Genomic DNA, 135,382 nt, shown 5'->3' on the forward strand with positions numbered 1-135,382 from the left:
TTTCAGCACGCGGTAAGGACACATAAAAGACGATACTGAATCGCGCGTTCGGCTTATGTGCTTAAAACGTGCGTTCAATGCGGGTTAAAAGACGCGCTAGCGCGGCCGCGCTTTACTGTATCGGCCTGAAAGTTATCAGAATCTGAATCTCTGGAAAGCTAGTCACAAATGTATTAATGTCCAATAAAAAGGTATCACCTACAGTTTGGTTGTTAACCTTTATTTCACATATTTAAAGCATTAGCATTTATTTGCATCCAGCAAGGATGATTTGATTTTGGCAAACAAATGACTCATACTGAGTGGGAATGACATAACTAACGTGACTCATTCCCTCTAAGTAAAAGTATAGAGAACGTTTCCACTGCAGGGCCAGCCTTCGCGTGCAAGAAATTAGAGGAGTTATAGGTCAGACTACTACTACAATCTACCATTTCTAAAGTGATAGACACACACAGACATAAAAGACAGTCCCTGCTCCAAGGAGCTTACAATCTAATCAAGGCCTGACAATGCAAACTCTTGAGTGCACAACTTCAGGATTTCACAATACATTAATAGAACAAAAGGCAGGATGCAGACCACCCAGGGTGGTCCCTTTGCAGTAGATGAGGCCCACGGCATGCAGGACAACAAACAAGACAACTGCATTATATATTCAGTATATTCTTACTTCTTGGCACCAGCTCTGAGCTTTTTAATGGAAAAGCATGGAATAAACTATGCTGAGGATGACCACTCCATGCATGCCCTTGTCCAGATGATGAGTTTTGGTTCTGCCCACATCCAGAGCCTCATTGGATGCATGGGGGTAGGGGGTGGGGAGAGGACTATAATCAAGCTCCCTTTGGCCGTCTGTTGTTCCTTTTCCTGTTTTTGTAATTTGGTGAAAAGGAATCGCAAAGCCGGTTCTGACCTTGGTCCTGCCCTAGCTTTGGGTATGATTAACCATTTTGTTCATGAGCCTTCGGACTCCCATTTCTTCTGGCGGTGGGCCCTTGGGAGTATAAAGGAGGACAAGTGAGTAAGCTGTTTGAGCTTGGCAGACAGGAAGACTCCATCCGGGCAGGCTGCGGGGAGTCGTGCACTGATGGACCTCAGCGCCCTGGGAAACCTAGATGGAGGAGAAGAAATTGTTTCTGTTGCTGTCGGCGGCATTCGGGATCCTTCTCCTGTGAGTGGGGAGTTGTGGGGTACTCGCCCTGGACCTGAGGAAACTTTGTCCCCGCTCTAACGCAAACCCGGTTTTCTTCAGAGAAGCCTGAGGTAATAACTTCAGATGCTATTTGGCTGGCAATAGAATGGCTGGGGAAGAGTTTGATAGGACAGCTTGTATATCTGTCTGCTCAAATCTCATCAGTGAATACAAAGGTTCAGGCTCAGGGCATTAAAATGTCAGTGTCAGAAAAAATTGGATATCTAAGCTAATATTGGAAAACCAGCTTAGTAATAAACCTGTAATTAAGGATTATCTCGTTTTCCACAATAAATTGAAAAACTTTGGGAATATTGTGAAACAGAAGAAAATTACGCCTGAGTGATTAACTTCCCTAAGAGATAAAATCTCAGCAAATGCAGCATACAAATAAACTTTACCATAACCATAACCACATCTCTTAGAGGTTCTGAATATTCCAGCTGAAACTTTATCTACCTCCAGCTACAGGGGCAATAAAATCTGAAGGTGTGCATGAGGTTTCACCTATTTCATCAGTTTGGACTTGGAAGTCTTTCTGGAAAATGCAGAAGGAGCACACAAGCTATTCCTGCAACATTGATCGTCAACTGGGTTTTTAAGTTGGTTTTCAAGTTTAGGGATGCTCTATTTGAAAACTTGAGAGTGCAAAGTTTTCTGGATGTGGCAAAGGCAATATTTTTTTTATAATTCCCTTGTAAATGTATTGTTACAGACCATAAAGTTAAATATGTATTCTTTAATCCAACAATGAACTATGTTTCTCAACAGCAAAGTGTCCACTACTCCCACTGAAGTTCCCCTTCCTGGGGATTAGAGCTGATCCTTTGGGATAAAATCCTGTTTCCTCCTCTCTCTCCTCTGATCAATTGGCAGGAGCTGAAGTTGTGGATCTTTTCCTCCTGGTTAGCTTGCCTGATAATTTCAAGGCTATTGGTCTGTTGACTGTGTGATTCTCTGCCCTTAACATTTGTAGACTTTTGTGTGCAGAAGTTGTTAAATTGTCATGTAAATAATCCGAAAATGGTCCTATACAAAAAAAAAAAATGCCGATTCGTGGGAATACGAACGTTTTCCCACAGCTACACGAAACTGAAAGTGGAAACGATCGGGCACCCGATGCATATCCCTATTAAATAGTCCCTGGGAGATCATGTCATCTCTGAGGTCCGCGAAGCTTTTCCTGCTGTGGGCCCTTAAATCTATCACTGAAGCATGTGCGCACGCCTATGGAGTGAAAGGTGAAACATCGTGTCGGTTGCGTTCTAGCCGCGAGGCGGCAGGGACGGCATCGGCTGGTGGCTCAGAGTCACGCAAAAGGGGAGTATTGTGTCGGCAGTGGCTCGCTGCCACTGCCAGGGAGCCTGGGCTTGCTTCTGCCGTGGCTGTACGGCGGGTGGTAAGTGAGAGCAAGAGTCCGAGCCCGGACAGGGTGACCTGCCACATGGGAGTCGTGGGACCATTCCAACACCTTGTTCCTGAGTCTGCAGGGTACGACTGTTTTCCCTGGAGGAACAGTCTGAGAAGCAGACAAGAGGATTCGTGCTGGATCTATGATGTGCTGTGGTTGTTCAGGGAGGTCCTCCAGCAGAAATGAGCATGATAATGTATCAGCTTGAGCATTCTTGACCTCTGGGTGGTACATCAAGTCGAAGTTAAAGTGGGTGAAGAAGAGGAACCAACGGGCCTGTCGAGCATTCAAGCGTTGGGCGTGTTGCAGGTGTACAAGATTTTTATGATCAGTGTAGATCGTGAACCGATGTTGTGAGCCCTCCAGCCACTGGCGTCATTCTTCAAGGGCTAGCTCAGTAGCGAGGAGTTCATTGTCGCCTATCCCGTAGTTGCGATCAGCAGTGGAGAATTTCTGGGGGAAAAAAGAACACAGATGCAGGGTGCCCTTAGAAGATTACTGACTGTACACGGCCCCAACTCCTACCAAGGATGTGTCCATCTCTAGGATGAAGGGGCGATTAGAGTCTGGATGGTACAAGCAGGGTTCCTGTAGAAATGCTTCCTTCAGGACCTGAAAGGCTGCCATGGCCACGGGGGTCCAGTTCTTGACATTGGCCTCCTTGCATGTGAGGGCTGTAAGGGGAGCCGCAATTAGGGAATAATTGGGGATGAAATGTTGGTAATAATTTGTGAACCCCAAAAACCTTTGGAGAGCCCGCAGTCCAATTGGTTGAGGCCACTCATGGATGCTCTTCAGTTTGCTCGGATCCATGGAAAAACCACGGCTGGAAACTATATAGCCAAGAAAGGGAAGGCTCTCTTTTTTGAACAGGCTTTTGTCCAGCTTGGTATATAGGTGATGCTCCAGGAGGCGTTGCAGAACTTGGTGGACCTCATGGTGATGAAAAGGAAGATCCTTGGAGAATATAAGGATGTCATCCAGATACACCACGACTCTGTTATAGAGGAGATCACGGAAGATCTCATTCATCATTTTTTGGAAGACCGCCAGGGCATTACACAATCTGAAGGGTATAACAAGGTATTCATAATGCCCATCTCTTGTGTTGAAGGCGGTTTTCCACTCATCATTGGGTCGAATGCGAACCAGGTTGTAGGCCCCTCGTAGATCCAGTTTAGTGAAATCCTAGCTCCTTTCAGGCGGTCAAATAATTCTGCGATCAGTGGAAATGGATAATGATCCTTTCTGGTGATCACATTGAGGCTATGGTAATCAATACAGGGCTGTAGGGTACCATTCTTCTTTGTCACGAAAAAAAATCTCACCCCGGCCAGACAAGTAGATGGTCGGATGAACCCCTTTACAAGGTTCTCCTGGATATAGTCCAACATAGCCTGCGTTTCCGGAACGGATAGCGGGTAAACTCTACCACATGACAGCATGGTACCCAGTAGCAGCTCAATGGCACAGTCGAAGTCTCGGTGGGGTGGTAAAATCGCCGCTTTGACTTTAGAGAAAACATCCGAGAAATCTACGTAAGGAGTAGGGACCTCGAGTGCAGAAGATGCAAGCGGGAGTTGCAAGGAAGCCATAACTCTTTTGAGGCAGGACTAGTGACAATGAGGGCCCCACTTCAAAAGTTCAAGAGAAAGCCAGTCGAATTGAGGATAGTGGAGTTGTATCCACAGCAGTCCTAAGATCATGGGATGAATGGACTTGTCGATCACATGGAATTTGATCTCCACATGTAATGCCCTGATACAGTGACCGGGACCGTGGTTAAGGTAACCCTCCCAGGCAACAGATCACCTTGGATGGAGGTTATGACGAATGGCAATTCCTTAGGCACAGTTGGAATATGCAGGTAGTCCACGAGGGACTTCATGAGAAAATTCCTACCATTCCCCGAGTCCACAAGGGCCAAGACTGGGAAGCTTTGCTGGTCCAGAGAAAGGTTAACAGGGGGGCTGGAGTGAAGAAGCCTAGGGAGACACCCCCAAGGTTCCCTAGGCAGAGAAGTTTCTCGGACAGATGGGGCACTCTGAAAGTCAATGACATGCCATGCTGCAGTACAAGCAAAGGCCAGCCCGTCGCCTCCATAAGCGCTATTCAGGAGTGAGGCAGCCATGGCCCAATTGCATGGGTTCTTCAGTCTGAGTGGTAGAGGGAGACCTCGAGATGGTAACTGGAATGGGAGTAAGAGAACGAGGCCTGGTAGGAGTGGATCTATGGAGGGTCCGGAAATCCCAGGCATGCTCCTGAAGGTGACAATCGATCCTCCCGGCCAGGTCGAAAAGATCCTGCAAGGACTCTGGGAGATCGCGAGCTGCTAATTCATCCTTGATACGGAACATAGAAACATAGAAATGACGGCAGAAGAAGACCAAACGGCCCATCCAGTCTGCCCAGCAAGCTTCACACATTTTTTCTCTCATACTTATCTGTTTCTTTTAGCTCTTGGTTCTATTTCCCTTCCTCCCCCACCATTAATGTAGAGAGCAGTGATGGAGCTGCATCCAAGTGAAATATCTAGCTTGATTAGTTAGGGGGTAGTAGGGGTAGTAACCGCCGCAATAAGCAAGCTACACCCATGCTTATTTGTTTTAACCCAGACTATGTTATACAGTCCTTATTGGTTGTTTTTCTTCTCCCCTGCCGTTGAAGCAGAGAGCTATGCTGGATATGCGTGAAGTATCAGTTTTTCTTCTCCCCTGCCGTTGGAGCAGAGAGCTATGCTGGATGTGCATCGAAAGTGAAGTATCAGGCACATTTGGTTTGGGGTAGTAACCGCCGTAACAAGCCAGCTACTCCCGGCTTTGTGAGTGCAAATCCTTTTTTCCACATTTCCTCTTGCTGTTGAAGCTTAGAGTGATGTTGGAGTCACAGTAACCATGTGTATGTTTATTGAATAAGGGTATTGTGTCCAGGCAGTAGCCATCATTCTGGCGAGTCACCCACTCTTCATTGGCGGCCTCTTGACTTTATGGATCCACAGTGTTTATCCCACGCCCCTTTGAAGTCCTTCACAGTTCTGGTCTTCACCACTTCCTCCGGAAGGGCATTCCAGGCATCCACCACCCTCTCCGTGAAGAAATACTTCCTGACATTGGTTCTGAATCTTCCTCCCTGGAGCTTCAAATCGTGACCCCTGGTTCTGCTGATTTTTTTCTTATGGTAAAGGTTTGTCGTTGCCTTTGGATCATTAAAACCTTTCAAGTATCTGAAAGTCTGTATCATATCTCCTCTGCTCCTCCTTTCCTCCAGGGTGTACATATTTAGATTCTTCAATCTCTCCTCGTACGTCATCCGATGAAGATCCTCCACCTTCCTGGTCACCCTTCTCTGTACCGCTTCCATCTTGTCTTTGTCTTTTTGTAGATACGGTCTCCAGAACTGAACACAGTACTCCAGGTGAGGCCTCACCAAGGACCTGTACAAGGGAATAATCACTTCCCTTTTCTTACTCGATATTCCTCTCTCTATGCAGCCCAGCATTCTTCTGGCTTTTGCTATCGCCTTGTCGCATTGTTTCGCAGACTTCATATCATTAGACACTATCACCCCAAGGTCCCTCTCCTGCTCCGTGCACATCAGCCTTTCCCCCCCATCGAATACAGTTCATTCGGATTTTCACTCCCCATATGCATGACTTTGCACTTCTTGGCATTGAATCTCAGCTGCCATATCTTCGACCACTCTTCCAGTTTCCTTAGATCCCGTCTCATTCTCTCCACTCCTTCCGGCGTGTTCACTCTGTTGCAGATCTTAGTGTCATCCGCAAAAGACAAACCTTACCTTCTATCCCGTCCGCAATGTCGCTCACAAAGATATTGAACAGGACCGGTCCCAACACCGATCCTTGCGGTACACCACTTAAAACCGCTCTCTCTTCAGAGAAGGTTCCATTTACCATCACACATTGTCTTCTGTCCGTCAACCAATTTGCAATCCAGGTCACCACCTCGGCACTCACTCCTAAGCTTCTCGTTTTATTCACCAGTCTCCTGTGCGGAACCGTATCAAAAGCTTTGCTGAAATCCAAGTATATGAACGAAATCCAAGTATAGGAACGAAAGCCCTTTCAAGAAAATCGGGCATAGACAATCCTCCCGCAACCGAGCTCTGAGGCTAGGGTGCGGAATTCTATGGCGTAAGTCAGAGAATGGTTCCCCTGACGGAGATACAGGAGATCCGCAGAAGAAATTGCCAAACGCCCAGGGTTGTCAAAGACCTTTTTGAAAGAGGAGATGAAATGGGATAAGTCCTGCAGGAATGGGTCAGAACGTTTCAACAGCGGAGATGCCCAAGCCAGAGCCTTGCCATCAAAGCGAGAAAGAATGAAAGTAACCTTGGTGGAATCATCCGGGAAAAGAGTCGGCTGGAGAGAAAAGTGCATAAAGCACTGGTTTATGAACCGCCGACATTGTTCAGGATCTCCGCCATACCATGGGGGCGCCAGGAAGGGTACCGACGGACACGGAGGTGTCACAGAGTTCGGAGATGTCGCCTCTGGAAGAGAAGGTGCGGCCTGGTTAGCCGTAGCGTCCAGTCGGGCATTGAGGCATTTAATGGAGGTCGCCAGAGCCTCTAGGAAGCACTGCTGCTCCTGAATCTTATGATCGAGTCCTGGAATGGCTTGAAGCACAGAAATGTCCGCCGAGTCCATGGCCTTGGCAGCCTGTTGTGCTAGTGGACCCTTGGACTGAGGAGGAGTTGATGCTACCTGTGGGGAGAAGCCCCACAGGTCCCCACCATCAGTAGGCGAGGCTGAAGACAGGCAGAGACCCCACTGGAGCTTCACCACTACCAGCCCACATTCCCCTTAGGTTGAGCCCTCGGGTGCCGGGGCCGGCTGGACTTACATGGGGTCTCTGATGATTTATTTTATTTATTTATTTAAAGAATTTATATACCGGGGTTCCTGTATAGTATACATATCACCCCGGTTTACAAGGAACCATAACTATCGCTAAGGAAACGATCATTTAGCGGTTTACATTGAACATTTAGCGGTTTACATTGAACATAGTTAATTTGAGAAAACATAATGAAACATAAATAAACATAAATAAACATAAATGAACATAAATAGTTAATTTGAGAGAAGTATATAAAATGGTTAACCAGTTAATAACTAAAAAGCAGGTTAATAAGTAAATAAGTAAGTAAATAACATTGAACTTGGTATGATGATGATGGAGATCCAGAAGAAGGATAGGCATTGGAGAGTAGGCAAGCGGGGTAGAGCAGGAAGGCAAGACTCTAGATGAGGATGGAGGCAGGTGACATCTCTTGGTTGGGTTCCTGGCAGGGGTCGAGACAGGCGGCATATTGCGTGGTCAGTGTCCAGTCCGGGGTCAGAGCCGAGGAGATCCAAGAAAGCAAGAAAAGAGATGAGGAACTCAGGAACTCAGTAGCAATCCGTAGCCTACAAGAAGCGAGGAGACCTGTTGCCAATGCACCTGAAGGAGGCAGGGACTGCCCTCAAATAGTCCCTTGGAGATGATGTCATCGCTAAGGCCCGCAGAGCTTTTCCAGCTGCAGACCCTTTAAATCCTAGGCTCGCACGTGCCTAGGAGGCCAAAGGTGAAGCAGCGCGTCGGCAGCGTACCAGCCGCAAGGAGGCAGGGACAGCATCAGCTGGCGGCTCAGAGCCACGCGAAAGGGGAGAGTTGCTTCTGCTGTGGTGGTATGGCGGGTGGTAAGTGAGGCCAGTGGCGGGGCTCCGCAGCCGGTGAGCTTAACAGTAAATGTCCACATTTGTCCAGTTTTAGCACAAAAGAAACCAACAAATGGCTCTAGATTAAATATCCATTTGGAAGTACTACTGCAAAAATTAATTTAGATTATCAGTATCCACTCTCTGAGAGTCAATAGGTATACTAGTTGACAAATTTTCAGTTCCCCTTATCTTAAGGCAAAAAATCTTAGAGCCTGGGGAGAATTGATTCAATGGAACTTTTAATCAATCTGTATAAAAATGCTTTAACATGTCTAATGGAGTGACCAAAAAAGATTTAGGAAAATTTATATTTTCTTTTATTATTCTATTTGCACTAGATCACCTTTCTCTGCACAAGTTTATTCTTGGTTGCACATTGCAAAATTATAAATACATTTTAAAAAGAGCCTAATTGTGCGCCATCATGACGTCCTTATATTAGAATTATTTCATTTTAATTTCTTTTTCAACAGTTCTTTTAGCAGATATTTGGAGTTAAGATGCCTCTCTGTTTACCTCTCTGCAGCACAATTTGCAGACAAGATCTTTTAGTATCTTATTAGATGTCATGAACAGATGGAACACAACCTATTTATTCTGAGATGGAACATTCGGGGATCCTTTTAATATTTACTAGTGATAACGTTGTTTTTATGCTATAGTCACTGATAAATAATATTTATATGCAAAGTACATACCGTGTATAGCACCATCCAGTTGTAACACCTCTCTGTCACCTGTTACTGCAGTAATACATTTAGAGAAGATTTAAACTGTAACACTCTTTAATATATCTTAACTGCCTAAGCTATTGTTTTCAAATGCTATAAAATAAAGCCGTGCATAAAACATGATCACCGTTTTCTTTTTTTAACCGTATGAGTCAATAAGTCACGTAAATGTGTCATAAATTATTTTTGTTCCGAACATAAGTAATCTGAATGACTTTAAAATCTCCTTAGTATAAAAAATGAATGTCACAGTCTTATTACCGGACTCATTGAATCAAATGATGGAGTTGTGGCCCAGTTAAAAACACACTCAGAACAGATTTAAATATTTCCATGGCTGACAAATCCTGCTTTTTTCTATACTACAGTTCCACAGATAGTTTAGGCCAAAAATAAATGCTCCGACCTTCCAACCTTTCTTCGGTATAATTCAGTACTTCTCAGGGCACACCTAGCCTATCAGGGTTTCAGAATATCCTGAAAAACCCAACTGGTTAGTTGTGCCCTCAGGACTGGGTTGAGAAGCACTGCCATAACTGGCCATGTCTCTTAACTGAGTTAGTGCAAGGAGTTCATTGCTGACTGTACACTTGTGCAATCTAGATAAGATTACTTACTAAAGATTGCGCCTTAAAAATGAAATGAATGCAAAAAGGTAGATTTTAAGAGCCACTGCGCGCATTTGCCAGCATGCACACATGGATGCGCCAATTTTATCAACAGGACGGTATAATTAATGCGCCTCCAACATCAAAAGGAATGATGCAAAATTGGTATTAGAATGACCTCATACTGGGCGTCATCGTAAATGCTGGTCTCATATATAAACTCTGCCGTTCTTTATAATCATGGGTCAAACAGATTTTGATTTCAAATATGCTTTTCCTAGTGATAAACTGTGCAAGTGTCATAGAACTTTTTCATTGTGCAAGAAAATGTTCCTGTTTTTTTAATGTTCACATGTAATTGTTTTCAACAAAATTCTTTAGAGGTTTTGCTAAAGAAATAGCCACTTAGCTTCTGTAGAGGAAACACATCAAAGCCCAGCGTTAAAGAGGCTTGGTATGAAAATGCCCAACATGGTTCGTGTTTCAGATGTGTACCTTCTTCATGGGGCCAGTTATATCTACAACATATCACAAAGACCAGCAGTTAATATAAATATTTCACATTTGACTTACGGCAGAAGAGAAGAAACTTACTAAACGTGTTTTTTCTGATCAGCATTGTTCATCAAATCAGTAGCGTACGCCTTCCACCGGAAAGGGCCATGGGGCCGCCATTTTTAAAGATTCATTAGCCAATTGGATGGTTACACGTGTTGAATGATGGACACCGGCTTAAAACCACCATTTAAAAAAAACCCCTTAACCGGTTGAATAGTTACTTTTAAATGATAGAATACCATTCAATGGCTAAGTTTAGGCCTGCAGGATTAACACTATTGAGTCAATAAATCTATCGTTGTTCTTTAAGATTTAATAGAAATTGTGGATCTCCCCCCCCTACTATTAGTAACAATCTTGTCGATTACCCTCCACTTTAGATCTACAAATTTATGAGAATATTGTATACAATGTGTGGACTAACGGAGCCTGTAAATTTGGCAGTAGTTAAACAGCTACGATGTTCTACTAATTGTGTACGTATCAGACGTTTAGTCCTTCCTATATAATATTTGTCACATGGACAAATTATCATGTAGATAACATGCGTAGTAGTACAATCTGAATGAAACCTAGCTGTATAGGTATTGCCGGAATGATCCTTCCTTGTATGTCCAGATAATGTTTGTGCACATAGTGAGCAATTATGACATGGCCAAGTGGGAGGTCCACTTTGGGTAAGACTTCAGGTAATAAGAATGAATTAATAAATCACAAAGATTTTTGTCCCGGCTATATGCTATTATAGGTAGGTCTTGGAATACAGTGTGTACCTTAAGAATGTGCCAATAGTGACAATCTGAGCTGATTTAGAAGAGTACTGTAGAGAGTACACACCAGGGGAAATCTGATCTGTGTCAATAGACTATCTAACATTAGCCACTGTTGTTGTGCATTAACAGCCCTGTTTAAGGGCTTTTTTCACTAGCTGGAGGGATACCCTCGATGGAGTAATCTACGAATAAGACTTGAGATTGTAACAAAATTCAGCTTTGGTGGAACAAAGGTGCGGAGGCATAAAATTGGCCTACAGGTAAATTACTTCTCAAATGATAGGGATGAAAGCTGGAAAAATGTAACAACACATCCCTATTGGTGGGCTTTCCTGTAATTGTAGTTACAATTGTTGTTTCCCATTTTTTTTTATCAATATATCCAAAAAATGAATCTGTTGGATGTTAGATTTGCATAGAAAAAATGTAAATATGGAATCCAAAATGTTCAACCAATCCAAAAAGAGCAGCAAATTGATTTCATCCCCATGCCAAAAGAAAAAACTATCATCAATATATTCGCGTCCGTATGCGATTGACTAAAAATCGGTTTCAGAATAAAAATTGTTCTTTGAAATTAACCATGTATAAGTTGGCCAAACTAGGAGCCATGGTGGCACTATGGCTGTGCCATGTATCTGTTGGTAGAATTGATCATTGAAAATGAAATAATTGTTGCACAAAGCGACAGTAGCTAATGATATAGAAATGAAGTGGGAACCTGGTGGGGACGAGGTCTAGAATCAAAGGCTTGCTGTAAAATTACCAAAGCTTGATCCTGCGGGATGCTAGTATTCAGTGCACGTACCGGTATATCAAGAGTAACCATTAAAGTGTCTTTGATGTTTCTGACTGATGAAAGAATGTTGAGCATGGATTTCGTATCTTTTACGTATGATGCCATAGAGGGGATCAAAGGTTGCAATAAATTGATCAACAAAATACCAATAATGGTCGAGCAAAGACCGAATAGTAGTAACTATCGGTCTGCTTGGGGGATTGACTAAATCCTTGTGTAATCTTGGGAATCATATATATGGTCGGAGCTCTATAGATGTTATGGTTAGATAAGTGCATTATTTGCTGTAAGGAAACCCAATGATACGTCCTTCTTCCACCATATCCTTAATGGTGTGATCTTAAAGAACAATGATGGATTTATCGACTCAATAGTTAATCCTGCAGGCCTAAACTTAGCCATTGAATGGTATTCTATCATTTAAAAGTAACTATTCAACCGGTTAAGGTTTTAAAAAAAATGTGGTTTTAAGCTGGTGTCCATCATTCAAACACGTGTAACCATCCAAGTGGCTAATGGATCTTTAAAAAATGGCGGCCCCACGGCCCTTTCCTGGTGGAAGGAGTACGCTACCGATTTGATGGTGAACAAATGCTGATCAAGAAAAAAACACTTAATAAGTTTCTCTTCTCTTCTGCCTTAAGTCAATGTGAAATGTTTATATTAACTGCTGGTCTTTGCCCCATGAAGAAGGTACATTCCAAAACATACTCGACCTATCAGCTGGCCCTCCTATATAGAGATATAAATTCTTATCTATATAGAGCCTTGTAGCTAGTCTCTCTCTCTCTGTCTCACTCACAATTTGTTAAATAAATGTCCCTCTTGCAATGTTGTCAGCATTCCACATGGTCAGTGTATTTCACACATTTTCAGACTATACTTTTCATCAGGTAGATTAACTTAAAGAAGTCTTTGTCAATGTATCTTTCCTCTCTAACCTTTGCAAATTCTATAGTCCCTGCACTTCTTCAAACATTCCATTCATAGTCCAAAAGCTTTGAATCTCAGACCAGTCCTATGCATTTTCTTAAGAGAATTATATGATGGGATTTTTCCTCTGCCTTGTCTAAGTAACTAGTCTTCTGGCCCGATCTGTTTATTCAGGGTCAGCACTGCCTTCAAGAGAAAAGACTTAACCGTGAAGCAGGAATGAGTCATAACTCTTCTGTGGTAGCAATGCAAGGATTCTTTACAGTAAAATTATACATACAGTTTTCATGGCTCTGGACAGGTGATTTTGCAGGGACAAAGATGGAGACCTGACTCACTAGTACAAATATCTGCAAGCTCTTGCAGACCCTCCCCCTCTCCCACACAGTGCCAGGTGACATGGCTGAGGGGTGGTGACCCCTTGCTGTCTGTCCAGAGCAGCGGTTCTCAACCGGTGTGTCACGGCGCACTCGTGTATTGCGAAGCACTGGCACGTGTGTCGTGCATCTGCGGCTCTTCCCCCCCCCCCCCCCCCCTTCACCTCAGCGAGATGAACACTGCTGCCGTTCCTGCCCGGGCTATCAGCACATTCGAGTGCCGAGGGGGAACGGCGGCAAGTGTTGGTGGAAGTCTGTGGGACTGGAAGAGGAAGTGATGTTTACCGGGCACGCGGGAAGAAGAAAAGGCCATGCATGCAGGCTGCTGCTGCAGAAATCGCATCCCAAGGCTCTCTCCATCTCCACTACGCTCAGCAGTTTGCCTGCGCTGCGATCATCGTGGCACTGAGCAGTCAGCTGAGAATGTGGCCGCCGGGATTTCCTGCTGCGCGGCTGTTGGGGAAATCCATCCATTAGCTGCCCGGACCCGGAGCTGAAGGTCGGTGCTGGGCTGACCACTTTGCCAGGGGCTGCAGGAGTACGACGTCGCTGCCCCCCTCCCCCCTTGGCCTGTCTCCGACCTCCCCTTCTCTTGCCAGTGTGACCCCAGTAAGAAAATATAAAAATAATAATCAAACTGCAAAAAAAAATAAATAAAAGGCTGGGGTGTGGAGAAGAAAAAGCAAAGGATTACATTCTAGGCTGACTGCTCTGTGCCATGATAGCAGCACAAGCAAACAGCTGAGTGCTGCCTTCTTACCACTGCAGGGTGGGGAAGGTCACTCCTGTTGCAGTTTCCAGCCTGTCAGGATTCCGCTTTGTAATAGCAGCATACCGGCTACCTTGATGCCATGTGTGGTGGGAGTGGGGGTGAGTGAGTGAGTGAGACAGAATGAGCCAGCATATGTGTAAGTGTATGAGAGAATGTGTGTGTGTAAGTAAGGGAGAAAACGTGTGAGAGCAAGAGACTGCTCAGGAAAGTCACTGGTGTATATGAGAGAAAGAGATTGGTCAGGGATGTGACTGGTGTGAGAGAGAAAGAGATTGTTCAGGGAGGTGACTGGTGTGTGTATGTGTGAGACAGAGAGAGAACGAGAGATTGGTCAGGGAGGTGACCGGTGTGTGAGAAAGAGAGATTGGTCAAGGAGGTGATGTGTGAGTGTGTGCGAAAGAGACTGGTCATGGAGATGACTGGTGTGTGAGAGAGAGAAAGAGAGATTGGTCAGGGAGGTGACTGGTGTGTGAGAGAGATAAAGTGTAAATGTGTGTGTGTGTGTGTGTGTGTGTGTGTGTGTGTGATAGACTAGTCATGGGCCCTAAGGAAGAAGGGCATGACAGAGCTTCAGCAGCCCTTGCTGCGTCTGGTGTGTGCTATTGGCCTACAAGGGAAAGGAATAGGAGAGTTACTGGAGAGGATAAGTAAAGATGGCTTTTTAAGTTTATCTTTCTTGATTGACTGCCATTTTAATTATTGGGTATTATGTTATGTGTCTGCTGTTAGAAATATTTTATTGGTGTTTGGAGAATTTTTATTAATTTTGAAAATTTTTAATGACTGGATGTTAATCCATTTATCAGTTGTTTTGAAACATTTATTATATTCTAGTTTTAGAATTATTTTATATTTCTCCAGGAATGTATAAATAGAAATGTAGAGAGAAAAACTGAACTGGAAACAGCAAAAAGCCAAACTCTGTATGCAGTGCAACAACGCAAAAACAAAAACATTAGCTTTATGGTAACTTTATTCTGTTTTTGGTGAGGGTCTATCTATGCTCTGCGTGTGTGACCCAGCTTAGGGTGTTCTGCAAGCTTGTAGTTTCTTGGTAGGGATCTATAGCAGCTTGGCTTGTTCTGTTTTCCTAATAGGAGGTGTATTGGTGTTTAGAGCCTGGTGTAATTGTTGCAGTAATGTTACTGTTTGAGTTACATAATGCAGGTGTAACTTTGTGCGCATTAGTTTGTGTACATTAATGCAGATCCTGGAAGTCTGTTAGGTGCTATATTTCTGTTTTGCACAGAATGCAGAGTGACTTTTTTGGGTTTCCATTCCAGTTTCTGTTTCCATATTTGTAATTTGTGGTATTTCTGTATTTGGTGAAGGTCGATTCTATGGTGTTGCTGAGGTGAAGTATTTTACTAGCATGTAGGCATTTGTATCAATATTATTTGTTGTGTTTTCTCAATAGAACATGCATTGGTGGTAAATTACTGTTTTTTCATAAGGAGGGCTATTGCACCTGGTAGAGGAGAGTGTTTATGTTGCTGTTACTGAGATGACACCAGAAATATCTCTTTTGTATGATAAATTGAAGGGGGAATGTCCTAGTTCTGTTCTATAGCCATTGTTGGGGGGTCAGGGTGGATCCTGTAGATACAGAGTATATGTTTACATTTAGCCCCATGATGGTCATGTGTTCAATGTGTCACTCATGTGAGAACTATCTGTTAGGTGTGTCCCGACAGAAAAAAAAGTTGAGAACCACTGGTCTAGAGGACGCCCTTCTGTTACTGGTCCTCCAACATTATATCACTTGAACTGCAGTCTAAATGAACTGTCTCAATTCACTTCTTGTTACGCTTGGCTCCGGTCAGGAGTCGTGAACACCACCCAGCAGGGTGGCTCCAGGTGGAGAGAGACAGGAAGCTAGAAACAGTGTCAGGTTCCAGGCTGGGTCAGGGCAGGCAGCAAGTATCAGAGTCTGGGTTCAGGCTGGGTCAGGGCAGGCGGCAAGTAGCAGTGTCTAAGTACAGGCTGGGTCAGGGCAGGCAGCAGTAGCAGTGTCTAAGTACAGGCTGGGTCAGGGCAGGCGGCAGTCAGCAGTGTCTGGGTCCAGGCTGGGTCAGGGCACAGTAAGCAGGGCAAGGCAGGTCAGAAGGCCCGTAGGCCACACACACACACACAGAAGGCCCGTAGGCCACACACCAATAGCGGGGGCAAGGCAGGTCAGAAGGCCCGTAGGCCACACACACACAGAAGGCCCGTAGGCCACACACCATAAGCGGGGCAAGGCAGGTCAGAAGGCCCGTAGGCCACACACATACACACAGAAGGCCCGTAGGCCACACACCATAAGCGGGGCAAGGCAGGTCAGAAGGCCCGTAGGCCACACACATACACACAGAAGGCCCGTAGGCCACACACACCATAAGCGGGGCAAGGCAGGTCAGAAGGCCCGTAGGCCACACACACACAGACAGAAGGCCCGTAGGCCACACACCATAAGCAGAGCAGGCAGGTCAGAAGGCCCGTAGGCCACACACACACAGAAGGCCCGTAGGCCACACACCGTAGTCAGGGCAAGTAGGTCAGAAGGCCCGTAGGCCACACATACACAGAAGGCCCGTAGGCCACACACCGTAAGCAGAGCAGGCAGGTCAGAAGGCCCGTAGGCCAGGTAAGAAAAGCGAGGAAGAAGGCCCGAAGGCCGCGCAGGGCAAGGCAAGGAAAGGCCCGAAGGCCGCGCAGGGCTAGAGCAGGGAGCCCAGGTGAGCTCGATGCCGAAGCACCGAGGCAACTGTCAGGCAGGGTTATAAGGGCACACCCAGAGCATAGAGTGGACAGAGGAGATGGACTGGGCCTGTCAGGAAAGCCAGCACTAGAGGGACCCCTGGTGGTGAGGCGGTTGCACTGCAGCCAAAACTGTAACACTTCTAAGTTAAAATGCCTTGCATTATATTTTACAAAGGAAGGCATGTTCTCTTTTGACTCTGAGTGATAAGAACAGTGTTTCTTCACAAGCTCGAATTCCTACTGTCTGTCTATAGGCAATAACAACTTCAGAACATTCTGTTCTTCAGGATCCTTTTAACTGTGCCTTACAGTGACTGCTTTAAAGCTTTCCACATTCCTCTCACACATTTTCTTCTCACTCACCCGCCTATCTAGGAGTAAAATTAATATTCCCGTGGCTCCACTTCATTTTGCTTAGGCTTAATTACTCTGTTTTCAGAGATTTATTGCCATACTTTTTCTTATTTAAATGGAAAGGTTGCTTTTAATTCATTTAACATTTTGCAACAAATTCCTTTACATGCTTATGATTTCACATATTTTCTTTCACACTTATTTAGTAGAGAAACCTCTCTTTTGGTTTCTTAAATCTCTAGTAGGTCATTAAAAGTTTCTTTCAGTCAGTTTCTGGGCTGAACTCCCTTAAATTAAACCCTCAACAGAGCAGTCTTATTCTACTTCCGTCAGGTTTCAGTTTTTTTTCTCCCAATTGTCTCTCCCCACAACTGTTTTTTTTTTCCCGGGCTTGAACTTCTTCAACGTGGTCAGTGTGTTCGTGCCAACTCAGTGCATCTCATGCCAAAGTGTGTCCTTAAAAAATAGCCCCCCCTCCAATGCCCCACTTTCCTGTTGCCTCTGTCCCTGGTGGGACTGCTTTAAGGTGATCCCGCTTCTCCTCCTGAGGCTTCCTGGTGTTCCACTGATGCCAGCTGCCTCATCCCCACTGATTCCTCTACTGCAGTGGGAGCCAAATGCCAGTGCTACCACTGCAACCTGACTCCTCCCCCGAGAGCCCCAACAGTGAAGAGTGAAAAACAAAATGGCTTCTTTCTACTGGATCCATGGCCGCTGGGACTTTTTGTCTCACCTTCTGCTCCATGTAGAACTGCCCTTCCAGCACTTCAGAATCAGCATGATACCTTTATCACATCTCAGGGGTAACCATGTAGCATCTCTAGTCTTAATGTGGGCATCCAGGACTACACTCGCTCGCATCCGCCCTTTTAACATTTCCAATAATACAACAGACAACAAGTTTTGGGTTAACAGGGCCTTCCAGATATTTGAAGGTTTTAATGCCCCGTTTCCATTAGAAAGAAAGCAGTAGAACTAGGAGTCATGAAATGAAACTCTAGGGGGGGGAGTCTCAGAACCAACGTCAGGAAATATTTCTTCATAAAGAGGGTAGGTGGATGCCTGGAAATCCCTTCTGGAGGAGGTGGTGAAGACAAAGAAAGAATTCAAAGGGGCATGGGATAAACACTGTGGATCTCTAAAGGCTAGAGGAGGGAACTGAGGAAAGCATGAAAGGTGCTAACTTGCTGGTGTGGCAGTTACTACCCTTAACAAAAGGCATGGAGATTACTACCCTTAACCAATAAGCCTTGATGCTTTGATGCAACTGCAACATTGCTCTCTGCTTCAATAGCAAGGGGGGGGGGGTGGGAAGGGGAATTGGATTCAGATAACAACCGAGGGCCCGGACTTTTACGGTCGGGGGAACTGATAAGTATTGGGGGGGGGGGGTGATCTGCATGGAGCAGCAGTTACTACCCGTAACAGAAGGCAAGGGATTACTACCCTCAACCAATAAGCCTTGATGCTCTTCATGCAACATCGCTCTCCGCTTTGATGGTGGGACGTGAAGGGGGAGGGGAGAGGAATCAACGCGGGCCCCGACACAAGGGAAAAAGCACAGGACTGCTTCAACGACCAAGTCCATGAGCAAAACACATCAAGCAGCACTGTCAGAATTTTCAAGAAGGCTCCTCACCCAGTAAAGAGAAACAAGGGGGTAGCCTACACCTCGCGGCAGATACTACCATAAGAAGCTTGCCGGGCAGACTGGATGGACCATTTGGTTATTTTCTGCTGTCATTACTATATTACTATGTAAAAAATAATGAGTCACTTTATGTTTATTTTGAAGTTGCCTAATCAATTTAAATTCAAATGCCTTATGTTCTTGGATAGATCTGAATTTCCGTTTCAGTATCCTGATCTGTGATTCACTTGTATATTCAGGTAACCTCATCCTTTGCATTAACCTACCCATTTTGTTTTCACCTGATGAAAGGAGTATAACTAGTCAAGAAATGTATAAAGTTAATCTAGTAAAAAAGTAGCATCTTATATACTGTATATATTTTTTTTGGTTGACCTTTATTTTCACACATTCAAGTGGACTAACACAGAAGCCACACTACTCGTTACCACCGTGAAAATTGAGAAGGACAGACGTACTGAGATGCTTTTCCCAGTGTGCCTATGGGGAAAATACTTAGTACATCTGGCCTATGCCTTAGTGAGATATTGTATTTCTATATGTCTCTATTTTGAAACTTTTCTCTCTGTTGAAATTAATCTTTTGTAGATTTGAACAAAAAAAAAAAAAAAAGAAAAGTTAAATTAAACCCCAAAACCTTGTGTAGGTGAAAGGTGTAATTTGCTTTGACCTTGGATGCATTTTGGCATGCTGTAACAACTTCAGGCTACAATTTGCAGCAAACCAATCAATCAGAAACATAAAAGTGCATTGCATTTTTTTGGGATACATGTCTGCCAAACCCATTATCCGATATTTCTATATCATGCCCAATTTCCCCTTCTGGAAGAAGATTCCCTTGAAACACATTCCTGATTTTTTTTTAATTCATTAATTTTCATTATTGGTAACCTGCTTTTTGCCCAGATAAGTAGTCTTTTATATTTTTTCCCCACTGGAAGAAATCCTAGGCTTTTCACTTTCTCTGGAAATTTCTCTTTTTCACAGAGCTGGGGGGTAAAGAGGGCCCTGCATTTTTTTTTTTGTGTGGGTTTATTTCATTTTCTGGTTTCAAAGCATTAATCTTTAAATCGGTGGCTTAGCCACGGGTGGGCAACTGCCCACCCAACTGGACCCGCAGGAGGAGCACCACAACTGCAAGGCCGTGGCTGGATCCCATCCCCCGCGACGGCGAAGGGGAGGAGCCAGGCCCGGCGCGACCGGGTGTGCCGTTCCGTGCATTTGCACGGCCACGGAGCAGCACACATGGGGAAGCGGCGGGCCAGAGGCAGCAGGAGAGGCCGGGGGGGGGGGGGGGGGGGGGGTCGGCGGCTGGTTAGGTTCTGCCCGCGGCATCTCCTGCTGCCGTATGGCCCACCAATCTTCCTGCTTGGGGGGAGGGGCGGGAGACGGAGTGGAAGTGCCAAGCAGGGTATGGGTACCGCAGCGGGTTAAAGCCCTGCAGATGTCAAGCGGATATTAGAGTAATTAAAAGATAAGTCATTTCATAGAAAATAAGTTTTTGATAAGTATGAAAAAACATATTTGAACAATAAAAAGAGAGTTTGGTAGGGTTGGGAAGAAGTAAATGATGTGAATCCAGGGGTAGATTTTAAAAACCCTGGGGTTTGCTCGCGTGGCCGGGCCTTACGTGCACTGGGCCAATTTTCAAACAGGCCCGGCCACGCACATAAAGCCCGGGACGTGTGTAAGTGCCAGGGCTTTAAAAGGGGGTGGTCCGGGGGGGCGGGGTGGGGCTAGAGGCGCCTGGCACAGCGGCCATTTGCTGCTGTGCTGGGGGATCGCGCGCCGGCACCCTGCCAGCGCGCGCAACTTGCTCCTGCTCCTTAAATTGGGGTAGTTAGGATAGGGAGGGGGGAGGGAAGGGGAAAGGGAGGTTAGGGTAGGGTTCATGTTAGTTGTAATGTGAATTGTCCTAGCTCTGCTCTGCACCTGTTCTGATGATTAATTATATTGTATTGTATTTATGAAGATTTCTGACTTTCTGCAAAGATGATTCATGAAAGAATACATTAATCCTTGTTTTATTACATGATTGGATCTGATTGTTTGCTTTTTACATGATATACTTGTGCATTTATAAACTGCAATAAATATAAAATAAATTCAGATTAATAAGGAATTTTAAATACTCCTTAATTGGAGCGGACTGGGAGGAAACTGGGGAAGGTCCCGATGCGTCGCTGCACGATTTTGCAAAATTAGACCCCGCCCTTGAGCGCCGACCTGGCATTTTATAAAATCGCGCGTCAGGTAGCAAGTGCACATGGAGGCGCGCGCATACGTTTTGAAAATCTACCCCATAGTGGTCCTCATATATCATGCTGGTTGCAGCCCATTGCGGGCAAGAGCCTGTAGATTACATTAACAAGAGCACATTTACTCTGATACTGATTCCCATTTTTTAAGTATTGATTTCTTTATGGTTCTGCGGATGCACTTTTTTGTGGTTTATTGAATGAGGTGTTTTTGACATTTTTAATGTTTGATATTCTTATTGAGCAATCCAAATATATCATCTTTGGGTATGTGCATTTCTTAAATGTTTGTATTTTGCTTTTTCTTCAGTATTCCAGTGTTCAGAGACTTTAGTTTCTCAGGCTTTCTATTTTGGTTTTGTCTGCATGTTTCTGTTTCTAATTTATAGAAACAGGGTCGGTCTCTGTTTTGCCTGTGTGTGTGTGTGTGTGACTGAAGTGCAGTATTTCTGCTCGCATGTAGTTTCTCTGTAGTATTCCAGCTTGTTCTGGTATTCCCGTAGGTGATGTATTAATGTTCTAGGGCCTGGTGTAGTATTTGCATTGCTGCTTTTTCATAAGGTTACTCTTATTTGAGTCCTGGGAGTCAGTGCTGTGACTGTATGGCAAGGTTCTAGAAGTTCTCTTTCTTTGCAGGAATTTGTGTTACTTCACAATATAGCAGTGGAGGGATATTTTTTTACTGAGATAACACCAGAATCAGAATTTTTTTTTCATGTTAGTTGTAATGTGAATTGTCCTAGCTCTGCTCTGCATCTGTTCTGATGATTAATTATATTGTATTTATGAAGATTTCTGACTTTCTGCAAAGATGATTCATGAAAGAATACATTAATCTTTGTTTTATTACATGATTGAATCTGATTGTTTGCTTTTTACATGATATACTTGTGCATTTATAAACTGCAATAAAGATAAAATAAATTCAGATTAATAAGGAATTTTAAATTCTAGTAAGTGCTTGAAATAATTGAGGTCAATTATTTTAAAGTTTCATACATGATGCATAATGGCTGTTGCAAACTACCGGTACTTAGAAAACCTTTGTAGGGTGCAGTATATGGCATTATTTATCAATAAGAAAACAACTAGTAGGTCTCAGACCTGCATGCCTACAGCCCACCCATGTTAATCTTGTGCCCACCCAAAAAATAAATTCTGGCTACGCCACTGCTTTAAATAAAAACAAATGTAAATAAAAATGGTCAGGAAAATTCACATAGACTGCAGTGCAGCTAAAAATAAGTAGAGGAAAGTGGGGATAAAGAGATGAATGCCAAAGCTATTTTGTTTTTGTCGCTCCCTAAACATCCCACGGTTTGTGGTGGATGGATGGTGTGTGTGTGAGTGCAGCCAAGCTGAAGGAAGGGGATATAACATGGGACAGAGCCTGCGGCGAGCCCAAGCTTCCGTAATCCGAGAGGCCGACAGCTGGCAGGCGATCATTTTACACCCCGGGGAGGAGCACGGGGACGCACCCCCCCTCCGCTCTCCCTTTCACACCCACCAGCAAGCATCAAGGCAAAAACTCAGCCTCGCTGCATTCCGGGACTTGTAGTTTCTGCGCCCGTGGCCGCCGAGCGGAGGCCGCGTGCTTGAAACTACAGCTCCCGACGTGCGCGGCGGGGGCAGGGCCGGTTCCTTCCTGCCACATTTACAAGCGCTGCTGGGGCATAAGAGCAAGTTTGAACGGGAGCGAGAAATGGCTGGGGCGCTTGGCATGGACCCGAGGTGATGCAAGTGGTGGGGGTGTCTGCTCGGCGTTCTTGCTTATTCATGCCGGCGGCTCCCAGGAGGCGGGTTTCCCTCTCCCCCCCTCGGATTTAGCTCTCCGAGGTGGCCAGCGGCTGCTTCACTTGCACCATGTCGCCGGCTCGTCTTCCAGTTTAGTGGCATCGATTTCTTTCCCTTGCACTGGGCTAGCGCAGCTATTTTTTTATTTTTATTATTTTCCCGAAGGAAGCCGCTGGTAAGAGCCATGCATCGGCTCCGGGTGTTGGCCAGGCAGGCTGGGGCTAGCCCGGGCTTGGCCGGAGCGGGGAGCCTGGGCCGGCGGGGCTCGTCCTCCGGGCAGGGGGACCTGCGCTTCAGCACGGTGGCCGAGGCGCGGGCGGTGAGCGGGAAGAGCCGGCGGAAGATCCTGACCCTGCAGTCCATGAACCCGCAGGTGAAGGCGGTGGAGTACGCGGTGCGGGGCCCCATCGTGCTGAAGGCCGGCGAGATCGAGCGGGAGCTGCAAAACGTGAGTCCCGCAGGCGCCTCTCTCTCTCTCCCTCTCCATCGCTGGGTGGCGGGGGATTCTCTCGGCGGCTCTCGTGGTTTCTTGAGCGCAGAATCGTTTCGGTCTGCCTTGTGCCCGTTGCATCATCCTGGCGCTCTTCTCCCCCACCCCCCATCTCTCTTGCTTGGGCGCCCGCTGCAATAGGGGAACGAGAGCGAGGGGCAGAGTGGGGGGGGGGGGGGGCAGATGTGCTAAGCATAGGCACAAGATGGGAGACACCTTCGGGCACATCTGGCCCGCTTTACTTAGGTGGCCTTTTTTTGGATATGATCGTGACGATTTTTTTTCAAAACTGTGTGCAGATGGCTATTTCCCTTTTGTGTGAAACTTCAGAAGCGGTGGTGGGGTTGCAGTCAGCCGGGGCATTACAAAAGGAGCACATGGGCGAGAGCCTTATTCGTTGTCAAGCGCAATAAAAATGAACGCAGCTGCCTTCTGCTTAAGTCTGACGGGCGAGGCAGCGGCGCCTCTTGTGCGGTGCCATCCTGGTCTGTACCACTTCCAACCCCTAGCGCTGGGCGTCCTGAAACGTTGCTGTAGGCGGCGAGCCGGAGCCGATGCGCCCAGAGACCTCATTATCAGAGGACTGCACACAGTGCTAATTAGTGATCAGCAAGGTGCTTGTTGTGTCTTTATGATTCATTAAAGAAAGAAACCACAAATTATTTATTACTGCCTGAAACATTAAGTGGGTAAGGTGTGTGTTTTTTTTTTTTTAAATACTAATTTTCAGAGCCGATATTTGTGCTTTTTAAACTTATCCTACTAAATCTGCCTGTGCACACACACCTGCTAAAATGTGTACCGAATCTTTTTCTTAAATGTATATGCATGCTTCTTAAAATCAAAAAGGTATGTGTGACAGTACAAACTCCCCCTGAGCATTTCTGGTCAGGCCAGGTAAACATGTGATTACATGATGTGCACACAAGTTCACCTGCGTATTGGCTGTCCAGGTGAGCAAAAGGCCATGTCAGCATGTAACATCCTGTTTGTTTACTGCAGAATTCCCTCTGAAAGTTACTCCCACTATGGCCGTGTTAGATGGCCCACAGAGCTCCAGTTTTGCATCTTTCAAGTCTCTCCCAAGAACCACAATTGAGGTCACTTGTTGGGGAAGCAGAATATCAAATGTCTATAAATAAATCAATAGCATCTGGAATTGAGTGCCTTAAGCAATACTTGTTTTTGCTGGGAGTTCAAGATTAGGCATTAAATTTTTTATCTCATGTCCACCAAACCCTATGCTATGAACAAGCCATAGTCCCGAGGCTCTCGCAATAATCAAATTATTCCAGGGTGGATTAATATTAAGGATTTTTTTTTTAATCCTCCGTGAGGAAAACCTCATTTTCTAATCAACTTTTCTATGCGTAGTTGGATTGTTTTCTTAAAACCACAGTCCTATTTGATGTAATCATTAAATCATTTTATAAGAGCCTTTACACTGTTTGCTAAATGTTTTTGCCAGTTAGGCTGATGCAATAAGTTGCCATTTGGCAGAGGGCAGTTTAACCCTCAGTTGTGTAGACTTTACTGCCACTGCAACAAGGAGTTTGGTGTACAACAATCAGGCCAATACAGGACGGTGCACTTGGCCGAGCGCACAGTTAGTCCCCGTTTGGCCATGCGTTTTTGACGTGCTGTTATTACCACTTATACAGTAAGGGGTAATAGTGCCTGGAAAACACGCAACCAACCCCCCCCCCCCCAAACTAATAGCGCTCATCACGTGCAAATGCATGTTGATGAGCCTATTAGGTAGTCACCCGCAATACAGAAAGCAAAAAAGTGCGGCCAAGCCGCACGTTTTACTCTCAGATATTAGCGCCTGCCAAAGGCAGGAATTTAATTTCAGATGGTACCGGGCAAGTGTACAGAAAAGCAGAAAAAACAGCTTTTCTGTACACGCTCCCAACTTAATATCATAGCAATATTAAGTTGGAGGCCCCAAAAATAAAAAACAAAACAAAACAAAAAAAACCTGCCCGCGGGTTGGAAAACGGACGCTCAATTTTGCCAGAGTCTGCGTTCCGAACCCGTAGCCGTCTGGGTTCGACAACCGACACAGGTAAAGTTAAGCGTCGGCTGACAGCCGCCAATAAGGAGACGCTAGGGACGCACTGGTGTCCCAGGCCCTAATTTAAATACTGAATCGCGCGCGTTGGGAGAGCGGGTGCTCGCCTGCGGACTTTACTGTATGGGCCTGAATGTGTGTACGTATCCTTGCATGGAAATTCCAAGAATTTGCTATTTGCCTGACTCACTAAGGCATTTCTCCCATTCTGTGTCTATGGGGGGGAAATGCCTTGATGAATCAGGCCCTCAGAGAAATACACTGGCTTACTGTGTGTGTTTCTTAGTGCCGAAACTTACACTTAGTTTGAGGTGGAGTAGAATTTGCAGGGCTAATGGTGGTAGTTTATAGGGAAGAGTTGGAGTGCGGTGCAGGGACTTTGTACTCAGGATTTTCTGTGCACAAACCATTTTCTAAGCATTAAAATATGATTTGTGCACAAAAAATGCTTTCTGTGCAGGAAATTACTTTTCATGCACATAAGCCGTGTTTTCTACACACAAAATGAGTTATGCACAGAAATCGTTTCACTGTGTGCGGAGTCTTTTTAGGCACATTTTCTGGTTTGTGCTGTTTTTTTCTTATTTTTTTTTTAACTTCCAATGCTGAGGGCAGTGTAAGATTTTAATCTTACATGCAGGCTGATACAGTACAATGCGCTCCAGAGCATTGTACTGTTAACCAGCGTTTGGCCGCACGTTTTAGATGCGCTAGCTTTACCCCTTATTCAGTAAGGGGTAATAGTGCGTCAAACGCGTCCGCAACATGCAAATGCGTGTTGATGGCCCTATTAGTTATTCCCGCGCGATACAGAAAGAAAATGTGCAGCCAAGCCACACATTTTAACTTTCAGAAATTAGCGCCTACCCAAAGAGAAATCTCGGCACCGGGAAAGTGTACAGAAAAACAGTAAAAACTGCTTTTCTGTACACCCTCCGACTTAATATCATGGCGATATTAAGTCGTAGGTCCCAAAAGTAAAATAAATAAAAAACATTTTGTAACTCTGCTCGTTGGTTGAAAACCGGACGCTAGTTTTGCCGGCGTCTGGTTTCCGAACCCGTGACTCAGTGGGTTTGAGAACAGTCGGCTGTCAAGCCCACTGACAGCTGCCGCTCCTGTCCAAAAAGAGGCGCTAGGGACGCGCTAGTGACCCTAGCGCCTCTTTTTACTGTGGGCCCTAATTTGAATAATTTTTTTCTGAATCACATGCACAGGAGAGTGGCCTGTGCACACACTGGGAGAGGGGGCGCGATTTACTGTATCAGCCTGATGGTTTACCTTACATTTTAAATCAGATAAAACAAGATCCAAGAGCAGAATTGTCTACACCTTTCCTGCGGTGGATAATCATTTTATTATAGCAGCACAATCATACACTAGATATATTATACTGTGTGTTTTACATCTTACATACTGTTTTTGTTTCTTGTTCATCAGAGTATATCACTCTCGTTGCAAAGATTATGAAATGAATATTATGTCTAGCTCCCTGCTAACTTCAAACACGTTGCCAATAAACAACCAGGCTTAAAGTAGTAATTTAGCCACTTTATATTAGGCTGATAAGGAGTGCTTGAAGATGTTTCAGGGACATCTCAGGCTCCTGCTATGCACTGCGGTCGGATAGTCCTTCAGAGAATCAGGGTCTTTTTCAGCACGGAGGGCAGATGAAAGGTTAATGCCACAATCTCAGGGCAGCAGGTCCAGAACGTAGACGCAACTTTGTTATGCAGGCAAGGACGGGGCGAAGATGGCTTGCCTTGCCAGGGCGTAGGCGAGGATGATTCAGCAGCTGCTCCAAAGTTAGTGGAGTAGGGCTGGCGGAGCTGAGTGGCAAGCCCAGTCTCAAAGCTTGAGTGCCAAGCTTACGAATGCATTGAAGTTCTATGAAACAATCTACTTCCTTCTTTAAAAATTTCTTTGCAATGAATACATTATTCAAAGAAGCTAATTGAATTAACACAAAGAGGAAATTTCTTTGCCCTTGTAACACTTTGAAAGGTATTTTTGAAAATTTTATATATGGGACACTTTCCACTTGAGTGGTAATTGATAAGCTTGCGAATGTGGCATTTGCGTGTGTGGCAGCGTGGTCCCATATCTGTAAGTTCAAAGTCCTTTTCTTTCTTTCTTTGGACTTCATACATATGCATCTGCATATGATCCAAATGTTGATCTTGGTTGGATTTTACCACAGTTCACTTGGCATGGGATTGGTGGGCTTACCAGCTAAGATGAAGTCATATCGAAGTATATGCATGCAGAAATGCTGGCATGAGTCAAAATACATTTGTTAAACAATAACTAGCTTCATTGTGAGATACAATGCTTGGTCAAGACCACAACTTAGCAAATTTTGAGTCCGGTGGTAACGGCAAAATTGTAAGGTGAAGACAGTTGCATATTAACTGTGGATATCCGGAAAAGCTGGCTTGTTTGTGGCTTTCGGACAGGAGCTGGCCACCTCTAGGGTAGAGATTGAGCCCCCAGCCTGGGTGATGGTGTTGGGCCAGCAGCCTTTCCATGTGGGGTTCTCTGCCTGGGGCAGCTGGCTCAAGGAGGAGGTCAAGTGGTCAGTCCAATCATTTAAGATGAGGGCCATATGCCTTGCCCTTTTCGTTTGCTTCTCTGTTCAAAGATCTGGCAGTGAGAGTGATGTCTGTCACAATGGTGGCATATGTGAATCGACAGGGAAGGTCTGACTGGATGATGAAGAAATAGAAGTGTAATCTTACCTAAGAACTTCTTTCCTTGAATGCAGTCAGACCAGTCCAGAAGCCTTTTTTCTTTCCAGGCTTCGATGCAAGCACTTCAAGATTTCGTAGGTGGTTCTGCATGATGAACCCTTTGGTAAGATTGTATTTGTACATAGTTTTTGATTTGTATTTTATTTGGTGAGCCCCCTTGGTTCTGGGCAATGTTGTAAAATTGTTACCTTAAAGCTTACGTGCACTAGGCCATGATGTGTTTTTTTGCAGGAGGGGTTCCCCCCTGTCCAGGGGAGGTGTTGCCATGATAGTGGGTCTCCTCCCCTGAAAAAACATTGTGGTGGAATTGCCTCGTTTTTGGGTTTTTTTTCTCACAGCGAAACACTGCAGGATAAAACACACATTATTGACCCTTTATGCATGATGGTGGCCCCCAAAGCATGGGGCCACCATCTCCTTAAAGGGCTGACCCTGCCTGCCCCCCCCCCCCCCCAAAAAAAAAATAGGCTTGAAGTCTAAAAAGTGGGAGGAGTGAAACCTGACAACCCCTCCCCCCCCCACCCCCATTTACCCCAGGGCTATAAGAAAAATGACTCTACTCAATCTCCCAAGTAGGCCATGACTACCAAATTCCCCCACCCCCAAAATCCATAAAAGATCTCGTTGGCCTGTAGTGAGATCTCCCTCAGTCCCTCCAAGTATAAAAAAAAAATGCGTTGGTCTCTATTGGGGAGGCCCTTCCCTCCCGTACCTCAAGTATGAAATTCCCTTGCCCTACGCCTGGTTGGCACCGTATTGAAAAATGGTGCTGACCTGACCTTGCCTCAGTCGCATGTACCATTAGGAAGGTTTCCAAATAAATACTACCTGGGTAGAAAAGTCCCTGCTGTTTGAGCAGCTGGGGTTCCAGGAGAAGAGAGGATGGACACAGAAATGAAAACGCAGTCCTACGTGCATCCTCTTCTCATCTCGCACAAACGCCCCTGGGTACACCCTTCTTGCAAAGCAGCTACCTATACAGCCACATTACCTTTAGTCTACCATGCCCTTGGCGGTTTGCTCACTCGGGGATCTAGGCACGTAACTGCGTGATTTTTTTTTTTTCCTTTTATTAATTGTCCTCTTCAAGAGTAATTTTAAAGCCATTTAGCCACGTAAACTGGCCTGGCTGGCAGTAGCCCTCTGCCCGGCTAGCATACCTGGGGAGGGCGGGGAGCAGGAGAACAGCTCACTTGGGTGGGATTTCCAAAGGTACACGTGCTATTTCACATCTTCTTTGCCGTCTGCACGAATAGCAGACTCTCTGTGTGCAGGAGCTCTTAGCACACGGACGTTACCCTAGTTTATTAAAAGTGAAACAAACATTTAAGTTAACCAGTTACACGAGCCATCAAAGTGCACTTGTTTCTTATGCACTGAAAGCCAAATAGTAAAATAAAGAACGTTGAAACCAGTACAATCCCTAACCATATTTACAATAGTAATTATTGCACAGATACAGTTTCCTTATTAGAAGACTAGTGTTGAGTACTGTTCACCACTAGGCGTCTCGCTCCAGGCGAGAGAGAGTTTTTGTAACTCTCCCAAGTCACGATAAATGGCGGTCGATGTTTTAAGGACACAACCGATGCTCTGCTACCCGTTTGCAGAAGTTCATGCAGAGGGACCCTTGTCATTAAAGTAGCTGTTTGGCCCCGTTAAACATGCCTTCCTGTAAAATAAAGTATTCCTTTTTATTTTTGAATGATGGTGGGGGGAAATTGTTGAAAAAGAAAAGCCTCCGGTAATATCGGGACCTTATAACCAGCATTTTTAGGAAGATATCGTGTCACCTTTTAATCCATAAGTGTTGGGTAAATGAACAGGCCCGAAGGGTACGAGTCAGTACCTGTGACCATTTTTGCATCTTCTACATAATTCTGTGGTGGATATACCAGCCCCATATGCTGGGGCCTGGGAAATGTTTCCTCGACACACACATTATGTACCCTAGTTAATTTTGAAAATTAGCTGCAAGCACGTGCGATAAAAGCATCTGTGGGCTTTCCAGTAGCCTGCAGAGTTGCCTCCTTTTTGGCAATGCTGACCAATTGTCCTGCCAATAAAGCTTTCTGAATGTAAATAAATGAGATGCAGGACCCTACAAAATGGCACTTGTGGTCTGAATTTGAGCAGGCCCTTCTGTTTACATCATGTTCTTCTCTTTCTTTATTACTAGAAACCTTTCAGAGCCACATTTCAGTAGGTTATAAATTGGCATTAAAGTTTTTGATATGTGCTCAAAGGCCCAGGGTTTCAGCTCGGCCCATCAGGCTGTTTTGAAGAGACAAAAGTGTGAACTCTTCAGGCTCTCGCTCTCGCTCTCTCTCACTCTCTCTCAGGATTCAAATTGCAAATCATCAGTGATGAATACACTCAGGGGAAAAAGACCGTACTGAAAAGTCTCTTTTTTTTTTTTTTTTGGAATAATTATTTTATTTGTGCCTTCAGTGTGTTTTCCACACTAGACCAATCTGCGCGAGCAGCTGTGTTTTGTCTCCTTCCTTGTGAACATCTGGTTGCAAGCATTTAATTTTATCGACTATTCAGTAGAAGTAATTGTCTCGTGTGTATGGGGAAACTGCTACCCTGGCAGTGCTGAGCTGCAGCGAATCGCAGTGCAGTGACGCAGCAAACAGGGATATGCTCACGCCCAAGAAATGGCCGTTTACCCAGGGAGTCTGCAGGAGGCTGTTTGGGGAAGGCATAGTAACCCAGGACAGTGGTTCTTAACCCAGTCCTAGGGGGCACAACAGCCATTCAGGTTTTCAGGCCTATCCACAAAGAATATGCATGAGTTTTATATTTTTTGCTTTCCCTGTCCCCTTGTATGTAAATCTCTCTCGTGCATATTCATAGTGGTTATCCTGAAAACCTAACTGGCTAGTTGAGGACTGGGTTGAGAGCCATTGACCTCGGAAATGCCAGCAGGTAAAGACCAAAATGGCCCATTCTCTGCACCCATTTGAGAGATTCTTCAACCTTTTTTTTTTTTTTTTTTTATAGATGTGCACATAAATTCCCATATACAACTCATCGCCAGCTTCTCCTCACTTGTCTTTTTAACCCAGACTCTCAACCCTCTTCCTTCCTCTGCCATTAGTATCTGCCCCAAGCGTGCCCAAACTCAGTTGCCACCTCTGCCAGTGATTTCAGGCTCTCTGCCATCTTGGTTTTTGCTTCCTAGAAGACCCATACTTAAACCAAACAAACATCCAGGCCCCCTTCTATGCTACCAAGCTTTGCAGTGATTTTCCACAACAACCAAGGTTAGTGAGGCTGCTGTAAAACAGCTGGCGCTGACTGAAGTGTGGGTTTCAGCCATGGTCTCTCGAGTGAAAGAGAGGACGTTGGCTGACAAAAAGTTCCATTATTGGTTGCTTTTTTTGACAGTTCCAAGCGCAGGCTCTGAGCCGTGAGCTTTGGATAATCTGTCCTTGGCCTTATGAGGTGTTTGTGTTTTTTTTAATCATCTGTACGGTACACCTAAGTTAATATCCTGCCACCCAGTTCAGTTGCGGACATCACGATGACACGACGGTTGCGAAAGCCGGAGGATTGATCCGCCTGCATAAGAATTGAAGAGATTTGTCTTGTGAAACGTGTTTGTTCACATTGCTTAACTGTACGCAGATGAAGTACAGGGAAACTAAAGCGAGAGCCATATGAAATGCGATGCCAAGGAGATTGACTGACTGTTTTTTGTATAGTCTTGCTAATACTTTCCCTTCCAACAACTAAAACATGTTTCTGCTCAGATTACAAATCATCATCCCTGTTCCCTCTGCCCCAGAAAATAATTGTCTTTACTGAGAGAATAATTCATGATGGTTTTGTAAATGTGGGACTGGGGCTCTCATTCCAGCCTGCTAAGTTTGTGTTTGGTTTTTGGTTGTTTTTGTGTGTTTGTGGTGTTTTTGTGTTTTTCCTTTCTTTCCCTAATTTTCCCCATGCTTTGATCAGAGTGTATTCTTTATTTTATTTGCGGCTTTTATTTGCTGTATAGAGTGCGCATGCAAAGGAAGCGAGTAACTGGGGTAAGGTTTCTGTGCATTATGGTCCTTAAAATACTCTGAGAGACTCTGACCCCTTTTTTTGGGAGAATGGTTAAATGATTGCTTACATCCTCTTGCCCCTATGGGCTTCTAGTTCAAACTAAGCCTTCCCTGGAGCCTCAGTTTACAACTAGCACGGGGGGGGGGAGGTGGTGTTGGTAGTTCCCCCACTTTTAACTCCCGTCTTGCCTAGCCCTGGTGTGACGACAATTGTCAGACCGCAGCGTTCTCTGGACCCCCCCAGTATCTGTGCAGGCCAAGTCTGGCCCAGTAGGCATTGCTGTGGGGGCAGTAAGAGGGACACTCTTCTTCCTGCCCCCGGGGGTTGTGAAAGACTTAAATTTTTTTTTAACCTTTTTTCTTTAGATATCTATCCATTTGGGATTTTAGAAAGCTTGATTTTTACGTTAACACATCTTGTTTCGAAACTGTTTGCTTTAAACATGACTCTTTATCTTCTGTCAATAGGGGATTAAAAAGCCTTTCAGTGAGGTCATCAAAGCCAACATTGGCGATGCACATGCCATGGGACAGCAGCCAATCACCTTTCTCCGTCAGGTAACAAATCTTTTTCTTTTTAAAACAACTTCCTTATAATTTCTCAGCTGTCGGAGAGCGTTAGTCTCTACCTGTTCTGCAGGAATATTTTCATCCTACCATGGATTACAGAAACATAATGGTGCACAGCATAGGTATTCAAATATAGGTTATTTTTCTAGGAAACGAGATGTGCAGGTTTATGACCAGAGTTGCCACTTCCTCCAGGTCAACGTTGATCCAGGCCTGGCTCAGCCCTACTGCATGTGTGGAATTGTAGCCTTGATGTCCCTGATTTTATAAACAGTCATTTGTGGTTGAGCTTATGCTAACACTTCACTTTTTTTTTGTGTGTGTGTTAGGTGGTTGCTCTTTGTACATACCCAGACCTGCTGGATAACCCAAATTTTCCAAAGGATGCCAAGACTAGGGCCATGCGGATTTTGCAGGGATGCGGCGGATATAGCCTGGGTGAGTGAGCGGCTTCCTGATGTGGGTTGGGAGCCCGGCTGTTCCCTGTGCCTCTTTGCTTAGCAGTGAACGCATAGGTCCCATTCCCATGAGATGAGGGTCTGGTTTTTGTTTTGCCCTGAAACGGAGCTCACAGTCCACCGCAGAACTTTTTCCGTATGTGTGCACGCAACGTAAACCGCTGCAGGCCACAGCGGAGAGTTGTGTGTATAAATAATTAAAGATAAAAGATAAGGACTTGTATCTAAATTGAAATCCACAACAGGCATTCTCTGTCGCTTCCTGCAAAGTACACCTAATAACCCAATAATGAAAACATCATACATAATCTTGTAATCACATAAAGTAACCTTAATTTCAGATTGTCTCTTTATCACAGCAGAAAACTGAAATCAAGTAAATCAGTTAGAAATTAAGTAGGTTTGTAACATTATTTTAGATGTAGTAGCTGTGGGGGAGAGTTCCACAGAGCGGGGACTGCAGTAGAGAGAGAGCAGGAGGAAACAGTTCCTGAGTTTCGACTGAATGAGCTTGGACTGTTGGCACACCCAGATCATCTCTCTCGTGGGACCTGAAAAGGTCATTTGCCCATGGGAAAGAATTCATGGCCAGGACAGGTAATTCACGCAAGGACTGGGAGCCAGCAAGGTGCCCTGAGTGCAGCAGAAATATATGTTCATACGTGGGGAGCCCTGAAATCTGCCTCGCTGCAGCAGTCGGTAAGAGTTGCAAATGCCCTTAAGAGGCGAGGCTGGTAAACCAACATGCAGTGCAAGACGACCCTGCAGGGACTGTAACATCAGCGCTTGTAGCACAGTGGAACTCGGCAGATGGTAATTGGATGGGGGGGTTTAAGGTTACTTAAGATGCGTAACTTAATAGAATCCAAAGCACACAACTGACTTGATTTGATTTGTTAAAAGTTTACACCGGTGTCGGGCTGAAACCTGAGACTCTTCACGCAAGGGGATACTGGTAAAACAGTATTTTTCAATTTGAATAGATTTATGGGCCAACTAGAATTTCATACTTGGAGATGTTTAAGGCCGGTCTGTTATGTTAACCATTGTACGGTGGATACATAACAGGGACCCGGGGGGGGGGGGACAGATGTGCCACATCTGTGGCATTCCAGTGTGCACCATTTGAGCCCAGGGTCTCCCGCCCAGCACAGTAAGGGCCAGGGCTTGATTTGACAAGGTCTCTTCCCATGGACACAGAATGGGAGAAAAATCCTCTGTATCTGGCCCTAAACGGCACCGCTGCCTTGCGGGTTTAGATGCAGAAGTGGGAAGCTGCTCTGATCTGGGTGCATGGCCTTTTCCTTTCATTCAGGGTCCTACAGCGCTAGCCAAGGTGTGAACTGCATTCGGGAAGACGTCGCCAGCTACATCGAGAGACGGGATGGGGGTGTTCCCGCAGATCCTGATAACATCTACCTCACCACAGGGGCTAGTGATGGGATCGCTGTAAGTACTGCAATTTTTTTTTTTTTCCTCCCTGTTTATTTTCTGTTTTGCTCGTTCCTCTTGACCAGGTGACTTCACGGGGCAGTCAGTGCTGATTGTGTCCCCTTGCATCCTGGGACAGTCCCCCCCTGAGGTTGATTATGTACCATCCTAATAGAGAAGGGGATAGCAATGAGGACCAGTTGGAAGGTCCAGGTCTGCACAGTTGCCTCCCTCGTTGCCTCTCCACCACACCCATATCCTTTGCCCAACCTCGCAGCTCTGTTCCTGTCGCTGCACTCGCGTGGCGGGGCAACCTTTCAAAACTGTACGCTTGGATGCAAAGCCCGTAGGTGCTTCTTATCCATGGGCTTTGCATCCATTCTCAAAGGGAATGTGCCAGTGTGTGTGTTTTTATTTATTTATTTATTTTAAATGGCCCAAGGAGAAAAGTACCTGCAGAGATTTCAACCTGTTTAAAGCACCCCATGATTTGAAAACACAGAACCGTGCTTGTATATCTATTTTTGTAGACCGCTTAATACGGTTCTCCGATTTTTAGGCAGTGTAAACAAACGTTAAGACTGCCTACCTCCTGCCAGCAAGATCCCCCCCCATGCATGCTTCTACTGGGGCGAGGGGGTGGGATTTTCAGACACCCAGTGTGGCTGCGTTGATGGCTTTTTGAAAATAGCTTTCCTGGTCTGTCCTAAGAATTACAAATCCATAGACGTGATGGGGCAAACCCAGGACTGGCCCGGTTTGACGAGCGGGTGCTGTGCGGTGGTCCTGAGTCCTGGCTGATTAAAGACACTCCCCCCCCCCCCCCCCCCCCCCCCCCCCCTCCGCACAGCTCGGTAACAGCAGGACCCTCTTGTCCCCTGCCCTTCTCCAGAGTATTCTGAAGATCCTCGTGTCGGGCTGGGGGAAGTCCAGGAGCGGAGTGATGATCCCGATACCACAGTACCCCCTGTACTCGGCAGCCATCTCAGAGCTGGACGCCATTCAGGTGAATTACTACCTGGACGAGGAGAACTGCTGGGCACTGGATGTCGGAGAACTGCGCCGAGCTCTGAACCAGGCCAGGGAGTACTGTAACCCGAACGTCCTGTGCATCATCAACCCCGGAAACCCCACAGGTCAGTTGTTCATGCCTCCTGTCCGCCTTCTCAGGTTTTCGGAGGACCGCATTGGGCTTCAGTGCTCCTGTGTCGGTGCGTGGTGATTATGGTGTAACACCATGCACGTGCATGGCAGCATTTTACTATAAAAAATCTGTTCTTACCCTTCACAGGTGATGTGTTTTTGTTTTTTGTGTGTGTGTTTTTGTGTTTGTTCTTGTGTGTGTTTTTTTTAAATGTTGGTGGTTCTCAATTATCTGGGTATATGGTGACTCCTTATTGGGTCCAGTGCTCACCTGCTCCTCCTCCCTCCGAGCATCTTCTGGATCAGCTAGTGGGGGGGGAAACTGGAGCAAGGCAGAGGTCCAGAGTGTTATACTAGTACGTGGAACCAAGGCCGATGGCCGCTTACCTTGAGTAGTAGAATAGGCCAGGTAGCCCAGCAGCGAGACAGGATCCAGAAAGGGTGGTCCAAGGGTCAGGCTGCAGGTAATGCAATCCAGTAACAGTCCAGGTCGGGGCAGGCGGCAAGCAAACAGGTACCAAGGCAACGAATCCGAAGGCAGGCAGCAAACAGAATAATCCAGTAGCAGTCCGGGTCAGGCAGGTAGCAGGAACACAGCAACGAAACTCTCCTAACACACTTGTGGCCGAAGCAACACAGGAGAGGAGAAGCTCCCTTTAAATAAGCCAGATCTCCCACGCTGCCCGGCGCTTCTGCTGACGTCACAAGGGGGCGTGGCCGAAGCCCCGACTCGCGTGGAGCCGAGCCGCAGGGAAGGCCAGCGTCAAGGAGAAAACGCCGACGCTATCGGCAGGTAACACAGAGGAGACTGTCAGAACTAGAGAGCCAAGCATATGTCCTGCTCCTCATATAGTTCTGTGTAATAGTGTTTTATGCCCGTAGGGTTGCATTTCAGCCTTGCTGATGTGCTGTGCCGAAATAATATTATACTACAGCAGGGGTTGGGTAACCTTCGGTTCCTTGAGGGCCATACACTGGTTGGCTTTTCCGGGTATATCCCTGATAAATATGCAAATGAGAGATTTTCAAGCACTGCTTCCAGTGTATGCATATTCATGAGCATACAGACTTGGAGGACAGGAATTACCTTTTCCCCCAGACTAGACAATCCAGTGTCCATAGCATGATTGTGCAGGACTATTTTACACACACAATCCACCTAATGTGACATCAGTCGTTCTAAGTAGATTGTAGCCTATTACATACCAAATGGATCTCAGTTGAAAGACGTCCTTTATAGACACATCTTCAAACATACTAAATGCTTTCTTTTGGAGCTGGAATAAGCAAATGGGACTCTAGTGTACCACATGTTCTGTGTTCTCAGGCAGATTTTACTTTCACCACGTTCTCGTTTTATCATTTAAATACTGAGTTAGTAAAACAGTTTAAAAAAATAAATAAATAAATTACAGAAGCAGGGGGGAATAAAGAAGAGGATTTATATTCAGATAACAACCAACGAGGACTGAATTGCACAGGCTGGATAAACAAGCGTGGCAGTTACTACCCCTAACCAATTAAGCTAGATACTTCACTTAGATGCAGCTCCAGCATTGCTCTCTACATCAATGGCGGGGGTGGAAGGTAACAAGAGCCAAAAAGTTACTAATAAGGGCCAAGAGTAACACAAGTATGAGAGAGAAAAAGAAGTGTGAAAGCTTGCTGGGCAGACTGGTCTTCTGCTGTCATTTCTATGTTTCTATAAAGCCACCAATGTACACAGAGGTATGTAAAATAAGTCACTGGACTGGTCTTTACTCCAAAGAGCTTAAGTGACCTTACCAAGGTTATACAGTGAGTTGTGAATAAGGAAATTGTGCTGCAAACCTAGCAATTGCAGTGCTTTGATTTCTGACCACGGTTGTGTACTGCCAGTGCAGCCAAAAAAAAACCCCCACCCCCAAGAAGCTCCTGTGACTTTCTGCTGCGTAAGACTGGATCTTTATTTCAAGTCGGCAACTTGATCGGACTACCCAGATACGCCAAAATTGGCAAGATAGCTTTTTGACAGTCAGAACCAAGCAGCTGCAGATTACACCAGAGCTGGAAGTGATGATTGGTGTCAGGAGAAAACAAGTAATAGGATATCAGCAGAGCAACTGAGAAATTTAGGTTTAGAATAAAAAAACAAATAAAGGCTAGGAGGAAACCTAGAAGGTGGGGAGAGTACATGTCTTCGGTTTAAACTCGGCGAGGATCCTCAAACACAGCAGCAACTTGTTAGGAAGAAGGTGCAATCTGTCTCCAAGGAGAGAGTTGTGTGTTTTTCTTCTATCATTCTGAAGAAAGCAGCGAGCAGACCCCATCAGAAGGGATGTCACTGCAGGGACTAGTCACTATCCCCCAGGACAGTGTATCCCTCCTGTTTCTCGTAGTTACGATGGCTGCAATTTAATTTCAAAACACAACAGCTTGATCCTAGAACACACTCTCTCTTTAGTTTCAGCTGAAAATGTTTTAACCAGATAAAAGCGTCTTCAAAATGCTGCTAAACTGATGTAGCCCCAGCTCCGATGCTGGACATGGGAGATGAATTCCCATGGTCCTCTCCATCTTTCCTTGTATGTGTGACAGGAACTCGTCCTGGGGCCCTCTCCTGTAATCACTGCTTCCCTTTTAACTGATTGTCAGGTCGATCCTGTAAGGCCGCGGTAATAACAGTGCGGCAGTGTCAGGCGCACCCTTCCTCCCCGCACGCACAGTTCTCTTCACTAACTCCCCGATACTCTCCTCTAATCGCATGCAAATGCATGCCGCGGCTTTAAAGCGGTAGGGAAGGGTTATGCCCGCGTAACCCATTTTACTGTATAGGCGCTTAATACAGCGCCTATACAGTAACCAGGGTGCGCTGGTACCTGTCATTTCAAATGACATTTGAAATGACAGGCACCATGAAGTGGAAAAAAAAAATACCAAAATATGTAAAAACCTGAGTGTTCAAAAAAAAATAAATTTTTAAATACCTGTCGGAGGGCCGCGTGGGTCCAGGCGGCGGCGGCGGGAGCCGGGTGGTCGCGTGTTAAATCTAGGCCGGGTCCGCACAGGCGCGCATTCATTCATTCAGGCGGAGCCGGCGGCGAAAGCCGCCGGCTCCTCCGCCTGGATGAATGAATGCGCGCCTGTGTGGACCCGGCCTAGATTTAACACGCGACCACCCGCCGCCCGTCTCGAACTAACGCGTGTCCCCCCGCCGCCGCTGCCGCCTGGAACAGGCGCCCACCCGCCCGCGGCCTAGATTTAACACGCGACCACCCGGCTCCCGCTGCCTGTACCCACGCGGCCCTCCGACAGGTATTTAAAAATTTTTATTTTTTTTTCTGACAGGTTTTATGTGTCCCACATTACATTTTCTCGATCATTTCTGTATCGCTTTTTTTTTATTGTGTTTTATTGTTTTTGAGTGTCTTAAGCGGTGTCGATGGATTTGTTACTAGACTCACAGTCCTAACTCCTACTAGGGGGAGGCGGTAAACTAACACGTTACGGCCGCGGCAAAACAGTGCGTTACTAATGAGAACCTGAGCACGCGTTACGGTATCGGAGGGGAATAGCTAATTCCTTCATTATACAGCTAATTCGTTCATTTACATGCCGGGTGGGGAAGGGTTACGCGTCTGTTTTAAGAAGCGCTACGGACGCGCGAAACTGGAGACTGTATCGCTGGTTTGCCTTACACGTCCGAATTGTGCGCAGCGAGCTCGTTACAGACTAGAAATCTTCAAATGAATGTTACTGTATCGAGCTGTAAGTGGGTTCTTGGTGCTTTTTGTAGAACTGCTGACGGTAGAGAGAGCAAGTCTTGGCACTGTTTCAGCTGGTGACGTGACAGTTTTTTATATTTTTATTCTCAAGGAAGTATCAGTCTTTTTTTTTTTTTTTGTTTTTTTTAATTCCTGAAAGCTTGGCCTACTTAGCTCCACCTACCACAGCGAACCCAAGTGCATTTGGGCAGTGTCTGGCTGATCCTTATCAGAACCCCAGGCAGCTGGCATGCTGAGACGTGTACACTAGAAATGCAGCGTTTAACTGGGAAGAAGGCATTCAGTAATGAATAAACAGGGTGTGCCTGTAGTAAAAAAAAAAGTGCATGCATTTATCCCAAAAATGTATGCAAGTAAAATTTAAAAAGGAGACCAAAAGAGGGAAGTCATAGAGCCAAGAGATAGACACACAGTGATATTTCAAAGAATCTAGCGTGTGCTGCTGCATGCCAAAAAAAAAAAAGAGAAGATTATGGAGTTGTAATTGAAAATCTGCTGCAGGGTTATACGTTACCCCCTAGAGTTCCTTTTTATCAGGATAGAAGGACCATTAAAGGATTTGTTAGAATCTGGGATTTGTCAACTTCTGTAGACTGGGTGGTTAGGGGAGATAAGATCTTCAGCTCTTTAACGAACCACACTATCTCTTCCTCTCAGCCGTCATAATCCCAGCCTTTAGCCCTGGATATCTTTACAATTCCTAGGGAAATTTCAAAGCATGTGAGAGACTAATGCATGCATTTTTTTTTTTTTTTTTTTTTTTTTACCTGCTCTCAACTCTTCATCAAGCAGAAAGAAGTAATTATAGCTAAAGTGTGTGGTTGGGACGGAAGGATTATGCTGTAGTTCAGAGTTGCTGTAATCTTTCAATCAGCGGTGCTAGCGCAGTTCATTTTATAAACACATGTTTGCAGGTGCTCCTGACTCGAAGGAAATTAGGAGTGCTGATTGGGATGCAAATGACAGAATTGATCTCGAGTGGAAACCGGGAGTTGGTTTAAAAATAGCAAATGTGATTCTGTGTTTCCATTCCCTGCCCACCCGCTTTCCCCCTCCAGCAGGGAATCTGAAAAAACAGACACTTTTTTTTTTTTTGGCCTTGCTGAAATCTTAACCTTGTAGAACAGTGTAACTGATTCTGGCCTAGGGTTGCCAGGTCAGCCCAGGGAGCTTGATCCAGGCCTGGTTTTGTCCCACTGCATGCTGGGAGATGTAGTTCCTCCTCTCCTTAGGGAACACGGAACTACTGCTCTGTGTGCGGGGGAACCGGATCATCATCCTCTTTTTGGGTTGATCTGGGAGAAGTGACAATCCTGTTCTGGCTTCAGAAATCGGTAGTGGGCTGAAAACCATGATTTCTGATGTTTGTCCTTCTAGGTCAAGTGCAGAGCAGACGGTGCATTGAAGATGTAATTCATTTTGCGTGGGAGGAGAACCTCTTCTTGCTGGCTGATGAGGTAAGACCGCCTTAAGGTTATAGCTTCGTGCTCCTTACAGGCCCCCTCGCGTCTGTCATTTTGGTGACAATCCCAAGTGTAGGATGGTGACGCGTGAGCTGGGACAGTCCTACCTCAGGCCTCTTTACCAAGACTTTAGAACTCGTACAGTACAGCTTGGATTGGGGGGGGGGGGGGGGGAGGGTGAGCTTAGCTTTAATGCTCCTACTTCCCAACCGCATTAGGTGCGCAGTCGCATTATGAACACTGCTAAAGCAGGAGATCAAACCTCTACTTAAATATAAATAACCGCGGGCCTTTGTGGCAAGATGGCAGCACCTGGGACCGCCACAATCGTTTCAGGCGAATGTATCGTGACTCCCATCTGTACAGGGAAAAGTTGTGACCTATCCCTTAAAATAAAAATACTACAGTGTGTGTGGGATGCCAGCTCGGAAAATACACGGGGTAATATCTAATGCCTCGCTTAACATGGGGGTTTGCATAGAGGAGCCCTAAACTGTGCGCACGGGTATCCTTGTGTCCGTGTGCGCGTCTTTCACGTGCCAAACTCCTCGTGAAATGGAGAACGAAGTTGCACGCGCAGAGTGCGCCTTAAATCGCGTCGGCCCGCAAATGTCTACTCTCCCTCGCTGCTGGATCCCGTCTTTAAAAATTCATTACGTGCAGCCGTTTACATGTTAGACTTCTCAGTGCTGACTGTGCAGCTTGCAGGATCTTGCAGTTTGCATACGTGTGTGTGTGTGTTTCTTTTTTTTTTTTTTTCCTGGCTCTGCAGGTCTATCAGGACAATGTTTATGCAGAGGACTGCCAGTTTCACTCCTTCAAAAAAGTTCTGTACGAGATGGGACCAGAGTACTCCAGCAACGTTGAGCTGGCCTCCTTCCACTCCACCTCCAAGGGCTACATGGGCGAGTACGTCTCCTGCTCTCGGGCCCTCTTCTTTCCACACTCGTTACGTTTCAGTTGGTGTGATTTATTGCACCTCACCTTGCTTTTATATTGGCCTTTAGGGAAGGTGTGTTTTGTGTGTGTGTGTTTGTTTTTGTTTTGATTGGGGGGGGCAGCCAAAAACTGAACCTTGGATGCCAGGCATGGTGGTTTTTTACGAAAGCCTTTTAAAGTGCAAGGATGTCGTCCTTCCTCGCTTCATACACCTTGTTTTAGTGCACATCGGGGCGCACCCCTGTACAGATGGGAGTTCATTTATTCCCAGTCCGTCAGCAATCGGTGGTTCCGGATCGTTGATGGCATGCGTTACCCCCATTCAGAGGGCAGGAAAAGCTGCATTCATGGAAAGTAGGTGGTGCTGGTGTCCGTTAATCAAATATCCAAGATTATCTGAGACTCTTTGCTGCTCGGGAGGGAAGGGGGGTGAGGCTGGAATGAGCAGAGCAGAAGAAAACTACTGTGCTCCCTAATTCAACCCCTCCCCAGCATTCCTGAGCGAGATGTGGGTTAGCTGAGCATTTTGGATAGTTGAGGGCCTGATAATTGTGCTTTTTTTTTTATTTTAGTTTGCACCTGCACGAGTGCTTTACCCTACACTTGTCAGCATCAAGCTTCACATGCCACTTTGCCTGGGGCGAGTTTCAGAATTCTTCCTGCAGTACTAAACTAGAAACTGCATTAAGATCTGGCTTGGATGCAAGATACTATATAAATATATATCAGAATTTTTCATGTATTTATCGATTTTGATGTAGTTTTTAATATGCAAGTTCCTTGGCTTCTGCTCTCCGTTACCAGGGTCACGTTTGGGTGGTGAAGGTGAGTTTTTGTTTTTTTTAAGTGCATACACAAAACGAAATCTTCAAATCTGTTTACCACCCCCCTCCCTTTCTCTGGCCACAGAAAAAGGAGGTGCAAAGTCCACAGGAACGTTTGTCACTGAATTCTTCCATAATCGCACTTTTTAGAGGGGAAACTTACATGCGTTCTCGTCTTTGAAAACTGTGTACCAGATCCACGGGTATAACACTGTCTGTGGACTTTCCACTTAGGCAGGTTACTGAAAATTGCTCCTATCCATCCCCTCCCCTGCTGAGAGCTTACAAATTTTGGGGTTCATTTTTGTTTACTTTAGAGTGAGTAAACAATTCCAAGTTGATATTTGCTCAGCAACATTTAACTGCTGTTCTGACTCTGAATCTGCTTTTTGTTTTCTCTGGCACCTCTTTCAGATGTGGCTACAGAGGGGGATACATGGAGGTGGTTAACTTGCACCCGGAGATAAAAGAGCAGCTGGTGAAGATGCTGTCTGTCCGTCTCTGCCCTCCTGTCTCGGGCCAGGCAGCCATGGACGTAGTGGTGAACCCCCCTGGTCCTGAGGAAGAGTCATACGAACAGTTTATTAGGGTCGGTCTTGGTAATCTTCCCTCTAACCCGTTCCAAACTTCCCATCACAGTGACCGAGCAATTGACAGCTGGGATAGGGAAAGCAACATATAGTGATTATTTAAAAAATATATATGTACCTCCAGCTAATAAACTTAATACAACTCCCACTGGAACAGCATAGGCCTTTAAAAATAAATTTATAAAAAATAACATTTTGACAAGATGGTAGACAGTATTATACTCTGAAACTGTCCTTTTTATAACTTTGAGTAGAAATTTCCTTCCTGATTTATCATCACAAAACAAGAATTGTTGCTTTGCGGGGAGGGGAATGTAATATTGGCTCTACAGACCTTTCCCGTATGGCTTTTGACAGTGTTTAAAGTTCAGCATCTGCATTTATAACGTTAACATGGAACCATCTGCTGTAGACAGGCCAAAAAAAAATTGCGATTATGGATTGTAATCCTAAGCCGCAGCAAAATCTAGGCATTTGCCTTGGCTGATTGTGTTAACAATTGCAATCCAAAATGGTGAAGAGAGAAATCGCTGAGCTTTAGCCCAGCACGCTGGCTGCGTATTGCTTCCTTACCCACTGATCCCGCCGGCTAATGTTACGCGAGCATGACAGGATCATTCCTCTGCTTCACTTTACCAGGAGAAGAACACGGTTCTCAGCAGCCTGGCGAAGAAAGCCAAACTGACAGAAGAGTTATTTAACCAAGTGCCAGGCCTTCAGTGCAACCCTCTGCAGGGGGCCATGTACGCCTTCCCCAGGATCTTCCTCCCTCCCAGAGCCATCGCAGCTGCAAAGGTCCCGTATCTTTCTTGTAACTTTATTGCTCTACATTTTGTCGTCGTCCTGGCTTTATTTGATGGCAGTTGCTTAGAGCAGAGGATTTTTGCTTTAATGAGAATTAAGATCCAGTGTAAGGGGAGGAAAGTGGGACGGTGATGTGGAGGATCGTTGTCAAGTCGTCTCAGCAGTGTTGGCCACCAAGTTGTTCGTTTTTTTTCCAGCAAGACTTGGGCTTGAGTTGATGCAATGATTGAGTTGCTAGGAAGCAGTGCTTTGAGTGTTAAATGCCCAAGAGTCTCCTGTCTTTTTTTTTTGTGGCTTATGTACCTGGGGAAAAGGCTTCTGTACACCCTCCTTATTACTTTCCTGGGGTAATAGAGAGAAAACTGAGGGTGAGGGAAGAGGCAGGTGGGCAGGGAAACAAATGCAATGAAGGACAGCTTGAAGAAACCAAACTATTGTTGAAATTCATCGTATTTGGTGCTGCTTCTTACCGGGATAAAATCATTTCTTTTTTTTGATCCTTCTCACTTAGAGAATTTTCTTCTTGGTAAAATTACTGGGAGTTAATGTTTCTTAGATCCTGTGTCTGGAATTTGTTGGCTTAGGGGTGTAGGCCAGATGGAGGGGAGAGGGTCCCAAGTTCAGGGATATCCCATGGAGGATTGGTTACTACTTTTAGATTTCTCTTTGCATAGAATGTTTCCCCTCCCCCATATCGTGGACTTCTCGCGACGCTTGCTCTATGGTAAAAGCCTTGTCCTGTTTTTGTTTCTTGCTATGCAATGGGGAGGAAGAGGGTGTTTTTTTTTTTGTTTTTTTTTTTTGAAATGTACTAAACCCCAGTATTGAATGCAGAAAACTCTCTCTTGTTTCTTCAGGATCTCGGTATGGCCGCTGACATGTTTTACTGTATGAGGCTGCTAGAGGAAACCGGAATCTGTGTTGTTCCTGGCAGTGGATTTGGTCAGAAGGAAGGAACTTACCATTTTAGGTACGGTCTGTGTCTCTGAAACAAAAGGTTCTTTTTTTTAAATGTGCCCGGTGATTTATAACAGGATAATCTTCAGGTAAGTTACGGGTGAAATTTGTATTATGGAACCTTTTTGTTTAAAAGCTTTGTTGTACCACTCGGAGGTAATTTTGATTGTTTAATATGTCCGTAACGCCAAGCCAAACCGGAAGGCTTGATAAGTTTGCGGGACTCCGCTCATAATGGTACAGCAGATGTGTGGTGACACAGGAGACCTACTACCGTTCAGTTTATTACACGCCTTTCCACCAAAGTGCCCAAAGGGAGTTACAATAAGCAATAATAAAACTGCATAAAAATAAGAACATGGGGAGTGCGACGTTCTGGATAGCCTCAGTTCACCCCCCCCCCCCCCCCCCCATGCATTTTTCTGTGGCAGATGTGCCAACTTTGCTGTCCTCCTGCACCCCTGCAAATCACTCGCCAACTTCCAAAACTACAAAAGTCAGATGCCCTCCCCGGGCACCAATGCCACAACACAATTTCCTACAACTAGGCTTAGCCACTCCAAAATTTATAAGGGGAGTATCCCACGCGCACAAACCACAATACACAGGGACCTTGAGCACAATCTCCTAACCCTCTCTGTTCTGCTGACCTGATACTAAAATAGACATCCAAAATGTAGAACATAATCAAAACTAAAAGCATTACTAAAAGAGCACATAAAACAACCAAATTCAAAACACCAATAAGGAAAACAAAATAAATCAAGGCACAGAGACCCTGATGAATCCAAAAAAGTAATCAAGCCTTCTGAAGTAAATATAAATATTTGATACAATAAAGTCTTTCAAAGAATATATTTTATTGGCTTGATTTTCAAAATGACTTGTGTGCATAAATCAGTTTTGTGTATAAATGTCATTTTGAAAATCAGGGCCCAGTGTGCTTAGAACTGTTGCATACAAGTCTGTGGTTTGTTTTTTTTTGTGCATTTTTTTTTATATGCACGAAGAGGCATCTGGGGTGAGAGTAAAGTTGCAACTTAACGTGCATGCTTTTAGCTTTTTAAAAAGAATGGGCATAAGCATACACATGTAAGTTGTTTTTTTTTTTTTTTTTTTTTTTTTTTGTTTTTTTTATGCCCTCAGAAGAGGAGGGATATATCTTGTCAGAAATGAATGTGTGCACATACTTGACCAATTTCCTAAAGTATTTTCCACACAACTCGCCTGTGCAAGTTTGCTTTGAGAATTCTTGGCACAGTCTGTATGCACAGTGCACATGCAGACTCTGCCGCTATGCGAGATGTTTGAATATTAGTCCTTTAATGCATTTCTCCTCAACTATTAAAAAAAAAAAGTTTTTGGGTGCAGTAGGACTGGGGGGGGGAAAAAAGCCATGTTCTTTTACTTGGCCTTCTGTAAGGGGTGCTTCCCTGGGCATGGAATTCCAACAAGATGGGGCAAATCATGAAAAAGCCCTTCCACTCCTATGCGTCCCACTCACCGGAGATTTCTCATGTTTGTGGTAGAAGGGTGTGCATCACCAGTGCAAACTGATTCCTTTTCAGCTTCTTTGCTGCTCCGAGGCTCTTCATGCCTGGCCCATTGTAACTGTGCAGCTATGGAAGTAGGGAGTCTGTGTGATCTTGTGCATGGTTGAGTGGCTCCTCTGCAAGTGCTCTGAGAGACCTCCATATGATTCAACTTCTTCAGTCAGTGGGGGTTCATCAAGTTCCCCAAAGCCCAAGCTGAGCCCATCCCAGAGAATCCAATTTAATAGGAGCCTGGAGAGACACTCTCTCTTCAGAAGGCCTTTCTTTCATTCGAGAGGACTGGGGATTTAATGGGCCTCATGGGGTCTCCTGCAATGGAACTGAGTCAGCAAGGTCACTCTTTGTCCTGCTGGGGTCACATGATGACAGTGGTCCACATGGTTCCTCTGACTCTCCTTCAATGGCCTGTCCACAATCAGTGGGATCAAGTGCTTCAGTTGTTCTCACCTGATATTCATGAATCCTGAGATGTGGCATTTCGGCAGAGCTTTATGAAACAAGAGTTCTTGCCCTAGGAATTCAGTTGCGTGGCCCAGTACATAAAGTAGTTCTGTCTACCAACGCCTCTACTAGAGGCTGAGGGGTGCACGCTGATGCTTTTTGTGGACCCAAGGAGAGTGGTCTGAAGGGAAAAGTCGTCTGCAGGTGAGTCTTCTGGAACTGTGGGCCATCCTGTGCTTTGAGAGCTTTCTCTCCCACTTGCTGTCCAGAAAATCAAGTGACCATGTTTTCTATAAACCTAGGAGGCACAGGCTCTTTAGCCCTCTGGGCATGGGACCTCCAGGTGACGACAATACCCTGGTAAACTGGCTGAGCAAAGGCCTGCAGCCTCATGAGTGGTCCCTAGATCAGAGGGTCACTGCTAATCTGTTCCTCTGTTAGGGACCACTGGTGATTGATCTGTTCACACCAGAGGCCAACTGGAAAGTCAGTTCTGGTCCCTTGAGCCCCAGCAATTGCAGGTCAGCTCCTGATGCTTTTGTACTACACTAAAGTATATGCCAACTGTATGCTTAACCCTCCAATTCCCCTCATCAGAACTGTCCACAAGAATCGTTTCAAAGCTCTGGCTTGGTTGCGTCAGGTGTAGTATCCTTACTTCCTCTCTTTGCTGATTTCAGCCCTCAATCTCCTCACCCAAGAGGGTGGCGAAAACTGCCTCCTATATCTTCTATCCTTGGATGTTGAGTGCACAGTAGTATCCTCCTCTGTTCCTTCCCAGGAATGCTGAGGACATTCTAACCTGAACTCAAAAAAAAAAAAAAAAAAAAACCTTCAAAAAGGAGGTCTTACAATTTCATGTGGAAGAGATTCTCTGCATGATGTGAAACCAATTATCTGGGCCTCTTGTCTTGTGGTCAGACCTTCTTCCTCTCATCAGGCTTCAGCACCTCAATCAAGGTACAAATCAGTGCCAACATGGGTTATCACTAGTGGGTGCAAGGAGGTCCTAACGCTCTCCATGCTTCACCGATAAGTTCATGAAGACACTGGCATACCAAGCCTCCAGTCGGTAAACCCCCCAATTCGTGTAACCTTTCTACCTCTTGCATTGGCCTTAAACTTCTTACCTGAAAGTTGGTGTTCCTTGTAGCCATCACTTTGGCACGGAGAGTGAATTACAGGCTCTGGTCTTTTATTTGCTCTACCTTCAGTGCGTGGTGTTCGGTTTCTTTTACACAACCGTTCTACATATTCATCCTGTTTCTTCCAAAAATAATACTTGCGTTACACAACACCCAAACAATTGTGCTTCCTACTTTCCTTCCAAAAAATGCATGCAGATAAAGGAGGATGGGTGCTTCGCTCCTCGAGCTGTAAGAGCCCTAGCAGAAAGCGCAGCCTCGTTGTCGTGCTTCACAACTGTTTTTGTATCCTTTGATCCCAACAGGTTAGGAAGGGCAGTTGCCCAAACAACTCTCTTTATGTGGTTAGCAGACTGTACAGCACAATGCTATGCAGTAGCTGGCTTACAGATTGTACTCTTGTCATGGCTTGTCAAGTGCAAGCCGTGGCTTCTCTGAGGGACACTCCTACTGAAGACATCTGCAAAGCTGCTGCTTGGTCATCGGTTCGTACCTTTTGGACAAGGTGTTCTGCACAGCCTGTTCATCTATTAGTACACTGCGCTGGGTGGGGTCTGGGTTGTCCATCAGTCAGTTTTTCCATTTAAGCAATCCTTGGCGTGGGAATTCCTACTAGTTCTGGCTGATTTAATTCAGGCTGTCAGCTGAGTGAAAAGTCGTTTTCATGTCAAGAGGGTTCTCCTTAGACCAAGGCTTCCTAAACCTGTCCTGGGGACCCCACAGCCCATTGGGCTTTCAGGGTATCCACAATGAATGTGCATGAGATGAATTTGCATACACCATGCATATTCATTATGGATATCCTGAAAACCCAATGGGCTGTGGGGGTCTCCAGGACAAGTTTGGAAAGCCCCTGCCTTAGACAGCAGCATAAATCAGTCACACATGTATTGCCCGCTCACCTCCCCCCAGAGAGTCTCAAAGAAACTGAGGGGCTCATGAGTTGGGAGGCTGTGTGCAGGGTATTCCCGCACATGCTCAGAAAGACAGGTCCATGTCTGTGCCATCGGATGTCTCCCACGAGCAGGGCCAGACTTAGGCACAGGGAACATAAGCATGCGCTTAGAGTGCCAGAAACTGGGACCCCCCCCCCCCACCCCCTGCTGATTTCTGAGGGCAAACCTTTCTCTGCCTGTGGATGCTATAATCTTATTGATGGCCCTGTCCATTGATTTTATGGCTGGTTTATCCTGCTCTCTACAGAGGACCTAGTTACTGGTAAGGAAACTCCCCGCCTTACTGCAGGTAAAGCAATCGTCAAACCACATTTTTGTTTTATTTTTTAACAGACATTTTGCGTAAGTATAAGCTTTGTCTAAACTACCAGAATCTTTTTAGTGGGGCAAGCCTGGACCAGTACTAGGAACGGACATATTTTTATGATCTCAGAACTTGTATTTTTTGACTCTGGTTTTGTTTTTTGTCTAGAATGACCATTCTTCCCCCGGCAGACAAATTGAAGGTACTTCTGGAGAAAGTGAACGCCTTTCACCTGCGGTTTCTTGATGAGCATGCGTGAAGAGGCGGCCATTTGTACCCCGAATGCCACGACAGATACCTGCCGAGAGAGAGGGCTTGCGTGCACGAGGAAGCCAAGCCTGGCATTGCACCGGTGGTGGGCTAAACAAAGCATAATTCCTTGCTCTTCCTGGACTGCCATCCATAATGTACAAGGACTTAAAAAAAAAACCCAACTACATTTTTGCTTCTTTCTGTTTTTGGAGGCTGTTTTCTTTGTTTACAACTGCAAAAGTTTATTTTATTCCATGATAAGAGAAGTGGTTTGTCTTATATTTCTGCTCCGTAAGACACAACTGCATTATGTGACAAATTTTTTCATGGACTATTTGGCTATCCTGGACCAGAGAGTCAGGCTGTGACCTGGATATTTGTACAGCAAGTAGCGTGTTTTTTTTTTGTTAGCGTTCGTTTTGGCAGTGATGCCCAGTTCCTGTTGGAAACTGGTATTGGTGGAAATTTTTGTTTTAAACTGGTGCAGGCAGAATTTTCTGGATCCCTTTGGGTACGGCTCTGTGGACGACTTCTTCTGTGTTTCATAGTCTTGTTAAGCTGCCGCGCTGCGCTATGTCTCGGCCTCCTCTCCACTGAAAGCATTTTTATGTGAAGTCAGCTTCAGAAATCTGAAGGGAAAGGGAGGATAGATGAACTCTTGCCAGATATTTCTTGTCAGGTCGTGCTCTTAGGCAGCATTATGTACTGTAATAATGTCAGCAAAACAAATCTATTTTTTTTTTGTTTTTGGGCCCAGAATTTACAACCTGCTCCTTCCTGCTTCCAGTTAAACTGGAATCGGCGGTGTCTATTGGGCAACAGTGCCATGGGCCTTCGTTTGCAACCACCTGCAGGCAAGTGGTACCTCCCTCGGCACACGGAGCCCAGTCACCACAGCGGTGGCAGTCCCCGGCCGGGATTCTTCTTCTGGAACCATGCGGTCATTAGGTGTCGCCGTTGTGCAGTGACTGGGACTTCCCTCGCCAAAAAGGGCCGGAAATGCTGCCTCTGCGGGATTCAAAGCTGGGTTCTGTTCCTGGCCCTGTGCTGCCTTGCAGTGAGAGGATAAAGTGAAGCAAAGCGTTGTGCTCTCCCTCCAAGCTTGCTAACTTTTTTTTTATTTTTTTCCAGCTAGAAGAGCACCAACAAAATGGTTGGGGTCATCTGAGACCATCATTAGTCTAACACTTACTTACTAGCCTTATTTCTCTCAGTTCCTGTATTTTCATGCATGCAGTGGGATAAAACAAGGACTGGCTCCCTCTCTGTGTTTATCATCCTATCTTCAGCAAAGATTTTTGTTAGGTTAATATGGTGGCTCTCTCTATTTCAGAGGACAGCATGTTATGGGTTTTATAGCTTGCAATGGAGACTTATGTTTGACCAGTAAAATAAAGACAAGGAGTCTGCACTCCTGGCTCATTAAGAAAATATTAGGTAGAAAAAAACTTTTTTTTTTTTTTTTTAGTTTGCTTGTTTCCGGCTTCTATTTTGTTCATACAGGGACCTGTACTGTGGAAAGCGCCTGTTGCCTTACTGCCCCCCCCATCATTAGAGGGCCAAGAACATCAGGGCGCTGCTATGCTGTTCATCATTGGTGCTGCCACCCTTGAGCTATCTGAAGTAGGTTTCTAGTGTGAGTGGGCTGACGTGTGGCCTCTGGGACAGAGGAAGGAGTGGCTTAATGGCAGCGAACCTTTTTTTATTTGTGAACAGCTTCTATTGGGCAACCTACCTCAAATTCTAAAATCAGTAACGCAAACTGATTTGGAAACAATTGCATGAAAAGAGAAACCCATTGCAGTAAAGGAATTAATAAAGTGAGTGGTACAAGGCCACTCTAAAATGGGGTAAGGCTCTTTTTTAATCACCTAGAGCGAAGCCTAAAATGACTTGGCATAGAGGAATTGTGATATCACCCTTCAAGTCCCCACTGTCATTGAAAAAAATAAAATTAGTGGGTTTTGTAGTGTAGTGTTGATGTTTACGCTGGAGTATCTTAATACTTACATTACATTGTAAGTTCAGGTTTTGCTTTTTAATGGAGGTGTGTTATCACGTGTTGAGGACATTCCTGCATGTCAATATCTGTCTGCTTGCTGAACTGTACTAGCCTGGGGCCAGTTCTCCATTTAGACTGTAAGGTTGTCACCTTTATAAAGGATGCTTGCTCTGCTGTGAGTGGGGATGTACTGCTGCTAGGCCACGGTGCAGCTCGACAAGGGTCTCCCGCCACGACCGGAGGCTGCGTCATAACGTCACAAATCGGAGGCCAAGCCCCAATTATTTTAGGAGTAAGGGAGGACGTTTGTGTCACTTTTTTTTTTTTTTTTTTTTTTTTTTTTTTATTGCCTTGCTCATTTTGTGCAGGTATGCGCAGACACACAAATATAAACCAAATGACTGGCGATATTAAAAAGCTTAAGCACGAGTCTACAGCCCTTTTATGTTTTATTACCCTTTGGCACCAAAAGTCATGGTAAGGTCTGAATCTTAAAAGCTGGAAAGAATAGATAGATAAAATCTCAAATGTGGGCATATTGTAGATACCTGTAGCTTTCTTAGGCAGCCATTTTGAACATCCATATACTAAAATTCTAAGATTTTGTGGTCACCTTCACTTACTATAATCTTATTTTTGTAACTTTATGATTTTTTTTTTTTTTAAATGGGAATGGTGTCTAGTTTAACACAATAATAGTGTTTTATATTTTGTCTGAGTTAAATTTTTACTTGATTTGTGTTTACAAACTGGTACTCTTGAAAATGTATGATAGTTGGGCTATGTTTAAGGCCCTCCATTCTGTGAAATTCAGAGGTATGTAAACCATTATGGGGAGGCATTTAGTCCCTGTCATGGGACAAAGGTTGAATGTCCTCTGAGTCAGCTCAAGTAAGAGAGAATATCACAGGCCAAATGTTGACAAGGTAAACCACCAAAATGTAATGTACAGATATGAACTAGGGGCAGCACAATATACATTATGAAGAGAAATTGTAACAAAATTAAGACATTACTGCAAAAACTATTCTGGCTTTTTAATTTATTTGCATACATTTAATTTTGTTGAATTTTTCTTTGAAGTTTTTTGTTTTTTTTTTAATTGTTCATTATTTAACCTTGCAGTGGTTTTTTGACTGTATGGTTTCCCATCTTATATTGTGCAGGCCAAATATCTGCAACAGCTCCTCTGTTTGGTTGGCTTAGGAGTTTTCTAGAACAGTAGTCTAAATGCACACTTTCAGCAATGTGAGGCCATGGAGACTGTGTGCATCTCCCAGAACACCAGAAAATGGGCCTTAACTTATTTCCACCTGCACTCTCTCAATATGAGGCCTCTTAAAATACCGGGCAAAGGAGCTTAACAAGCCAATCTGCTTCTTCAGTCCATTGTTACAGTTAACGGGATTCTCCTGTACGAGGTTTACGTGTTTGGCAGACACTAAAATCTAGAGTTTAAGAATACTAATTTGGGGGAATGGATGGTGGTGATCAGTATAATTTAAATCAACTATAGTAACTTGTTCTGTTTATGATTTTTTTTGTCTTGAACACTAAAAGGAGTGTGGGTAATTTATTTTTCCAGCTCTTATTTATGGAGCCTTTTCTAACTTGTCACCTGCTGTTTCTGAACGAGCTTGGAGATTACCCAGGTTTTTGCTGTACTGGTGATAAGTGTAGAGAAGTTAATGTGCTGCTGTTTACTCATGTGGGGGACTTGCTAATAAAGGCCATACCTGTTTTCTAGTGCATGGAGTGAAGGGATTCTTTCTTTTTTTTTATTTTTTTTTTTCCCATTGTACATTATTCAAAATCAATCCCATGTTTTGCTTCTTTATTTTACTATGCAATTGGCCGGGTGCTCTTTTTTTTTTTTTTTTTTGCCATAACACTGTCCTGCTCCAGTGGGATCATTTGAAACTAGGGCTCTAATCTGGCTTTTTTTTTTTTTCCCCTGTCTTCCTTTTAGTCTGGTCCTTGCAGTAACTTTGTGCGGTCAGAGCCCCCCCAGACCCTCTCCTGGACCTCTGTTGCATTCATGGGCCCTAAATCCATCCAGCGAGTGTGAGCATTGCACGATGACTGGACCTCTCTTCCCAGGAGTGACTACCAAACCTTCTTCCCATCAGCCCTGGCCCGGGCCGACCTACGGCAAGGAAAACCCATCCCAGGACTAGGAGCCAGGTCTTACTGAGGGTCATGTGCTGGCAGTGAGCATGGGGCTGGTCCCTGCCATGACGTTATTCTTATTTATAACAAATAACACCCCCGCCCCCCCCCTCCACATTGAGTCTGGGTGAATGAATTATATCCTCAAACTGACCATTTAGGGATAAAGCAAAATCACTTTACTAATTGCCCCCATAAATTCTTAAGATTAGTGTGGGTGAGAGATGTAAAAGGAACTAATCCAGTGACAATGATTTTTCATTGAAAAGATTTAGAAAAAAAAGATGCATTTAAATTTTTAGTTTTTACTAAACCTCATGGTGACTTTTATAAAAAGGTTTATGCATGCAGATTGGCTTTTGAAAATTAGCTGTGGAGGGGGCGGGGAGAGGATGTGCTTTTGCCAGCCCTCGCAGTAGGGAGCAGGGGAAAGAAATTAGGAATGTGGTTTTTGTTTTTTTTAAAATGTGCATAAATCTACACACAGTTAGACCTACACATTCTGTGTACGTGCGTATCGGCACAACAAGGGAACTTTTCAGCTTGGACTTTGGGATGTAAGTCCACTTTGAAAATTCAGGCTGAAGTCTGAGGGTACAAAGAAGCTGCAGCTTTTCAGCCATATGGGGGTTGCCGATAATGAAACACCCTAATTCATATAAGTGACAAAGACCAGAAACCTCTCTGTACATAGGCCAAGTGTGTTTTCAGCCAGAGATAGGACTTATTAAAGAAGAAATATAAATCTGGAAGAAACCTAGCATGTAATCTAGAGCAAGAGCCAATCCCAACCTAGATGGCTCTTTAGCATGGAGATACGCATCCTTCCATTTTTTTATTTGATTTCTATTCTATTTTTTGGCAATTCAAAGTGGATTACATTCAGGTATTGTAGGTATTTCTGTGTTTCCAGAGAGCTTGCAACGATTTTCAAAGGTGTTGTGTGTAAATGTAACATGTTACTGTAGCAATTTTCAAAAGCCATTGATGTGGGTAAAGTGAACTTACAATTGTATAACCTACTGACAGTTCAATAGCATTTATTATAGCTATTTTCAAAAGCCTACATGTACATGGGTAAACCTGGTTTTCCTAGCGTGTGTAGCCAGATGGACTTAGGAGCAATGGCGTATTGGCTCCCCTGCTAGCAGATGGAAACAGTCAGTCAGGTTTCAAAGCTGCTGTCACCTTAGATATACCCCTGCAGTGAACTCAGCCCTCCACTATCTCTGTCTCCTAGCAGATGTGGATGTGTTTTCCCTACACCAGCATTGGTGGTATAGCGGGATTGTAGTACTCAGTAGATGAGGAAAATGTACCTTTTAAAGTGGAGAAAAGATAAGTCCTGCAGTGATACCTTAAGGTCCCTCCCCCAGTTAAGAATTCCTGAGCCAGTTTCTGAGATCCCTGGTAAATGCTAACTAAGCCCAGGCAAATAAAAAGAGAAGAGGATTCCTCCTGATTCACCAATGTGGAAGGGCTTTGGTAAGTCTTTCCTCCGGTCTCCTTGCTCTGTATGACGTACAGCCAATGTTCCTGATCCCATTGGAGCAAGGGAAGGGGGCTTTTGAGCAGGTTGAACGTCAGACTCTGTGAGCACTCCATGTCGCAGCACCATTTTGCAAGTGGTTTTGTGCATCGCCATTACCTTCCCCATATACCCTCAGTGTGTGCGGTGTGGGCAAGCTCTGTGTACGCACTGTTCACTTAATGTGCATAAGTGTGCACGCATATACAGGTGCTTCTAGTTGCGTGCTTCGGGACAGATCTATGCCTACTCAACTTTGTGCACTCAGCTGGCTGTCATCCAGTCACATTTTTTGCACAGTTGTAGCAGCAAAGAAGTACAAGCCACACTTTGTGCTGCCTACCATATTAGGGCTATACAGAACATTTTCCAAAATTATGGTGGTTGGGGTGGCAACACTGAGGAAAGAAGGAATCCTGGTCACCCATGCTTGGATGACTGGTTGATCTGGGTGAAGTTGTTAGAGGACAGGCTCCAGGTGACCCACAGGGTGCTGTCCCTGCTTCAGGAGCTTGATTGGGTTGTGAACAGGGACAAGAGCAATCTCAAGCCCTCCCAGTCATTAAAGTATCTGGGGGTGTGGTTTGACACTAAACAGGACAAGGTCTTCCTTCCACCCTTGAGGATAAGGAAGATGATGGCCAAGTGTGCCTGTTGCCTAACACTATACACCCCGGGGTATATTCAGGTCCTTGGTCTGATGGCATCAACCCTGGAGGTAGTACTGTGGATGATGGCATACATGCATCCACTCCAACACTCCCTGCTGTCACGTTGGAATCTGCTGTTGCAGGACTATGCAATTCACATACACCTACAGATGGAAGTATGTTCTCTGCTTCAGTGGTGGCTGCAAGAAGCCCACCTGAGCAAGGCTATAAGCCTGTCCCCTCTGGAATGGCTAGTTATCATGATAGATGCAAGCGTCAAGAGGTGGGGAGCTCACTGTCAGGAACTGGCGACACAGGGGGCATTGGACCAAGGAAGGGGTGTGCTGGAACATAAACTGCCTGAAAGCCCAGGCAGACAGATTTAGCATGTCTACAGTTCAGTCACAGACTTCAGGGTCAGCTGGTCTGCATAACATCAGACAATGCAACAACGGTAGCCTACATCAACAGCCAGGGAGGAACCAAGAGACAGCAAGTGTCTCTGAAGAAAGACCACCTTGTGGAATTGAACCTACAGATGATCTCTGCCTCCCACATTGCAGGAAAAGACAACATCGGAGCAGACTTTCTAAGGAGAGAGAGTCTGGATCCTTTCAGCTGCTCGTAGATGGCTGGGGCCTCCCAGCCATCTACGAGCTGGCCTTATCTCACAATGTGAAGGGCTCCAGAGTCTTCAGTTGCAGAAGAGATCAGCACTTCCTGGGGATTGATGCTCTTTTTCAGGCCTGGCCAGAGGAGGACTTACAGTATGCCTTTCCTCCATGGCCCAGATGCCCATAGTATGCAGACAGGCGGAGTGTTCTGGTGGAGATCTCCCCCCCCCCCCCCCCCCCCCCCATTATGCCTCCCTCTGCATAGTGACCTGGTCCAACAAGGTCTGATCCTTCACGAGGATCCAACTCTGTTTTGTCTTATGGTTTGGCCCTTGAGTGGGCTCACTTGATGAAGCGTGGAGAAGAGACGGCTGAGGAGGGATATGATAGAGGTGTTTAAAAACATGAGAGGTCTAGAATGGGTAGATGTGAATCGGTTATTTACGCTTTCGGATAATAGAAAGACTAAGGGGCACTCCATGAAGTTAGCATGTGGCACATTTAAAACTGATCGGAGAAAGTTCTTTTTCACTCAACGCACAATTAAACTCTGGAATTTGTTGCCAGAGGATGTGGTTAGTGTAGCTGTGTTTAAAAGGAGGATTGGATAAGTTCTTGGAGAAGTCCAGACCTGCTATTAATTAAGTTGACTTAGAAAATAGCCACTGCTATTACTAGCAACAGTAGCATGGAATAGACTTGGTTTTTGGGTACTTGCCAGGTTCTTATGGCCTGGATTGGCCTCTGTTGGAAATGGGATGCTGGGCTTGATGGACCCTTGGTCTGACCCAGTATAGGCATATTCTTATGATATTTGGTGGTGGTAATTTCCACCTTGTTCCATGCGTGGAAGTTCTCAACGTCCTTAGGGTATTTGAGGCCTGGTGCAAGGAACGTGGGGTTGCCCCTTGGATGTCCAAAATCCCTATGGCTCTGGAATGTTTACAGGATGGCCAGAATAAAGGGTTGTCCCTTAACTCCTTGAAGGTCCAGGTAGCGGCTCTCTCCTGTTTCAGAGGCGAGGTGAATGGAACCCGCTTGTCTGCGCATCCGGACTTGGCCCATTTCCTAAAAGGAGTTAAATACCTTTGACCACCCTTACGGTGGCCGGTTCCCCTCTGGAATCTTAATCTAGTATTGGACTTTTTAGCAGGGCTTCCTTTCAGCCGCTGCACAATCTATCCCTGCGCCTATTTAATGCTAAAGACTGTGTTTGTGGTGGTGATAGGCTCGGCTTGTCACATCTGTGAACTACAGGCATTGTCGGGAACCATTCCTCCAGATAACTCCAGGAACATTACAGCTTCGGCCTGTTCCTTCCTTCTTGCCCAAAGTAGTCTTTAGAATTTCACTTGCATCAGTCCATTTTCTTACCGTCTCTAGATGGACTCATGGACACTGAGGACTATCACCTCCTCCGCCCTTTAAATGACAGTAGGCTTTTAGTGCGGTATGTGGAAATTTCGGAACCGGTGCACAAGATGGACCGCTTGTTTGTTCTTCATGGTGGAAGGAAACAAGGCGAAACAGCTTTGCAAGCTACCAGCGCTCGGTGGATCAAGAAAGTGATTACGGGTGCTTATGTAGAGGCAGGAAGCCATTACCCTTTCAAGTTAAAGCTCATTCCACTATGGCCCAGGCCTTATCCTCCATGGAAGCTAAGCTACTGTCTCTTGTCAATATCATCGGCTGAGCGGTGCCGTGGTCTTTCTTGCACACCACCTTCTCCAGGTTCTATCGGCTGGACATTCAGGCCCGAGACGATGCAGCCCTTGCAAGGGCGGTGCTAACGGGACTGCGAGCAAAGAGAAGAAATACACATTCCTAAACTGACATATTCTGACTCTTGCACCCCTTGTCATTCTCCCTCCATGTCTCCATCATCCTTCACGTCTCCCAATTACTCCCTTTCAATCATCCACTCATAGGTCCCTGCCATGCATTCCTGACCCCTTCCCCAACACATTGTCTTCCCTGTGCTCCCTCTCCACTGCTTGACTCTGTCTACCCCCCTCCCTTCCTGCTCAGTAGCCCCCACACTTCCTCTCCCTTCCACATCTATCTTCCCAGCAACCCCAACCTCCTTTCCCCCACTTCACAGGGCGAAGAGATCAGTAGCAGCAGCCTCACTCCCAGACTCAGCAGGGGAAGGTAAAGCTTGCCTCCCATCAGGCCCAGGAGTTGTTAATGTCTCGCTCTGATCTGGGTGAAAGAGGAAACAGCCTCCCACTGGGCCAGAAAGAGGAGAAGTAAATGAGCGAAGCCTCCCATCAGGCCCAGTACAGGAGACTTCAACCACCCGGGCTGATAAGGAGACAGCTGGCCCTGCGCCTCACCTGTTGAGAACCACTGAGTTAGATAACTGGTGTCAAATTACAAATGTTGTAACTCTAAACTGTTGTAAAACGAAATGTCTTAAATGTACAGGAAGTTCTCAGCTTATCTACAACTCCACTGTAAGATTTTTTTTCCACAGAGGCCAATCTACTTGTCTGCTTTTTAGGTTAACTGTAATAAATCTATATGCATAGAGCGGAGACCACATGTATGAAGATCCATCTTGTGTATATTTGCTGTGACTATTCTGAAAATATGACTGGTTAAGAAGAACATAAGAACTTGCCATACTGGGTCAGACCAAGGGTCCATCAAGCCCAGCATTCTGTTTCCAACAGTGGCGAATCCAGGCTACAAGAACCTGGCAAGTACCCAAAAACTAAATCTATTCCATGTTACCATTGCTAGTAATAACAGTGGCTATTTTCTAAGTCAACTCAATTAATAGCAGGTAATGGACTTCTCCTCCAAGAACTTATCCAATCCTTTTTTAAACACCGCTATACTAACTGCACTAACCACATCGTCTGGCAACAAATTCCAGAGTTTAATTGTGTGTTGAGTGAAAAAGAACTTTCACCAAATTAGTTTTAAATGTGCCACATGCTAACTTCATAGAGTGCCCCCTAGTCTTTCTATTATCTGAAAGAGTAAATAACAGATTCACATCTACCCGTTCTAGACCTCTCATGATTTTAAACACCTCTATCATATCCCCCCTCAGCCGTCTCTTCTCCAAGCTGAACAGTCCTAACCTTTTTATTCTTTCCTCATAGGGGAGCTGTTCCATTCCCCTTATCATTTTGGTAGCCCTTCTCTGTACTTTCTCCATCACAATTATATCTTTTTTGAGATGTGGCGACCAGAATTGTACACAGTATTCAAGGTGCGGTCTCACCATGGAGCGATACAGAGGCATTATGACATTTTCCGTTTTATTCACCATTCCCTTTCTAATAATTCCCAACATTGAAATTCTACCCTGATTTAGCAACTATAACTAGGTTGAGGAGAGAGGAATTTCTCGCTATGAGACAGAAAGTTCAGTCTTTGGGTTATTCATTTCTCCTCCAATACCCTTGCAAATGTCAGATAAAAAGAGGAGAACAAGTCTTTACCTTTTTTCAAATAGATCAGTTTCAAAAATTTCTGGAGGCACAAACTCCAATTACATCATCCCCTATGGATCCAAATGATTAGGACAGAGAGTAGAGAATTCAGTTGTGAGCTATGTTAAAAGTTTATTCCTATAATTTTATTATTTCCATAAAATAATTCTCCTTTTGTCTTTAGACTCAGCAATGCTTAACTATTTGCCTAAAAATTGTTAATTTGTCTGATACGGAATAGTTGTATTTAATTAAGAGGAGATTTTTCTTTGTTATATGATTTTTTCCCTTGGAATCCTTATCAGTAATAATTACCATTTGTTTACATCTACGATGTATTAAAAAATTTATAAATAAAGAATTAAAATAAAATAATTCCCAACATTCTGTTTGCTTTTTTTGACTGCTGCAGCACACTGAACTGACAATTTCAATGTGTTATCCACTATGACGCCTAAATCTCTTTCTTGGGTTGTAATGCCTAATATGGAACCTAACACTGTGTAACTGTAGCATGGGTTATTTTTCCCTATATGCATCACCTTACACTTATCCACATTAAATTTCATCTGCCATTTGGATGCCCAATTTTCCAGTCTCACAAGGTCTTCCTGCAATTTATCACAATCTGCTTGTGATTTAAATACTCTGAGCAATTTTATATCATCTGCAAATTTGATTATCTCACTCGTCGTATTCCTTTCCAGATCATTTAAAAATATATTGAAAAGTAAGGGTTCCAATACATATCCCTGAGGCACTCCACTGTCCACTCCCTTCCACTGAGAAAACTGCCCATTTAATCCTACTCTGTTTCCTGTCTTTTAGCCAGTTTGCAATCCATGAAAGGACATCGCCACCTATCCCATGACTTTTTACTTTTCCTAGAAGCCTCTCATGAGGAACTTTGTCAAACGCCTTCTGAAAATCCAAGTATACTATATCTACCGGTTCACCTTTATCCACATGTTTATTAACTCCTTCAAAAAAGTGAAGCAGATTTGTGAGGCAAGACTTGCCCTGGGTAAAGCCATGCTGACTTTGTTCCATTAAACCATGTCTTTCTATATGTTCTGTGATTTTGATGTTTAGAACACTTTCCATTATTTTTCCTGGCACTGAAGTCAGGCTAACCGGTCTGTAGTTTCCCGGTTTGTCTCCAGAACAGGACTGAGAATCGCTGACCTAGGCTTCCTCCAGCTGTTGCTCTTCTCCAGCAGGTCTACTGCCTTGTCCTCGACCGTATTTCCTATGTCCTCTATGCTTTGCAAAGTGCATCTTCTCAGTGTGCTAGGGCCTGAAACCCCCTGCCTGAGCTCCTCTTCACCCTCTGCATTCCAGTACTTGTTTGTTTTTGATTTATATTCCATCTTTCCAGCACTTCAGATTGGATTACATTCAGATACTATAGCATTATGTCAAACCACCTGTATTCTCTACCTGCCTCTCTTTGGCCTGTTTTCATAAGGTGCTGTACTTCATCCTGCATCCTTACCATGCACTATTCGTGAGTCTACGTTCTTACCTCTTCCCACTCCCTGGCAGTTTCCTCTTGCTCCTTTTAAAGCTTCCAGCTTATTTGGATCTGTTCTCTATTGGACTAGGGTGCTATGAGCCATCATTTGCAAGTACCTGGGTTTGGGTTTTTCCCCCCCCTTATTTTACATTCCTAGGGCCCCTACCCCCAAACTCACCTAACCCAGTCATTGCCGTGATAGTCTATCTGGAACCCTCCCAATCATGAGCCCTACATCTGGCCACTAGGTGTTGCTCTGGTATGATGACCAGACTTCACCTCACCCCCCTACCATTTCCTGTGCATGCAGTGTTACAAGAGTTGGGTAGCCTAGGGAGTAGGGTAATCTGACCAGGGCCTTTGTTTTTATATTTGTAAAATGTATTGTACGCTGTTCTGGTTAGCCTTGTGCTGGGTGAGTGGTCTACAAAAATTTTGAAATAAATAAATGAAAGTCATGAACTCTGAATGGCAATGTAGCCCTGCCACCGAGCCACGCTGCTGCCCCACCCCCTTTTGTGACTAATAAAACAATGTACTGTGATTGCATTACATTTCCTCGTTAGACTGGTTGCACCAACTTTAAGAATGTATGACTGCAATTCCTCTTGTCTAATGTTACTCAGTTACTTATAGCACAGTGGGTAAAAGTGCTTCATAAATTTGCAGATACTAATTTAAAAAATGCACAACATTCACAGTGCTGAGAAATTAGAATTTTCTGAACTATGACAAATTCGTTGCTTCTTTGATATGCATATATATGTAATATCTAGTCTGGAGTAATAGTTGCATGAAATTAAAATACTTAGCTGCTACTGTATATTTTGTTTATTACCACTTCAGGTGTTCTGCACATGCTCAGTAAGATATCTTTATATCTGGATGCTTTTCCTACCGGTCTATGAAGAAGCAACAACATTAGAATACACACCTTTCCTGGTCACCTTTTCAAGGCTATATAGCTTCAGTGAAAGAGTCAGTAATGATCATTACGCCATAAACATGGCATTGCAGAGCAAACATTCAAACTTCCTGACAAAATTATTGTACCCTTGTACCTAGCCCCAAGACCATAGTTGATTCCGGAGGAGAATATAGAACATTTCCAGATCAATTTGCATCGAAAACTGAACTTGTGTGGAAAAAAGCCAGGGAGGTGCATGACCCTAAATACATGCAGTAACAGCGAGGGATCTCTCTTGTACACAGTCTCAATATGTGCTCTCTAATCTCTATTCAAAAATCCTTTATCTGTGACCACAAGCCATAGGCCATAGCTCTGGTTACAACAGAGAATTTGATCTTGCTGTATGCAATGTGCCTTCATTCTCCATACTGCAGCACACTGAGCTGACGATTTCAATGTATTATCCACTATGATGCCTAGATCTTTTTCCTGGGTGGTTGCTCCTAACAACCACCTGCCATCGTGTAACCAAAGCATGGATTATTTTTCCCTATATGCATTACCTTGCACATGTCCACATTAAATTACATCTGCCATTTGCATGCCCAATCTTCCAGTCTCGCAAGGTCCTCCTGCAATTTATCAGAATTTACTTGTGATTTAACTACTCTGAATAATTTTGTATCATCTGCAAATTTGATAACCTCACTTGTCGTATTCCTTTCCAGATCGTTGATAAGCACCGGTCCAAGTACAGATCCCTGAGACACTCCACTGTTTACCCTTTTCCACTGAGAAAATTGACCATTTAATCCTACTCTCTTTTTCCAGTCTTTTAGCCAGTTTGTAATCCACGAAAGGACATTGCCTCCTATCCCATGACTTTTTACTTTTCCTAGAAGCCTCCCATGAGGGACTTTGTCAAATGCCTTCTGAAAATCCAAGTACACTACATCTACCGGTTCACCTTTATCCACATGTTTATTAACTCCTTCAAAAAAGTGAAGCAGATTTGTCAGGCAAGACTTGCCCTGGGTAAATCCATGTTGACTGTGTTCCATTAAACCATGTCTTTCTATATGCTCTACGATTTTGACCTTTAGAATAGTTTCCACTATTTTTCCCGGCACTGAAGTCAGGCTCACTGGTCTATAGTTACCCGGATCGCCCCTGGAGCGCTTTGGGCAATGTTATCCGTGAATTATAGTGCAGATCCAAAACAACCAACAAGGGCTGTGGAACACCTTTTTGGTTGGGAGGAGAGGCCAAGGAAATCAAGTCCTGCTCCCTCCTCACCGCCTCCCCTCCATCAATATCTCTCTCTTTACCTCTCCCCCTTCTCTCGCCACCTCTCTTTCTCCCCCATCGCTTTCTCTTCATTTCTCTCCCTGCCATTCCTTCCCCCCACTCTCCGCCCATGCTGCTCGGAGGCAGGAGGAGGAGGAGAGGCAGCGGTGCCTCCTGCTGTTTCCTCTTCCCTCTCTGACACTGGGGACAAGGGATGAGTGAGAGCGTCTGGGATACGGATAGGGAGAGAAAGAGAACTGGGGGGTGAGGAGGGGAAGCAAGGAAAGGTCTGGGAGGGAATGGGAAGAAATGCAAAGCGGATCAGAACTGGAGCGGACATCATCCTCTTTCTTTTCTGAATCCCACCAAGATCTTAGAGCCTTCCTCTGCTCTCCCCCCATCCATGATCTTCCCTCCTCCTATCCCCATCCCCACACCATACTCTAAGCCCTGTCTTTCCTTCTCCTCCCTGAGATCTCTTTTCCTTCCCCGCGATGCCCAAGATCCTCCACCCAAAAAAACTTCCCGAATAACAAAAAATAAATTATACAAACACATAGAAAATTCGAAAAACTATTCTTATTACACAAAATAATTCAGATGTCTGCACACACGCCCAAATAATTGCTGCAGAATTTTCCATCACTGCCTGCAAAATCTGCTCAGTCCATCGCAGGAAACCAGAGGCACTGGTAATAACCATAGGACCATGTAAAAAGCAGGAGGATGAAACTTTCTGTTTAAAAGCTGCTTAGTGACGAAAAATCCCCTTCAATCCCACAGCAATGAGAGTGTTAGAATGTAAAACTAACAAGCATGCACCCACTCATAATGAATCAGAAGAAGTCACTTCCAATAAGTGACCCTTGCTGGACTCTGAAAAGCTCGGTCGGTTATTACTGAAACGCTATAAATAACGCGGCTCCTCTGCCATTGATTTTTGCAGTTTATATCGTAATCCCGGAATCTGTTAATAATGATTTTTTTTGTTGCTTTGTATTGCTCAGCGTGTACTTTATTTTGGATGTTAAATTAAAAAAAACAAACAAAACGAACAAGATAAAATAGCTGGGCATGAGGAAGAAGTCACCCTTCCTCCCACAAACGGCGAGGCAGGGAGGGAAGGTGCCAGGTGGCGCTGAGTTGCCCCTCCAAACCCTCGCGTTTCCCCCCGCCCCCGCTTTATTCTGGCGCCATTGCGTCTCAATAATGCTCGAGCGGGAAACAGAGCCACGCGCTCAGCCGCCGTTCCCGCCCCCGCGGACGACGGGGCTTAAAGCCACTCCCCGGGGGGTGGGGGAGGGGAGGAAAGCGAAACAGAATGTCCCGCCTGGGCAGGAAGCGCGCGGGCAGCCGCGACCAGAGCGAGCCTGGCGACGCCCTGCAGGCCCAGCGGCGGGAGAAGATGCGCCTCTTCATGCAAGACTTTCTGCACCAAGGTAAAAATGAAAGCCCCAGACCTTCCCCCCTAAAATATGTTAAGGACTAAAACTGCTGCCGTGCTCGGGCCGAGCTTGCTTTCCACGGGCCGCTGTACGTTAGTTTGGTTTGCGCTTCCGGGGTCGGGAGCGACCTCCTCTGGTCTGGCGGGGAAGGCTGTTGGAAGCAGGAGTGCAGCAGCAGCAGCAGCTGCAGGTGAAATTCCGGTTTGCAGTCCCTGCTGTAAAAGGGGGCTTCAGATCCTCCTCTGCGAAAGTCTCTAGAGGCTGAACCAAAGGAGCAGGAGAAGCCTGCAAAGTCTTTCCTTCCTCGCCCCATTCTTTCTTAAGAGCTTTCCTGCTCCATTGGTGCAGCCTCTTTTTTGCTTTGCAAATGCAGGACTGTCTGGCATGTGCTGGGGGCTAACTTTGCAGATTTTATATGTAAGATTCTAGCTAAAACTATTTTCTAACAACCGAGGTTTTGGAGGCAGGTTACATATTTCATCCTGAACCTGGTTAGTGTTGCAACATTTTTTTGGTGTGGGGTTTTTGTTTTGTTTTTTTTTTACTACTGTGATGTAAGTGGTTGAGGCTGAGCCTGTGGCTCAGGTGCTGGGGGCCTGGGCTAGGACTCTATCACCTGCCTGTCTAGGGCTGGTCAGGACCTGCATGTGTCTAGAAGCCGTGTGATCAGAGCTAGGGAGGAAAGTACTGGCCAACAGGTGGTAGGGAGGGTGTGTGTTACAGGAGATGGCCCTCTAGTCCTTGGCTTGACCTGCATGGTTCAACTTGAGGGATTACCAGTGCAAATGTATTAGGCATGCTGGGCAACACCTTGCTTCCCTGCCTCAGATTTTTGATAACTTTTAAATTCAAGATCATGATGACACGCCACCGCCTCTCCCTGGGCAATTGTGTGAAAACACATAACTGGATATCCTACTCTTAAATGTGACAGATATATAATACATTGTAAATGAAAGGGAACTCCTAGTGGGGATATATTCAGGTTGGTAGATCTGTGAATGGATTATGCCATTTGCTGTGGCGCTCTCTCTCTTTTTAGGAGTTGGGCTCAATGATGTAATAGAGGGTTTGGTCAGAGAAGGCTGAGAAGATTCTAGTGAGAAGGATGGGTGGATTAAAAAAAAAAAATAAAACCAAACCCTATCTTTGCCTCTTTCCTCCATAATGAATTTAGAGGAGCGCACACAATTCCTTGTGATAGCGTTTTTAATACTGCACTATGAGAAATGGCTGCTATTGGTTCCCACAGAAGGATGGCGAGTGTCCTTGTTCTCAGAGAACAAACCTCACCCTGGTTCAGATCGCGCTCCAGTTCAAGGCGAACACAGATCCCCCCATGAGAGAAGTGAGTGTCGGGCTAATAGCAACCAGCATTGCGGAAGGAGAGGCGGAGGAGGCTGGCCATTCAGTGCTCAGCTCGGTGATTCAGGAGGGGAGGCAAAAAGTGTGTAGGAGAAACTTAAGCATTTGGGAATTCAGGTGCAGCAGGGCCCAGCATCTATCAGAGGGAGTCCTGAAACCCAGAAAAAGGAGTGAAGGGATTCCAGTACCAGCACCGATCAGTAAGTCCTTGTGAAATCTCAGCACCTGCATTCGAAGATACTCAGTCAAAATGCCTTGGGCCCTTGAGATTAAGCTCTGCCCTCTATTTGGAGAATCCACCAAGGTTGCAGGACTGTCATGACTGAGCCCTAGTACAGAGTATACCTCCTAGCTATCGGGTGTGGGAGTGGGGACATGTACACAATCTGTGCTTTTCATGTATTAAACATTTAAAAAATCATGTCTGCCTGCGTGTCATCTGATTTGTGGGGGATGCCTGTAAAAATGAAAAATCGATTCCTACGCTTCTACATTAAGAGATCCATACTGCAGTACTTCAGCTAATCTCTGGATGCTTCCCCTTATAACTACAATAAACTATCCCAAAAATATCAATTACAAAAAAAAAAAAAAAAAAAGCCGAAGCACTACTAATAATTAGCACCAAATTCTGTAAAGGATTAAAATGTTAGAACAAGGATCTCAACATGCTGGGACAATCTCAAGACTTGTTGAGATCCATCCAAAAGTCTTTTCAGTTATTCACTCAGCTGTAAATACCAGTCCAAAATAGTAAATTTTTGTGTCACATGGTCTGCCATTTTTGAGAGGATTAAAAAAGCATTTTTCAGGCCGATGCTTAAGTGGACTCCTTTGGGGGAACTCGGCAAGAGACTGTGCTGTATCCAGATATGAGCAGTCCATTAAGTTAAGCATACTTAACTTGTCCTGGTTCTTCTCGATGTGGGAGTACTGAAACTCTAGCTAGTGTTGACAAGGAGGCTTTAGTTGCATATAAAGATCATAAGAAATGCCACACTGGGTCAGGCCAAGGGTCCATGAAGTCCAGCATCCTGTCTCCAACAGTGGCCAAACCTGGCAATTACCCAAACATTAGATCCCAAGCTACTATTGCTTATTGATTACCGTAATAGCAGTTTATGGATTATCCTTGGAACTTATCTCTAGCATGCCCTGTTGTTTCACTTACCCAGTCAATATTGGGGTAATTGAAGTCTACCAAGCAGAAACATGAAGCAAAGGGAGCTTGCACAACAATCAAATCAACAAGTCCAGCGTGCAAGAAGCAATAATAAAGTTCATCAATAATTTTATAATAGATTTTTAATTGAACCAAGAACTCAACTATTATTCATGGCAACTCCATATATCTTCAAGGATACAAGTGAAAGAGTCCCCCGACACGGTCCGTGTTTCGCGGTCGCTGCATCGGGAGGGACCCACAGAATTAGTTTCATCTACAACATATAAAGAGTGATAAGCGATGAACCGTATGAATGGCCATTCAAAATTAATACAGAATATAAGAAAGCATACCTTATGTGTTCATCCTGGAGCGCATCGGCTCGTACATTAAGTCACTCATTTAAAGAAGCAGTTTGGCGCCAAGGACAGGAAATATCGCGATAGTATCACAAACAATCGCGATAGAATCACAGATCACAAATCAGCATAAAACCACGCCCCCACTGTAGGCAATTCAGCTGAACAAGAACCACTCAATATCTTTATTAAGACCTTTTGGATGGACAGAAGACAGTTTGAAAATCCATTTTTGTTCCCGTCTACCTAGGATTTCAGAATAGTCCCCTCCCCGAAACGGGGGTGTCACAACCTCCAAAACTGAAAATCTTAAATCAGTAATGCAATGATGATGTTGGACCCAGTGTGTGACAAGGGGTTCATCCATCCTAAGTAGACGGATATTCGAACAATGTTCTATAATACGGGTCTTGACCATCCTCGAGGTCTTACCCACATATAGTAAGGGGCAGGGGCACTGTACAGCATATACCACACCCCGGGTGGTACAGTCCGAGCTATTCCGTAACTTAAACCTGAACCCAGTATTAGGATGAATAAAGGAGTCTGACAGGGCAGTGTGGCTACACATAGTACAATGACCACACGGGCCATGTTGACCCTCCCTGCTCTCCACTATTGGTCTGTTAAAACTGGCATGTACTAGCTGGTCCCGGAGATTATTCCCTCGCCTGAAAGTGAACCGCAGCGGTCCCTGAAAAAGCGATAAGGACAGATTTTCCCAATGTCTACGGATCATTGCTGCAATAGCTTTGCTAGCAGTAGAAAAAGGTAAAATACAATTAAAGCACTGATTCTCATCAGCCACAGAGGGAAGAAATAACCAATCCCAATTGGTGTACAAAGCTCTTTTAAAAGCCTTTTTCACCACGCGGAGAGGATATCCTCTATCCAAAAACCGCTGAGACATCAGCTTAGATTGTTCCACAAAATCAGTGCGGGATGAGCACAAACGCTTTAATCTTAAAAATTGCCCCGTGGGAATGTTATCCTTCAAAGGTTTAGGGTGACAGCTAGAATATGCCAGTAACGTATTCCTATCAGTTTCCTTTCTAAATAGGGTGGTCACATATTGGTCCTCTTCTACGGAAATGATATCAAGAAATGCAATTTTTTCAGGATGAATACAGAAATTAAACTGAATGTGTGGGTTCAGAGAATTTAACCAGTCAAAAAACATCAAAAATTGAATATCTGTCCCTTTCCAGATGATTAAAATGTCATCGATGTACCGTAACCATAAATCAATAAAGGAGAACCATGCAGAAGGATACACCAGTGAGGACTCATACTGATCCATATATAGGCAGGCGAGCGAGGGGGCCATAGTGGCCCCCATTGCCGTCCCTTTGATCTGCTGATAATAATGCTGATCAAACATAAAAAAAATTTTTGTAAGAGCAAGAGTGGCTAATTGTACCAAAAAGTAAGTAGTCAGCCGGCGAGGGGCCGGACGTTGGTCCAAAATGGTTTCAATAAGCTGGAGAGCTTCTAACTGAGGAATATTGGAATATAATGAAATGACATCCAGGGTAACAAAGAAAAAGCCAGACGGAGGGACAGTTGAGTTTGACAATCTTGTGATAAGGTGTGCAGTATCTTTCACATAAGATCTAATATTGGCAACAAATGGTTTTAAAAAAATATCAATAAACTGTGATAATGGCTCTAATAGAGAGTTAATTCCTGAAACTATGGGTCGACCTGGGGGGTCATTGTACTATGTGTAGCCACTATGTGTAGCCACACTGCCCTGTCAGACTCCTTTATTCATCCTAATACTGGGTTCAGGTTTAAGTTACGGAATAGCTCGGACTGTACCACCCGGGGTGTGGTATATGCTGTACAGTGCCCCTGCCCCTTACTATATGTGGGTAAGACCTCGAGGATGGTCAAGACCCGTATTATAGAACATTGTTCGAATATCCGTCTACTTAGGATGGATGAACCCCTTGTCACACACTGGGTCCAACATCATCATTGCATTACTGATTTAAGATTTTCAGTTTTGGAGGTTGTGACACCCCCGTTTCGGGGAGGGGACTATTCTGAAATCCTAGGTAGACGGGAACAAAAATGGATTTTCAAACTGTCTTCTGTCCATCCAAAAGGTCTTAATAAAGATATTGAGTGGTTCTTGTTCAGCTGAATTGCCTACAGTGGGGGCGTGGTTTTATGCTGATTTGTGATCTGTGATTCTATCGCGATTGTTTGTGATACTATCGCGATATTTCCTGTCCTTGGCGCCAAACTGCTTCTTTAAATGAGTGACTTAATGTACGAGCCGATGCGCTCCAGGATGAACACATAAGGTATGCTTTCTTATATTCTGTATTAATTTTGAATGGCCATTCATACGGTTCATCGCTTATCACTCTTTATATGTTGTAGATGAAACTAATTCTGTGGGTCCCTCCCGATGCAGCGACCGCGAAACACGGACCGTGTCGGGGGACTCTTTCACTTGTATCCTTGAAGATATATGGAGTTGCCATGAATAATAGTTGAGTTCTTGGTTCAATTAAAAATCTATTATAAAATTATTGATGAACTTTATTATTGCTTCTTGCACGCTGGTAATTGAAGTCTCCCATTATTACCGCACTACCAATTTGGTTAGCTTCCCTAATTTCTCTTAGCATTTCACTGTCCATCTCACCATTTTGACCAGGTGGACGGTAGTATACTCCTATCACTATAGTCTTCCCCCAACACACAAGGGATTTCTACCCATAAAGATTCAAATTATGGACGCTGTGTCAGAACCAGTGGTTCTCCCAGTTGATGATTCTGCATCAGTTACGGATGAGAATGAGGGGAAAACTCTTGAAATCCAACTTTGTTGAAGGGCTATAAGTACAGAAATCACTTGGAATTGTACTATTCCAACTACCTCCTCCTTTCCACTGTCATACAGTCTGCCCTAAAATAGCAAAGAAGAAAAGGATTTATTCAAATTCGCCTACAGGGAAAGATCTATATCTATATATATATCTCTCTACTTGACAATTTGAGTATTTCAGAGCTAAATGCTAACTGAACATAAGAAAATGCCATACTGGGTCAGACCAAGGGTCCATCAAGCCCAGCATCCTGTTTCCAACAGTGGCCAATCCAGGCCATAAGAACCTGGAAAGTACCCAAAAACTAAGAAGATCCCATGTTACCATTGCTAATGGCAGTGGCTATTCTCTAAGTGAACTTAATAGCAGGTAATGGACTTTTCCTCCAAGAACCTATCCAATCCTTTTTTAAACACCGCTATACTAACTGCACTAACCACATTCTCTGGCAACAAATTCCAGAGTTTAATTGTGCGTTGAATAAAAAAAAACTTTCTCTGATTAGTTTTAAATGTGCCACATGCTAACTTCATGGAGAGCCCCCTAGTCTTTCTATTATCTGAAAGAGTAAATAACCGATTCACATCTACCCGCTCTAGACCTCTCATGATTTTAAACACCTCTATCATATCCCCCAGTCATCTCTTCTCCAAGCTGAAAAGTCCTAACCTCATTGGTCTTTCCTCATAGGGGAGCTGTTCCATTCCCCTTATCATTTTGGTCGCCCTTCTCTGTACCTTCTCCATCGCAATTATATCTTTTTTGAGATGCGGCGACCAGAATTGTACACAGTATTCAAGATGCGGTCTCACCATGGAGCGATACAGAGGCATTATGACATTTTCCGTTTTATTCACCATTTCCTAATAATTCCCAACATTCTGTTCTTACCTGCTAATTTTTGTTCCTGTAGTACCATGGATCAGTCCAGACTGCTGGGCCATTCATCCCTGCCAGCAGATGGAGACAAAGTCCTACTGACACTGCCTCAAACCCCAGTGCCGCCTGCATAGATCTGTACCCAAGCATAAAGCAGAAAACAATGACCAAACTAAGTAAAAATATTAAACTATGAAAACCGTATTAAACAAATCTGTATTTATAGAACACTAGAGCTGAGCGAGTGATTCTCCACCTCCTGAAAAATGGGCGGGTTCTGGACTGATCTGTGGTACTACAGGAACAAAAATCAGCAGATAAGAACCAATTTTCCTTTCCCTGTATGTACCCAGATCAGTCCAGACTGCTGGGATGTACCAAAGCCTGCTAGTCTGTCTACTCATCAGTCTTATACGATGCAATATCTGCAGGGCTGCATACCAAAACTCAAACCTCTTCTTCAACCAAAGGACTGTAGGGGGAGAGCAGGATTTCCCCTAGGAGCTTAGACAGTAGGGATTTCACCACTAGTGACTTTGTAAAGCAGGGGAGGGGTTATTTGGTCAGAGTACCACACTGGTGCTTTTTTTTGTTTTGCAGTGGCACATAGCCCTCAAGTAAGTGGCTCATCATAGGCCTGGGTATTTGACGCCTTCAAAATTTGGCATCCTAGGCAATCGCCTAAATGCAGGCCTGCTTAGCTCTTATTTTAGATTTTTTATATTATGCTTTTCGGCACCCAAAGTGGATTATAGCCGGGTACTGTAGGCATTTCCCTATCCCCAGAGGGCTTGTAATCTAAGTTTGTACCTGAGGCAATGGAGGATGAAGTGACTTGCCCAAGGTCACAAAGAGAAACAGTGGGACTTGAACCCTGGTCTCCCCAGTTTGTAGCCCACTGCTCTCCAGCTACTTAATCAGAGCTTGATGTATAGCTTAGTTAAGAGCCAGCAGCACATGTGGAAATGTCCCTAAAAAGTTGGCGGATGTGCTCATTGTCTGGGGAGCATCTCTGGAGAAAAGCTCAGAGAAGGTTGTGCAAATAAAAACAATATGGAGGGTCCAGTCCCTCTCAATGGGGCCCCAAGCAACCATCTTCTTTGAGATGTTCCTTCTATAATTACAAGAGGTTAGGCTTCCATAGAGGCTCATTCTGACTCTTTCAAGGATACCTGTTCTGGCTCAACAGCAGCAACTTCCCTCTTGTGTGTGTCGGCATGAATGTGGTCAAGCCGAACCAAAATGTGGGTCAAGTTTTTGATGCTTATGAAAGATTTTAACTGGGTGGAGAGAGAATTCAGGCCTTCTGGAGGAGTGACACCAGATAACAAAGGATGACTAGGAATCTGGATACCATTTGCGTTTTCTCCCAGCTACCATCTTTTTCCTCATTGACTCTCAAACCAGATTAGTCTCACTTAACACAACTTTTGTCTTTTGAAGTGGAATTGCTTCAGCAATGAGTGATAGAACCAGTTCCTATTCTTCAACATGGACAGGGATTTTACTCCTGGTATCTTCTCATATCCAAGAAATCGGAGTGAGGGGATTGAGACCCATTCTAGATCTAAGAAGCCTGAACAACCATCTTACTCAAGAGCAATTCCAAATCATTTCCCTCAGCTCAATTCTTCCCTACATCTAGACTGGGGAATTGATGTGCTCTCTGGATCTGAACGGTAGCATGGAATAGACTTAGTTTTTTGGTACTTGCCAGGTTCTTATGGCCTGGATTGGCCACTGTTGGAAACAGGATGCTGGGCTTGATGGACCCTTGGTCTGACCCAGTATGGCATGTTCTTATGTTCTGGAGCATATGCTCCATACCCATCCATCCCATTCACTGGCACTACCTTTGCTTCAAGTTGGATTCTTCCCATTATCAATACAGACTACTTTTCTTCAGCCTGGCAGGAGGTCTGAGAGACTTCTGCATATACCTTGCTGTAGCAGTGACACACGGTGTCAAGGAATACAAATGTACCTGGACGATTGGCTAGTTCCTGAGAGGGCATATTAGTCTCTCTGCAAAACATGATTCAGCTTGTGCAGAAGTTAGATTTTCTTTGTGTATATTGAAGTTGAATCTGGTGCTGATCCGGAAAATAAGTTAATAAGAACATAAGAAATTGCCATGCTGGGTCAGACCAAGGGTCCATCAAGTCCAGCATCCTGTTTCCAACAGAGGCCAAAACCAGGCCACAAGAACCTGGCAATTACCCAAACACTAAGAAGATCCCATGCTACTGATGCAATTAATAGCAGTGGCTATTCCCTAAGTAAACTTGATTAATAGCAGTTAATGGACTTCTCCTCCAAGAACTTATCCAAACCTTTTTGGAACCCAGCTACACTAACTGCACTAACCACATCCTCTGGCAACAAATTCCAGAGCTTTATTGTACGTTGAGTGAAAAAGAATTTTCTCCGATTAGTCTTAAGTGTTACTTACTAACTTCATGGAATGCCCCCTAGTCCTTCTATTATTCAAAAGTGTAAATAAGAATCACATCTACTTGTTAAAGACCTCTATCATATCCCCCCCTCAGCCCCCCAATTGGGTATGGATATACTTGCTACAGGAGTCCGCTTTTCTACCTTCATAATGAGTGAGCGCTGAGTGTTTGGCTCTCGATGTCCAAAGTGATTCTAGTTGGTTTTAGATCATATTAGTCACCTGCAGTGGAATCTGCACTGTCAATGGGATCAACTAACTCAACCCTTGATAAACACATTAAGGTTTCACATGAAACAGGAATTGCACTGCTGGTTGAACTCTGGGATACTTCACGATGGCGCTCTGCTTTGTGGTCTCCCCCATCCCCATCAAGTAATCTTAGCAACAGATGTCTCCATAAAAGGATGGGGTGCCCACCACAGGATCCTTTTGGACCTAAGGTAATTGGTCTCTCTGAGAGACCCTTTCAGATCAGTCTGCTGGAACTGAGAGCAGTCCGATGTGCTGTGTCAACTTTTATGCATCTTCTCCAAGGGAAGAGCATTTTGATTCACAGACAACCAAGTGGCCATGTTCTGTCAAAACAGGGAGGCATGGACTCTCTCTGCCAGAAAGTGTTGAAGATCTGGCAATGGGCAAGCAAGAATTGAGTCTTCAAGCCAGCTATCTTCCAGGAATCTCCAAGACTTGAGTAGATCATCTCAACAGAGTTTTCTGTTCACATGAGTGGTCTCGGTGTGAAACTCAACAACCATAAGATTTGTCATACTGAGTCATACCGAAGGTCTATCAAGCCAAGTAACCTGTCTCCATCAGTGGCCAGTCTAGGTCACAAGTATCTGGCAGAATCCCAAAAGGTCAATAGATTCCATGCTACTTATCCCATGGATAAGCAGTGAATTTCCCCAAGTCAATCTTAATAGTTCTATGGACTTTTTTTCTAGGCACTTAATCAAACCTTTTTTAAACCCAGCTACACTAACAGCTTTCATCAAATGTTCCATGAACAAATTCTAGAGTTTAATTTTGTGTTGAGTAAAAAAAAAAAAAAATTCCATTGAAGACAAACAGAAGAATATAATCACCTAATAACTTAATTGAATGTCTCTAGTCTTTTTTTTTTTTTTTTGCTTTTTGAAAGAGTAAATAAATTCACATTTTACCTGTTCATTCATTTTAAAGACCTCTGTCCTATCTCACCTCAGTGTCTTTTACAAGTTGAAGAGCCCTAACCTCTTTAGCCTTTTCACATAGGGGAATTGTTTAGTTGCCCTTCTCTTTCTAATTCTGCTACCTTTTATTTTTATTTTTATTTTTTTTTGAGATGGGGACCAGAATCGTACACAATGCTTAAGGTGCAGTCACACTATGGCCAACCAGTGGCCAGTGGTTGGTGTTCCACCTTCACGGAGCGGAAGGATGGAGGGCTGCCATCTCCCAATTAAAAAAAAAGGAAAAAAAACAAACAAAAAAAAAACAGGGATGGGTTCATGGGCTTATAGGTATTACCAATTATTAGGCTTATTCAATTACCAATTATTAGGCTTTTCAATATTTGATGATAGTTAATGTGACTTTCAAGGCATACTTCACTTTCAATGCATATCCAGCATAGCTCCCTGCTTCAACAGCAGGGGAGAAGAAAAACTAATACTTCACGCATATCTCTGCTTCAACGGCAGAGCGCTATGCTGCCGCTTAACTAACTAATCAAACTTAACATTTCACTTGGAAGCAGCTCCATCACTGCTCTCTACATTAATAGTGGGGGTGAAAGGGAAATAGAACCTAAGGTTACTAAGAGCCAAGAGAAACAGATAAGTATGAGAAAAAAGAAGTGTGAAGCTTGCTGGGCAGACTGGATGGACCGATTGGTCGTCTTCTGCCGTCATTTTCTCTGTTTCTATGTAGGGCTGGCGGTAAAAAGAGGCGCTAGTGTCCCTAGCGCCTCTTTTTTTTTTTTTTTTTTTTTTTTTTTTTTCCTCACAGGAGCGGCGGCTGTCAGTGGGATTGAGTGTCCGGTTTTCAAGCCGCGGGCCTATTTCAGATTTTTTTTCTTACTTTACCTTTCTGGACCTCTGACTTAATATCGCCATGGAAGGGCACAGAACTGCTTTTCTGTGCACTTTCCCGGTTCCCAGAGAAATTAGCGCCTACCTTTGGGTAGGCTCTAATTTCTGAAAGTAAAATGTGTGGCTTGGCTGCACATTTTACTTTCTGAATCGCCCGGGAATACCTAATAGGGCCATCAACACGCATTAGCATGTTGCGGGCACGATTAGTTTCAGGGGGGGGGGTTGGGCGTGCGTTTCCGATGCGCTATTACTCCTTACTGAATAAGGGGGAAAGCTAGCGAGTCCAAAACGCGTGTCCAACCGTGGGTTAAGTGCGCACTGTACTGTATCGGCCTGTTAGATTGTAAGCCCTCTGGGATAGGGAAATACCTACAGTCCCTGAATGGCTTCCGCCAAGACCGAAGCACCGAAAAACTCCTACTCGCCATAACAGATACCATCCTTAAGGGCATGGACCACAGCCAATCCTACATCCTTGCCCTCCTAGATATCTCAGCCGCATTTGATACTGTGAACCATCAAATCCTAGTATCACGCTTATCCGAGATAGGCATATCAAACACAGCCCTATCGTGGTTCTCCTCATACCTAGATCATAGAATGTACTTAGTCAAACTCGATGACTTCGAATCCGCTCACATTCCCCTCACGCAGGGCGTCCCACAAGGCTCCTCCCTATCATCCACCCTCTTCAATATTTACTTACTCCCACTCTGCCACTTACTCTCTAAACTAGGACTGAAATTTTTCCTATACGCAGATGACGTACAAATTTTAATTCCCATTCGAAAATCCCTCAACGAAACCCTGCAGTACTGGGAAACTTGTCTGACCTCCATCAACTCACTCCTCTCCAATCTCCACCTTGCACTCAACACCTCCAAAACTGAAATCCTTATCCTAACAAATCAATCTTCCGACTCGATCCACCATATGATCCAAAACGCCTCACAAGCTCAATCACTACCACATAGCGTCAGAGACTTAGGAGTTTACCTAGACAACCAACTAAACTTGAAATCCCACATTAAATCACTGCTAAAAGGAGGCTTCTTTAAACTCCAAACCCTCAAAAAATTGAAGCCCCTCCTTCACGCCCATGATTTCCGCACCGTCATGCAAACCACCATGTTATCCAAACTCGATTATTGCAACGCCCTTTTCCTAGGCCTCCCAGCCTCTACTACTAAACCTCTTCAAATCCTCCAAAATGCCATGGCACGTATCCTAACAAACACAAGAAAATCCGATCATATCACTCCCATACTACAAAATCTCCACTGGCTCCCCATTGCATTCCGTTCCCAATACAAAACACTTACCATCCTACATAACACACTATACAAAAACAGCTCCCCCTGGCTTGAAGATATGCCTCAATTCCGGCAATCGAACCGCCCCACCAGAAACGCCCTTGCCGGCACCCTCCAAACCCCCTCACTCAAAATTGGGCACCTCACCGCCACCAGGGAAAGAGCCTTCTCTATCGCGGGCCCCTCCCTCTGGAACTCCCTCCCGGCCAAACTCCGACTAGAACCATCCCTGAGCCACTTCAAAAAAGGAATAAAAACATGGCTGTTTAAACAGGCCTACCCCAACTCCTCTCAACCCTAGGCCTCCCACGCATGCAGGAACCTGCTTTCTATATACAGCCCGTCCCACCTTTCCCACCCTGGTAACCCTTCCAGCACACCCCATGCTCCCCCAACTCCCCCCCCTCCACTCCCCACCCCCCCCCGCCTTTTAGCCTCTTCAGCCTCCCCCCCCCCCCCCGCCTTCTTTACCATATCATTCCCTCCCTTACCTCTACCTCCCCTTTCGCATATTTTCTCCCCCCCTTTTCCCTCTCCCCTCACCCCTCCCCCCAACGCTGTAAATAAGTTCACATATGTAATATGTAATTTTAAACCCATATCTTTCCAATTAAGTTATCCATGCTTGCTTTCTCTTTTCTCTCGTACTTCGCTTTTTACCTTGTTCTTTTTATCCAATTATTATCCAATTTCTCCCAGTTAAACCCCCTTGTTCAATGTAATTTCCTTTCTCAGTTAATTGTGAACCGACATGATGTGTCCTACGAATGCCGGTATATAAAATGTTAAATAAATAAAATAAATAAAAATAATCTGCTTTGAAGTGCTGAAAAAAGTGCGAAAAGTGGAATATAAATAATAAAAATAGCTATAATTTTGGGTTGCTCGTCCCCACGTGCATCACTGTGCATTTGTTCACATTAAGTGCTATCTGCCATTTTGGAGCCCAGTCTTCTGGTTATGCAAGATCCTCTTGCAACTTCTCACAATCTTGTGATCTAATAGTTTTGTATCATCAGTAAATGTTTTGATCACCTTCCTCATTGTTCCCATCTGTAGGTCCTAGGGCATCCCGCTATTTACTTCTCTCCATTGAGAAAATTGACCATTTAGCCCTACTCTGTGTTCTTATATCCAGTTCTCAGTCCACAAGAGAACATTGCCTCCTATCCCATGTCTTTTAAAATTTCCTCACGAGTCTCATCAAAACACATTCTGAAAATCCAGATACACTCTTATCAACTGGCTCACCGTTATCCACATGTTTGTTCGTGCCTTCAAAAAAAAAAGTAGCAACTTGGTGAGCCAAGACTTCCTTTGGCTAAATCCATGTTGATTTTGTCCCATGAAACTATGCCTAGCTACATGTTCAGTAACTTATAATAGTTTCAACCATTTTTGCTGGCACTGATGTCAGGCTCACCGGTTTGTAGCTTCCCAGATCCATCCCTGGAGCCCTTTTAAAAATCTGGTGTTGCCTTAACCACCCTCCAATCTGCAGGTACTACATCTGATTTTAGAGAGAGTTTACAGATTGCTAATAGCTGGTGTGTGGTTTCATTTTTCAGTTCTTTCAGCACCCTGGGATGATTACTGTCTGGTCAAGGCTATTTACTTTGTCTTGCTATAGTACATCTTCCAGGTTAACTGAATCATCACCTTTTTTTAATATCACTTCTGACATGGGTATCTGCCTTACATCTTCCTCAGTAAAGAATTAATTTAATCTCTCTGCTATGTCGTTGTCCACCCTTAGCACCCTTTTTACCTCTCTAAGATTTAATAGGATTTAATAGGACAAAGTTAACAACATCATCGCCAAGATTCCCCAAAACTACAACAACCCAGTTGACATCCCCCCCTCCCATCCACACATGGTCACAATTCACACCCGTTGCTTCCACAGAAATCGAACCTATCATCAGAAAAACCAACCCTGCATCCCACCCTCTAGACCCCATCCCCATCAAAACCCTAAAACTCATCAGAGAGATTATTGTCAAACCAATAACCTACATCATTAACTTATCCCTAGAACAAGGAATCTTCCCAGAAAAACTCAAAAACGCCATCATCAAACCAATCATCAAAAAACCTCAACTCGACAAATCCGACCCAGCAAATTACAGACCAGTCTCCAACCTCCCATTCCTAGCAAAAATCATCGAAAAAACAGTCAACAATCAACTCACAGAACACCTTGAAACCTATAATGTTCTACAGCCTACACAACATGGTTTCAGAAAATTCTTCAGCACTGAAACCCTCCTCCTCTCTCTCACTGATACCATCCTCAGAGGCCGCGACAAAGGCAAATCTTTCCTCCTGATACTTCTTGATATATCCGCCGCCTTTGACACCATTAATCACAGAACTCTCCTCACCAGACTTAAAGAAATTGGTCTCCAAGACACCACAATCAAATGGTTCAACTCCTACCTCTCAAACAGATCCTACATCGTCAAGACGAACTCATCTGAATCCTCTCAAGTGCCCCTCACTCATGGAGTCCCACAAGGTTCTTCCCTATCCTCAACCCTATTTAACATTTACCTCATCCCACTATGCAAATACCTTTCAGAGGCAAACCTCACCTACTTCATCTATGCAGACGACATACAAATATTACTCCCCATAAACAAGTCCATCCAACTATCCATGGAAAAATGGAACAAACTCAGCTCAAATCTATCCCACTTGCTATCTCAATTATCACTATGCCTCAACCAAGCCAAAACAGAAATCATTCACATCCACGATGACCGTCCCTCTCATCCACTCAAGTGCACCCCCTCCGACCACCCAGGAAGCTCAACCAACCCGGGAGTGCCACAAATCTCACCCATGCCCTCCACAAGAAACCTAGGCGTAACAATCGACAGCCAACTCAACCTTAAACGACACATCTCCAATACAATCAAGGATGGATTCTTCAAACTTCAGACACTAAAAAAACTCAAACCCCTTCTCCAAGAGCACGATTTCCGAACAGTCCTTCAATCAATTATCTTCGCAAAACTTGACTACTGCAACTCCCTCCTCCTCGGCCTACCAGAAATCCACATCAAACCCCTCCAAGTGCTACAGAACGCTGCCGCCAGAATCATCTCTAACAACAAAAAATCCTCCCACATCACACCCACTCTCAAAGAACTCCACTGGCTGCCCATTACACAAAGAATCCAGTATAAAACCCTCACCCTCATGCACAAAAAAATAAACAACAACAATATGAACTGGCTAAACAACGGAATACAACCTTACCCTACACAAAGAACTCTCAGATCCACCAACACTGGCCTCCTAGCCGTACCCAATCTCAAATCTGCACACCTCAACGTCACCCCGCAAACGAGCCATATCAATAGCGGGCCCCACCTTATGGAACTCCCTCCCCACCTGTCTGAGAAATGAACCTTCATTGCAAGTCTTCAAAAAAACACCTCAAAATATGGCTGTTCCTAAAAGCTTTCCCACCTGACACGTGCCCAAATGCAACTGCAACACACCACGCCCCCTACACAAGCATCTCGTGTCACCATCTTCCCCCCTTGCACCACCTTCCTCCCACCTATCCCCCCCTCCTCCCCCCTTTCAACCCTCCCTGCTAACCTTAACCTTAAATTATCCTCATCAACAAGTCATTTATGTACATATGTTATATACTATATCAAATGTTCCATGTAATCCTGTTATTTCTGTTATAATTCATTATATTTATTACAATGTTATAATTTATTATATTTATTACAATGTTATAATGTAAAATAGGGCTGTTAGTTATCTGGAAACCGATGTGATATCTCGATCGAACGTCGGTATATAAAAGAAATAAATAAATAAATAAAATAGTCCAACTGTGATTCCCTTGCAGACTTTTTGCTTCAAATGTACTTATGTTTTATTATGAGTTTTGCTTCCACAGCAAGCTGCTTTTCAAATTCTGTCTTTGGCTTACATATCAGTGCTTTGCACCTAACTTGCCAGTGCTTATGCCATTTCCTGTTGTGTGTGTGTGTGTGTGTGTGTGTGGTTTTTTTTTTTTTTTCTTTATTTGGATCCCTTTTCCAGTTTTTCAAAAATTCTTTTGGCTAGAATAGTCTGGCCCATCACTTTTTAACCATGCTGGCATTTGGCCACTTTTTTTTTTTAATCCAATGCTCAGGATAATAGTGTTCACAGAGCAACTATGCACAAAATATTCGGGAATCTCCTCACAAACCAGTCGACTCAGCAAAAAAACTTAATTTGCACGTGACCATCTTAGACCAGAATTGGACGCACATGTATCGTGAGTCTTTTGTCTTAAGTGCTACAGTTGTAACTGCATGTGGTTTGCATATCTTGTACAGCTTTCCAGCAGTCCTCCCATGCTATCTGAACTCTCCATCCCTCAGCCTAATGGCTTGGATGTTGATCTCTCCGTAATCACTGATACGTTTACTCTGAGAGCTTGAAGACATAATAGTTTCAGCCAGGAAACCATCAACTAGGATTTATTTTATTTATTTATTTATTTAAAGTTTTTGTATACCGACATTTGTTAAGAAAACATCACATCGGTTTCCATGGAACAAAAAGTAGCCAACAGGGCTTTACAGAGAAACTGATATTAGAACTGGGGGAGGGGGGCGGGAGGGAGGAAACCAGGGTATTTGCTGTACAGCAAAGTACATATTTTGGCTTTAAATAGAAAATGTTTGCCATATGTCAATATACATCACTATCACTGAGACTCCTGGCTGGCCCAAGATGTCCAGCAGATTGCTTTAAATAAGGTAGAACAACTTTTTTCTTTTTTTTTTTTTTTTTAAATTAAAATGTTCCTATTTTCAGCCAGTGTTCTCCATATTGGATACAGTCGCCAAGTTATATGACTTAAAAAGAAACTACACCAGCGATTACATGTGCATTTTTAGATTAACTTCATATTGCGAATGCATTGGCATGAGTGAGCTACTTCATATATTTATATTTTCTGATGGCTTTCTGCATACACACTGGCGGCAGAGCCACTGGAAATGCATTTTTCAGAGTGTGACTTTTTTTTTTTCACAAAAATAAGACACAAGATTGCTACAGTGAATGTTTATCTTTTTGACTTGAAATGATTTAATGCTTAGAAATATCTTAAAGTGCATTAAGTGTTCTCCATGTAGTAACGACTGGTATCTTATGATATTTTTATTTTTTTAAAGGAAAACAAATTATTGCAGACCTGAAGCAGAGAGGACAGACTCTCGTGTCTACAACAGAGAAGGCTTTTGCAGTGGAGCTGCTGAAAATGCCCACAGCTATCAGGCAGATGAAAAGAAAAGATTTTATTAGTAAGCTTCCTAGATCAGTTTCTTTGTTCCCCCTCCATCTGTTCCAAATAAACTTTTTTTTTTTTTTTTTCCCATTTTGGGCGTTCTTTAGTGTTCATATGAATCCAAGATTTTACAGTTGTTCTGCTGAGGATTGTTATGTGAATTTAAAACTTTTTTTTTGGTGTAACCACTCTGGTGGCATTTTGGGTACAAAAGCATGGCAGATCACGCTGAAGAAACAAAAGCACCACAGCGGCACCTCTTATTAATTTTTATTTATGTATTTTTTTTTCTCCTTCGAGTGCTAGCGGGCTGCTTTGTTTTCCGCAGTGTGCTGGCTGGAATCCGGTGTGCCTGTATTAAGTGGGTGCTTCTTTAAACTTGGTATGTGGTACAGGCAAATAGAGATTAAAATGTTACCTTCATGCGGGCGAATCCTGAGGTGTGATCGCTTTGAGTGAGTAGTGTGTTACCGTACGATGAGAAATCTCATTGAGTGGAGGGCGAGCCTACCAGCTAGAGCAGCAGGAGGCGAAGCAGGGAAGCCGAATCTCACAGACCCTCCTTGTGACCTTGGACAAGTCACTTCATCCTCCTTTGCCTCTGGGGATAGGGAATATCTACAGTTACTGAATATAATCAGTTTTGAAGTATCACAAATGGCAGAATATTAAAAAAAAAAAAAGTAATTAGCCACTTTTTTAAAATTTATTTATTTATTTTTTTCAAATAAAACTTAGTCTGCTTTACGCAGTTGCATGGTTCTGCCAAATAGCAATCCATGCAGGAATTGTCCCATTGTCATCCGTTTCAGGACTTTAAAAACACCGTGGAAGGAAAATGCACTTTTCCTGGGGGAATAAAAAATGAATTGTATCCCCAATTAAAAAAAAAAAAAATGCTGCTGGGAGGCCCTGTGCACTTCAGAAATCTCCACACCCCTTTTTAAGCAGAGGGTTTTAGGTCTCGTCTCACCTTCTCTCCACCTAGTGCATCAGGAGTCCTCAAACCTGTGGCCTGTGGGCTATACCCAGCCCTCGGGGGCAACGTTTTTCCCTGCAGACATTCCCTCCCCATAGCCGAATCGGCCCATGCAGCGAGGTTTGCCCGTTTTTTTTTTTTTTGTTCATGCACAGTGATGGTAAAAGGCTTAAATGCTGGTGAGATTCTCAGCCCCTGCCTCCGTAAGTCCCACACGGTGGAGGCGACTGTGCTGGGGGCATGGTAAAAGCTGCAGTGCTGTTGCAGGGGGACACCTCAACCTCTCTCGTTAGAAGGAAGAGGGCTGCCGGTGGCTTGATGAAGGTTGCAGGTCTGGTGGGTGCTCAACCCCTGTCGGCAAAAGAGGACATTCGCTTCTAGGTGAGGGAAGTAGACTGAGCAAGGGTGCATTGGTGGACTGGGGTATGTGAGTGAGAGACTGTGCACTACAAATGCACCACTCCCCCGTGGGGGGGGGGGGAGGCACGGTTGCCATTTTGCCATACCTCTGGGAATCCCCCCACCCCAATGTGTTACCCCTTTCGCAGCATTTTAAATCGCTGAAAGGGCTAAACTTCAAAGGGGGCAGCAGTTTACACCTCACTCCTGGTTCTCTTGGTAATTGCCTGTATCACATTTATTAGTTGCATTATTAATAAACATAAGGCTCATCCCTTTTTAGACATCTAGAATAGGCCATCACCTATGTGTACCTGGATGTCCTGGGTTGTAGTTTATCCAACAACAAGGGAGATGCAAAAAATGAGATGAGTTAGTCCAACAACTCTTAGACTTTGAAATAGAACTGCTTTTTATTTTTCATTACGGCAACTCCATTGCTCAGCAGTCAAACATAGACAGTTCTCTTTAGGGTCCCCTAAAGAGCAGACCCTAAAGAGGGGACCCTAATGAGAACTGTCTGTTTGACTGCTGAGCAATGGAGTTGCCGTAATGAAAAATAAAAAGCAGTTCTATTTCAAAGTCTAAGAGTTGTTGGACTAACTCATCTCATTTTTGCATCTCCCTTGTTGGATAATTGAATATTTGGAGTGCATTCTCTTGGTTCCATTATTTGTGAATCTGTGTTGTAGTTTTAAATGTGTCTGGAACTGTTTCTTGATTGAGATTTTCTAAAGTTTCTCTTTTTTTTTTTTTTTGTGCTGTTGACCTCTTGCTTTACCACTTACAAACTGCTGGGACACTTTGAAGGAATATAGACTTGGTGCAAACCTTCCTGTGCTTTCCTGTTACTGTGCAACAATGCAGCATTTGGCTTAAGTTTCCTATTTTAAAAGTTGGTTTTCTGTTTTTATGGCAATTGCAGATATCAAAGGTGACAAGGAGGCTGCAGTTGCTGCCATCATGGTATGTCTTGGGCGTTTCTTTTTTTTTGTTTCCAGTGAACTTGGGGTGTGGGACCAGAACCCCATGAATGTCATTCACAGTAGCATTCCAAGTCCCTGCCAGCAATCTGTTAATAAATGCATCTGAATTGTAGAAATGCTGGAGCTATCTGTAGTGTTAAGTTGGCCATTATTATCCATATTGTCCCATTACCCAGCATAAGGGTGACACAGGAGAGGGAGGTGGTTAAATCTGGATGCATATTTTTTTTTCTGTTCTTAACCAATTTTTGGATCTACTACATGGTTAGAATCTTCTTAAGATGCTTAACTTTGCTTTAGCGTGCATGAGAGAGAGGTCAAACTAACAAGCAGTGGCTCATTTCGTTGTAAAGAATTCCTGGGACTGTCCAGAAGAATAAATGCAGTCGTTTATGAGCTAAAGTTTGTGGTTATACGGCTTTTTTTTTTTTTTTTTTACACAATGTACATTTAGTAAAAATTTGAAATGCACATGAAAACACAATTCCTTATCCTGCTAGCTGAGTCCAGAGGTATGGATTTATTCTAAGCTGCCAGCAGATGGAGACAGAGGACTACACGTCCCATGATTCCATTACTGGTCCTAAAGTGACGCAGACTAAGCATGTGCCAGTATTGTCTCCAGCAGACGGGCATGGTATTAGATTTGGTGCAGAAGGGGCTCTGGCATTGGGTTTGGGTGGGCAGGATCCTCCTGTACTGTTTAAATCTCCACACAAACCAGTTTTCTCTGCACGGGTGCCAATCTTTTATTCCTTCCCTCCCCCCCCCCCCCCCCACACACACACACTTCTGGCATCTTAGGGCTTCTGGTTTTGTCCCCAAAGGGGAGGGGATTGAGGAACCCCCTTCAGCATTTGGATGACCCTTCCTGGGGGGGGGGGGGGGGGGGGGGGGGGGGTATATATTTTTGCTAGATCTATTGTTATGCACCAGACGTGCTGCACGATGCAGAAGCCTGGGACTGACCTTTAGCCCTGAACTTTGCCAGGGCTCTGCACCAAAGTGGCCTAAAGGCACAAGAGCAGTCTTTGACCCTTCAGTGACCCCCACCCCTGCCCTTGCTTTTCAGGAATCTCTCTTGAGTTCTGTAGTGGATGAAGAGTCTGTAGCCCGCATCTTAGGTTCCTTGGAGGATGGGGTTGTGCCCTTCTGAGAAAGAGAGCTCCTCAGTCATCAGGCCAGTTACATAACATGGAGCTTGATTTCCTTATTTCCCAAACAGTCTCTGCCATCCTTTTCCAGCCATGGAGTTCATATGTTACCTATGGCATAATAGCATAGTAATTATAAACAGTTCAAGGGCTTGCATTGGGTATGTCATTGCTGAGGTGGGTACAACATACACTGCAACCGCTCTGCATATCATCTTTAACTATAGACACACACTATAGTATTTTAATATGTGATATTTGCTGTTTTATTTAGCACACTTTATATTCTTCTGCCTTTGCTCGTGTCTTGCCATTCTGTATGTCGACTGTGTGATGTAATCCACCGAGATTTGTGGATGAGCGGAATAGAAATTATTTAGATAGTAAATAATAGTTCCTGAGATAGGTACGTCATATAAATAGAACAGAACCAGTTAAGGGATGATGAGATGCAGAGCCATCAATAGGGTTTGTTTCCTTGGTTGGGATGAAAAGCTGCTTCAAAGAGACCGGTTTTCATGGACTACCCCCCCCCCCTCCTCAAAATGCTACAAGATATGGGAGAAGTCTGATGTGGATGGCAGGGAGTTCCATACCTATAAAGGCTTTCTTCCTGCTATTGGCGAGTCCCAGGACGTTTGGGGATGGGACCTCCCAGTCTTGCCTGATTTTTGTGAGTGCGGTGCTCAGGCAGGTGTGTAGAGCGTGTTTCTGTAGGTCGTCTGTTCTCTGCACCTCTTGGATGATCGAGGGTTAATTCACCTGTGATGGATCCATTTGTTTCTGGTCTTCAAGCTCGCCTCTTCAGAGCTCACGCTTATATTAAAGTTACTATTAATCAGTGATTTCTACCCCATGGAGGGGGCCTGTGAGTGTTCTTTCTGTGACTTGTATCTGGTTTTTGGTGCCGCGTTGAAGCACGCTACTAATGGAGGGTTGGTTTCTCCTTTTGGTGTTTTGAAGAGTCCTTGTATGTTAATGTAGAGAAGGGTCTGGCCTTGAATGTGAATATGCAGGTTGCAGCTTCTTCTTGTCTTCTCAGAAGGTAGAGGCTGCAGTCTCCCTCTAGGCCAATAATCCCTGAATGGGATCTCAGTTTGGTTGGAAAGACAACAGCGTCTCTTTGCTCTGTGCTTTAGAAACCTGCTTTTCTTTAAGGACATATCCTTGACAGCCGTTTCCATGATAGCACTTTATTTGGTTCGACACGTTTTCTGGCCCTCTTCCTGCAGGATCTTTGTCTTTTGGTCTCTGCGTGGGATATTTCTTTGCCCTGATACCCTTTTCCTTCTGAAGGTAAGGTTGGCCAGCTTGGGTGAAGAGGTGTCAATGCAGCAACAAATCCTTTATTCTTAGCAGTCAGTTAGGTATTTGGAGGTTACTGTTCCTTTCCGTTAGTGTGTGTGGCCTCTGAAACTACTCTGGCTGGATGGATTTAAGTTGATAACTTCTGCATTTTGGCTCTGGACTGTCTGGACACTGAGATTATTCATGTTCTTCCTACTTGAATACAGTCTCATCCTGATGATGAAAAGAAATAGTTTTGTTTTTCTTTGTGCTGGTAGGGCATTAATTAGGCAGCTCCTTGCCTGATTACTGCATTCTCCTTATAAGTGTTCTTGGAGCGTCCCTTTCTGGATACTCGAGCTTTGGTACGTCCCAGCTCGAAAATTGCTCCAATATATGCTATTGAGTTGTCACTAGGTTTTTATCTGCATTAAGAGTACTTAACTCGGGTAAACAATCTTTCTTTTTTAAATTGATAGAATAGCATGTTCCACTTACAGGGTCATTTTCAAAGAAAGTGTATGTTAATGCATCATATAAAAATAAACACAACTATTCTATCATGAAATCAAGGATAGAAAAGCCTGTTTTAAAGACTTTCTGAAAAGGATAAATTATTGTAAAAGATAGACCTCAGGAGCAATTACAGCTGAAGTCCATAGGAGAACTTGTAGCTTGTGTCATGTCATGATGGCCGTTCACCTCATCCCACCTTCTTCCTTTTTTTTTTTTTTTCTTTTTACCATTTACCAGTTACCTTTTTATTGTTATGAATGTTGCTGAAAATGAAACATTGGGATATATTTAAAAAAAACAACAACAACAAAGCCTACAGAATAGTAATCCAATTTTTCTTTTTAACCCCCTAAATGCTTTTCAGAAGGAGTTCTCAATTGATGACACTTCTATAATGAAAGTGGAGAATACTAGAAGAGGCAAAGGTAAGACTGGAAAGAAGCCTTATGTTTAGGTTTTGAATGTAAAGGTTAGGGGTGGGGGGTTTCCCCTGTTTTTTCGGCAGTCTGGGCTGTATGTATTGGGATGCCAAATGTGTTTCCCCCAGGCCCTGTCTCAGCCTTGTCTGCCTCCCCCACAGGCTTCCTGTTGAAAGAAACCCAAGCATAGGACCTGTAAACCAGTACCCGAGACTTGCTGCTGGTGGCCAGACCCAGGACTGGGAAACAGAGGGGAGGGGCTCGCATCGCATGTGGGGTGGGGGAGGGGAGACTATGTAGTACCAGCTACAAGAAACGTTAGTGAGGGCCTGCTCGGAAGGAACAGGTGGGGGGGGGGGATGTTGTGAGATTATATAAACTTTTTTTTCTTTTTTTTTTTTTTTAATTTTAATAGTTAAGACTACAAGAGCTGTTGACCACCCTGAAAAAGGTACAAAAACCAGAGCTGTGTCAACTTCTACAAAAAGCAGAGCACTCCAAAAGGTATGTGCAAGCTAAAATAGCACAGGTAGGAGGACAAATTGTATTCCTACTTATTATCCAGTGGTTCGTATTGGAAATTGCAAGGGAGACATTGCTTTCCAAATCTAAAATATACTTTTGTAGTTATAGCGACAGCCTGGGCACTGCAGTCTCTGCCAGTGTGTTTGGGATTGGGGCTGATAATCTTAACCATGGGTGCTTACCAGTGACTTTTTTTTTTTTTTTTTTTTTTTAAATCTCTGCAGAACTTTTAACTTTTACTCCATGCTCCCTCTAACATATATAATACCACCACTCCACCAATTTGATCCATCCTGTCATTTCAAAATAATTGGTACCTTGGTATCACAATATCCCATTGAATATCCTCCTTCTACCAGGTCTCTGAGATGCCAATTATATCTTCCTCTTCATCCGGTGCTATGCACTCTTAACTCTCCCATCTTATTTTTTTACACTTCACTTCAAAGTATGCTTTTTGATTGTATTAACAGCCTGCCTATCAGTTGACGGGAGTAGTTTGGAATCTTATTGCTCTGTCTTCTCTTTATTTAAAGGCACTTGGTACTTTTTAGCACTTAGGGCATCCCAGGAGAGGAGTTGCAATAACTTGCCTGTTCTTGGTATCCTTCATAGATACATCATGTGAACCATGCACTTCTGAGCAACCAATATCCCCCCCCCCCCCCCCAAGCATCTAGTTAAGGGGAGAGTGCAACTTTTTTAAAGGGAGCAAGACCAATGTTCCTTCAAATATTTTTTGTGCAACTTTATAAGCAAAGTTCAAATGTGTGCACTGCAAGGCAATATATTGCAAATACCGGGATTTCTTGTGCATGGCTGTATTTTGCTGAGTGCGTGGGGTTCACGACCTCTAAGCTATGCGCATGCACAGAGGGAACGGTGGGCAAGACTGACGAGGCAGTATCCCATCCTGGTTCAGGAAAAGGATAGTTGAAAAGCCCTAAGGTGACCATGCTAACTTTCGGGCCAATGCAATATTTGGGTGTGGAAAACAGACTCATGATTGAGCGCCAATGCAATATTTAAATAGGCTGCTGTGGTAAAAAGGAGGTGCTAGGGGAAATTGTGTGCCCAGGAGAGATGGCTATCAGTGGGGGTTAGGAAGATTGAGCATCAGTTTTCCTTTTACGTGCATCCATTTTCCTAACCTGACCACTAGTGACTTTTATTTTATTTTTTTTACTACTTTTCCTTATTCTCTTTTTTTGGTTTCAGCTTAATATCTCCACTATTAAGTCAGTGGAACTGGAAAAAAGGAACAGAAAAGCGGTTTTTTTTGGTTTTCTGTAAACTTTTAGAGGCTCGTCAAGAATGAACGCCTGCTCCGGGGCAGGTGTTAATTTTCGAGAGAGAAAATGTGTGTGTCGGGTGCACTTTTTTTTCTTTTGCCTCGGGAGGTAATAGCTAATAGCGCTTATCACATGTAAATTCATGTTGATAAGGCTATTGACTACGCACTGGCTAGGACGAGCGTTTAGATGTGCTAATCGCCTTATTGCATAAGGGGTTTTGGATGCATGTCGCAGTGCGCTTAGCAGAGCACAGTAATCGCATCGGCCTGCTTGTGCTAACACTAGAACTGATATTCATGTGGAAGGGGCTCGGTGCTTAGGCAGTCAGCTGAGGCTGCTGCTTTGGATGCAGGATTGCATTTCTCTCAGCACACACAGGAAAGTTCTTGGGGATGGTTGGAGGATGCAGCTCAGATAGCCGTACACCCAGTGCCTTTCAGCAGATGCCTCATATGACTTGGTCTGGGCTTTGGCTTCCATTGTAGCTGTGGTTATGTAACTCGTCAGTAGACTCTGTTTCTAAGACAAGAGGAGCCAAACGTTCCTGCAAGGGAAATCTTATTTTGGAGGAGAACTAGGAAAGCTGGTGAAACCATTGGGGGAGGGGGGTTGGGAATTGCCTGAAGACCAACCTTAGAGGTGAGCATGAGAGCCTATAGAGGGTGACGTTAGAAAGCGTGTTAAATCTGTCGCCATCTGCTGACTGGGAGGCATTAACCCCTGCGTCTGGCTGGACTCAAGGAAAGGGAATTATTTCTCCAAATATATTTAGTAATGGTCACACAGAGGTACTAAAACATCAGCTGTTCTCAGTCTTGAGTTCAAAATATATGTAATCTCTCTGATCATGTGTGGTGTGTTTTTGGTAATATGTTCCAACCATTTTACTAAAGCAGAAAGATTCAACCTTTTTTTGTTAAAAAAAAAAAGTGGTCAAAAGCCTTTCCTTTGGTTCATGGTTACTCCAACTCATTGGACTGCTACATTGGGTAACTTGTTTTTTTTTTATTTGTAGGTATCTAGAACTAAATTTGGTGGTTCCTCAATCTCTTCTGGAAATAATAAACAGACAAATTCTTTGCCAAGGTAAAACTGAAGTTACTCTATCTGTTTTTGATGTTCAAGGGACGTATTTTGGGGGAAATGGGAACAGTTTCATAAGACAGTGATATTCTGAAGAAATATTAAGGTTGCAGGGTTGGAATGTGTGGCTGTCCACAAATATAGGAGAGACAAATGAGCAGGTTTGTGAAGACAGAAGAAGCAAGCTAATCAAGATTATATACCTCATATATTCTGCCTTATGAGTAAGTGAAGTCCTGGCTGCAGGAAGATGCAGAAAACATAAACCAGAACAGAGAAAAATTACCACAAAGGGGAGGGGGGGTATGGATTTTTTGTTTTTTCATGCTTTGTCTGGGGGTCCTTAGCTTTAGAGTGAACCCACAACAGCACTTAAGTGCTACCATGTACCTGAAGACACCCGGCTTCAAGTACCGCTGGTGTGGCAATATTATGTTCCTCACGGGTAGACATAATGGTTCCTTCTGTCTTGGTCAGAAAATGTACCTCCCTGCACTGGGTTCAATACAGGTATTCTATATGATAGTTACATACAATATACCCGTATTCACATGTTAAATACATTACATATTTTATTCCATATATTTGTTTAAAAGCATACATAGAACACCCTACATTTCCATATACTCATTCAACTAAGCAACATGTTATAAACACATTTTTTCTTAAAACATCACTTTAACATCAAATACATTAAATGTTACAATAGACATTAATACAATGTAAACATATCCCTTCAATTACAATATATCACCTTATATTTTCACACCTGTGGAGCTTTTATACCCTGTTGCCCTCAATTCATTTGTTATCCCCTAAACACACAATTACCAATATACTTTATTGCACTAAGTGAAAACCTTTTCACTTAGTGCAACAAATGAATTGAGGGCAACAGGGTATAAAAGCTCCACAGGTGTGAAAATATAAGGTGATATATTGTAATTGAAGGGATATGTTTACATTGTATTAATGTCTATTGTAACATTTAATGTATTTGATGTTAAAGTGATGTTTTAAGAAAAAATGTTTATAACATGTTGCTTAGTTGAATGAGTGTATGGAAATGTAGGGTGTTCTATGTATGCTTTTAAACAAATATATGGAATAAAATATGTAATGTATTTAACATGTGAATACGGGTATATTGTATGTAACTCCTTCTGTCGTGGGCCTGCCCACAAACAATCGAAGTGTAGGGAAATACAAGAGGGATGTCCCTGCAAGCCCAAAGGCAATGTGCAGCAAACTCCTACGGGAAGGTGTGGGGACTTCGTTGGGGTCTTGTGTCCCATCACTGAAAGACCACCATTCCACCCAGCCTTCATCTGGGGCCCAAGATGAAGAAGGACAGCATTAGTTACCCTGATAGACTTTGGGTACCAAACAGGGCCAGGTGGGCAAAGCTCCCAGTGTGCCCCAAACACCACCGACCGCCAAAAAAATGGATAAGAGCCCTGTGAGTAAGTTTGTCATTGACAGGGTGTGAAGGCCTCTGCATACGTAAGCCAAACGCGGTGCAGAGCCGGTAAAATCTATTTTTTTTTTCCATTGCAGCTACAAAGTAACACTTTGTACCAAACATTCGAGCGTACACTTCAGGAAAACATACAATTTCTGCAGAATAATCAAATCCAAAAGAAAAAGTTTCCCACTCTCTAACATCATAGAGGAAATTCTGGGAGGGGGGAAGAAAATAGAGGAGATACAATACGAATTATATAAAACCAAAAGAAAATGGTAGCATGAGAGAAACCCCACAAGGATAATCACAATTTATGATCCACCCTCGCTACAGATTAATAGCAGGTACTCATCTAACATTCAGGAACTCCCGTAATTGTACAACAAAAAAGAAGATGTTTTACCTTGTAATTTCACTTATGCACTTACATGGGTATTCTAAAAGGAAACTTGCACCCAAAGAAACAACTTCAGGTCTCATATCAAGAAAAGCCTTCCGGCGTGTCTGGGTAGACACGAACCAGGCCACCCAAATACGAAATATTTACACTCTTGAAATAGGAACGCATTACCGTATTCAGATCTTGCTCAGAATAAAAAGTCACTAACAGAGTTGTTCTGCCTGTAACTTCTGTTGAGGAATTCTCTAAATAGTCAGTTAAGTTGGAGAGGTTCTCTACAACATTAGGCCTTGGTGAATTTTGCTTCTGAGAGAGGAAAACTATATTCTCTGAACAGCAGGAACTTAATCCGGGGGTATCTTTTAATATATCACCCAGATATTTTTTTAAAGGTAATCATGGGTAGTTCACCATTTACCTTTGCGAACTTTAACAGCCGCAAATTAAGATGTCAAATTGGAATTTTTGGAAAATTCTATCTCCTTACTGAGAATAAACGCTCCCTGGTAATAACTGCATTTGTGTCCTTTTAAGTTTCTTACATCTTCCTCCAACTTCTGAATAGCGGTAAAGTGATCCAAAAGAATTCGCTTGTGGTCTTGGGCAACCATATCCAATTTAGAAGAAACAGTCTGTAAATGATGGGTCTGTTCCTTAAAGGTAGTAGACAGGCCTGCTATTAAATCCCAAAAGGATATGAGCCTGACAACAGCCGGTCTCATAATCTCCAAGGGGCTTGGCTCACCATCTCAGTTCCAGTCATGAGAGCATTCCCACTAGATGTTGGCAGTATCTCCAGTCGCTGGTCCAGAGTAGAAGTCCACACCCAGTCAGGCACAATGTCGACGGCTCTGTCCGGCTGAGGAAAGCTGGTACAGCTTCCTCCCGGCACCTCGGCGCTAGCGACGTCCCCTGAGGAAGAAGCCAACAGTTGTCGCGAATCGGGAGGGCTCAATGAGATTTCCCCAGGTGAAAACAGAGCTCCTCTCTCTGTTTCACCAGCAGGGGTAAGAGCACTCAGTTCTGCTCTGGGGACCGCAAACTCCCGAATTAGATGCTGATCAGCATGGGGACAGGGTTTGGGTGGAAAACCCTGACCTTTCCTTTCCTCTTATGTGGCATAACTATGAAATCAAAGAAATTTCCAAAAGTTCTTGAGGGTAACACTGAGCAGCAGAGAGTTGCTTCCTCTCAGGTGGCCATCTTGGATCCACCCCCCCCCCCAGAGCTGGTAAAATCTGCGACGCATCAACAGTGTCATGCGCCTGCCACAGCATAGTGCACGATGCAAACTTCAAACCCCTCCATGCAGGTGACCCATGCGAAGCGCCCACAACGTACAAGCTGATGCATTCCACGAAGCATGTGACACATCCAAAACAGACCTCATCTCAGGTAGTTCAGGAAGGTCATCAGGCAGTCACTCAGTTGCCCAGGGAAAGGCCTTTAGAGAAACATCCATCCAAGACTCTGAAAGAATGTGATCTCAAATAATTTTCCTTCCTAAGGAAATGTTTGGGTTTGGAACCTTCTTATAGGGAAGACATGTCCTTGCCACTGGAACTCCTATCAGAAGTATCCTCCAAATGCTCTCCAAGGGTATACTCTGACCTCTCATCAGTTTCAAAATGAGAGAGACAATCCCCTAAGAACATAAGATAAGCCATACTGGGTCAGACTAAGGGTCTATCAAGCCCAGCATCCTGTTTCCAACAGTGGTCAATCCAGGCTGCAAGTACAAAAACAGTAAGATGCCATGAATAGCAGTGGCTATTCCCTAAGACAACCTGACTAATAGTAGTAGCTAATGGACTACTCCTCCAAGAACTTATCCAAACCCAGCTACATTAACTGCACTAACCACATCCTCTGGCAGAAAATTCTAATTGTGCATTGAGTGAAGAATTTTCTCCGATTTTTAGTTTTAAATGTGCTACTTGCTAACTTCATGGAGTGCCCCCTAGTCCTATTATCCAAAAGAGTAAATAATCGATTCACATTTACCCGTTCCAAACCTCTATCACAGGGGTCAGGAACCTTTTTGGCTGAGAGCCATAAACGCCACATATTTTAAAATGAAATTCCATGAGAGCCATACAATATGTTTAAAACTAAATACAAGTAAATGTGTGCATTTTATGTAAGATCACACTTTTAAAGTACAATAAGTCTCTGAAAATATTACACCAGGCCTTAAGACACCAATACATCTCCTATTAGGAAAACGGACCAAGTCAGGCTGCTATAGAGTCCTACACAGAAACTACACGCCAGCAGAAAACCTCACCTGAATCACGTGCTGTCCCTCACCTAACACAGAATAAAAAGACCAAAACGCGTAACAAGAAGCATGCAGAAAAAACTGAATTGGAAACTGCAACAAGCCAGAGTCTCTGTATGCAGTGTAACAAAGGAAAAAAGAAACATCACCCATCCTTATAAAACAAATCAAGAAATATAAAATCATCAGCAGTAAAACTGTACTAACAAAAAGAACATATTTCGAAACAGCTGATGAGTGGACTATCCAATAATTAAAAACTCATATAAAACATTTCCAGATACCAACAAAATATTTCAAAATAGCAGACACAAAGACCCAGTAATGAAAAATAATAAGGATACAAAAATTGTTTTGCTCTGCATACCTGGGAACGTTTGATATCCAGGTGTCCTGAGATTGTTCTGAATTAGCAGAAGGGAGGGGTGGTTTGCTTGGAACTTTCTCCTCTCTGTCACATACCAGCGCTCTCTCTCACACTGGCTCTCAATGACACACCTACACACACATGCTCTCAGTACTCACATATACACGTTTTTTCTCTCTCACTTATATAGGCTCTTAATTACACATTTACACACACATGCTGTCTATCTTTTCACGCTTACACACACACACACAGGCTTTCAATCACATAAATACATTGTCTTTTTCTCTCACACACAGACTCTCATTCACATGCTTACAAACATGTCCTCTCTTTCTCTCATTTACACACAGGCTCTCAATCACATACTCACATGCTCCCTCACCTAAATCAGCTCTCAATCACACACACACACATGGTCTCTCTCTCTCATTTAAACACAGGCTCTCAATCACATACTCACATGCTCCATCACCTAAACCAGCTCTCAATCACACACAGACACACATGGTCTCTCTCTCTCATTTAAACACAGGCTCTCAATCACATACTCACATGCTCCATCACCTAAACCAGCTCTCAATCACACACAGGCACACATGCTCTCTCTTACTTATACACACAGGCTCTTAATCATACATACACATGATTTCTCTCACACACAAAGGATCTCAATCATACACACATACTCTTTCACACAAACAGGTTTTCAATCACAAACTTACACATACAGGTTCCCAATGGTAAACTTACATTCATGCTCTCTCTCTCTCTCACAGGCAGGCTTTCAATCACAGACATACTCTCTTTCACATGTACAGGCTCTCAATCATTCACAGACATGCGATCTCTCACTCTCTGATACACACACACACACAGGGCCCCGCGGCCCGGAAGAGGAAGTGGAGAGTATCGGGTGCGTGCGCGGCAAGAAGAGGCCACGCTAGTGCGCTCGGCATCGGCCCGAAGAAAAGAAGACTGCAGCGCGGCTCGGAGGAAAATGGAGATCTTCAACCGCGGCCGATGGGACTCCGCCTCCGCTGAAAATGAAGAGGTTAGCGTTGGGAGGAGGCTTCTGCTGCCGAGAGTTCCCGGGGTGGGGGAGAGAGAGAGTGAATGAGCGAGCAAATCACTCTCTCTTTCCCCCACCCCGGGAACTCTCGGCAGCAGAAGCCTCCTCCCAACGCTAACCTCTTCATTTTCAGCGGAGGCGGAGTCCCATCGGCCGCGGTTGAAGATCTTCATTTTCCTCCGAGCCGCGCTGCAGTCTTCTTTTCTTCGGGCCGATGCCGAGCGCACTAGCGTGGCCTCTTCTTGCCGCGCACGCACCCGATACTCTCCACTTCCTCTTCCGGGCCGCGGGGGGGGGAGGCGGGAAGAAGAGAGTACGCCGGTGCCAGTGCCGCTGACTCCAGCTGTCCTGCCGCGTTCCGCCCGGGCTGACAGCATTTTAAGCCCGGGCGGAGGAGGACCAGGGAGCAGCTGGGTTAGCGGGAAAGTGTGGCGACTGTCTGCGAGCCAGATGCAGCCCTCAAAAGAGCCATATCTGGCTCGCGAGCCATGGGTTCCCGACCCCTGCTCTATCATATCCCCCCTCAGCTGTCTCTTCTCCAAGCTGAACAGCCCTAACCTCTTCAGCCTTTCCTCTTAGGGGAGCTGTTCCAATACCTTTTATCATTTTGGTCGCCCTTCTCTGTACCTTCTCCATTGCAACTATATCTATTTTTATTTTTGTTTTTAGAAGCGGCGACCAGAATTTGTACGCAGTACTCAAGGTGTGGTATCACCATGGAGTGATACAGAGGCATTATGACTCTTCCATTTTATTCACCATTTCCTTCCTAATTATTTCTAACATTGTTTCTAACACCACAGTGAGCTGACAATGTCAATGTATTATCCAGTATGATGCCTAGATCTTTTTCCTGGGTGGTAGCTCCTAATATAGAACCTAACATTTGTGTAACTACAGCAAGGGTTATTTTTCCCTATCTGCATCACCTTGCACTTGTCCACATTAAATTTCATCTGCCATTTGGATGCCCAATCTTCCAGTCTTGCAAGGTCCTCCTGTAATGTATCACAATCCGCTTGTGATTTTAACTACTCTGAATAATTTTGTATCATCCACATATTTGATAACCTCACTCATAAGAACATAAATTGCCATACTGGGTCAGACCAATGGTCCATCAAGCCCAGCATCCTGTTTCCAACAGAGGCCGAACATGGCAATTACCCAAATTACTTGTCATATTCTTTTCCAGATCATTTATATATATATTGAAAAGCACCGGTCCAAGTACAGATCCCTGAGGCACTCCACTTTTTACCCTTTTCCACTGAGAAAATTGACCATTTAATCCTACTCTCTGTTTCCCATGTTTAACCAGTTTGTAATCCACAAAAGGACATTGCCTCCTTTCCTGTGACTTTTTAGCTTCCTTAGAAGCCTCTCATGGGGGACTTTTGTCAAATGCCTTCTGAAAATCCAAATACACTACATCTACTGGATCACCTTTTATCTGCATGTTTAACCCCTTCAAAAAAAAAAAAATGAAGCAGCTCTAAGAGCCTCTGGTTAAGAGGCATCTCAATTCAACATATCTAGGAGGCTTCAAAGCACCATTAGAGGGCCAGATTCCTCCAGCTTGAGGGCAGCAGTGGCTCCTCACAGTTGAGGAAAGCACACTCTACTGAACAAGGTGGAGTACTTCGCAAGCCATGACTCAGTGGCCATCTTTTTAAAAAAAAAAAAAAAAAAAAAATTAAATTCTCTATGGAAGCGGACTGTCACCCGCAGCGGCCACCTAGTCCAGCAGACGCGTTCTCTTCCTGTTGGACCTGCACATCTCCACTGCAGTCCAAGAAACCAGAGGGAGGAGCAGGAACCATGATTTTCACCAGACTCTGAGGTGGGACCACAGGACTCTCCTCTGACCTCCCCAGGCAGTTCAACAGGTATCCCATCTGACCCCCCCCCCTCCCCCTCAGACGTCCCACCAGAATCTTTGTCTTCCCCAGAAGACCTCACATATTCAAAATTTGTGGAGAAGGTGGGCTCTGTTCTTAATGTTGAGACAAAGATCCTGGATCTCCTATCTGAGGCAGTGGGTATCCTGAAGATCTTTAATGTTCCATCTGAATTTACCATCTTGCCATTGCCTGTGGTTCTGGACGTGGTAATGGGATAAATCTTGGGGGTCCTTTCACAGAACAGTCAATCTCTCTCGCAAGATGGACCTTAAACTTTACATGCAAAAATCACCCCACTATGGAATGGGACAGCTGCCACATGCATCTGTAGTCATGGAATCGGCAATGAAGCAATGTAAGACGTCCTGACTTTATTCGAGCCTGCCTCCAGGAAAGGAAGACAAAATCCTGCATGAATTTTTACCTCAAGTTCTTTCAAGATGCTAGGATTCAACAGCATCAATTTTACGTCACGCAATATATGTATGAATGTGTACAGGCCTTGAAGCCATCCATTTCAGTGGGCACGGGAGACTACCCACCACCACCACTACAGCCTTTAATAGATCTGGAGGAAGGCTCATGACATTCGAGGCCTTCGGTATTTCTGCACGTTCGTTGTCAACTTCAGTTGCGGCTTGCAGAATAGCTTGGCTCCATGCCAGTGCTATCAGAAGATGTGCATGAAAAATTAGCAGACTTGTCCTGCAAAGGTGACAACTTTATTTGGGGATAAAATTAGAGAGACAGTCTCTCAGATAAAAGAACAAAATGTGGCGGTTATTTCCCTTGCTTTGCCTTTTGGATCAACAAGGTTCGACCAAAAAGTTATTATCCCCAGTACAAAAAAACCTTTCTATCAGAGGCATCCATGCAGACTGTGCAGATCTTAGACCACAGCCTTGCCTGCCCCCTAGGCAGCAGGGACAGCAGCTCCAGTCCAGAGGGCGTCCGAGGAACCAGAGAATACAGAGGCAACAGCAAGGTCCTGCTCAGAAGCCACAGCAGAATGTTTGAGCAGAGCCCGGCCCCAGCTACTCTTACTGATAGGGGGTGGGGACACAGAATATCCTGTTTTCACCATTCCTGGAAATCCATGACATCAATTAGCTATTGAGTATAGTTTGCAATGGTTACAAACTGAATTTCAAGCAACTCTCTCTCCAATGCCACACATTTGCGGCTCCTTTTCCTTACAGCAAGAAGTTCACTCTTTGCTACGTGTGCTGCCTCTATCGATGCAGAAAAGGATTTTATTTCTAAATACTTCCTCATCCCGAAAAAGCGTGGGGAGCCTTCGTTCCCTCAACAAACTCATTCGCAAAGAGAAATTCAAGATGACATCTCTCAAGTCCAGTCTACCATTTCTCCAGCCTAATAATTGGATCAAAGATGCGTATTCACACAATGCACCAATGCACCAGTCTTCCTGGCATTCTCTGTTTCTAGGTCCTTGCCCAGCACTGCCAGGACAAGGACCCTTCCCTTTGGATGATTTGGCTACTTGTCTCTCCACAGTCTAATAATTCTGTTATGAGAATGTGCAAAAATTTAGTAAACTTAATTTTTCTCTGCTTGTAATTCAGTTCGAAGAATTTGTAAAGTGAATGGAAATTTTGGGTTATATGTAAAAATTCAATTTGAAAATGAAGATGGTTTTTAAAAGGTGTTGAAAAAATGTGTGGTATGAATGTGTGATTAGGTGGAATGTTTGGATTTGAGGTTGATATTCCTTGTGTAAGATTTTAAAAGGTTGTTTCTTTGGAATTTTTTCCAATTTGAATATTAATAAAAGTTTTTGGAATACTATATATGTCACTTGGTTTTTGGATATCTGTAGTTTTGTGATTATATGATTAAATGCCAGAATAATTGTATCTGTTTAGATTCTTTTCAAGGCTGCATAACGACAGAGAGAGATTACTACATACCTTGGACTGCAAGAGAGCCTTAGCTTACTACAAGAAAAGAACCCAAACAAGCCTGCATCCCAACTATTTGTGTCGTTTGATCCAAATGCATTTGGGTACACCAGTGGCAAAGAACTTTTAGTGAATTATATAGGAGCATTGAAGGCCCGGCTCACAGCAACAAGGGACCGTGCTCTCTCAATTGCTGGCCCAACTCACTGGAATGCCCTACCCACAAACCTCCGCCTGGAGCCTTGCCATGCTAAAGACTTGGCTCTTCCACCAGGCATTTCCAGACTAACTCCACGTACCCCTCTCACCCTCTTCTCCTGCTTCTCTGTTATCTTTGACCCGCTCCAAGTAACTTGCATCATGTAAATATGTTACCTCTCGAGTTATTGTTACTTCTCTATTTGAATTTTCAGACTCCCCCCCCCCCCCCCCCCCCCCTAGAGCCTCCTGCCCTCGAGTTTCCACTGTTGTCCCTCTCCCGCCCCTGTTCATTGTATTTTCCACCTACTGTTGAGATGTAAACCGATATGATGTGCATTCTAATGTCGGTATAGAAAAGCTGTTAAATATGCCATACTTACTCACACCAAAGGTCCATCAAGCCCAGCATCCTGTTTTCAACAGTGGTCAATCCAAATCACAAGTACCCAAACACATAGATCTCGAGCTACTCTTCCTTATTTATAGCAATTTATGGATTGTTCTTCTACGAACTTATCCAAACTTTTTTTTTTTTTTAAACCCTGTTGCACTAACTGCTGTAACCACATCCTCTGGCAATGAATTCAAGCTTAACTATGCATTTGAAGAAAAGGGGGTTTTTTTGGTTTTTTGTTTTCACTCAATTTATTTTAATTGAGCTACTTGCTAACTTCATGGAATGTCCCTTCGTCCTTCTAATCTGAGAGTAAATAACCGCTTTACATTAACCTGTTTTTAAGTCCTTTCATGATTTTGTAGATATTTTTGATATTTTCCATTTTCAGGTATAGACTTTGGGTTGTTAAGGGTAGGATATTTTTGTTTCATTATAGAAATTTTGATACTCTTGTTTCGGTATTTCATAGACTAGCTTTTTAATTGATATGGGGTTGTATGGGTAAATGCATGAGATTTTTAGGTGGCTAAGATCGCAATAGTATTTTAATATGCATATATAATTAGCTTTTGGGGACTAAAAAATTTGTTTATAGAATATTTGTATTGGGGGTGTGTATATAAACATATAGTTCAATGCATTCAATTTTAGAGATGTTTCATGGAGTGTTTTTTTTCATAGTTTGGTTCAAGTGCCCTGCGGATAATTTCATGTTTTCCGCTGTTCGGGTCTGGTTTGTTTTTTTTTTTTTTTTTTTTTTTTTTTTTTTTTGTGGTTCCTGAGTTTCATATTAGCGTGCACTAACATGAAATACAAATTTTTCCAAAATTTTGGAAAAACTTCTTCTGTTTTTGAGCTCTCCCGAACCATGACGAATTTGTTTAAAACAAATGCACATCCATATTCAATTTTGTTACTCGTCACGTTCTACTAAGTCAGCAGGCTCTGTTTAAAGCATATCAGGTTAGAGGCACTGCAGCTTCCATTGCACATTTGTACAACGTACCCTTACTGGACATTTCCAAGGTAGTGACTTGATTGTCTGTCCATATTTTCACATCTCACTATTTTCTTGACCGAGCAGTCAGCCTCTTACAGCTCTGTGGGCTCGGCAGTATTAAATCATACCTAAGAATTCAAGGCTGTCCATGAAACTGGCGGGTTGCACACAGCATGAACAAGGAGTAATATCTTCTCAGGAATGTATCTCCCTCAATGATCAAGAGACAGCATATGCATTCAAGGCAACCCTAAGCTGGGGACTCGCAGAGAGCATGGCTAATTCAGCCTGCTTATTGATGGGGGGAACAAGTTTGCTTACTATAAACAGTGTTTTTCAGTGTAGCAGGATTGAATTAGCCATGCAGCCCCTCCCTGGACAGCCTACCTTAGCATTGCTGTATTATAGTGGCTTTCTTATCAACCGAGGAGAAGAGGTAATCCCATGCACAGAGCAAAGCTCTGCTCCTGTGCCATCTGGAGGACTTCTTCTAGAGAGCATGGCTAATTAATCCTGCTATCTATGGGTGTAAAAAAATTTGCTTTTACACTAGAAAAAATTGCAAAATATAAAATTTTTTTATTTTTTTCTCTGCTAGATCTACATGTGCCACTCCTATCATGAAGAGCTGCAAAAAAGCATTTTCATCGACTGCCATAGGTACTGCCACCAAGGGCACTCCCCAGCTACACAAAAGGTACAAGATTGGGTGTGGAGGGGGGGGGGCATATTTTATATGCTTTACATTTCTGTTTTGGAGGTTTATTTTTAAATGACAGGAAGTAGTGCATGCATATTCATTAGGGGTATCCTGAAAACCTGACTGAGTGGTGGTGGGGGGCAGCCCGTAGGATCAGTTTGAGCACCTTTGGTTCAGCACATTCAGGAAGCTTAGTGCTAGGGCACCAAACAAAGTTGTTAGAGGTGGGAGAACGACACGCATCCCTGCCAACTAAAGAAGGAACTCTCTAGCTCATGATATCCATCTTAGGATGCAAATACATTACCGTATACACTTAGCTTCCACATGTTGCAGCATGACCTGTTTCTGTCATGGGTTATTTGATAAGGGTTACATTTTTTTGTTCCTAGAGTATTTGAAACACCGATCCTGAAGTCTCAGTGTAGTACTGAGAAAATCCAGAATATCTCATTAAATGGTAGCCAGTTGTCCCTGGACATGATGGTTCCCCTGGTTAATATACCATTGGCTGATGGACAGGTACTAAACCTTCTTCTTTCTTTTTTTTTTTTTTTAATTTTGGCCTATTATGACGTGCGGGGGGGAAACTGTTGCCGGTTAGGCCATGCATTGCATATGATTCTTAGAGGGCAATAATGAAATTCCTTGTTAAATTATATCTATTTTGGAAATTTGGACAACTGAGGAGTGAAAGCAGCCATTTTGCATCTTCTTTTGAAGCAAGCGCAAAATTCCTGTCCTTTCCTCCCACAGGGTGGGTGGGTGTGTGCTCTGAACAGAGCCTGGAGGGGGCAATAACTTTCATAGCAGAAATGACTTTGACAATTTTCCTCTAGAAACAGGCTTTCAGATCTCAGAGGGTACTACATTGTTATCTTTTCTAAAGTTATTGAATAGCCTGGTGCACTAAGCTCTGTTCTGTGAATGCTGAGTTCTTTGCTCATGCTTCAGATACTCTGTTCCACTGGCGATGATCTTGAAACCATAGATGTGGAGTTGATCCATGGCGATACAGCCCAGCACATTCACAACCTAGCGGTAAGTTTTTGAGGATTTTTCATGTTTTGAGGTCTTTCATGTTTTTCCTGCACTGGTGAGAGGTATTAGTGCAGTGGAAACTAACCTGTTCATTCTTAGTTTGAAATCACAGCAACAATATCAAGGGAGGCCCCTTAAATCTCTTTAAGGAGAAAGCTGGTCTTACAGAGGTACTGGAGGGTAAAGTGCAGCTTTCTATTAGTTTCTGAAGCACATTGACAGCTTTCATCTCTATATAAGGCTTATTTCCTAGCATGTAGACAGATGGACGGATCAGTGGGTTATGCTTCCCTGCCAGCAGATGGAGACATAGCAAGCTGATGTCACAGTTTATATAGCCCTGCAATGACCCCAGCCTACCAGAATTCTCAGTCTCCAGCAGATGGACGTGCATCTCCCTATGGGGATTGCTTCAGATTTTGGAAGGAGAATTTAAAATGGAATAAGGAAAGCCCTGCTCTACTGTGGTGATACCAGATGGTCACTCCACCAGTTGAGAATTCGAGGTGATTTCCATGGTCCCAAAAATGTCTGATAGCTGAGTTTCCCGGCGTGGACTTAGCTGATTGTACAGCTTAAAGGCGTCCAGTGCTGCAGTGATGACACGCGTCCTCTCCCATCACAGCCAGAGACCATCTCTGTGCTGAGCTCGGATAAGTTTAACCAAAAAAAAAAAAAAGTAAAGGCAGAGACAGTGTAGAAGGGTTTGCAGGACTTCCTCCGGTCTCCATGCTCAGTGCGCTGTTCCAGCATTCGTTCTGCTTCCATTGGGGGTTAGGGGAGTTGAGCAGCCCTGGTGGGCTAGGCCCCGCGGTTAGGCATTTCGCCTGCCTACGGTGCGGCAGGCCGCGGCAGCGTGTTTTGTGCGCTTCTGTAGGTGTTCTGCTTTCTACAGGAAGTCAGTGTGCGAGGTGTTAGCTCTGTGCATGCGCTGTGCGCTCAGTTTTGGGCGTGCTTTTTATGCGCACGTATCTTTTTTTAAGCATTGGTGTGTGCCAAAGCCTGGGCGCACCAGTTTTGTAAGTGTGTGCTTTTTGCGGCGCTTGCTTTGGAGGGGGCGTTTAATTTTTGTTACGCATAAACTTTGTGCGCTCAAGTTTTTCCATGCGAGCCAGCTGGACGCACATTCTCTGTCGCCTGTGCACTGATGATGCTGGTGAACAAGAAATCTGTGCGCCTTTTCTCTCAGCCTGTTGTCGTCTTCTAACGCGTCGGCGCTGTTTAGAGGCTCAGGGAGAGTTGTCTTCCTCTGATTTTGCTAAGCCTGGATCCTCCCAGCCTGATGGTCTGGTTAAGGATCTATCTTGAGGTAGGCCGGTTCTTGGAACTTCCTTGACGGATTCCTCTGCAGGAGATGGCAGTTCAGTGGGCCCCGCTCTGGTTCCTGCTGGGTTTGGCCTGGATCTGGCTGCCTTTTCTTAGGATGGCAAACCTTTTGGAAAAAAAACCTCCACCCTTCCTTCTTCAGGCACAGTCCTCAGCTTCACCCACTCCTGTCAGGACGGACCCTCAGCCGGTGGCCTCTCCCTCTTCCCAGTCCTATGTTTAAGCGCCAGAACCAGGCCTCTGTTCTCTGCAGGTAATCCTGCAGGAACCCGGATTGCACTGATGAGGCAGATCCTGATTCCCTGCGGTTGCTTCATGGAGATTTCCCAGACCTTAAAGATACTGGGTGTTCTGCTGTAGATTCCATGTTTAAACCAAAGAAGAATCCCATTTGGTTCCAATTTCTATGTAAAGCTCGGTTAGCTGTAAGTTGTTTAATGTAAACCGATGAGATGTTCCCAACGTTCATCGGTATATAAATCTTCTAAATAAAATAAATTTTGGCTTTCTTGCATAAAGCCTCTTGTGGTGTTTTTCCCTGTTATGGATGCCATTTAGGAGTTTGATTTTTGAATGGGGTGCCCCAGAGTCAAATTTTTCAAAGGGGGTTGGACATTAGAAAGCCTGTACCCCCTGGATACAGCGGTGAGGGAGCATTTACGTTTTCCCAAAGTTGATGTGCTGGTCTGTGCCATGTCTAAGCGGATGACGATCCCCATGGAGGGAGGACCAGCCCTTAAGGATGTACATGATAGGAGGATTGAGGCTATTCTTAAGCAAGCCTTTGATAGTTTCTTGTTGCGCCCTAGTGGCACGATCTTGTCTGCTTTCCTTTCAGGAGGTTGATTCTGGAGTGCATTCCAGAGCGGTTATGGAGCCTGCTATCACCTTTTTAGCTTATGTGGGCTGTGATTTGGTCCATACCTCTGCCAGAGAAGTGGCTTCGGTGGTAGTAGCCAGGTGTCAACTATGGTTGCGACATTGGTCAGTTGACACAGCCTCCAAAGCTATTCTTACAAAAATGCTCTTTAAAGGCTTGCTCTTGTTTGGGAGTGAGTTGGAGAACTTGGCCAGTAAGTGGGGCGAATCTCCTGTCCCTCTGTTACCAAAGGATGATAAGCAGTTGCAGCACCCCTCTAGTATGAGGGGTTGTCTCTGGGGTTCCAAGTGTTTTTGTGTCCTACAGAGGGTCGACTAGGGGGCATTCCATGAAGTTAGCAAGTAGCACATTTAAGACTAAGACTAATTGGAGAAAATTCTTTTTCACTCAACGCACAATTAAGCTCTGGAATTTGTTGTCAGAGGATGTGGTTAGTGCAGTTAGTGTAGCTGGGTTCAAAAAAGGTTTGGATAAGTTCTTGGAGGAGAAGTCCAGTAACCGTTGTTAATCAAGTTTACTTAGGGAATAGCCACTGCTATTAATTGCATCAGTAGCATGGGATCTTCTTGGTGTTTGGGTAATTGCCAGGTTCTTGTGGCCTGGATTGGCCACTGTTGGAAACAGGATGCTGGGCTTGATGGACCCTTGGTCTGACCCAGCATGGTAATTTCTTATGTTATATTCTTTCAGAGGACTCTGCCTTTCGGTAGTTCTCAGTCCTTTCATCCCGGACAGGCTTGGCTGGCAGATCCTTCCGAGCTTCCCAATGAAGGTTTGCTGTCCCACCTTTGGGAACAAGAGGTAGGGGGATGCCTCTTATCAGAGGTGGGTTTGGGATCACATCAGATCAGTGGGTCCTGGAGATGATAAGGATATGCGCTGGAATTTTGCAGTATTCCTTGGGACGTGTTCTTGGTGTCTCCTTGCAGAAGAAGCAGGTAGTGGAGTCTGTGCTTCAGAGAGAGAGAGATTTTAACATAGAAATGACAGCAGAAAAGAACCAAATGCTCCATCCAGCCTGTCCAGCAAGCTTATGGTAGTAAATACTGGCCATACAAGCCACCTTTATAATTATCGGTTTCCCAGACTGTCAGTAAGATCCCTTGGTTGCTGTTTGAGTCCAGTTCCCTGTTACCTCTTGCCATTGAAGCAGAGAACAATGTTGGAGCTGCACAAACAGAATTAAGGCTGATTGGTTAAGGGTACTAATCGCCATGTCAGCAAGCTACTCCCACGCTTATTTGTTTTCCTGGACTGTGCAATTCACTGTCCTTGTTGGTTGCTGTGTCTGAATGTAATCCCACCTTGCTGTTGAAGCAAATGTAAATGGAGTTACATCTACAACATAAAGGCTTTTTGTTTAAGGGTAGTAACTGCCACACCAGCAAGTTACCCCCATGCACTCTCTTCTTCTTTCCCATCATCTAGCCTTAAGGGATCCAGTGTTTATCCCATGCCCCTTTGAAATCTTTTTAACTTGATTTTGAAATTGGCATTAAATGGTTTACATAAAGAATATAAGAGAATAACCGGGCTCATGCTGAGGGATTGGAAGACCCACTGGTCCTTGAGTCCATCTGTCTACACTAAGGAAAACGAAATTCAGGTAAGTAGTATACTACCCTTCAATTTCAGTCAGTCAGTTTGTCGTGTCCGTCTGGCCACCTCTCCCCCAGGTACAAGTGGCCAAGGAAGAGGAAGCAAGCCCAGGTGCTGCAAGGCCACGACCCTTCTCTTTCACAACATGGAAGGTGTAGGAGGGGATTGCAGCAGTGGTGACTGTCGAGGGGGAGAAGGCTAGGATGTAATGCACCGTACCGATGAGGGTTCTCTTCTGGAGGGGAGTGCAGGAATAGGACTGAGAAGGGGCCTACATGTAAGCTTGCTTGCGGTGGAAGTTTAGATTTTTAAGGCACAACTTCCCTCTGCGAGCAAGCTTTAGCACTTGCTTGGTTACGAGAAGGGGAGTGGGAAAGGGATAGTCATTGGCGGTGGCCTGAGTTTTGGAAGGGGTGGGGTGTGTAGCATGGCCTCTGCAGCTCACACCATTCCAACACCCATGAGTTGCAGGACCACAGAGCAACAAGGAAGATGGCTCATGAGATAGGAAGACAAGGTGGGGGGGCAGCAAGGAAGAAGACCGATCTTGTAGCTGAAGGGAAGAAAAGGGATGTGTAGAGATGGGGGGACAGTGCTGGTACTGGTCTGAGGAAATAGGAACATTTAATTTCCTACCATGTTTTACTCCACTAAGCAAAGTGGCTGTGTCTCCCATGGACAAGTGTATATAAGCTCTCACTAGAGTTGGCCAACTGGAGAAGTCAAATATGCTGTTACTGCCAGACGACAAGACTTGTCAGTTAAGTTTATGGATAGGTTCTCTAAATCTTTAATATGGTTTCTGTTAATTAGTTAACAAAGTGAAACTATTTCTTTATCACTTTTTTTTTGTTTGGTGCATAATTCAATGAAATGTTAAAATCGGACAACCTGAGTAATACCAGGAAGTTCTCACTAATAGGGTATAAAACAAGCTTGCAATAACTATTGCCGTAAACCAGAATATTAGCATTTGTTTACTAGAGGAAAAAGTATTCCCATGCTGCCAGAAAAGGATTTGAATAAAACACACATGAACAGTGAGCAGTTTCTCTGATATTCGAGGCAGGAGATGGTCCAGCACAGGCTGATAGCAATTTCAGCAGTTACCTATCGTGTTTTTGTTTGTTTGTTTATTTTTTTGAGAGTCTGTAATTTTGCTGCTAACGTTGTTACATTGATGAAATCTAAATCCTCCCTCCCTCTTTGCAGTCAGACCCCAAATACAAACAAATGCCAAAAAAAATGGATGGCCAGGCAGAGGTCGCTGTGCTGTTCTTATGCATGAAATGTTTGGTTTTGATTAATGAACCAAACAAGGACCGTTCTGTTCCAGCTACCATGGATTATTCTGTCCATGTGCTGTTCTTTCTTTGACATGGACTCCTTCCCCCCAGTGTGAAGGTGGTTCAGTACATTTATTTCTAAAAAATAGACCGACCACCCACAACAAATGAATAGTTTTGTGCCTACTTTTTAACTTTAAAAAAAAAAAAAATTGAAAAAAAAGTCAAGCCTGACACATTACATTCTTGAAGGCCAGACATTGATCCTGCAGGCGCGGTGAATTTAAGATCCATGTCTTGGGGGTTTGAAAATATTTTCAATTTTCCTTTTTTTTTTTTTTTTTCTTTTTAAGGACAACCAAATGTAAACCCCTTACCCAGGTATAATAAAGCTAGTTCAGTGCAAAAGACTGTAAATGTAAGGGGGAGGAGAGAGCATTTTTCAGCCCTGTTGGGCTGGATGGAAGATCTGGTTCTCTCCACATTCAAGCCACTTTGGACATGTCAGAACATCTGCAAGCTCTGTAACAGCTGCAAACTTTCAATTTGGGTGACGGGGAGGACCCGCGTTCCCTATCTAGGAACAGGATTTGGGCCCAGCCTAACATGCACAGGCATATTTTCCAGACAAGTGGGGGTATTTGGAGGCTCGGGTGAATAGTGGCTTGCTGGATTGTTGCTTTTTATCCGCAGGAGATCAGAAAACACTTCTTAAATGTATCTTTTTTTTTTTTTTCTGCCCCCGTTCCCTGACCAGAGTCAGTTGAGAGCTTTATGTGGCAAGATGGCAGCTAACCAGCTTCATGGAAACACCCTGTGAAATACGTAGTCCAAACTTTTCATGTTTTTAATCCTTCAGAATCTCAAGTTTCACATGTCTGTCACTCTACTTGTACTATTTATAAATAAAAATTTATTACTATTCCATACCAGACTAAAGAATTCATTTGTCCTAGTGTTTACTTTTTGTTCATATTACCAAAAAAAAAAAAAAGTTTACTTCCCTATAATAGGAACTTGAGAAGAGTGGAAAGTATCAGGAGTGGCACACAGCATATCCTTATTAAAATCCCACAACAATCCAATTTTACAGCTGCATGTACTTTAATTGCCTCTCACTTGGTGCACTCATGATCAGAGTTGCTGTGGGAGCACGGCCTAGGCCAATAATAGTGCAAATGCTAGATTTCTCCGATTAAAATCATGAGGCCATACTGGCAACTTGGGGGGGGGGAGTTGAAATATGACCTGAAAAAGTCCTGATTTGCGAAGTTTGTGGCTAAATGAAGGGAGATGGCACCAGCATGCTCTCTTGTGCAAAAAATAAAAAAGATGAGGTCTGCAGTGCTGTAAATTACGATAAGTGATCCCCGTCTCGCCATGGAGGATCAGGAGAAAGCAGCACGACGGGAACTGAGACTGCTGGTGATAGGAGTGCTGGAAAATTTAACAGAGTTCAGTTGTGCAGTTTAATGATTAAAGTTCGGGGTTATGAGTGCTAGAGAAAAGAACATTAGCATAGGACAGAATAGAAAAGTACAGTAAAAAAGTCAATCCACATCTTGAGATGCTGGAGACCCAGGATGTGGGAGATGCCTGGAAGAGCTCTGTTCGTCTTAGGAGCTGCAGAGTGAGTTTGAAATGCTCCCTGGCAGCATGAAGGATGGCTGGGGCCTGATGGCATGAGTATATACTGCCCCCACCTCGCAAAAGTGACGTTTTTCACAAGGAAGCGTGTTTTTCTCATTTAAGATTTTGAACTAGTTCTTCCTCTTTATAGGTGTCAACAGGGCAGGTAATTTTTTTTTTTTTTTTTTTATGAATGAGAATTTGATGCGGGGGAGAAGGAAACAAGTTGTTTGAGAGGGGCTATTAAACAATGGGGGGGAGGGGGGGTTTGAGGTAGCAAGTGGGGTATAACAGGTAGAGAGAATGAAGGGGGGGGGGGGGGGGGCTATGTCTGCTATCGATGGGCCACAGGGAGAAGGGAATGTTTTAAGCTTGTAATAGCTTTTGGTGGATGAGTAATGCAAGTGCGTGGAGCATTGAGTGTGTTTTATTTTAATAGTGATTAGAAGTGGGTTTAGTGAAGTATAGGGGTGGTACCCAAATGCATATAAGAGAGGGTATTGAGTGTAAGATGGGATATAGACATGGGTCTGACTCCTGAATGAGGGAGATCGAGTTGGGGGGGTTGATATTGGAGGACGGGTGTTAGGCTGCGCTCTCTCCCCTCCTCCCCATTATTTCAGCAGGAGAGGGGAGATGTAAGTTGTAGATGGCAATAGTTTAGCAAGGGTTGGTGCTTAGGCTGGGGGATTGGAAATATTGTAAGTAAAAATATGGACAATGTTTGATACCTACCCATCAAATTGAGGATCTCTTTAAAAGTCCTTATGATGATCCACAAGGATTTACACAACATCGCCCCACTTAAACTTAGCTCTCAATTACGTCCACATTTTTCAGACAGACTAGTTAGAAGAGCGTACAAAGGCTCCCTATATGCCCCTCCTGCCAAATCCACTCTAAGAAAGCGAGCATTAGCGACTGCAGGGCCTACTCTTTGGAACACTCTGCCTCCGGATCTACGCCAAGAACGTTGCCATCAAACATTTAAGAAACACCTAAAAACGGAGCTTTTCAGATGAGCTTTTCCTGAAACATAAGATCTCTCTGACACCGATCAAGACATAACCAGGGCTCAAGGAGGTCCCCTAATTGTTTACTTCCATCCGTTCTTCTCACCCATTATCTCATGACCACCTACCCATGCCTACCTCTCTTATCAATTACATTTTTTTCGCCCCGGCCCCCTGTTTTTACCCCATGTTTTTCACATATAATTTCTTCATTGTTTTCATTCCTTTTAACCCGACTCTGAAGTCAGCGATGGTCTCTAAAGTTTAATGATTAATGCTTTAAAGTTTTATCGTTCCAATGTTTAATACCCCAGTGTTTTAATGCTAGTATGTTTAATGGCTCTCCCAATTGTTTCTATTGAATGAACTCATGTTTAGTTAATGTAACTTATCCTAACTTAATGTTTAATGTATTCGCCTACCCGCGACTGTGCTGTTGTACTGTAAACCGGTGTGATCTGTATTTCATACAGGAATGTTGGTATATAAGAATTCAAAATAAATACATATAGTATCATGGAGTGGGAATTGGGTCTCCTAAAAGGGAAAAGGATTTTGAATGCATTAAAGGAATGGGATTAGAAATGGTACAAGAAATTCATTTGAATGAACAGGAGCACAGTAAATTGAGATGAGTGGGTTGGAAAATGCTATTCAGCCTCTTCTCCAAAGCCCAGAACTGATGTGCCTATTTATACATAAGTTAATAACTATTGCTGAGGAACGGGCTTTTAGGGATGAGGATGGATGGGGGAAGATTGTGATCTGTTCACAATATACTCTTAATTCCAGTTTATCAAAACTGGTAAGTACTCTTATTGATTGGGGAGATGTTTAGAGAATCCATAGGAGGGGATTTGAATTGGGTAGCAGATCCCAGTAAAGATAAATGCAGTAGGTGTCTGGGACTTCAAAAGGGCATTCAAGGGCACATTTGACTCAAGGTATATATAATATGTATTAATTCTGTAAAGGTTATGATCTAAAATAGGGTTTCCTATGGTTTTTATCTAATTTGACCCCATTTTAGCACTTAAAAATTCATGCAACCCCTCCAAAAATCCCTGCATTCCAGTTGATTCTCTCTCAACCTCCATCCCCACTTTCACCCTCTCCAGCCCTTTTTACATCCCCACAGCTAATCATCTCACCCATTCATTTTTAAAGAACCTGCCTATTCTTAAAATGGGGTCAAATTAGATAAAAACCATAGGAAACCCTATTTTAGACAATAACCTTTACAGAATTAATACATATTATATATACCTTGAGTCAAATGTGCCCTTGAATGCCCTTTTGAAGTCCCAGACACCTACTGCATTTATCTTTACTGGGATCTGATACCCAACCGCTTCCATTTCATTACGATTTCAGATCGGTCCTTCAAGCCATTCTTTTCTCCAAAATAGACTACTGCAACTCCATCTTGCAAGGTCTACAGACTTCTACTATAAAATCTCTCCGGTTGCTCCAAAATGCAGCGGCGAGAATTCTAACAAATACTAATCGCCGAGCACATATCTCCCCCATCCTAAAAGATCTTCACTGGCTCCCAGTAAACTTCAGGATCCTTCATAAATCACTGACAATTATCCATAAAATATTCACCATCAAACTCCATTAGATCTTTCACACCCTCTCAAATTGCATTCGACGACCAGACCCTTAAGAGATGCCTACAAGGGATCCTTACATGTTCCCCCAATAAAAACAGTTCACCACTCAAACATCAGAGACAGGACATTCTCTATCTCAGGACCTTCCATCTGGAATGCCATGCCTCCGGACCTCAGGCAGGAAACCTGTCTACTAACTTTCAAAAAGAAACTAAAGACATGGCTATTCTGCCGAGCCTTCCCAGATACCAGCTCTACAGTCTGACTTAGAATCCTCATATCACTTATGTAAATAATCAAACGCTATTCTTGCTCACATCTTATCATGAGGTTTGGACTCTACCTCCATCCCATACTCCATTGTATATAGTAATTTATTGTATTTAATAATTTATCTTTCATTCTCCCCCTCTTTTTTTTTTTTTTCCTTCTCCCAGTTAAGGCAACCTTGTTATAATGTAACTTTTATGCTCCTTCTAAATGTCTCTTGTTGAATTGTTGGTTATAGTTCTGCTTAGTTCGATGTAAACCGAGTTGATTTGATCTGTATCAAGAAAGTCGGTATATAAAAGCCTTAAATAAATAATATTTATTTACTGTTGCTTTAACTATTGTGTGTATTTGTGTAAGCTGCTGTGAATGTCCAATGGAACATGTGGCCTATAAGAATTTAAGGATTTTTTTTTTTTTTTTTTAACACCAACTGCTCATGTCAGCTCTTCCCTCTCATCCCATCCCCCTTTCCCTTCTTTCATGTCACCCGGTCTGTCATTCTTCCTATCCCACCATCCACCGCTGATCCAACTCTCAAACATCTCCTGTATTTGACCCTGCCCTTCCAGCAGCTCCTGCTCCAAAAATTCCCCAGGCCAGGGTCTATAGCAACACTTTCCTTTTTAGGCCTGGGTCAAAAGTGGATGGCTGATGAGAAGGGCAACGTTTTTCTCTTGGGTAGGTTTAGTAGTGGTTGAGGAGAGAGATGCAAACCCCCTCCCCTCCCCTCATGGAGTAATCAACAAATGGCAGCAGCTGCATTGGTAATGACAGGCAGCAGTGAGCCAGTGCAAGCTCCCAGGCCTTGCATTGACCCCCGCTCCCTCCTGGTGCAGGGCTTCCTGTTACTGCAGAAAAATGCACAGGAGGGCAGGACCCTAGCAGTGCTTATGAGCATATGCTGGCTTGCAGATCCCTCCCATACTCACTCCCACACTAATGCTGGTCCCTGAAGAGTGATGCTGTCTGAGGTGACTGTGATTCTCCCACCCCCCCGGGAGTCCTGATCCACAATTTGGGGAAGCTCTAACTTAGTCTACGGTGATTTGGGACATTGGTTCTCTTGGACCATGACATTTTGAATGTCATGTTTGGTAGGTTGGATAGAACAAACTGTTGGCATATGCTGGCAGACCTAGCAGAAGATCCAGAAGTTAGGTTTTTACATTAGAGAGAGGAGATTTTGGGTACATAATGGAGAACAGGTAGTGGAAAAACAGCACAAGCTGTCATGAGGCGAGATAATTTCTTATACAGTTAGAAGGAAATGCATGAACAGAAAGCCTTGCCAAGAAATGGCCATGGAAAATGGAAGAACTTTTAGAAATACAGAATAGCTTAAATGCCCTCTTGGACTAGTGAAATTCTAATACTCTCTTGTAGCAACTGCAGACTATTCAAATTTACAAATAAGAAGCCTGTTGAAATAGCACTTATTCAGCGGCACTGCTCAGATGGCTATCTGACTACAGTCATTGGCTGCCACTTGTCTGGCTAAGTCAGGGGTGGGAAAGGGTGGATTGACAAGGAGTCACGTTGGCTGTATAAATTAACAAGCTAACTTGATCTTCACTTAAGCCAGCTGCCTTACCCGGCCGACTCTGGTCAGGCCAAAGGACTGTCCTAAAGTTAGCTGGTTATACATACAGCTGGATATATTCAGCAGCGCGCCTGTGCCACTGAATAAAGAGTAGCGCCACACCGCGCCCAAGTTTGGACTCCCCCCATGTGCAAATGTCTAGCAAGACTTGTAAGAACAGTGGCCAGACCACAATGTATCCTGTGATAAGATATAAAAATGGGGTTAAACACCATTCCACTAAGAATGGTGGTGTTTAGTCAGTTCTATGCTGACTTCTAGCAGATTAGAGGAAGGGAACATTTTAATAAACTGGAATTGCCTAAGGTTAATTGGGAACAACTTAAAATTCCAGTATTATACATTCCCTAAAAACTCACAAAGCCCCTGTGTAGGATGTCTTGAAGAAGCAGTTTTGGCAGTGTTCAAAGAATGCATTTATAATCTTTCTTCAAAAGAGGAACTGACTTAGAACAACTATTTTATTTAAACTGCTTGTATTCCATGAATTCATATTTTAGTGCTAATTGGATCATCTACTAAAAATACATAAAATAAAAAATGTCTAAAACAGTTACATACATATATAAAAAATAAAACATGACTAAATCCTAACACCTATCCCCAGGAATATACTATCCTCTGCCATTATGCTCCATAGCTACCCACCTATCTACACTTGTCAGAGCAACGTAGCTGTAATCTATGAAAAACTCATATATTCCTGCACTTAACACAAATCCAATGGTAATATATTCCACAGCCTTGTATAGACCAGTATCCTCACTGAATGTTAAGGTCTGTACACAATGCTTAGCCACTAGATTGGCATATATAGTGCTAGACCTACTATCGACGTTGGGTGTGGGCAAGGAGTAGGTGGTGGATCCCCTACAGTTTTGGTTCTGGGGTTACATTTCTTAGAGGATGAATTTAAGGGTAACCTTGAATAAGGGTACAAATTGCTGAAAAGTGCTATCTTGAGGCAACTTCAGTTTTTAGTTTCTGCATAATTGCTTAGATTTAGCTCACACATTAATGGCATCCCAAGGTGCGTTACATTCAGGTCCTATAGGTGTTTCCTGTCTGAGAGCTTACAATCTGTTGTACCTGAAGCAATGGAGGGTGAAGGGACTTAAGGTTTATTATTGCTTATATACCGTTGTCTCAGCATAGCCTTCACAGCGGTTAACATAACATTAACATATAATAAAAGAAATTACAAACAGTTATAATAGAAGAGAGAAAGTTTTATAAAAGATATAAAAATATGTTAATAAAGAGTAATATCTGAAGCCATAAATATTAAACCAGGAAAATAGTAAAAGCATAAAATATACTTCCAGTATTTTAAGGTTAAAAAGGTAAAGTCACCTGTGATTGTACAGTTACATGCTTATCTATTTCTCATCTTCATTATAAGCCATATGGAATAACCAAGTTTTAAGTTCTGCTTTAAATTTATTTTTTTCCTGCTGCATCCTTAGTTGAACTGGTAATGTGTTCCACAACTTTGATCCCGCGATGGACCGTGCCCTTTCTCGTATTTGACTAAGATGTGCCGATTTAATGGTGGGGACTGATAAAAGCCCTTTATTAGCGGATCTAAGGCTTCTCTTTGGGACATGTAATCGCAAAGTGGCATTAAGCCATTCTGTTCTTTCACCATAAATTATAGTATATATTATGCATGCCGCCTTATAGTGTATTCTAAAATGTACAGGCAACCAGTGTAATGCTATCAAAGTTGGCGTAATGTGCTCAAACTTCTTTTTTTTTTTTTTTTCCTGTGAGGATCCGAGCTGCGGCATTCTGGAAAACTTGCAAAGGCCTAATCATGGACTAGAGTAGACCAAGCATCAAAGCATTACAATAGTCGAGATTAGCAAACAGAGCTTGAAGCACTGATCTAAAATCAGGGGGTTCCAACAGTGGTTTCAATCTTCTTAAAGTTAAGTTTGAAATAACCGTCTCAACTTCATCGTAATATGTTTTTTCATATTTAACTCAGTATCAGTTGTCACTGCAAGATCTCTTGCAAAAGATGCAGGAGTCAGATTGGTATTCTCAAATTTAAATGGTGGAATAATAGCATGGGAGTGTTTTCTCTCTAATACAATTTTGGTTTTTTCTGTATTAAGGATTAATTTCATTTGTGATAACCAGTTTTTTTTTTTATGGCATCTAAATAAAGTTATTAATTTATAAGTAAAATCAAAATAATGTTCAATAGGTACTAAAAACTGAATATCATCTGCATACACACAAAATTTCAATCCTAATCCTGAAAGAAAATGACATTGGCAGGAGATAAACATTAAAAAGGGTTGCTGACAACGTTGATCCCTGCGGAACACCGGTTTAAAGTGGAATTTTATCAGATAGAGAATTCTTTATATTCACTTGAAATGATCGGTCATTGAGAAATGATTTAAGCCAATTTAAAACATTATTTGAGATTCCTATTTCATGTAAACGAGTAATTAAAATATCATGCTGGACAGTATCAAAAGCTGCTGATTAGATCTAAAAGAATTAAAAAAAATTTTGCCAGTATCAAATCCTCTTAAAACCGTGTCGGTCAATGATAAGTGTTTCTGTATTAAAATGCTTCCTAAAACCAAATTGACTTGGAAATAAAATAGCATTTGATTCTAAAAAGTAGTCGTTTTTGTACTACTTTATCTAAAACTTTTGGGATAAAAGATAAGTTGGAAATAGGTCTAAAATTATTCAATTGGGCATTATCAAGGTTGGGCTTTTTAAGAATCTGTTTCACAATGGCATTTTTCAAAGTTTTGGGAACATAGCCCTCTGACAATGATAGATTGACTATATTAACAATAGGAGAGAGTGTCTCGCTAATACGTTTGTGTTTTTACTGAAATAGCATCCATAGGGTGTCTAGCAGGATTCCTCCTTTTTATGAGTGATTCTATTTCAAGTAAAGTAGTGGGTTCAAATTCATGCCAATTTATATTGCTTTTTGAAGTTATCTTAATTTTTGATTTTAATTTTGTGATCTTAGCATTTAGCATGTCAATTTTTATTTTTAAAGGAAAAAAGCTATTTTATTAGTTCTATTCTCTAGCAGCCCTATATGGATTTTTTTGTTTTTTTTACGATAGAAAACAGTATTCTGGGGTTATGTAAACATTTTTCCATTTTTGTTTTAAAAAATTCTTTTTTTGCTTTTTCTATAGCTTTCTTATATTGGTTTTGTGCCACAAGATATCTACCTAAAGAATTTAGGATTTTTGTTTTTTCTCCATATGATTTCCAATCTTCTTAATTGTGTGTTTTTCTTTTTTACCTCGCTGTTGTATCAAGGGTTTTGTGTGCTTTTGGCGTTTAATATATTTAGATTTAGTGGGACATTTTCATGCTATAGCCTGGGTTTCTGTTTCCCATGAAAATATGGCTTCATTAATATTATGTGTCAATCTGTTTGCTAGGATTTGAAATTCTTCCTGCAGTTCTTCAATTTTTGGTTGAATCTGGAAAGTAATTGGCTTAGAGTCTTTTTAGTATGGGCTTTTTTGTAGCGTTAAATTCTGCTTGAGCTGAAACTAGATAATGGTCAGACCATGGTACTTGAGTAGCAGTAATATTTGTCATTTTACAAATTTTAGAATTAGTAAATACTAAATCTAACGAATGACCGGCTCTATGGGTGGTGATATCAGAGGCAAGTTCATATCCTAAGGCTGCAAGTGATTTTAAGACTTGCCCAGGATTGCTAGGAGCAGCAACAGGCTTTGACCTTTGGCTTCTCTGGTTGTTACAACAGCAGGCTAAGTCCTAAGTGCTTCCTCCACTCCATATAGTCTTGTGGTTAGAGCAGCAGGGAAGCAAAGGTTCAAATCCCACTGCTGCTTCTTGTGACCTTGGCCAAGTCACTTTACCTTCCATTGGCTCAGGTACAAACTTAAGCCTGGATTTATCAAAATGCACTAACTATTGCATGCGATAGGAAAAGGGGTGTGTTTTATGGTAATAGTGCATATTGCGATAGGCTGTTTCTTAGCGCTTCGCATAGGTATTACCGCAAAGTGCAAATATCGCAGTTTGCAGTAAGTACCACAATTGTTGCAATTTGAGAGGGAGGGAGCAAGAGACTGATTTCTGAAGATTTGATGACCTTTGGAGTGAGGAAACTCACCCACAGATGAGTAGCTAGGTGGGCCTCCTATAGAGGTATAAATACCTACCTAGTCTTTCTCTCTTGCTTAAAATAGTGAAAACTATATTTGCGAAAACATCGCAAAGTGCAATAAAGCCATATCACATGGCTTAACGGAAATGACAAAAGTGTAGTTAAAATCCATGTTTAAAACTGTGATTATGGCTTTGCAAATTGTGAAGCCAGCCCACTTGGCCAGAAATCCTCCCCTTTTCCTAATTTGCATCACACCATGCGTTATGGTGTTTTCACGTGTGAAAATGCCATATAGCACTCTGCTAAAGGAGGCGCTTAGATTGTAAGATGGCTGGTGATAGGGAAATAACTATAGTACCTCAATGTAATCTGTGTTGGAAGTGCTGAAAAGAGGAATATAATATATTTGATTTAGCAGTGAGCTATGAAGGCTAAAACTTAATGCAGTGCATAACTGTCATTAGTGAAAAAGTGGAAAGTTAATGTTTACATTGCTTTATAGGAGTAGCTACAGATTTGAAATCGTGGGAGGATAGATTTTGGCATAGCTCTAGGCTGCCATAGCAAGAGATTGATGATGGAAGCTGTACATAGCTGATAAAATGCCATTTTTAGTCACTGTAATTGTTTATAAAAAAAAAAAAAAGTTGAACTCAATGATCTAGTGAATAGAGAAGTACCCACCGCTGACACGAGGGAGAGTACAAAGGCGTGCTTTAATGGTCATGCAAAAATCATGGTGAGAAAAACTGTCGGGCAAAAAAATGTCTAAGTACAGGGGCTCCTTTTCTTATGTCTCTTAAATCAAGATGCATAGTATGCTAGTTAATGTTTGGAAGGTTGAAAATGCTAAAATAAAATAAAAAAAAAAGTGATGGGTAGTTCAGGGAGGAAGCTGGGATGGGAAGGAAGAGTAGATACAGGAGAAGGGAACAAGGGAAGAGTTCTAGTTAATAAAGTAATACAATACCTATGCCAAAATGGTAGGTGGAGGAAACAACTATGCATTGTCTTGCTTATTGGATCTTTAACTTTTCAAGGAAATGAAAAGCACACGCACACAAATGCTTCAAAATGTTCCTGAATTAACTACGCCCAAGGCTCAAAGTATTATGAGAGAATAATGTATGGTGCTAAATCGACTGTAGACATAATGGACAATGCTGATGTCTGGTGAAAAGAATAACCAATGGAACTCTACTACAGTTACAAAATATTTCAATATGAGAGGCCTGATCAAATTGTGTGGGGGAGGGAGGGATGGTGCTACATCTATGGTAAGGATGAAAGTCAGGTAGGACAAATATTTAACATAAAACACAGTTGTACTCTGGAATTTTATGAAGGTGCTGGAGCGACTTCAGCAGATGAGTGAGGTCCTTGCCAAACAGCAGTTTCCCCTGAAAGGGCAGATTACAGAGCTGTGATTTTGATGAAAGAGCTGCTGACCAGTTGTGTAGCCACAAGTGTCTCCTGGACGCCACCACAGCATGGGCCGTGGTTCTCACCAGGTCATACAAGGCATCGGCACCATAGGCAACCCCTGCCTCCAGGCGGGGCGGCCTGGACAAGGGAAAGAGTCCCAGAGACAGACTGTTCCTGCGGCTTCTGGATCCAACATAAATAGGCCTGCATCAGACTTACACATGCTGCTGCCCTCAGGCCGAGCCCCAGGACCTCAAAAGCTCGCTTGACATGCACTTCTGATCCTGAACATCCTTCAGAGCGGAAGCTCCAGCCACCGGAATAGTGGTCTTCTTAGTGAAACGGCTGCATCCACCTGCGGGACCTTGAAAACTTCCAGATAGTCCTGCAGACGTGGCTAAAGCTTGACCATCGCTCTGCCAGCTCTCAGATCCGAGTCAGGGGAATCCCAACTCGCGGTTGATCAATTTCTGGATTTTCTTTGGAATTGGGAAAGTACTGGGTGGGGGGGGTCACCGTAGGCCATCCAGAACCGGATTAACCCCTTCAGCATGAGCTTAATTCCCCGCTCCGCCAACACCTGAGGTATAAGCAGGCCAATCTCCTCTCTTGAAAAGCCAGATCACCCACAGATCATTGCCTTCAGCCTCTGGACCCTCCAAGGTCCCCTGTTCAATTTTAGAGTCCCCTGGGTCCAGAGGGGGAACCGCAATCGGGTCCCCATCCTGACCAGCCTCTGAGACCACCTCATCCTCCTGCTTAGACTTGTCCGAATCTTCCAAGGCTGATTCCAATCGCACTAGCCGTCCCTCGGGAGGCAGAGTTCGCGGGGGGGGGGACCTTCTCCCACTTTGCCGAACCCATCAGGCCTTCTGTGACACCACACTTACCTGCTTGCCTAGCCAGGAAGGACTCGTGCAGTAAACGTACGAATTTAGGCGAAAGACACCCCCCCCACCCCCCAGGGCCCGCGAAGGGTGCTTGGGGCTGCTAGGGCCTGAGACATCCGGACCTTTTCCCCAGGTCGAACCATGGGAGACAGGAGCAGCAGGGACCCCCAGGGAGAAGCCCCCCTATCCAGCTCCACTTCTGTGGTCATAGCCACTCCCTCCTGTGATCCCAGCACCACCGACGCAGTCTGCGAATGCCTCCGCAGCTTTGCTTGCCCCCCCCCCAGCACACTCCATGCAGAGGAGGTCATTCAGGCCGTCAGACGGGCTACCACAGGCCCTGCAGGTCTCTCCGAGCTGCTTAGCTGTCATAACAAGCACCAAGAAATAAAGCAAGGCAAAATAAAAATCCAAACAGGCAATCCTATGCTTGCCGTGCTTTCCCACAGCCTGGATCAAGAGGGAGAGGGGTGCACCACACGGCAGTTGTCAAACCCTGAAGAGGGCACACTGACCCAAGAATTTCCCGCCGGCACAGTGAACAGGCCACTGCCGAGACTGAAAACTGTGTGGCTTGTTCAGGAGTACAGCCAGCCCCCCCACTAGAGTGAATCTGCTCCGACCGGGACCACCTTCCTCTGAATGATCCCCCAATCTGCCCACTTACTGCCCAGCCTGCACCCGATGATCTCGCTGAGGATTTCAGCCTGCTAGGCCGCACAGCCTGCCACCAGGGGCGGATTGATCTATCGGGGGATCGGGCATCCCCCGGTGGGCCGGTCTACGTGGTCTCGACCGCGTGGCTCTTCTTCAGCCCAGCCTCAGCGCCTTTCAGCCAGCCCTTGCCGGAGGCCAAGCCGGCAGGGGCCGAAGAAATACAAATCGAGGCCGGCGAGGGCCGAAGAAAAGATGATCAGCCAGCATGGCCCGAAGAAATGAAGATGGGCACCTCCCAGCCAGGCCCCCGCATCGAGGGCGGCGGAGGCCGAAGCAAAGAAGATGGGCGCCTCCCAGCCAGCCTCAAGCGGGGGCTGGCTGGGCGGCTTTTTAAGTTCATTTTTCTTGATTACCATTTTAATTATTGGGTAGTATGTGATGTGTCTGCTGTTTGAAATATTTTATTGGTGTTTGGTAACGGTTTCAAAATTTCCTTGAGTCTTTAATTATTGGATATTCTATTCATCAGCGGTTCTGAAATTATTTTATTAGTATGATTTTATAATTATGATTCATGATTTATATATCTTGATTTTATTGATTGTTTCATGAGGAATGGTGACATTTTTGTTTTTCATTGTTGCACTGTATAGAGTCTGGCATGATATGTTTTACAGTTTAGTTTTTGTCTGCACATTTCTATATATATTTTATGTGGCTTTATTCTGTATTTGGTGAGAGTTTGTGTTCTGCATGCAAAGACTGAGAGGAAGCATTCTTTTAGTATGGGGTTTCTCTGTAGGGATCTGTAGTAGCTTGGCCTGTTCTGTTTTCCTGATAGGAGGTGTATTGATATTTTATAGTATTCTTTTTCATAGGTGGGGTTGTTAGTACTATTTGCCAAAACTCAAAGAATATGTTGATACGGGAGGACCATGCTGAAATATAGGGGTGTGTACATATATATGTAAATTAAATATGTAAATTATTTTGTATATGTAATTGGGTACCCATGGGCCAGTATGGAGAAAAATCCCCCAGGCCACTGTTTTCCCTCAATCTGCCCATACCTGCCACATGCTTCTGCTATTGCAAAAGCAGACAGCTGCCAGTGCCTTTTTTTTTTTTTTTTTTTTTTACAACAAAGATTTAAAGTCCCAGACACATAGGAAAGCACAAAAATAAAAGTAAGGGTACATCCCTGTCCGGGGCAGGCGGAGGGGCTTCAGGCCCACCGATGGAACCAGACCACTGGCTGTCAGGGGTCCCAGAGTTGCGGGCTGAAGCTGGCCAGGGGCATCCCACGCCCCATTTGCCCGGCTCAACCCGAGGGATGACCCTTCTGCAGGAGCCTGTCACCGCAGGGAGCAATTTTCCTTAAAATATCCAGTCAGTCAGTACTGCAGGGTTAGCACCTCTACCATCTGCTGGAGGTAGAGAAATACTGAGGGACTGCAGGTGGCATTCTTGTATATATATATATGTGGCAGTGCCCAAAGTTTTGTTCTCTACCTCCATCTGCTGGTGGGGATGAATAAAACCCACTTGTCTATACTGATCTGGGTATGCTCAGGAATTACCATACAGCCCAATTGTTTAACAGCATGCCAATCATAGAAATTGACAATTATGTAACCTGAGTTGGAAATATACAACTATAAACTCTAATGTAAAATCAGTTGAGAGGGAGTTCATAGTGGGGTCTTACATAGGACTCTGCCTCACAATAAGGTACCTTGTTTGTCTAGGATTTAGCAAAATGTTGCTTACCTGTAACAGGTGTTCTCACAGGTCAGCAGGATGTTAGTCCTCACATATGGGTGACATCACAGAACACTTTTGTCAAAGTTTCTAGAACTTTGACTGGCATCTACTGGGCATGCCCAGGATGGCACTAACCCTGCAACCCACAGGGGTCCCCCTTCAGTCTTGTTTGAAAAGTAAAGGAAGTGCCAAAAATAAAAATAAGAAAATGTAACGAACCCAACACCACCGGGTGGCGGGTGGGTTTCGTGAGGACTAACATCCTGCTGACCTGTGAGAACACCTGTTACAGGTAAGCAACATTTTGCTTTCTCACAGGTCAAGCAGGATGGTAGTCCTCACACATGGGTGAGTACCGAGCTGAGGATGTCGAAATATGCACCAAATGTACCTAAAGACTGCAACAGGCACAACAACTGGGGTGGAATTTGGTAGAGGGCATCCTGAACCCCAATGGGCAGGCGGAAGGGTATTGGAACATCAAGTTGCAAAAATGTTGCACAAGACAGATTGGCCAAAGATGGAATCTTGTCTTCCAGCCTTGTCTAGACAATAATGGGCTGTAAAGGTATGGCGAGAACTCCAGGTAGCAGCCCTAGAAATATCAAGAAGCGGCACCAAGCAGAGGTGTGCTACAGAAGTTGCCATGGCCCCTGACCGAGTGTGCTTTAACATGGTCCTGAAGTGGAATGCCTGCTTGTTGATAGCAAAAAGAAATGCAGTCCACTAGCCAGGAAGAGAGAGTCTGCTTACCCACAGGTTGACCCAATCTGATGGAAGCAAAGGAAACAAATAATTGAGTACTTTGCCTGTGGGCAGCTGTACGGTCTAGGTAGAATGCTAGAGCCTGTTTTGCAGTCGAGGGTACGCAGAGCCTGCTCTCCTGGATTGGAATGGGGCCTGGGAAAGAAGGTGGGTAGTATGATAGTATCGGGAGTTTCACATTAATCAATCTATCTTAGGCAAGAACTTAGGGTGAGTACGGAGTACCGCCCAGTCCTGCAGAAGCATATGTAAGGCAGATAGGTAACTAGGGCCTGTAACTCTAATTCTGCGAGCAGATGTTATCGCCAAAAGGAATAACATTTTCCATGTGAAAAACCGAAGATGACAGGATTGGAGAGGCTCGAAAGGTGGTTTCACGAGTCAACCCAAAACCAGATTGAGGTCCCAAGAAGGGGCCGGAGGACGCAGTGGAGGCTTGAGGTGAAGCAAGCCTTTCAGAAAACATGTTACGATGGGTTGTACCGAAATAGGAATGTCCCTGACACCTTTAGGGAAGGCAGCCACCGCACTGACATGCATTCTGATGGAGGAAGTTTTTAGACCTGATTCTGACAAGTGCCAGAGATAGTCTAGAAACTTCATGGTGGTAAAGGGATCAAGGGACTGAGAAGAACACCATGACTTAAACCTGTTCCATTTGTAAAGATAAGATTTTCTCATGGAAGACTTCTGTGACACAATCAGGACACGGGAAACTGGCTCCGAAAGGTTGAGAGGCTGCAGGATTAACCTTTCAACATCCAGGTGGTCAGGGATAAGGCCTGAAGATTGGGGTGGTGTAGGCACCCCAATCTGGTGATCAGAAGCGGGTCCTTCCCCAGGGGAATGAGCCTGTGAATGGAGAGATCCTGAAGAATCGGAAACCACACTTGACGTGGCCAGTGAGGTGCGATCAAGATCATGCTTCCCCTGTCCTGACGTAGCTTCACGAGAGTCTTCGAGAAAAGTGGAAGTGGAGGGAATACATAGAGGAGACCGGCAGAGGGAGAACGCATCTCTTGGCTGTGAGTGTTGGCTGCGAGGGAGAGAGCAAAAGTTCTCTACTTTGCGGTTTTGAGGTGACGCAAAGAGGTCTATGTGAGGGTAATCACAATGTTGGAATATCGAGTCCTCTATTGTGGGGTTGAGAGACCACTTGTGTGGTCGAAAAGTGCGACTCAGCTTGTCCACTCCCAGCAAGTAGGTGGCCCTGAGGTACATCGAGTGAGAGAGGGCCTCCGCCCATATCTGCACAGCCTCCTGACACAGGAGGCAGGAGCCTGTTCCTCCTTGTTTGTTAATGTAACACATGGCTACCACGTTGTCCCTTTGAATCAGGATGACCTGGTTAGAGAGGCAATCCTGAAATACTCAGAGCATGATTGCTCGTAGCTCCAGGAAATTGATCCGATGTTTGGCTTCCTGTGGAGACCCAAGACCCTTGAGTTTGTAAATTGGCAACGTGTGCTCCCCAACCGATGTTGGAGGCATCTGTTGTAAGGGTTATTTGAGGGGCTGCAGCTTGAAAAGGCAGGCCTTGAAGGAGACTGGCCTGATTCCTCCACCAAGCTAGAGACTGACAAAGTGGGTTGGCTATGTGGACAACAGCTGATAGTGGTTGAGATGACTGAATCCACTGTGACCTTAGAGTCCACTGTAGGATCCTCATGGCGAGACGAGCCATGGGAGTGACATGTACTGAGGACGCCATGTGTCCTAGCAAGACCAGAACATCATGTGCGGTGGAGTGCTGTCAAGACTGCAGCTGATGGGCAAGAGAGGAGATGATGAGAGCTCGTTCTCGAGGAAGAAATGCCTTTGCCTTGAGGGTGTCCAAGTCTGCTCCTATAAACAACAGGGTTTGCGATGGGACCAAGTTGGACTTTAGATAATTGATAAGAAACCCCAGAGAGATCAGGGTGTACAAGGTGAGATGTAGGGACGTCAAAACAGCTTGCTGTGTGGGAGCCCTTATCAACCAATCGTCAAGATAGGGGTAGACGTGGACACCTTGAGTTCTGAGGAATGCTGCTACTACAATGAGGCATTTGGTGAAGACTTGTGGAGCAGAGCCTAGGCTGAATGGTAGTACTCTATATTGGTAGTGCTCTATATTGGTAGTGCTTTGGGCCTACGAGAAATTGCAGAAATCTCCGATGGGACTGAGATATTGCAATATGTGTGTAAGCGTCCTGGAGGTCTAGAGAGCAGAGCCAGTCTCCCCTTTGTAGAAAGGGGAGGAGGGAACCCAAGGTCATCATCTTGAACTTTTTCTCTTTGGAGGAACTTGTTTAAGGCCTGAAGATCTAGTATTGGGTGTATGGCACCTGACTTTTTTGGGATTAGAAAATACGGAGAGTAGAATCCGAGACCCAGTTGGGAGTAGGGCACTGGTTCTATCGCTCTGGACTGGAAGAGGAGGGAAATCTGTTCCAGGAACGGTGAATGATCTGATGTTCTCCACGTCAGTCAAGGTGGGGAGTCTGATGGAACGGCAAGAAAGTTAAGATGATAACCTTGAGTTATTATGGTGAGCACCCACTGGTCTGTGGTGACAGTGCCAGATGTGGCTGAAGTAGCACAATCGGTCTCTCACTGGTATATGTTTTAGTGGAGTCTGAATGCTGCTCTCTAGGAAAAAGTAAAAAATCAGATGCTGGGCCTGGCTGAGGAGTTGTTTGCGGCTTTTGTCTGCGAGGTTGCCCGGACTGGCCTTTCTGATAAGGCTTAGTAGAGCGACCTTTAGACGGAGGAGGATAAGATTTCCTTTGGCGGTAAATGGATTTCTTGGGCTCCTTTCTGAATGTTTGCTTAGCAGGATATTCAGAAGGTAGCAAGGAGAGTTGGCGAAGTGTCTCATGGTGGTCCTTGAGTTGCGCCACTATCTTGTATTTGCTCACCGAAAAGATTATCTCCAGTGCAAGGCAAATCAGTCTATCCTGGACCTCAGGCAGAAATGGCTGTTGCTGAGACCCTGGGAAGCGGTGTCAAAAACATCATAGGCAGATCTTATCTCATGCTTGCCTGCTTCTAAACCCTTTTGAGCTAGGGCATGTAATTGGTCTTGAGACTGTTGAGGTAGGGACTCAGCAAAGTCCTGTATTTGTTTAAAGAGGACCCTGTTGTACTGGGTCATATAAAGTTGGTAAGAGGTGATGCGGGATATAAGCATAGCCTCTTGAAAGATACGCCAACCTATAGCATCCAGGAATTTTTGTTCCTTTCCTGGAGGATAGGAAGAATGAGGCTTGGCTCTTTCGGCTTTCTCAACAACCACTGAATGGTGGTCCAATTGGGACTGCTGGAAACCAGGAGTTGACTGGACTAGGTATGTAGTGTCAGCTTTCCGACTGACTGGTGCCACAGAGCCAGGATGTTCCCAATTCCTTTTGAGAATATCCAGGAGGACGTCATGTATAGGAATAGATGTTTATTCTTTAGGAGCAAATAAAAATTGAAGAAGCTCCATCATCTAATGTCTATCACCTTGTTCTGTCTGAAGTTGAAAAGGAACCACTTCAGCCATTTCCTTCACAAAATTAATGAAGGTCAAGTCCTCTGGCGGAGAACGCTTCCTGCTTTCAGGAGAGGGTGACTATGGCAAGTCATTGGTATCCTGGGATGAATTGTCAGTCCAGGTGTCGAAGGGATCATCTCCAGCACCCCCAGGGTCCTTGGAGGGATGAAAAATTGGTATACCTGAAGGTCCCGGGCGAGGCACCAAAGGCATCGATGGACGGGATGGTGGCACGATGGAAACAAAGATGCAATCAGTGAAACAGATGATCTAGGCATTGGAAACACTCCCGATGGCGGAAGGAACTGTGTTTCTCCCTCGTCTGCCGATGAAAGAGGAATCAGAGAGGAAGGCACCGGGTCCATTGGAGTCGTCTGATCCCTCGGAGGAAAAGCAGCGATCAACGCTTCCATTCTCGTGAGTAACTGTGCTAGCGCTACTGGAATGGGTTCGGCTACCGGTTCAGGCATCGGCGGCAATGGAACCTTGAAGCCTTGCATCGCTTTGCCGATGGCCTCCTGAATCATCTGATCCAGTTCCTCCCGGAAACCTGGAGCCCCGATGCTGGAGGAGGAAGTGTAGCCGGAGGGACCACAGTAGATGTGGAATCGCGGCTCCTATCACCGGTCCCGGTTGCCTCAGTGACCCTGAACCAGATAGGGACGGTGCCTTTTCTGGACGGGCTTTCTTCGATGGCGGTTCAGACGATGACGACGTCGAGGCCTTGCCTGTATCGACTGTCTGAGACCTGCAATGTCGATGCTTTTCTCGACTGCCACCTCTGTCCTTTTCATGAGGGGGAACAGAGGGTGTTGATGGCCGTGGAGTCGATGATGATGGTTGGACACCGGCTGGTGCCCGATGATGGTGCGATGTAGACTGTCGGTTCAGATGACGTCGATGCTATGGACGGAGTCTGGGTTTTTGAGCGAAAGAGAAGTTCCATTTTCTCCATTCTAGCCTTGCAACCTTTAGGTGTCATAAGGGCACATTTGGTGCAAGTAAGGACATCATGCTCGCTACCCAGACACATTACACATACCCGGTGAGGGTCAGTAATGGACATTGTACGGGTGCAGTCCGGGTATCGACGGAACCCCGACGCCATGGCCTGTGAAAAAGTTTACTGCGGTGCAGTCGACGGCCAGTAGGTCGTGAAGGCCAAACTCAACGGGAATATTTATTTTATTTATTTTACAGATTTTTATATACCGGGGCACGTAGGTAACATCACCTCGGTTTACATTCAAACATTAATTCAGCATATCGCTTTACAATGTAACATAATAACTGAAATATAATACCATGTAGAACTTTGTATAAAAAAAATAAGTCAAAATATGAGTGTCTGAGGAAATAAACTAGGATGAATAAATGAGGACTCAGTTCATTAATAGTAGGCTTTTTTGAATAACCATGTTTTTAAGTTTTGTTTAAATTTTGTGGCAAAGTTCCTGGCGTAATTCGGAGGGCATGGTGTTCCATATTGTGGATCCAGCAATGATGAATGAATGTTCTTTCGTAGAGGAAAGATTGGTCAGATTAGGCGCGGGGATCTTCAGTTTAGCTAAATGTTGGAATCTAGTTGGGCGGAATGATGTTTTGAATTGTAAATGCTCTGTGAACCAGCACATAGCTCTGTTGTGAATGGCTTTATGTATAAGCGTCATGGATTTATATATTATCCTGGAAGCCACGGGTAGCCAGTGCAAAGACTGAAGTGCTGGAGTGATGTGGTCATGGCGGCTTGTGTCGGTGATGATGCGGGCAGCTGCATTTTGTAACATTTGCAAAGGTTGAATTGTATTTTTAGGTAGACCTAGTAGCAGTGCACTGCAGTAATCAATCTTTGATAAAATAGTTGCTTGTAAGACTGTACGGAAGTCATATTGGTAGAATAGAGGTTTAATACGTTTTAGTGTGTGTAGCTTAAAGAATCCATTTTTAACCATTTCAGCGATGAATTTTTTAAACGTAAGATTGCTGTCAATGATGATGCCAAGGCTGCGTACTTGATGAGTCATGGGGGAGATGTCTTGTGTAAGACCATTGTTGCTCAGTGTTGCATTTTTAGGAGGTGAAATAATGATCAGCTCAGTTTTATTGGTGTTGATAGCCAATTGATTGTCCGTAAGAATTGTTTTAATTTCAGATAAGGCTGCATTCCAAGTGTTCAGGGCATTTGTGATTGTGCTGGTAATAGGTATGAGTATCTGAACATCATCTGCATAGATGAAGTGTTGAAGACCCAATTTTGAGAGAAGCCGGCAAAGTGGTGTAAGGTAAATATTAAATAATGTAGAGGAAAGTGAGGATCCTTGGGGGACACCTTGAGAGAGATTTCTTGGCTTGGATTCACTTCGTCCGCATTTAACACTGTAGGTTCTGTTACTCAGGAATGACTGAAACCATAGAAGTGCTGAGCTATTAATTCCTATTTCAGAGAGGCGGATAATGAGGGTGTTGTGATTTACCGTGTCAAATGCTGCTGATATATCAAGAAGGGCGATGAGATATGATTTTCCTGCATCTAAAGCTTTTAGTAGCACCTCTGAAAGTGATATCAAAAGCGTGTCCGTGCTGTGGAACTTTCGGAACCCAAATTGAGATGGGAAGAGTAGTTGATGATCATCTAAATAATCAGTTAGTTGTTTGTTGATGACTCTTTCCATTATCTTTGAAAGGAAGGGAAGGTTTGATACTGGGTGAAAGTTTGCTGGATTGGATGAATCTAGGTTTGATTTTTTCATCATAGGTGTTATGATAGCATGTTTGAGTGGAGAAGGAACTATGCCTGTGGTGATGGATTTATTAAGAATCATTGCAATGGGTTTTGCTATTGTAGTACGTATTGCGAGAAGAGTCTTAGTGGGCATGATGTCTATGGGATGGAAAGCTGGTTTCATTTTCTTTAGAATTGACTCAACTTCAATACCAGTAGTGATCTCAAGATTAGTAAGCTTTGTTTCGGATTTATTTTGGGTGTCTGAAGTAGCTTGGTTGGTGTGTGTAGATGCGGTATGGAAATGGGGATTGCTGAAGTGGGTGGAGTTAAAGTTTGAGATCGGTGCAATTTGTGACAAATCTAGTTAAAATAGATTGTATTTTGTTAAAGTACGAAGCTAGTTCCTCACATTTTGATTCATCATCGGTTTGGACTGGTGTGAGCTGGAGCAGTTACAAGGCTTTTAACATATTGGAAGAGTGCTTGAGGGTTGAATTGATATTGATGAATTCTGGCAGCGTAGAAATCTTTCTTTGTTTTATCGGTGGTTTGGCGATATTTGTGTAGCAATGATTTGAATTTTAATAAAGTAGTAGAATTTTGGTTTCTGCGCCATTCTTTTTCTGTTTTATGGAGCTCCGTTTTCATTGCTTTTAGATCGGGAGTATACCAAGGTTTTTTTTTTATTATCTTTTTAGTATTGATTTCTTTGGATTGTATGGGACAGAGGTTCTCTGCTATGTTACTGGTGATTTTAAACCAGGATGAGGTAGCTGTATCTGCGTCTGTGAGATCTAGATTTAAGATCTTCTGATAACATTATTAATCTCATCTGTTTGACCTTGTTTTCGGAAGTAGATTGTTTTTTTGCTGTGAACATTGGTTGGCGAGTGCTTTATTGTGCAGCAAGTATCAATCCGGAAGTGGTCAGACCATGGAATAGGGGTGCAGCGGGGATGTTTTGTTTCAATAAGTGAGTTAGTAAAAATGACATCAAGAGTATGACCGGCTTTGTGAGTTGGGTTGGTCACAGCTTGATGAAAGCCTAGGGCATTAAGAAAGGTCATTAATGCTTCGCCGGCTGGGGTTGGAGGGATACGATCAAAGTGTAGGTTCAAATCCCCGAGTATAATTGTTGGGAGTTGTATATCAATGTTTTTGGTGATGAATTCTGTGAATAAAGATGGATTATTTTCAAGTATGTTAGGGGGGGGGAGTAGATCAGACAAATTTGAAGTTCCTTGGATTTGAAAAGGCCAGTCTCCATTTTGTGAGAGGGAGAAGTAGCTTGAACTGTAAGGTTAAATTTCTTTTTGGCAGCCAGGAGAATGCCTCCACCTTTCTTTTTGTTCCTTGGAATGGAGAAAACATTGTATATGTCAGTGGGTAGTTGATTAATTATGGCTGTGTCGGTGTCTTTTAGCCAAGATGCGGTGATCGCGCATATGTCTGGCTTTTCATCTGTGAGAATATCGCTTAGTAGTGTGATCTTTTTTAGTAGTGATTGTGTATTTAATAGAAAAGTTATTAGACCTAGCATTTGAGTGATAGGCAAAACCATAATGGGAGTTAAATTTCTGATTAATGGAGATTGTTGGAGAAATCAAGCCAGTTTATAGTTCCAGTTGTAGTGTTTGATAGGGGGAATGTGGCGAGTTAACATCTCTGATTATTGAGCAGTGACAAGCAATTCTGTTAATCTCTTGTGATTTTTGCAATTTAGAGGGAAAAGGTTTTTTTTTTTGTTTTGTTTTTTTGGGCTGTGTGGATGGGCGAAAGGCTGGTTCAGGCCCCTTTATTACGGGAGAGCCCTAAATTTTCAATAATCCTTAAACAGGATGGTTGATGTTGATTCTTTGCGATACTTCCTAGGTTTCCAAATCTTTTTGAATGGTGGTCCGTTGGATAACATAAGAACATAAGAAAATGCCATACTGGGTCAGACCAAGGGTCCATCAAGCCCAGCATCCTGTTTCCAACAGTGGCCAATCCAGGCCATAAGAACCTGGCAAGTACCCAAAAACTAAGTCTATTCCATGTAACCATTGCTAATGGCAGTGGCTATTCTCTAAGTGAACTTAATAGCAGGTAATGGACAGAAGTCGAAAACAGTCAGCAGTCTGGTGGGTTGAGCTGGGGTTTTCTTCACAGTGTGGAGCTGACCGGGAAGGCTCAGTGAGCAGCATGGTGGGTGGATCAAAGGTGAAGAGACGCTGAAGAGTGTTGTGGATGGGGGGACTCAAAGTTAGTAAGCAGGTGAAAAAAGTAGAAACAGAGGACTGTAGAAAGTAGGCTCTCAGGGGCTGCACGAAGGGGCCTGCCCCTTTGTCACGCTCCTTCGGCATGCGACGCAGGTGCTCGGCGCCTGAGGAGCAGGGAGTTTAAAAGTCCCTCTCTCCCTCTGCTAGGCCGATGGTGTGGCAGGTAGGCGGGACTTGGAGCTGCGTTGATAGGCGGCGCGGCTGGCTGGCTGGGCTGTGTGATCGGTGGTCAGACTTGCCGGGGGCAAGGGGGAGCTGGATGGCCTTACCCCGACGGGTCTGGGCACCGATCACAGCAGCAGCAGCTGAGGTCCACAGAAGTTGGGCGCGGCGCCTGAGCATAGAATAGACCGAAATCGGGTAAAAAACTTACCAGACCACCACGAACGTAAAAATGAAAGCGGGGGACCCCTGTGGTGTAGAAAGTTGTATAGTAATTCCATGAGAAATTCCTGTCAGGAATCTCTGTGGAGCTCCTTAAGCCGCGTGGCTACTGCTGTGCAGAAAAAAGAAGACTGAAGGTGGACCCATGCTGGTTGTAGGGTTAGTGCCATCCTGGGTATGCCCCGTAGGTGCCAGTCAAAGTTCTAGAAACTTTGACAAAAGTGTTCCATGATTGGGCTCCATCCTGTGATGTCACTTATATGTGAGGACTACCATCCTGCTTGACCTGTGAGAAATATTATTATAGCATTTAATAAACTTTTCTCTACAGCTAGTGGCTTTAAGCATTATTTCAATGAACCTCAACAGCAGGGACTGTGCATTGCACCCTTCCCACCACACCTTGTTCTCCTCATGTGTGCATGTGTAGGTAAAGTGGGATAAGTTGGGTGGAGAAGAATGCTTCCTTCACCCTACCCCCTCACTCACGTGTGTGTGTATACGGTTAGGGATAGCAAGGGCTGAGTGTTTAGAACAGAGGTAGGGGTTGGTGGTAAGACAGAAAAGCAGGGAATGTGTGAGTCTGAGTGGAAAGATAGGGGACATTGCACTCTCCCCCCACCCTGTCCCACCTTTGGCTCCAAGGTCACTTGTCTAGTTCTGCTACTAGGCCCTTTAGTTTTTTTTTTAGGGGTATTTCTTGTGTGGATTGGACCCAGGAATCCACACCGGCTGTTCTGTTTCTACTGCTTTTTTTTTTTGTGCTGGTGGGGCCTGGGAAACCCTATTAGCCTTTTTCTTGCCTGTGCTGACTCTGCATTCACTGCCCCTGCCATTTTGATTTCCATACTCTTCCCTCTGCTCTATCTGAAGTCATGTCACATACATGATGCAACGATTACCTGGAGCAGCTAGTATTCTTATAGAGAAATGTTTTTTTTCTTTAAACAAGTTCTGCGTGAGGGGCTGTGACAGCAGGTAAAAACATTTTTAAAAAGCTATAAACAGCACAAAACCCCCAAAAACCAGGATGTCACTGTAGTAGCTTGGACTAAGAGACCCAGAGAGGACCACAAGGCAACATGGATGTGTGAAACTCTCCCAGATGCTCACTAAAGTCTTTAGGGAGCTCTGAGAGCTGCATCCATGCCAGTGCAATTGGTTGACATCACTCACACATTGAAGCTAATTCATGCCTGTTTTATCAACAGAGACTATGCTATAATATTCACTAACATTTTAGTACATAGATCCTAGGTATT

At 44.1% G+C, this 135,382-nt stretch overlaps 2 protein-coding genes across 3 annotated transcripts; both read left to right on the top strand.

Annotated features, from left to right (window-relative positions):
* The first annotated feature begins 22,547 nt into the window (after positions 1 to 22,547).
* On the top strand, positions 22,548 to 53,397 carry GPT2 (glutamic--pyruvic transaminase 2). The gene is made up of 11 exons (XM_029608467.1): positions 22,548 to 23,129; positions 32,519 to 32,608; positions 32,950 to 33,058; positions 34,394 to 34,527; positions 35,402 to 35,645; positions 40,794 to 40,873; positions 41,652 to 41,788; positions 43,057 to 43,231; positions 43,872 to 44,027; positions 44,894 to 45,006; positions 49,561 to 53,397. Exons 1-11 carry the CDS (start codon positions 22,866 to 22,868, stop codon positions 49,649 to 49,651), a joined length of 1,593 nt encoding a protein of 530 aa, XP_029464327.1. The 5' UTR covers positions 22,548 to 22,865; the 3' UTR covers positions 49,652 to 53,397.
* An 11,601-nt stretch (positions 53,398 to 64,998) lies between these two features.
* Positions 64,999 to 110,390, top strand: LOC115096098 (borealin-2-like). 2 transcript variants are annotated; one of them, XM_029610631.1, is made up of 10 exons: positions 64,999 to 65,205; positions 82,867 to 82,995; positions 85,283 to 85,323; positions 88,668 to 88,725; positions 89,135 to 89,223; positions 91,555 to 91,625; positions 103,230 to 103,328; positions 103,724 to 103,853; positions 104,286 to 104,372; positions 110,221 to 110,390. In XM_029610631.1, exons 1-10 carry the CDS (start codon positions 65,088 to 65,090, stop codon positions 110,281 to 110,283), a joined length of 885 nt encoding a protein of 294 aa, XP_029466491.1. In that variant the 5' UTR covers positions 64,999 to 65,087; the 3' UTR covers positions 110,284 to 110,390. The 2 variants fall into 2 exon arrangements, with proteins under 2 accessions (XP_029466491.1, XP_029466490.1); XM_029610630.1 differs by having other exon boundaries at positions 65,003 to 65,205; positions 88,665 to 88,725.
* The last annotated feature ends 24,992 nt before the right edge of the window (positions 110,391 to 135,382 follow it).

This window comes from Rhinatrema bivittatum, chromosome 7, assembly GCF_901001135.1.
Source record: "Rhinatrema bivittatum chromosome 7, aRhiBiv1.1, whole genome shotgun sequence".
Classification (NCBI taxonomy): Eukaryota; Metazoa; Chordata; class Amphibia; order Gymnophiona; family Rhinatrematidae; genus Rhinatrema; species Rhinatrema bivittatum.

Excerpts from the sequence above, each read along its gene's own strand:
- GPT2 (XM_029608467.1), top strand. The coding sequence starts at position 22,866 with ATGCATCGGCTCCGGGTGTTGGCCAGGCAGGCTGGGGCTAGCCCGGGC. Across the intron at positions 32,609-32,949 it reads CAATCACCTTTCTCCGTCAG|GTGGTTGCTCTTTGTACATA; the intron begins GTAACAAATCTT and ends TGTGTGTGTTAG. Across the intron at positions 44,028-44,893 it reads GAGCCATCGCAGCTGCAAAG|GATCTCGGTATGGCCGCTGA; the intron begins GTCCCGTATCTT and ends TTGTTTCTTCAG.
- LOC115096098 (XM_029610630.1), top strand. The coding sequence starts at position 65,088 with ATGTCCCGCCTGGGCAGGAAGCGCGCGGGCAGCCGCGACCAGAGCGAG. Across the intron at positions 85,324-88,664 it reads CTGCAGTTGCTGCCATCATG|AAGGAGTTCTCAATTGATGA; the intron begins GTATGTCTTGGG and ends AATGCTTTTCAG. Across the intron at positions 91,626-103,229 it reads CAGACAAATTCTTTGCCAAG|ATCTACATGTGCCACTCCTA; the intron begins GTAAAACTGAAG and ends TTTCTCTGCTAG.